A 144,179-nucleotide genomic window follows, 5' to 3' on the forward strand; every position below is an offset into this window, starting at 1 on the left:
ATATAGTGAGTTCGGTAAAATACAGGGGCCAGCTATTATAAGCACAGAGGTGCTTGAAGCAATAGCAGCCAGGTGAAGCAATATCGTAGCGAAATAATAAAGTTGTAGTATATTGTAGTATATAGCATACATGTACGTGACTGTATACCCATTATCATTTTAATATTCTAAAGTGTTTAGTGAACAATGCTTTCTTTTATTGATTGATTCTTGTGATTATCTGCATCGAAAATAGTTTGTGCATACTCACTGGAGAAGAGAAAGAGGAAAGAGAGTTAGGAAATGGGCTGCCATAAACCAACATGTTCACAACAGATAAATGTATTTGCCAGCGTTACATCGTATAGCTGGCAAATGTTGTTTATACGGCAATAAGTGGTGAACACTAATTGTTCTCCGGCATGCGTGACGGAATTATTCAATTCCGTTGCTTCGAAGGTGTTTCATTTGAATATGAAAGAGGGGATGCGAGATAAGGGTGTGGTGTTGTAGGGGAAGTCATTCTAGCTTTCCAAGGACCGCACACTAGCACGTTTTTTAATATGGAGTTCTTTTTATAGAGTGAATTAAAAAATGATAATTGGTGGGAGACGTTGTTACATCAAAGTTTAAGTTGCGGTGGCCACAGGGTTTTTTCAGAGTTTAGTGCTGATTCAGTTTTATCTCTGTTTTTTTAAACCCGGGCACAACTAGGGTTAGGGCATAACAGTTTATTTAGTTATGACTTCACACGATTAATGTTAAGAGGTATAAAAACATTATATATGTATGATTCTTAGACAGAATTTGTTAGAAGTTGTTTTCATACTTTGAAAAATGAAAGTGTTGATAATTTATGTGAAATAAATGCCGTATCTACGTGCTCGGCAAGCTATATATATATCCCAAAATAGTGTATATTTTGTTATTTTGTCAGAGTGACATCTGGGTGTGATGGTTGCTATGGGTGATATTATGTGGTAAACGATGTTAGGATGAACCTAGCAAATATTTTTGACTCTAGATGTATTTATGTTTTCATGGTAGTGACAGAGATAGAGAGAGAAAGATGAGAGGGTCAATATAATTGTTATGGGTCAACATAATAATTATTACAGATCTGTGACAAGTGACTCTTACCTCGTTGACCCAACGCTGCACCTATGATCGGAGGGATCATTCGATCGGAAAAGTCCTCTGCCTTTTCAACAAATGCTTCTCTTATTGCTTCCAAATCGTTCACCACCACTATGTCCATTACAGGCCCGATCCGAAGCCGAAATATGCCGCCAATCTCATCGGTCCATTTCGCAAAAAGATCCCGCATGTCATTTTTGAAAGCGAACAGGTTCCCCCAAAACGGGAGTCCCGGTGGGAATGGTAGGAGTTGATTAGAAATAGGCCGTGGAGTACTCTTCTTAAATGATCCATGGGAAACAAGTAGACGAACGAGGAGGAATATTGTCACAAAGATGATGTATTCTCGACAGCAAATCTCATGAAATCCAAGGAATTCTGCCATATCTCCTATCATTTTTCCTCTGTTATTATCCTCAAGATATTGTAAGCCAGCAGGCACGTACCTGATACAGAAGTACAACAAACTGACCGCGACAATTTGTAGGTCCTGTACGGCGCATCATAATAGGCATTGTGTTATGGGACTGCTTTCGTAAGCTCCTTTTAGACTAGACACATTCTGGAAAAAGAGGCCTATATAAATTTTAAGAAGCATTTTGGGGTAAAAGTTGGGAACTGGACTATTTCACACAATTCATATATGCTGAATCTGATAAGATCGGTTCCCAAGCTAATTTCTCATGTTTTGACCACCTAATTTGCATAAACAAAATGGCTGCCAAATTGACAATTCAGAATATTATTTCGACAATGTTCTTTAATCATATTCGCTTTCACAGACATGAATACTGCAAAATCCTGCATACGCACGTGTACCTTTCGGGAAAACTTGTTATTTTTGTTTGCGGCTAATTAATTATGCAAATTTATGCATATTTTGGATCATTATGCTATAATTTGATAATTTCAGCTCAAATGTTTATATTTTTGGTACAAATAGCATTTAAATCATTATAAATAATTGTACGGCCCTTAGAATATGACATCACAGTGAATAATAATGTATTTTATTGTTTTTGAATTTCTTATGTATTTCTTTGTATTTTGTACCTTTTGTTTTGTACATGTTTTGTTATGGGATCTGTCAAATTATTGATTATCAATGGCAGAAAATAATAATCTTCAATGATTTAATTATGTAATCACTTTTTTAATTTTTTTTTTCGCATATATCCATGGGCATAAACAGATGCACCCACTCCCACACCCACATCTGCATACAAAGGTAAACTCCTGCACGGAGGGCTTTCCCATTTAAAAGCACACTGGTGGAGATCCAACGAATTTCATGAACCTATCTGTATTCAAGCGAATGTCACTATTAATTGCTAAAATTTTTATTATAAAATGGTATCTTGAATTATGATATCAATCAATTTATTCATATTCACAATTTTAGATGATGAATTATTAAATTTGAATCATAATAGTACTGTAATTCTCAACTCCTAATAGTCAATCAGTTGCATTTAATATCCTTTGGAGTAGTTATGTTCCTGACCAACAGAATCTGATCACTCATACATGTATATATATTTAGTGTTTTTCTTCAGCAAAATGAAGTGAAAACAGTCTGCTGAAAATGAGATGTCCTGTGTTTCTCTCCATTACGCTTGTCAAATTGTCCCAATTTTGAAAAAAAAAATCAGAACTGAACCCACATATAATTCATCTAATTTTTTTATTTTGCCTACCAATTAGACCGTTTTCCGTGTTTTAAAAGCCAGACTGTGATGTTCTAAAGTTCCACAACGAATAAGTCACTGGATATCATTTTAATAACAATTTTTTTTATCATTGGACTTCATTAACGGATTACATGTGTATCTCCATAATATATTTTTTCCAATGCAGTACTGCACCTAACCTATCTAGGATTGCCGCTTCTTCTAACTTAGAGGCATCCAGCTTCCCCCAGCTTGATATACACCTTTACCTTCGGCGGCGGGTGTTGAATGATCAATGTCAGTTATCATCGATTTGGTGTTCCATTGGATGGCTTGATTGATAGGGCAGCATCATATTATAAAAGTCATCTCTAATTGTTGAAATCAAACAAATTTAGTACAAGTATTCTGCGGAGGCAGTTCGTATCGAAGTCATCGTGTCTGTGTTCATGAGATATGTCCGATTCTCATGTCACAAATCCATAAACAAAACCTAAATTTTTGTCTTGAGAGAGAATCTGCTGTCTAACCAGTTGTTGTTCCAGGTGTTAAAATGCTCGAAGTGCACCTTTTCAATACCACAGTGAATTGCCTAATGTCTTCTATGCCGTTTATCGAACTTCTAATATTCACACATCTTCATATCTTCATAAGATAGACTATTTCAAATTTATAACGAAGATATATTTCAGAGGATGGTGGGTTCCTGGCATGTTTGGCGTTCCTGCAGGTGATTATTAATCCACTTCTTTTGATCGGTATTAAACCCAACAGCATCCAATAGCTTACCCAGCTCTGATAGGCTGCATGCGAGTCTGAGATATCACCATCAAAGTCTAGGTCGAGAATTTCTTCGATTGTAGAGCCAGGATTTCTCTTTCTATGAGGAAAGCAGTTGCCTAAGTTATGTTTGACTTGTTAACCGGTTTTGATACCTGAACATGTCATTCTTCTTGGGAGACTGACAGTCTGTTTTGGAATTGATGATTGATGAAACCTTGTTTTCCCCATGTTTTTACCATGGAGTTAATCTATGTTTAGCCGCATGTTTTTTTATCATTTCCTCTTCTGTATTCAGTATCGTTCGTCAAAGAATCTTCCTAGGCAAGGACTGGATAGAAGCTGTGGTTTTCAGTTATCACTTTGATGGTTGACTTGGGGAAAATGTATCGTTGCCAAACAAATAAATAAATAAATCAGTAATGACCAAAAAAATTAGTAAGCGATCCAGTAATACAGACCCTTTGCATTTATTACAAATTGTTCTTTGGTTAACTGCCATGGTTGCAGTTCTGATGGAGCTGAATCAAAGATATAATTTTGCTACAAGGATGTACTGCTACTTATATCCGATTGATAACTTGCACTGCGTAAATCATACGTTAAATTGATTATTAGATCTGTTATAAAAAACTAAATAACTTAAATTTCAAGAAATTTACGTTCAGCATGATTACAGGTTTTCCAACTTCTAACCCTTCTTTTCTTACGGGTTCATTGAATTTGGTAATTGATTATAGGATCAGCATCAATGTTTTCATATTGGGCATGTCTAATATACCTTGCAAGTATATTACTTTCTATATACAGGTGTGGGTGTGTGAGCATGTGTGTGTATTTGTTCCTGAGTACAATTAATATTTGTGGCAAAGAAGTTTATCAAATGATTCTATCATTGAAGCTTAAAATTTGTCTGCCATTGATATTATTTTTTAAAGATCTCATATCAAACATATACAAAGCAAATGGCAGAAAATACAAGAACACAAAAGAAATATCAAAGAACAATAAAATACATATAAAATTGACCGAGTATTATATATTTAAGGGCCAAACAACTATCACAATGATACAAATGCTATTTGTACCCAAAATAATAAACATTTTAAGTGTAATTATCAAATTATAGCATAATATTGCAAAATATGCATAAATTTGCATAAATAATTAGCTGGAAACAGAAATAACAAATTTTCCCGAATGGTACATGTTCAGTATGCAGGATTTTGCAGTATCCATATCGGTGAAAGCGATTCTTATAAAAGAATAGTGTAGAAATAAGATGATAAATTATCAATTTGGCAGCCATTTTTTTAATGCAAATTAGGTGGTCAAAACATGAAAAATTGGCTTGGGAACCGGTCTTATCAGATTCAGCACATTCAAATTAGGTGAAATAGACCGGTTCCCAACTTTTACCCCAAAATGCTCCTTGAACTCAAGTTCTCCCCATATTGGTCTTGTCTATTTGACATGTTTGAAACGAATGGAAGACTTATGGGGTGTTGCAAGAAAGTTACGTTGCAATTGATTGCTAATCGACTGCAACTTTGCAGCCGATTCCGATCGACTGCAACTAGCAATCAATCGCCAATTTGCGTTGCAAGAAAAAGGCTTGCGATTGAACGCAAGTTGCAGCTGATTTGCAGACGATTTGCAGCTGTAAACAGGGTCTGCAGCACAAGACTAGCCGAAAAAGCAAAATAATGGCTTGCAACAATCCTGGATCTGGAAGAGAGTAAGTAGAAAATATTCATTTTTCAGACAATTCTTTCTCCATTATGTATGTTTTCAGAGAATTTATATATTTTAGACCTATGCCAGGGAAAAATTTATTTTGCAAAAAGTGAAAATGTATCTTTATCGCCGGTCGAAATTTCACCTTCAACATTTTTTCTACCGCACAGTTTTAATCCCAGTCCCACATATGACTTTTTGTGTCGGTAATGCACGGTTGTATCAACAACACGGCAGGTCACTGCCGGTGCAGTGCTGTTAAAAATCACCCTGAAGCAAGTAAATGTGTAGGCTCTAATTATGTATGAAGCATCGAAAATGACCTTTAAAGATTATTTTTGTTCCTATTTGAAATGATTTTTTAAGTAAATAGAAATTAAAGACTTCCAGTACTAGTACTTTACTAGGACCTACCTTCTTTTTTTTTTTCCACAAGAAAAAAAATCCTCTCCAGCTCCATTCAATTTATCTCTCTTTTTTAAGAGTCTGTCTAACGTTAACCTCCCTTTTTATGACTTTCCTTGGCCTGGCCTGGGATAAAGTGAAAATTTTGCTGTTTCGACTTTTGTCTTTAGAGGATTAAAAAAAAATATATTATTAGGGCCTATTATTATTTTATTATTAGGGGGCCTATTATTATTATTATTATTTTTTTTTTTTTTTTTTTTGGGGGGGGGGGGGTTTCCAGACTCCACATATCTCGCCAGACAAGAAAAAAAAACAAAGGTATAGGGGGTCTACATGTATTGGGCTACTTTTCAGAATCTATTGGCCACATTCTTGGGGAAGTTTTAACATTGAATAGGGAGTTTTCCGCCCAGGGCTCTTTTAAAAATTTCTTACGGGCAGATTGCTCAAGAGGACAGTCTATTTGTGTCGTTGATTTGTAATGATGTGCCGTATGAGTCACATTTTTAATATCCATCACATATAAATATAAAAAGATATACATTTACATGATGTAGGCCCAAATACATTTATTTTTTAGATTCAATATGTACATCTACTATGCCGGGAGGGGAGGTACTTAGATTTGGTTTGAACAAAGGTGTGCGGCTGAAGGTTCGAAACCCGTACCCATATTTACAGGCCATTTTGGCTAAAAAGGTACCCATTATTAAGGATTCATTACAGGGGCGGATCCAGGATTTCCAAAGGGGGGGGGGGGGCACATTTTCGCCTGGAAAACTTGACAAGCAAAAAAAAAATGTTTAAGGACATTATCTAGAAATTGGGCCATGTTTAGGGATTTTCCAGCATAAAACCATACCTCATGTTTAGGGATTTCTTCCAAAATGGCGACCCATTCCTGCGGCATATCCCCATATGCCTTATTTTGTGAGTACCCCCCCCCCGGCTACTATGTAGCTGACTCTTAACTTGATTTTTATGCAAGCACATGAGGTGCTATATAGATGACAGATTTTGTTTCACTTTAAATTGTTTAATGGATGATTTGAATGCTTTTCCATGTGCTTTCAGTTAAAGGGTGTCTCATATGGTGCATCATTATTAATATTGAATGCATAATCATGATTTTTTTTACATCCTTCCCATCAAGCACAATACTCGGGGGGGGGGGGTGCATATGGTCCCCCTTGACATTTTTCAGAATAAATCTGCCACTCAACATTTTATTACCGCACCGCTGACTGACGTTTTACTTTCAAGTCTCATGCAACTTTTGAGACCATATTTGCAATTCCCAGGTACAGGGTCAGGAAATTGTGCAACATTGTGTTTGTTTAAGTAAATGTCAGACAAAAACATGATTACATGTAAAAAGTCAATATTCATAATTGGGTAATTTTTATTGACAATAGTAATTTAATGTCACTGATGAACTTTGTCTTGAAATTAACAATTAACAAAAATACATTTAAGAAGTTAAGAAAAAAAAAAAAAGAAAAAAAACATGAAAGGAATTTATTTTGATACCAGATTTTTTAAAGTAAAGTTGTTAGGAATGCTCTAGAAAGGAATATGTACACCAAAATTAATACTTCTATTACGAGCTTTTTTTTAGTAAATTAAAGCAAAAGGTATGATATCATACATTTTTTAATTGCGCCACCCATGGCTGAGGAACCATAGTGCCCCTCCCCAGGCCAGAAGTGACTTTAATCAAAACACCCTTGGACTACTATAATGATTAACACACTGGCAACTGAGCTTAACTTGTATATTAATTTCATGAACATGTTTTATCTCTTTGCTTTTTGCTTTTAATTGCTTACTACAGTTATGACAAAGAAGTCTGGAACCTCAGAACCACCATAACTGTGTCTGCTACAATGTGTGTTCTTGCAACCAGCTGATTGATTCATTTTATCAACTCTTGAATGGTAGGTTACATGTAAACTGTATTATTATTAATAATTCACCATGATGCGGATGGGGGTGAAATCTGTACACATTGACCCAAGGATAATGCAAAATGAAAAAGGCTAACACAAATCTCTATCTTGACTGGACTTCTCAGCAATGAAGACATCCCATTGATGGGGGGGGGGGGGGGGAGAGGGGAGGGGGTGGTTGTGCTCATCCAAGGTGTACTGTATGAAAGTGTGTATTTTGCTTTCATTGATTTAATTTATTGCATATTTTAATTTCCATGATTCTTTTATTGGGGAAAAACAATAAGTTCACACTTTTTTAGATTACATCATGGCAAATTGCCAATTACTATGGTCTCAGGAGTAAGCCAATATCCCTCTATCATATCATCATTTGGGTGCAAACAACGCCCTTACCAGCAGACATAGGGGCATTTCTGCACCGATGGGTGCACAAAAATGGTTTGCTAAGGGCGATCTTGCACTGAAAGGACAAAATTTGAACTAACCCAAGCTATGTATAGTTATGGGCTTGCATTATTTCCCATATTATTTTTTTTATGAACAGGTTGATTATCAGAACTGAATTCAGAGCTGCTCCTGTCTGTAGTAACATCATTATAAGAGTGGACTACAGAATGAGGGCGTTGCTTGTTTAAAAACTTCACTCCATGGAGCTCTCCAAATTCATCGCAAATTAGACTGCTTCTGGAAACCAGATTTGTTCCTTCAAGCAGAGATGGTTGTGGCTTTCCTGACTGGACTTCTATGGATTCTTCATGCCAACCTTAAGAACTGTGGTCTTCTGCATGATACACATCAATTTAAAACAAGACATTCTGTGGTGAAACACTTGATGCAGATGAAATGAAATTTTATTACTGAATCTCAGAAGTGATTCCTTGGGAGCAAGAAATAATGAAAAATAAAAATGAAAGGTCCATCAATAATGAATGTCTTGAGCAGTGTTCTTTTTTGTGCACAGATCAATGGATCTTTTCAAGTCCAAGCAGGGATGTAGTCAATGCTGACCTCGAGGCAACATTTTGCTGGCCTTGGTCCGAGTCACTGTACAGAATCTATGGGAAGTTCTCTCAAGCTGCCTCATGACTCGGAAGAATCAGCCTCGACCTCATCCCTGTATGCAAGTGTGATATATATCTACGATGCAATCTCATGATTAAAGAGAGAGAAACAAGAGAGCTTCAGATTTTGAAGTGTAGCAATCTCCTGAAATGTATGTTTTATTTGAAAAACTTAATTGGGCATGTTATTCATTATGATATGTATGAATGAAAGCATTTAAGCAATTTAGTGCTCTTGCAAAACATATTCTGAGTTGTATTTACTGCAAACGCTCAGAAATATTGATTAGCATTTGCCAGTGCATGAAGTGTTTTAATAAAGAGTGGCTTTTGTGCCTATGGAGAGTTATTATTTCTTCAACATTTCTTCATACAAATTATTTCAGAAATCACAATTTGAATATTCCATGACCTCTGATAACAAGAGCAGAATATTTTTGGTGATTGACACACTTTAAAATGATATTAGGAGAGAATGTACTGAAATTGTGTGAAAATAATGGCATAATTGCTGAAGAGGCCTATAAAGATTGAAAATAACATTATTTCAAGTTTTTCTTGAAAAAAACCCATGGATAATTGAAAATGGCATAATTTACACAAGTTTTCAAAACAAAATACAAAAAAAAAATTTTTGCAGAATTTTTAGTACACAAGCCTATGGACAATCAATTGAACGTAAATCGAACGCAAATTTTGCGCATCCTCCAAAATCTTACATAAGTTACGTTCGATTTGCAATCAATTGCAAAGCTTGCGCTTGATCTACGTTCAATTGATCAAACGCAACTTCTTCTTGCAACAGGATTGAACGTAACTTGCGTTCAATTGCAGATTTGCGTTTAATCGGAGGACTTACGCTCAATTTTGGGAGTTGCGTTCGATTTGCGTTCAATCGCAAGTTTCTTGCAACACCCCATTACTCTTTTATACTCTGCAATATACTCCAAACTATGTTTTGAAAGGTTATTCATTATCATAATGTGGGCTGTAACGTAGTCGTTTTAATCAACGACAGTGAAGGCCGTTGCTTCTCTAGCTGGCCTTCTATTTCTGTTTGAATGCACTGTCATCATGAATTAAAATTCTGTTGACAATTCCATATCACGTTTGCACCTTGGTGTTGGGCATGATAGGCTACAAGACGCAAGCTACATCAGTCACGAAGGTCCGTACGAACAATGCGTTTCGAATCTCTGTTCGTATGAATTCTGGAGTTCGTAGACATTCGTACGATTTGGATATACCATGAAGGGTCAACAGCAGTGGCGTAACAGGCGGGGGGGGGGGGCAGGGGGGCAAGCTGCCCCCCCTGGCGGAGCTCACCGGGAAAAAAAAACGGGAAAAAAAAAAAAAAAAGGGGGAAAGAAAGGGAAAGGGAAAGGAAAGAAAAAAGGGGAAAGGGGAAAGGAAAAGGGAAAAGAAAACTAAGAAAAACGTAAAAAAGGGAAAACGGAAAGATAATGGGAAAAGGAAGGAAAAAAGAAAAAGTGAGAAAGAACAATTCGCCCCGATATATAAATACATCAGCATGATTAGTAAGACAGGGAAATAAATTAAAGATGACAAAAAGGCAAACAAAAGCGGGAAATAAAGGCAGAATGGAATTAGTCAAAATCTAAATTGGAAAATAAAGAATAGGGACAAGATAACGTACTCTACCGGGCTGCCGAGGATTGATATAACAAGCGGGAAGAAAAATGGATGGTATATAGCATAATGTCGTATGAAAGTCTATCATAAACTTGCTAAATCTCCAAAGGCTCTGTCCAAGAGTCAAGACCCCGTGCAGTGGGGGCTCTTCATCTGTAACCTTTAATGGGTTCTATAACGGGCCCCTATATGGACCCTTCCTGCATTTAGCTTTACGTTGAAGCACTGGCGTACCGGGGGGTGGTTCCACAGCCAAGGGGAAATAAAAGAAAATAAAGGAGGCAGCGAAATGAGATGAATGAAAAAAAATATATGTCATGATATTTGCTATAATGATGTAAAAATCTATCACATAATTAGAATTTCATTTTAACAGGCCATTTTTTTTCTGGCTCACTTCGCTCGCTGGCGACTTTTTACAAATTTTCCCACATTTGCTATGGTGTGCCCCTCACAATATTTGGATGATTACGATACACAACTGCATTGAATTTATGTGTTGTGTTAAAGCTATATAAATATACACGCAATTTGATTAAAATAAGTGGCCATCTGTAAGGATTAAAATGGCTTTGATATCAAGAGGTTCCGGGGCTCTGCCCTGGACCCCACCCATAAAGCACTGTTATATGGATGAGTTTGGACCATGGCCCCCAAAAGTTCTACAACCAAACAAAAAAAAATGAGGAAAGAAAGGAAAGTGTATTATATTTTTCTGAATATCACGTTAAAATCTATCTTCATGTTAGATTCTCATGAAAAGGTGATTTTTTTATCTCGCTCGCTTCGCTCGCTCGGAACCTATATTAAGCTACTTCTTGCCAGAAGCGCCATACTCGGCCCCCTCGAGCATATAGAGCTTCGCCCTGATGCTCACAATCATAACAAAAATCCTGTTCACCGTGGCGTACAAAAAAGAGAGAAAAAAGGAAAGAGAGGAGGGTGAAATATGATATCATCTTTTTAACATTATGTCAAAATCTATCACAAAATTTGATTTTTGCAATAAAAATGTCTAAAATTTTTGCTCGCTCGCTTCGCTCGCTCGCTTATATATATTTGCCCGATACGCCATATCGCCCCCTCAAAATGTTTGCCTTATGACGCCATTGACTGTTCCATGATATGACCGGGAAATTTTTGGCTCTTGGCCCCCCCCCCCCCCTGGCCACCGACCCCTGTTACGTCGCTGGTCAACAGTGACTACAATCGAAACCATCAGAACGACGTCGCCTTTGGCACTGTGAGAGCGTTACATATAAAGTGCAGAACTGAAAGATACCGCAAGAGCCCACTCCCATTTGATAAGATTATTGAAAAAGATATAAGAAAGATCAAATCATGTAAACACTTTTTCCGGGGCCATGATCGATGTAATCAAGATGAGACCGTCATATTTATTTTATTAAGATTAATTTCATGCAAAATTTATAACCTGTGTAAATATTTTGACCTGTAATCTGTTTGGTATAAAACGATGGAACCGGACAGGTATTCGATTCAAAGTATTGATTGACTCTGTAAATTACTTTGCATTTTAGTTGGCAAAGCAAAATTCTCGTACTCGTATTTCACCTCATTTACTTTATCTCTTTTTTTATGTATGTATTTGTTTGCTACATTATCATTTTTTTGAATTTGAATAAAGTCATGATTAAACAAACATATAACATATTAAACCATCTCGGCAGACAAGCCAATCCACAATATTCTAATGGTTTAATCGGCTCTTACACTGTGAAAAATATTGGGGCAGTATTCTACCCAATGCGGAAAGCACATTGTCCAGGGGCCGTTTCATAAAGCTGTTCGTAATTTAAGAGCGACTTTAAGAACGACTGGTGATCCTTTCTTACACGCTAAAGCATTGCCAATGTAAATACTATTAACCACTAGAAAGGATCACCAGTCGTTCTTGAAGTCGCTCTTAACTTATGAACAGCTTTATGAAACACCCACCAGTAAGGTTAAAAAATGAATATAGCAATTACTTTAGAATGGGCATCACATTGGGTAAACAAAAAATGCCCAAAAGAAATGCCAAATGTAATTGGACACATAATTACCCTCATGGAGCACTGTTACCCAATATTTTTAGAGTGTATCCAAGGACCCTTTCTCACCAAAGGAGATGTCTTTACGTCGTCTCAGATACTATGGAGTCACGGAGATGTCTTCAGCGTAAAAGTTTATTCGGTCTAACCAAAGAAACATCTTTGAGATATCTCTAGACAAGATGACAAGCATTTTGCCCGACAGTCGGGGGATACGTCGCTGCAAAGCCTCAAAGTAGTCCAGTGGCGTACCGTGGGTCACGGCATTGGGGGGGGGGGCACCAACAAAAAATTTGAGTCACTTAATGAGCACGCGAAGCGCGCTTAGTTGCCAGGTATACTGACCTATAAGTAATAGTGACATTTTAAGGACAGTGCCATTAAAGCGGATATGTATCTCACTCATCATATAATGCGAGCGCGAAGGGCGAGCTGAAATTTTTTGATATTCAGAACTAAAAAGGGACATTATAAGCAAATTTTTGTAATCATGATACATACCTGTCTTGCTAAACAAACAGTATATACATGTCTCACCATAATCATCTAATGCGAGTGCCAAGCTTGCGTATGCTGATTTTGTTAGAATTACATCTAAACACATGAGGCACTTTTTGTAGTCGTTGTAATCATGATTATCATACGCATCTCACTAATCAAATATTGCGAGCGCGAGCTGAAAATTTAGGAAATTCAGACCTTAAGATAAGCATTCTAAGATTTGTTTGTTGGAATTCACGAAGACCATACATATATCACTAACCAAATGATGCGAGCGCGAAGCGCGAGCTGAAATTTTTGTATATTTGACCCTGAACAGGGCTATTTTAAGGGCTATTTTTTTAAGGAATCCATTAAGAGTACACATATCTCACCATAGTCATCTAATGCGAGTGCCAAGTGCATGCTGATGTTACTAGAATTACATCTAAACACATGAAGCACTTTTTGTAGTCATTTTAATCATGATTATTATACGCATCTCACTAATCAAATATTGCGAGCGCGAAGCGCGAGTTGGAAATTTACTTAATTCAGAACTGAAGAGGGGAATTCTAAGGCTTGTTTGTAGGAATTCACGAAGACCATGCGTATTTCGCTAACCAAATGATGCGAGCGCGAAGCGCAAGCTGAAAATGTTTGATTTTCAGATCAAAAAAGTTACATTGTAAGGACTGATTTTAGGAATTCATGAAGAGCAGACATATCTCAGCTATCCAGTAATGCGATCGTAAGCACGGACAGGAAGTGTTTTATATTAAGCCCTTAAAATGGGGCAACCACTTTAAGTAGTCATGAAAAAGAAGCATATGTAACTACATAAAACAATAATAATTCGAAGTGCGAGGAAATATATTTGGTGTATATTGACTTGAAAACGGGAGGTTTTAGTACAACGGGATTATATATCTCGTTAAACAGACGATGCGAGCGCCAGAAACAATGAAGAAATAGGCCCTGAGCAAATTATGTTTCATAAAGTTATGAATTTTTAACATAATCATAATATAACATTATAATGAACAATAATTTCTTATTTCCCACTACGTTTCTTTCCCTTTCTCCCTCTTTTTCTCCTTTTCCCCGTTTTTTTTTTTTTTTTTTTTTTTTTTTTTTGCCAGCCGATTGGGGGGGCACGTGCCCCCCCATGCCCCCCGTAGTTACGCCACTGAAGTAGTCGCTCCTATGTCTCGGAAATATTTTTAAGGCAGCTAAAAAAAACTCTCAGAGACATCGCAGCGATAACTTTTAGGGTTTGCAGCAACGTCCTCGTGAGTTTGGAGCTAAGCACTTGACACCTTGTCTGGAGACCGCATATGTCTCCTTGGTTGAACCGAAGAAACGTTTATATTGGGGACGAATCCGCAACTGTAGTCTCTGAGACGTCGCATTTGGTGAGAGGGGGCCTCAAAGCAGGTCTCCTCATCAGTGTTTCTGGTCTCCTGCAAGGTCTCCCCGATGTCTCGGAGAGGTGTCTGAGACTTTGCAGACATCGCGGAGGAGTCGCGTGGCAGTCGGGTTAGCAGTCTACTTGACGTCTCTGCAACCGGAAGGGGATGCCTCGGATACGTCGAAGGACATCGCGATGACTAAAAAAGGTCTCCCAACAGAAACAAAAAGAGAGCATGTTCGAATTTCTCATGAGATTATAAATTTTAGGAGATGTTTTTGAGAGTTCTTTGCAACTAGTCAACTCTTGAGTCGCAAACTAGTCGCGAAGTAGTTGCAAGCCCCGTGACATACCCCCTTCAGCAGGTCTTATATATTCTAATCATACATTATTATTTTCATTCCTTTCCTTTATCCACCGCCATAGTGTTATGTTGTATGCCGCCCACTTGCGGCCTATGTTTTATAGGCATGTTATTATTGTTCATTCGGGTCGAGTATTCGCCCCTTCCGGCCGGCAGCTTGCGTTGCGTGAGTATGTTGAATAAATGCTTAAACATTATTCCATTGTGACTGGTTGTCCATCTTTGTAGTAGTCTCATAGTAATGGCGTGGTGGCAGCTACGGAATTTCGTACTCACCATTGATTTCTTTTGCGATGGACTTTATGCGTTTTCTTGCAGCCAGTCGGTCGACAAATCCGTTGTCGTGATAGGTGGTTTAAACCGTTTATGTTTGCTCGCACTGCCGTAGTCCCACTTATAGCCCATATCGATGGCTTTTCCCTGTCCCTTTCCGAGGCGGAGGTCACAACCTCGTCTCCAGCAGGCCCAAGATAAAGGGCGTTTTAATCAACAGTTACATTTTGATCATTCTTATATTGATGGTACTTATTATAATCAAGAGTTAGAGTCAATTCAAATCAATGGAAATGAGAGAAATGAATATGTGACCGAGAGTAATTTGAGTGTCAGTCTTGATGATAATGATTGTGATGATGATTTTGATGATGGTAGTTTAATGGGGGCTCCATACCAACCTCATCCCCTGAAGATAAGGGTAATGCATGCTACCATATCTAGTCATGTCAGTTCAAGTAGACCTAGAGCTTGCAGCCCTGATAAATCTGATATGGAGTTTGAGTCAATTCAAATCAATGGAAATGAGATGAATGGATATGTGACCGAGAGTGATTCAAGTATCGGTTACAATGATGATGATCTGTATGATGATTTTGATGATAATCCAATCGGGGATCCACACCAACCTCATCCCCAGACAATAAGGGCAATGCACACTACCATAACTAGCCATGTTAGTTCACACAGATCTTCTAGTAGTGCAATTACTTTTGGCTCTAGTAAACCTGATTGTAAATGTGATGATAGAATTAGCCATAGGTGTTGCCCTTTATGCCTTGCAGCTAGTCGTTCTGATTTCCAACATCATATTAGCGATTGTCCGTTTCTGCCGGAACATGAACAAAGAATGATTGCATGCGCTCGCCGGGCAATGTCGATACGCTATTGTCCAGACCAATCACGTAGCTCGAGTACTTATGATAGTCTTGATCATGATCTCATGTATTCTGAGTTTGACACTGACAGTGACTTATCGGATGATGACATTGTTGAAGATTGTTACGATCTTGGTAGTGCTTTAGGTTCAAGTCCAAACTTGACTGCTAGGGTTTCTTTGGAACCCCTGCTTGGTACTTTTGGTTGCTTCGAGGACCTACATGAGTTAGGCAGGTCACCACATATTCAGGGAGAAGATTTCTGCAGTGATGCGAGTGGCTCATCAGAGTTAGATGATGTTCACAACAGGGTTTGCGATCTTCCGCCACAGTCTCCAGTGGCCAGATTCTCTGAGTTGCCTAGTAAGGCTACGTCTCCACACGTTGATGTTTTCCATGGCTCAAAGTGTGTCCGAGTATACCTGGTTAGCGGTTCCTCAGTGAATCTAATCTGTTCCTCACTTGTTAGAAATCTTGGAGGTCTTATACTAGACACATCTTGTTCTGTTACACAAAAACCGTCCTTTCCTGGTAATATTGTTGGGACCACATCTCTCACTTTTACGAGAGAAGACCAGGTCTTTCTCTTTGAAGGCTTTGTTGTAGACTCCTCAGATGTAACAATACACGCTGGCATTCCGTTCATTGCACGTCATGATATCACTATCCGTCCTGCAAGACACTGTATCGTACTCGGTGATGGACCCTCGTATACCTATGGTCCCGAGCGTACCGCACGCGCAGACAGTAAAAACTGTGTTCCACTCGTCTCCGCTAAGTTAGACAGATCGCCTCCGGTACCGCTCAGCGTCCGCGCAAATGTCTCACCTTGCTCGTTTGACAGTGTAAGATCTGCACCAACTCAATCACCTGGCGCAGACAGCTTGTCCGTGGACCAGCCCACCCGACATCTTGACCCTGATGCTGCATGTCAGCATAGGCAGATTGAACTGGCTTCAACTCCTAGCCAACAAGTATCCAGCATCACTCTTATCGACGTCAAGGTTGATTGCCCTAGGCCTGTTCATCTTGCTAACAAGCAATCTTCAGAAAGTCGCCAGCTAACCCCAGACACGTCAACTTATCAGCTTGCTGACAACTCGCTTGGACTCAACTGCAATAGCAGTGCCACTCCTCTCCTGCACAGTAGACCCTCCTCTCTTCCCTATTCCATCCCGGTTGAGGACCCTCCTGGTCGTCCTCCAGATTCTGTCAGTAGAGCGCTGTCCTGCCCTCTTCACCTATCTGATCCACCTGACGGTCAACCTTTCTCGGATAGGCCTTGTAGTCGACATCTTCCCAAACAGCTTTCCCACTTCTCAGTTTGACAGAGGAGAGAATAACAACGATGATGATGAGGCCACTGTGTACTCCCTCATTGGTGGTTCCACTGATGTCCCTCGTGCAACAAAGGTCATAGATCCTCCTGGCCCCCTGCCAGGTGCTCCCGATAGACATGATGTATTTGACGTTGTCTCCCCAAGCGATGCATCTCGTTACCCCTCTGATGTCACTTCCCGTGATCATCCTCTATGGGCCTTCGCGTCTCCAATCTCACACAGAGCACCTAGTGCAGAGCTTCGTCCCGTCCACTTCACATGTTTATTCGTAGGGCTCCATTCTGGCCGCCCACCGGACATTAACTCTATGCCCCTGAGCTTATGAGTCCCACCTACAGCCTTGGCCCTGAGTGCTTTCCTCCACAACATTGAAAATGTGAACTTTCTATATAGAGACTGAATTTTTGGCTTAACATCTTTATTGCAGACTATAGACACCAGATGGACATTTATTGCATTACTTTTCTTTTTTCTGCCTTTTGTGAGTTTAATGTTTTATATGTATTCTGTATTTGTGTCCATTTGTGTCATTAAAGTTTGTTTATTTCTGTCTTTAAAGATTGTTCATGATGTGCGTAAAAGAATTTTGTACTTTTGCCATTTACTTTGATGCTTTTCCTTCTTGTTCGCGCTTTTATTTAGTGCTGGACTGGTGTGCGCTGTGTGTGGGTGAATTTGATGAATGAGGTGATTGTGTTCCTACATTTGTATTCTTTATTGGAAAGCCAAGAGTGAGATATTAAGAATAATTTATATTATTTTTGTATGTCTTTTAGTTTGTTTGCATCTGTGTTTGTGGAACATCATTTGTTTTAGATGATTGCATGTACAGTCCTACATGCTGCAGGTAGCTTTATTGTTTATGTATTTCAGTTGTTTCACTCTTAGCGAGATGAGAGGGTACCCAATGTACTTTAAGTTATATGTTTATGTTATTTATATGAACAGTTTTATTGTGTCTAATTATGTTCATGATAAGTAATGCTTTATATTACTGGGTGTGTTGGTTTCCCCTTTATTTGTCACACCCTCCTCATACTTTTTTTTTGCTTATATGTGCACTTATAGTTAACGTTATATAATGAATGTGCGAACAGTTGTTTATCCTTTGTAGTGTATATTATAAACACTATTGAATAGTGGGAGGTGGAATAGTGATAAGAAGTTGCTATTTTGACAGTTAAGAAAGGAGATGAATGTTATAAAAGGCGCTGATTTTGTTTGGATTCATGATTTTGCTATTGTATATGACAACATATATGCATGAAATTTCTTTATTTCGTTATATTGTTGGATATATATATTTTAAGCCAAACTTAGAACCAGTTATTTTGTTGGGGTACATACATTGAGTGTATTATATTAGGTTATACCAGTTACTTGATTATTTCCCTTTTACTGATATAAGTGTATGTTTGTTAATTCCCTTCATATATTACTAGTTGAAGTATCAGTTATGCATGTCAACTGCCTTGCACCGATTTCTAATCAGCTACATTTAATATGTGTGGAATATTTGTGAATTTGTTGAATGTGGCCCATTATGCGTGGATCGGTTGGTGTTTGCTGATTTTATTACACTACTTTATGAACGTGTTTTGGGATCATATTGGATTTTAGGTTATATGCTGTACATTGGTAGGGTTGTTGATTGCATAGCTTTTTATAATTTTTTTTTAAAACTTTATCATGCAGTGTATCCATGTGGCACTTGTATATGCATTTACATGTATACCCTTACCATTTTAGGTTTATTTGCGAAATTGTCTTTGGTCATCAAACCAACAAATGGGGCAGGTTGAGAGTGTTATATGGATGTTTCGTTAAGATGTTTTGAGTTAGGATTATGTAGCTACTTTTTCTATTTCATTACAGGAAGCATAGTGTATAAAGTTGTATCGTTTAATGTATCAGTTTATGGGCAGAAATCATTACCATTTGATTGGTTAACATGATATTCAAATCTATCAATATGTTTTGGGTTTATTGCTGCACTTACCCATGTAAACTTTGGATAGGATTAAAGTATCAGGAATAGTTAATTGTTGACTTTAATTTACCAAGTCAATTTACCTTACTATGATTGAAGGTCTGATGCGATAAGTTGGACTATGGTATTTAGCAAGTTTGATCTGTTTTACACTCCCGACATGTATGTCTTTTAAGTTAGTTTGTTTGTTGCTTATAGATTTCTTTTATTGTGAAAAAAAGAAAGAAGAAAAGTGGTTGCGCCATAGTGTTATGTTGTATGCCGCCCACTTGCGGCCTATGTTTTATAGGCATGTTATTATTGTTCATTCGGGTCGAGTATTCGCCCCTTCCGGCCGGCAGCTTGCGTTGCGTGAGTATGTTGAATAAATGCTTAAACATTATTCCATTGTGACTGGTTGTCCATCTTTGTAGTAGTCTCATAGTAATGGCGCACCACATTTTAATTTTTCGGGAGATACCACGTATCATTATGCTATTTTGGTCATATACCCCTCCCTCGAGTATTCCATCACCCCCGTCCTCTGTCTTAGTGGATTTATCTTTCTTTCTCCACTCTCCACTATTTTCCAGTCTATTTTCTCTTCTGTCAACTCCACTCTCTTCCGCCCCGATTCTTATTCTCTTTATATCATTTGATTTTATCCCATGCACTGTTGAAAGAGTATGTGAACATTGACTTGAATGTATTACTTCTTAGTAAATGTATTTTCTTGATACATTTTTTTACCACTTCGTCATAATGTTTTTCAGCAGTACAATTGAGGTCAATGTACAGCGTATATACAGTTACAAAGCAGACAAGCCATTCTCAAATACTGTTTTTGAAGCTCCACATTTCTTATTGAGAATCTGTAATGCTCCACTATCCATTACGCAAATCAGCAAAGTATTGCGGAGGGGGTCCAGATGCCCCTAGTGCGGGTCGAGGGGGCAGAGCCCCGAGAAGTTTTGGAATATGAGGCCTTTTCAATTGCCCAGAGGGGCTCTAATTAATATCAACAGAAGAAATACAAATGCCAACAAACTACACAATATTTATCAAAAGAAAAAGTGACTTTTTCACAACATACCAGTGATACCACTAGTGCAGACTGTTCTGCACTAGATCTATTGGCTGAAGCAAGTGGCGTAAACAAAATTGAGGGGGCTATATATGGCAGTTGAAGCAAAAATTATGAACTTTTCAATACAAAAATCTATATTTTGACATAATATTAAGAAAATAATACAATATTCCACTCTTCCCCATTCCTTGTCTTTCCTTTTCTCCCTTTTTTTCTTGGCCGTGAAACACTTGGGGGCCCCCACTCCCCACCCCCATCTGTACGCCAGTGGCTGAAGTTACATTCCCCGATTTTGCAAGGGCTGAAAAATCTGTCCCTCTCTCTCTCTACAACTCACGTGCAGTATCATTCATTCAGTTCGTGTTAAGCAAGACTGCATGCAGGCAATCACGGCAGGCAATACACTTGAGCATATTTAACTTTTACAACTTCGGATTTGAATCGGCTTCGGAAACAAAGTTTCTGCTTGTTATGTCCCAAACTCATAATATTTTATTATCAGGATGTTCTTGGAATATCATATTATTTGATATTTAACTATTAACCAAAACGTATACTCTGGAAATGCAAAATTACTCGCCGTAGAAAAAGAAATCCTACAAACGGGGCTTTCAAATCACTTGTGTGGCATATGAACTTTGTACAGCATAGAACAAAAAAAGGAGAACGCCATCGATCTTCCATATAATAGGGGTTATCGAGTGCTAAATTTGACAAAATTTGAGGAAATCAATGAGCAATTAAGTGTCAAGTAAAGAGTTTTTGTTTTTTCTTTGTACTAAAATGATCACCAAATCCTCATTTCCAGGTTACTGGTACATGTAGATACATTTTTCTCCCCAATTTTTCCTTATTTCTACTTTTTTTTTTATACAGGCTCCCAAGCGCCACTCCGCAAGGCTCGGTGCGCCACAAGTGGCGCGCGCGCCACCATTTGAGAATCCCTGGCATAGACTAATCAAGAAACAAAATTTATTCTGCACATAAAACTCATTTTCAATCTGTAAAAAAATATTTAATATTGACAAATTTTAATGCTGAAAAGTTGTCTGAATTCTACATGTAGCTAATAAAATGCAAAATTTATAATATTTCACCTCAAATCCCGACCCAATTTAAGGTACTTATTCTACCAAATTCGAAAATTCCTTAATAATCTAAATTTTATGTGAGTCACACTTAACAAAAGGCTTTGCATACAATTATCATGATTAAGAAACGTACGGATCAGTGATTTAGTAAAGGTTCCGATTATTATTCGCATTACTTTCCATAACATCCAGCGTCTGAATATGAGTATAAAGAAACTCGTATCATTACGACATGGGTATCGATTTGTGTTCATGGTTGGGGAAGAGGGGTGACTGACATAAATATTGTTCTCTGTGACGGATTTTTCTCATTTAGTTTGAAAGGGGAGGGGGGGGGGGAGGGTCAGTGGCATTACGTGTCTAACATTTTTAGGGGGCCAGACATGGCATAAAAAGGTAAAATGCATAATTTCGAAAATGCTGCAAGCGAGCGAACAAAAGAATCGACCATTTCAATATAAAATATAATTTCGTGATAGATTTTGACATGATATTTTGAAGTATAAATCTCATTTCACCCCTTTTCCTTTCCTCTCTTTCTTTTCTCTTTTCTTGGTCGTAAACTTTCTTGGGGTTCCATGGCCGCCGAAGCGCCAAACCCCACGACTGTATGCCAGTGGGTAGGGGTAGTTCTTATAAAAGTCTTCATAAAGGAGCAGCTGCCCCATAAGTTACGCAATAGAAAATGCATAAATTTCATTTTATTAATTGTCTGTGATGACTTGTTTTTATTCAATTTTCTTTTCTGGTGTGAAATGACTTGTACATGATATACGGTAATGAAGGTACAAAACCATTTTCAATTTTCTGACGCTGTAGCCTACACACGAAAAGAATGACCGCGGATGTTCGCAAGTAGAAGACACCCATTTTCATGTTTCGACCAGCTGTCATATTTGGGTCCCACTTTGACTTTTACATTTAATTGATTTCTTTTTACCATACAGTATGTAGGAAAGCTGCTCGCATATGACGTCACAATTCCAATATTTAAGATTCTAATAACTTGTTTATTCTTTGGTGGATTTTCCTCTAACCTTCGCCAATATTTTTGATATTTTTTCTGGTATTTTTACCATAAAAATTTTCAGGGTGACCTTCCCTTTTAAGGGCTGCAAGTACCCGTACTGCCATTATACGTGAGTGACCCCCCTAGACAAAAACAAGAACATCTTTTCAATTTATTAAAAGATATTCAAATCTAGAAACACATCGTCAAAACATCATGGAGTGATGAACAAACAGACAAGCAGTATGCTAGGTAAATTATGATATAGAATAAACTTCTTTGTAGAATATCACATTTACAGTTCTCCTTATAAACCAGCAAACGTGTTTAATATTCTATAATTTGTCAATTTTTATACAGAGTTTTCTAAGACTTATTGATTTTTCTTCTCTTTCATCTTATTTATTTAATTATCTTAACACAATGTTGTTCAATAGTATGATCAATGTGTAAAAGAGCTGCTGAACAGAGCTGCAGACGATTGACAATAATTTCACATCGTATATAGCAATGTCAGATTGGATACAATAGACACTTAAGACAGATAGGCCCGTATTCTGAAGTCGGTTTTAACTCAGTTTTAAAGTTGTGGTTTAAGTATGGATAGCCAATTGTTACATAAATCACAAACAGTATCATATTTCAGCTCATGTGGCTCTCAAATCATTCATAATTGTCTAGGAAGTATAAAACGATGATTGTCTTCACCATGGATGAATCAGGAAAGAGCACAGTAAACATAAGAAACATACAACTTAATAAAAATTTTGACACTTTTGGCTTCCCATAATTTTAGCACAGAGTTAGACTATGGTCTAAGTTAAACCTGACTTCAGAATACGGGCCATAGAATTAAATTAATAGATCAAATTAAAGCATTCATCTCAATTTCCTTAAACAATCATTCAACAAACTTTATGTCTCTTAAGACTTAAGCAATTGAGTCTATCCATGAGTTTAGACATGTTAAATTAAGGAAACAGTAATTTTCCTCGGCCATAATGAACTTGGTCGGGAGCTGTCGGGAAACGGAATACGACTGGTGGTGACCAGTGATATGTTGGGTCTACTTCAGCAGCCCTTATACCCTGCCCAAAATTAGTAATATCACAATAGATCAAAACAACTATAGCATATGCCTACATGATTAATCGGATTAATCGCGGAGTCGACAGATGCTAAATTGAATGATTGTCTAACCTTCGCTTCGGAGCTTATTATCGTCGATGGGTCTTTGTTTTCCGTATCCCAAACGATTAAACAGGGCCGTAGCCAGAGGGGGGGGGGGGGGGGGGGTCCCTGGGTTCCGCGGAACCCCGCCACTTGCCAATGGCAAAAAAAAGAAAAGAAAAGGGATTTTAAAAAAGTTAATGAGGGGTGAAGGTAGACAAAAGAATAAATAGTATATCCCGTTTTCTAGTCAATATAAACAGATTATTATGCTCACGATTCAAATTTTGTAGCTTTGTTTCAGCGAGATACGCGATTACGCATCTTGTTTATGATAACAAAAAGTGCAGAATATAGAAAAAAATGTTCAGTTTGCGCTACGCGCTCGCATCAATTGATAAGAGAGATATATATCCCATTCCTAAACTTAACAATCTTTGAAATATCCACTTTTCATGTCAGTAGGCCACTAGGCCTATATGTATATATCAAATATTTTTAATGCTTTGCATTCGCATTATTGTTTAGTTAGATACTCATCCTTTTCATGATTACAAAAATGAGTTTAGACATGTTAGAATGTCAAGTTGCTAGGGCTAAATCCTCACCGGAAGCGGGGAGGGGGGGGGGGGTTACACTTGCCCCCTCAAAATTCCCCGTTTTCAAAATGGAAAATACCCTTCTTTTAGAAGGAAATATGCCTTTTTTTCAAAATGGATTACTCTATTTTTAAGTAAAACATTAAAAAATATAGGTTAGAAAATCATATTATGTTTGGCTTGCGCTTTTTCGCGCTCGCATCAATTATAATGTACAAGAATGGTTAGACTGTCCAGTTTTCAGGTTGGAAAATCCAAAATTTTTGGTTCACGTTTCGCGCTCGCATCAATTGTTGTTTAGTAAGAATTCATTCTGTTCCTGGTTACAAAAAAAAAACACATAAAATGTCAAGTTTTCAGGTTGAAACATTACAACTTTTTGGCTCGCCTTTCGCGCTCGCAGCCATTATTGTTTAGAAAATGTACTCATTTTGTTCCTGGTTACAAAACATGCTTATATAGAATGTCCAGTTTTCAAGTTGGAATATCACAGATTCTAAGCTTGCGCTTCGCGCTCACATTATTCGATTGGTGAGATATGTTATTATTATTATTATCATTTGTTTGGCGTCACCTGTGCCTGGAAGGCGAAAAGCGAACTGATTCACTATGACCCGCAGGTCTCTCCTCCCTGTATGTATATGTATCCTATGCATGAGTCATTAAATGCAGTCCTTAACAGGTTACATTTCTGGTCAATATATAAACAAATTACAGCTCGCGCTTCGCGCTCCCGTTAATTCTATGCACATCCCTTTCACGATTACAAAAACTACTCCGAATGTTTAAGTTCATGTCTTGTTACATGAAATGTCTAATATTTTGAGCTCGCAATTCGCACTTGCAGCATCTCGCAAGGATGGCCTATTAACAGAAATTAGCGCCATAATGACCAAATGCGAGTTTTACAACTTCAGATTTGAATAAAATCATTATGTGATTATTTTTAAGGTATGTTAAGAGCACTGGCAGATCGATCCAGGGGGGGGGGGCACATCTGGCTCGTGCCCCGCCCCCTCCCCCTTTGAGAGCCACAATATATATATTTATTGTAAATGTGCCGTTTTTACACGAGTGTGCCCCCTTTTGAAAGTCACAGCATATATTTTTTCAATAGTAATATGTCTTTCATACACAAGTGAAGACTTTTTTTTTGCGTTTCAAATTTTCTTCGGGAAAATGTGCCCCCCTTTTTAAGGATATAAATTTTCAATTTGCGTTTAATATGTGCAAATGTAACTGAATTTTAAAGGTTAGTTTAATTTGGAAATCATTCAAAAATTATTGTCTTCTAACAATAATCGCATTGTTCCTAACGATTTCATGAATCAGAAGGGAACTAATTTCTTTATTAATCTTAGTGCGAACTGGTAGGCCTAGTATTGAAATAATGTATTTAAGAAAATATTTGTTTTGCAGCAGGAAATATGCAGGGTAGGCCTAAATACAATCTCATTTTTTTAATTATCTGGTATTGAAAGTGTAGAATTAGATATTTTTACGCCAATTTTATAATTCATTATATTCATAGACCAATTGTAGGCCCTATGATCAATATCATGTTGATCACGTTTTTAATGAATCATTGTTTTCTGACAAGCTATTATCAAGAACGTCTTATGAAGAAAATTAAAAATCAGAAATATTACTCCATTTTCTTTCTCAATTTTGTAAAGACCTATCTAGTTTTTTTTTTTTTTTTTTTTTATCTAAGTCAAGGAAGGAGAAATGCATGTCCTGCGCTACCAGCCCGCCTGTAGCTCCAGGCATTATACGATTACGGTACATATTTTCATTTCACATTACTGCAAGTAAACAAAAAAGGAAAATTCTAATAGATTTATCGATTCAAAAGACATCATTTACCACTTTTTTCCTTATTTTAGTCAATTCGCTAAGCGGAGAGAGATTTCTAAGGGAATCTTTAGCATATTTCATTATCTCCTTATATGGATTTGTCAATGACAAACTCTTTCGTTTATATAGTTTTTGGTAATCTATGCATGCTTATTGCCTTACCTCAAACTTGTCATAATTTATTTATTTATTTATTCATTTGTAGTTTTATTTATACAGGGTGGCATTGACAGTTTCTAAACTGCTTTCCACAACGGCCATAAACTTTTTCAATATCTTCCCAAACAGTGAAAAAAAATAATGAAATACATCAGGCAAAATATATTTGGGTAGCAATCAGACGCAAAGTGTATACATCGGATCCATGATTCCCTAATCCTGTATTATTTTTTTTTCACTGTAAAAATATTGGGTAAGATTTTTACCAACACGAGGGTAATTCCGGGGGGGGGGGGGGGGCCACTTCCATTGACGAGTGGATACCATGCGCAAACATGGGGTCTCGAAAAGCACCCTAAACACGTATTTTCTATATTCTGACAATGCACCCCTTAACAAGTATTGGCGTGTGAAACCCTACCCTTAACAAGTATTATAAACAAAAACGATACTCTTGGCAATAATTCCCTGAATTGAACCCCTAAACAACTAATTGTTATGTCACGGACGTTGGTTGTCGGTTTTACCTTTACCTACATTTATTTGGGTTTAGTAGAACGGCCCACCTCGCGCAAATCGTACTCTAAACACGTAGTGTTGACTGTTGGGGCAAAAAGTACATCCTTTATAAAACATTTTAGTCTTAATTTTTTATACCCTCGCAAATCTGACCCTAAACACGTAGCTTTCCTAGCGAAATAGATACCCTTTTTTCATTATATTATTGTTTTTGACACCCTTATTACGTTACGTACGTAACGTGCCCTATCTTGAAAAAGACATCCTTTTTACGTGTTTTTTGGTCGCGCATGGTATCCACTCGTCAATGTAAGTGGCCCCCCCAAGGGGTAATTACGTGTTCAACCAATCGGGGCAGTATTTCACCCAATGCGGGAAGCATATTGTCCACTAAGGTTAATAAGCAGAAACTACTTTAGCATTGGCAAAATTGTCATCACACTAGATAAACAAAAATGGCCCCCAAAATGCCCAATGTTGGTTGGACACATAATTACCGTCATGGAGCTCTTTTACCCAATATTTTTAGAGTGAATTTTGTTTTTATCAACCATAGTTCTTTTCCCTTGCTGGATAAATCACAGAGAGGGGCATGATGATGAAATTAAAATTTACCTAAGTAAGAGGTCCTCTATATCGCAAGGAAAAATAACCCGATGCTACATACGAATTCATTTTATTTTATTAACCAAATAAAACAAATATACAACATTCGAATAATGTACACTATGGATATGCCTGGTGGATTTATGATTGCTTATTCCATTAAAAATATAAAACGGATCGACATCTAATAGAATTCTGGCAATTCTCTTGTAGTGCTAAAGAACAGATAATGTTAGAAACGACAAGGCTTCAGTCTAGACAAGAAGTCTCTAATGACGGTTATTTCTTGAATTCGATGCGAAATGTTCCAAATAGAATGTGCTGTAAAGCCCGTTGACAATAGGTAATCGTGGGTAGAGAAGTTGGTGTGTTAAAATAATTGGGCAGACGGTAAGAAAGTTTTTTTTTTTGCGCGCATCTGAATGTAACGATCAATCATGTGCTATGGAGATCCTTTTTGTGCACTGAATTCACCCCCAAACATATATTTTTGTTCATTCTAGTGATATAACGAATTCTTTGTCCATGATGTATTTTGTGAAACTTATATTAAATGCCCTCCTGTCAAAAGGACATCTGATCTATGCATGGATAGTCTCGATAAAAGTGAGTGTTAGCAAAATATATACAGACGTATTTCATGTTTTGGAAAGGTGTACACGAATGACATTACACATAATAATCGCATTGCTGCAAATGCTCACAACTTTTTTGTGATTTTTATTCCCATTCTTTTTCATTATTTCATTTCATTTCATTTCATTTCATTTCGTTTATTTCCATTTTCAACAAATACAGTTTGTTTTGTACATTTTGACATAAATAAATAACAAAACATATTTCAAGTATCCCTGTACAAAAATTATTTTGAAGATTATTACATATCAGGTTGGAAATAGAGGAGGCTGCTAAAAAGCGGAGCTTGTAGAGTGCAGCCTCCAAATAAATATTCTTGTATAGTTGCATAGCATATAAAAATCAAAATAACAACTTGAGCATGAACCAGTTAAATTAAAAGGAAATAGGAGAAATTAAGATAGAAAAGGAAATAAGAAAAAGAGAGATTAAAGGTCTCCAGAATCCAGCCCCAGCACTCACAGACGGACCTCGCTGATCAACAGGAAAACGTGTTTCTTTATCGTGTTTTTTTTTCACACAAGCTAAATTGATCCAAAGCTTTCATTCTCCTTTAAATGTTTTTCGGGTGAGAAGTATTTTAAAATACGTATGCTTTGAATTGATAGCCGATTAAACTTTTTTACAATACTGTTGAAGAGTGTCGTTTTTTATTTGTTCCATGTAATAACCTCGGTTGATGAATTATGAGTATACATCAAACAGCACAGGGCCGTCATGGTACCGGCATGGCACCTTTCTCCCTCTCTTCATTTTTCTTTCCCCATCCCGTTTTATTTTCCTGTTCCCTTCCATTTTCATTCTCTCGTTCCTGTAATTGCAGAGGGGGTAGGGAACAAGGACCCCTCATCCTTCAAATCGACGCCTATCGAAGGCAAGGTCCTTCCGCGCCGGACTTACCCTTTTTCTTCTTCTTTTTAACTTCTGAATTAACCCCCCCCCCCCGATTCCTTCTCTTCCTATTTCCTTCCCCTTTTCCTTGATGAGTTAATAATATAACATTTTGAAATTATATAAATCACAAGAATATCCCCGGTGCAATCTTAAACTGGCCGTTAAATTTCGATTGCCTTTTTAGAAACACCCTGTATACTGAATTAATGAATTAAGGGTCGGTGATCTAAAAGATGATAATGAATTTAAAAAAAAAAGAGGTTCTACAGTATTTTGGACCAAATGACCTCCAATATTATTCTTCGACACGTCTCCTTCCATTTGCATATTGATTAGTGTCATTAATTCCGTCAATTATCATTCCGATGTCCTATTACTGTTCATCCGCCTTTCGAAGTCTTTTTGTGCTGTGAAGATTTGCAGATATAAATCAGGATTGGCAAACTGATGGCAGCCAGAAGAATCCCTAAGATGCGGAAAGTAACCCGGTATGAACCGAACACATCGTAAAGATAACCTGAGAGAATAGATGAAACAGCAACAGTGAATGATTAGTGACATACATGTATTTGATTAAAAGAAGAAAACAAATGGAGGCGTCTAAAGCAAGTATAAAGCTTCGGTAATGTGAATTACACTCGAGTTTTTTCTATCATTAAATATTATATATAATATTTAATGATAGAAAAAACTCGATACATGTATATAAAAAAAACCTATAGTCGTCATTGAATGTGTTTTTCAGACGTTAGAACATTGGCATTTCAACATTTTGGTAGACAAGTAAACAGCAAAACGTATTTTTATACCTTAGTCTGCTTCAAAAAATTGTCAGTCATTCAAGTTGCATTTTATGGACAGCAAGAGTACAAAGAAAAGGGGGTAAATTTAGAAGTGATATATAACCTAAGGTAAACAAAAACACAATGTTTTTTGTACGATCGCAATATAACAGGACAAAAAAATGGTAAAATTGATATTCGGAGAGCAAGAGACAAGAAGCACAGTTTCTCAAGCGGGCACTGGGGTTATTGTTACCCTTTATAGGAGGAAAAAAAATGTCACATCTCTTTCAGAATATCGAAATATCATTTGAATATTTTCTACTTCATTGGAATAATTGGGGAGGGGGGCTGGGAGGAAACGAAACCCTGGATAATTTGCATTTGATGGTGCACGATCCCGGCGCTCTTGGATGGTTTTGGACTCGCCGTCTTTTTCATCACGAATATAATCGACGATATATTCATCATGGCCGTACGAAAAAAAAAATCTCGAAAGCGAGAGAGTGAAGTGACCAAAATTGTCATGGGGCGCTTTTGCATCTCCAATGCCTCAGTTAAATTTTAGTCCGATTAGGTTTACGACGTACTTGCGATGTTGTTTTTGGCCAGTTTGGCCTGGTTGCCGGCCAGATTGCCGTGATCGTACGATGGCTCTAAGGTAGCATGGGGGAGGGAGGCTGTTCGGACAAAGATAACTGGGAGCAAACATTTTCTTATGTCTCCACAGATCTTTCTAATCGCCCACCCATCCTTGACAAACATCACTAAGTATCGTCCGCTGTCCGGTTGTGAATCGACCGGTGTCCCTAGCATTGAAGGTCCTTGAGAGCAGACCTCGGCCGATTATCGACCGATGTCTAATAGCTCTATGGTCTATCCGGTCCGGGCAGTGGTCCCTAACTGATCGATGTCCGACTGGTATGTATCGATGCATGATCGATGTATAGCCAATGTGATTGACATCGGTCGGTAATTTAGAGGTGGATCGGGGGCAGTTCATAAACTAAGTCATTTCACAATTACATTTTCAGCGCGTTTGTACACTACACAGCACAACACAACACATCAAAGTAGACGCCGAGAGGGAAAGGAGACAGGTCCAAGATGATACCAAGAAGAGGCCAGCCAAGGACAATGGCAGGGGCAAGACGAAGAAGGTTGCACTAGTTTTACCACTAGGACCTCCCTCAGAAAGAAACGTGGGCAGCGAGAAGTGCAGCGAGCCGGAGCCGAGCATCGCCCAGGCACCGTATGACTTCTGTAGGTTACTCTACCAATACAATTCATCGTCCGGCCATCGCACAAGCACCGTAGGATTCACCGGGAATAAGTTTCTTGTCGATTTCCGACTGTTAAATCCCTGCCTCCTACCCCCAAAATTGTTCGTTTGCATATAGAGTCGGACGCTGTTGATCATCGGCAAGTGTATGGACGGCATCAACACTGCAGTTCCAGATCCCAAGTCTACATGATATGAATATTCATGACTTGCGTCTCCGGAATAAGAGTAAACATGCGCGTGGACTTTATCTTTACAACATTAATTGTAGCCGTTAGCGTTCACGTTGTCACGAATGAATCGGCACCCTCAAATTACCGGTATCCTTACATAGGCCTTAGGCTGAGATCATCTATATCTAGATCAAATTCTTAAACACTTATCAAATTGCCATTAATGACAAAACAAAATTCTAGGCTAGGCTAGCGTATTAACTTTATCTCAAATCTGAACCTGTGTAATGCCTAATGCCGACTAATACCATAGTTAACTTAGAACTGGTTACTTACTGGTTACTTCTGGTTACGTTCACTTATGTTAGACCAATGAGCTTGGTAGCCTTGGTTTAATAGGTATAGTACGTATATAGAACTAGTCCTAGATCTAATAGATTTTAGATCTAGTCTAGTCTTTGAATCTTGATAGACTCTGATCTACCATGTATGAGCATGGAACATATTCTAATGTCAGACACAAATTAACGTCAGTGAACATGCACGTTAACTGTTTATGTAAACGCTCTGCATACTATCGCAACCGCAGAGTAAACTTTCTTGACTAACACAATTCCCCGTGCTTTGATTACGGCAATTCTATATACGGACTAGACCTCCCGGGGGGGGGGGGGGGGGTACTCGACCAGAAAAAGTAGTAGGTATGTGCCGCGGGCGAGACAAAAAACGGGGGCCTTGGAGCGGGTTTATTGTAAAAAGGAGGGTCCTCGGAACGGGCTCCGGAACTACAAATGTTTGTGAAAACGGGGGTCCTTGGAACGGGTCGCCTGCGTGGAGGCCTACATCCCAATGGAACGGGCATACGTGCATGCGACTAGCACGGCCGCCGGGTGCGCTAGCGCAGAGGCGATTGTCGGACAGCGCTCTGCGGCCGCTTTTCACCAAAATTGCGGCTCATCGTAGCAGATTAATGCGACCGGAACGGCGTAACGGAAAATATGCGAAGCTTTGGAGCGGATATCTTTCTTTTTTTTTCTCGATAAGAAGAAATGGCTATGCTTTGGAGCGGCTTTCTTTGTTCTTTTTCTCATTAAGACAAAAATGCTATGCCTTGGAACGGAAATTTGAGTGTGAAAATTGGGGTTCCCTCCGCGGCACATACCCACTATGCATTATATACTGAGTGCCCCCCCCCCCCGGGCTAGACCTATTTAACCAAGGCTACCAAGCTCATTGTAAAGATACTTTATTAAAGCCCACGCGCATGCATACTCTTATTCCGAAGACGCAAGTCATGATATCACGTAGACTTCATGGGTTAATATGCACGCCAGTCGCTAGTACATAGACATAATAATTACGATCATGGCGATCTATGAGACTAATGCAGGATTCGTAGGGGCATTTTATCACGTTCGGCGCACACTGCCCAATCTGTTCCGATCCGATCTAAAGAATAGGAATAACATTGATATGGACAAACCAACTTGTAAAATCTTAACAATCGAAGTCCAAAAAATTCGCGAGTGGCACATGCTCATGCACAGAATACTTATGCTGCTCTGCTTTTGACTTCATTTACCGAATCCGGCAAAAAGGGAACAAATTGACAAATATGCCGGAGAGGAATTGATAATGAAGGCCAATAATGATGCGGATGCTATCAAATACTTAAATGCCAGAATTTGAGATGACGCGAGAGGAAACCTGTACAAGATTGCTATGACAAACATAGTTACGTCCAGTTATGCCACTGATAGAACCCATCATCACCAAGAAAGTAAAATCAGATGGAGCCAATCTGCAAGGATCTTCAAACAACAACCGAAGCGTATGCGAACTGAGAATCGTCAAACCTTGGGTGTCAATGGGCAGCTGGCGCCATTATTCTGGGGATCGTGCACATTAAAGTGAGTTTAAATGGATGTAGGTGGGTATAATTATCTTCCCTGTCAACCTGTGCATTTGCCCATTTATATGCTAATTTTTATGAATTAGCAATAATTGAGACTATATTGGGACCTACTTCTAGCATTATCATGCCATATCCAATGTTATACCCACCTGTAATTAGTCCTGAAATAAGATATGATGTTCCACTCACGAGGAGAGAGGAAGCAATAGCCTTTGGGAAGTTTTCTTTTTCCACATTCACAGAGATAGCTCCGTATAACGTCGAGGATGCGCTGTAAAAACCGAATCCGGCAAAAAGGGAACAAATTGACAAATATGTCGGAGAGGAATCGATAGGGTAGGCCAATATTGACGTGGATGCTATCAAATAGTTTAATGCCAAAAGTTGAGGTGACGCGAGAGGAAACCTGTACAAGATTGCTATGACAAACAAACGTCCAGTTATGCCACCGATAGAACCCATCATCACCAAGAAAACGGCTTCATCGTTCGATAATTCTTCGGATATTCCATAAGAGAATAGAAATACTACCCAACCGCAGTAGGAAATATCAAACAAGGCCTGACATGGAAGCAATATAAAAGTAAAAACACGTTCAGCTTTAACGAAATCGACAGTATCATGAAGAGTTTTACGGACCACATTGACATTTGAATGTTGAAGATTTCGACTCTCCTCGTTTTCCGTGTGAAGATCTGACTTTGAGTCCATGAGTCCTAAGGCGGATTCCTTTTTACCCGAAAATTTGCAGCACTTCACAACATCACATGTTTGAAGTGGTTCAAGTTCACGCTCTACATGATCTGTTTGTTTAGAATCATTACTTTCAATTCGATCTTTCTGACATCGGGGTGGACGCATTGTCGCTCCAATTGGAACACAATGAAAAATCATGGCACTCAGAAATAAAAGACTCCCTCTCAGTCCATAGGCATCCAGGCATAAAACAGTTAGGTATGGCAACAAGAAACTCCCAAGCTGACTTCCCAACTGCGTTATTGTCGTAGCCATTCCGTAATGTTCTCTGAAGTGTTGATGGAGTGTTTCACATGATAATTGCCTCAGTGGAGAAGCGAAAAGCCCTACAAAAGAAAAAAATACAAAAAACTTTGATTCATTATCTGTTTGATACGAAAGTTTTAGTTTTTAAATTGCCATCGATTCGTCGAACTGGCGAGAAAATTTATTTCGCCAGGCAGGTCAAAAAAACACAAAGTTGTATGTCAACATGGTGATATACGTTATCTCGCCAAGTCGACATACAAAAAAGTTTCTTAACATGGCGAGACTTAAAAAAAAATCATATATGTATTTTCATCGGGTATGTTTCGTAAAAATGTCAAGAATATATATTTTTTCATACCGAAATTACGGCCATGTTAAATGATTCAGAACAACACGCGCAGCAGCAGACGATACGTGTAAATGGGACAATGTAAAATCCTGTGTAGTGATTGGTGCAAATAGCATCATGTGATCAAAAACATTCTATAATATTGCTTGACACCAGACCTCGAAATATTTTCTGTTATGCGAATAGATATGGGCGATAGATATGGGCGATTCCACAGTCATCGCATAACACTCTTACTTGTCTTTTCTAATACTTGGTGCTGTCAGTTTTACAGGGGCGAGTCTTTCTGTCAAGTTTATAATGTCAATTTATCTTGACAAGTGGGGGCTTTAAAACAATACATACAGAATGGTTGTAGGCTGTATATTATTCACTCCATGACGTCCCCAAAATCGGTCAGTCGCATTACACAAAAAAGACATGGAAAACCGTGACTTATTAATTTGTAATAGTTCTTTCAAATAAAAATAAAAACTGTTACCAACTTCAATACCTGCAAAAAATTACTTACATAATTATGAAAGTCACGAATAAGACATTTGACTTTGGAAAGCGAGTTCGAGTTTCTCCTGTGGATGGAAAAACTCCGGTCAGTCGCACTACACTTTGTCCGGCACCAAAACATGTTTTTTAAACTTTCCTGCAACTTATCGTTTGAAAATTTTCTTTTGATATTATGTAAAATGATTACCTTATCCAAGTGAAAATTTTAGAAAATAAACAATAGTTAAATTGAAAACATATATGTAGTCCCATGTACATAATTTTTTTGTATGGTTAGGATTCTCCTATAAGGAGATGCCCAAGAAAAAAAAAATTGAGGCTAGTTATGATCCCCCTTTTTAAATGAATTTCCATTCGAGTTTTGATTAAAAAAAATTGATACAAATTTGTAATAGAGCTAATTTTAATTTTTTGAAAATGTCCGCTTTTGCTTTGAGTCGCCCATATGATCTGCGTGGTGGGTGGGGGAGGGGGGCTGCTCGCTTCTCTCCACCCTTCCCCCAATGAATCTGCCAATGGACTAGCATGGCCCTGGGAAGCGAAGATTTGTATGGGGGTACTGCTTATGTTATACAGCATAGACATCATCCTCCTGGATGGTTGGTATGCTAAAAAGTAGAATTTTATTTATTTATTTACTTGTTCGTTCATTCATTCATTACTTGTCATTTTTTTTTCAAAACCTGCACCCACTAGCATACCTACGGGGGGGGGGCAGGGGGGGCGAGCCACAACCCATACAAAATACATATCCCTGCCCCCCCCTGACGAGCTTGAAAGACCTTTTATGCCCCCCCCCCCCTGACGAGCTTGAAGACCTTTATTGCCCCCCCCCCTGACGAGCTTGAAGACCTTTCCTTTTTTTTTTTTTTTTTTTTTTTTTTTTTTTTGCTTGTCAATTTTTTCTCTGGTACAATAACCTTTATTTTTGATTGAAGACCTTTTTTTTTATTTTTTTTTTATTTATTTATTTATTTTTTTGCTTGTCAAATTTTTTGGCGGCCGATTTTGCCCCCCCTGTGCAAAATCCTAGGTACGCCACTGCCTGCACCCCTCTTTGAAAATCGCTCCCAGTGCCCTGATAGGTTAATATGCACGCCAGTCGCTAGTACAGAGACATAATAATTACGATCATGGCGTTCTATGAGACTAATGCAGGATTCGTAGGGGCATCTATTAAGCTCGGCGCACACTACCCATTCTGTTTCGATCCGATCTAAAGAATAGTAATAACATTGATATGGACAAAACCAACCTGTAAAATCTTAACGATAGAAGTTCTAAAAAGTGGTATGAATACTAAATCGAAATCCAAAATCTATTTCAAGCCCCTTGAAAGAAAAATAAAAAGCAAATTCAGTTTCAAATCTTAATGACAACCCCTTCGACTGTGGCTTGAAGCCGAATAGGACTTTACTCGGACCACAAGGCTTGCAGTAAAGTAAAATTTTGATTTAAGCATTATGCTTAACTTCAAATGAAACAATTGTTTTTTTTTTTTTTTTGGGGGGGGGGCAACTTTCATACGTAATAAAAAATGCGATATTTTTAAACGAATCACGTCGTACTTAAAGTCGGGTCATGTAATGTGCAAATGTGCGGCGGACTTTAGGCAGGAGGTCACTTGAAACCGAGGAAATGCACACATATATTCTATTACCTGTAAAGAAGAATGAACAACCAAGAAAAGTGGCTCCTCGGCTGAATGTACCGGCCAAAAGCGAGATTGTAGCAAGGAGGCCACCGATCATCGAGACAAGGCGACAACCAAACCTTTGGGCCAGAAAATGGCTGATTGGACCTATGAAAGGATACAAGACATGATGAGCAGCTAACGAAACAGCTGATCTTACCATTTAACTTGTTTAAATGACAAATCCCCCCAATCTATATATATATATATTTGAATGAAAGAGAAAAATCCAACAAGCATAACATTGCAAATTTCATCAAAATTGGATGTAAAATAAGAAAGATATGACATTTTAATGAAAATATTTATATATGCACAATTTAGTCACATGGAAATGAGAGAATCGATGACGTCCTTCAGTCACTATTTCTATTGGTTTTTTTTTAGTATTTGAATTACACAATTAGATTTTTTAAAACAAATTTGACAATAAGGACCAATTTGACTGAACCATAGAATGTTAAACAATGGTAATTCCACATGTTCAGGGAGAAATCAAACTTTGTTTTACAGGACAATGAGGAGAAAAATCGAATATTTCATATAATAAAATAGTGAGTGATGTCATCAGTTCGCTCATTTGCATACTGACCTGCATGTGCATATAACTATTTTGTGAAATTAAGTGATTTAGATTTAGATTTAGATTTATTTATTTATTTCCGTTCAAACAAAAGATATAATCCAAGTAAAGTGTAAATACATGTTCAAAATAATACATACTCAAAATAATACATACAGTTCTATAACATTTCATAACAAATATTGAGAATAAAAATATCTGAACTTGCCAAGAAAAGCAGAGCTTGTAAATAAGGCAAGTCCCTAAACATAGTTCCAATACTAATTAACATAACCTATATACAAGAGACGAGTGGAAAACAAAATTAAAATACATAATCTACAAAATACCAAAATAGAGCGTATAAGCGACAAAAAAAAGTGGAAAGTAATTTGAATAATTGGAGTGATAACGATAATGATGATAACATTTTTAATAGAAATTATAGGAGTGGAAAAGGGAGGCAAAGGAAAGAGAGGGGAAAAAAGGGTGGTGCAAATAAAACTGAAAATAAAAAGAGGAACATGACAGGTGCACAGGTCACAGGACACTGTAGTGACATAATTTAGAATATATATTAGACAAATTTGTTGATAATTAAATGATAGTTGTAAATAAGTTTAGTTACAGTTATATATTAGCTTGACTTGTTGGTGTGGAGTATTGACAAATTAGCATCTTTTTAAGTTTGCGCTTGAAAATATTAATGCTTGGTGATTCTTTAAAGTCATTGGGCAGTGAATTCCAATACACTGGTCCAAAAAAGACGAAAGAGTTTTTTGCTAAAAGAGTACGGGTTGGGGGTAGATGATAACAATTACGTTGTCTCGTTGGGTAATCATGTATGGAGGAGTTTTTACAAAACATATTTGAAAAAATTGTGGGGAGATCATTTTTATTTAGTTTATACATAAATTGGGCGAGTTGGAAAAGATATAAATCATTCACTTTAAGAATATTATTTTGGAAAAAAAAAGTGAAACTTAAAAATGTCATAACTTATTTTACTGCCGATTTTGATGGAATTTTCAGTGTTATGCTCGTTGGATTTTTCTATTTTTATCAAACCAACTTTTCGTTGGGGTAGACTTTACCTTTAATAACGCTACTCATAAGCCTGATTGAGAAATATTGATTAACCAGATACTGTTTCTTTCACTATTCTCTCCCAATATATTATTTGATTCTATTCTTATAGGGGATCTATGTTAAAAAATAGATTCGGAGCTATTCTATATTCAAATCAATTCCAGAATAAAAAAAGAAGCGGTGATATCCTACATATTTTGTATAGATTCCACTTTTTTACTGCAAAGTAACATACTATTTTTTTGCCCTTGACAGATGAAAAGGTGAACATGGTGAATTAATCTTTAATGGCATCCTTTGAAAATAAAGTAGTTATTCCTGTAGCGATTGGATGAACTATTGCCCCAAAGTGATCTTGAGTCTCTAGGCGCACCGGGCAGGCACGATGACTGAGTGGTAGAGCACCCGCCAGATGAACGGGACTCATTGGTTCGATTGACGGCTGAGTCGTACTTAAAAAGGGAATTTCTGCCTGCTAGCTTGTCAGGTGCTCGTCGTGCAAGAATGGAGAAGGGTAATAAAAACATGATATGTTATGGAGGGCCCACTGGAATAACAATATCAGCTGAAATGGCTACCTTTGGGGAAAAGAATTCAGAAAGAGAGAAATGAAAAAGATAAATTATTTTTCCCGAAGGCTTACTGAGGGGAAAATAGTTTTCACTATTGCCCGAATAAACGAGCCATTAATCGATTTTAAGTTATTGTGAGTCAAAGCAGCAGTTGCTTTGCTCAAGTTATACCAATCTGTACTCTGCCAGAATTATCTATAAATTATTTTTATTTAAAAAATGATTTAAAAAGAAATTCTGAAGCATACATGCAAGATGATATATGACCGTTTCCAAAGTGACGAAGATGAAGGCGGTTGAATATTCCATGTCCAGTTGGATGACCAGACTTGGAACAAGAACGGACAGTGATTTGACCAGTCCAGGATGCAAGAAATGGACCATAAACTTTGCTACAACGATGATGTATCGCCATCTATCAAGATTCGGCGTCGAAGGCTTCATAGCTGACAACCACAGATGTATTGACAATACGTTTTCACAGACTAGACCCCGAGGAGTAGACCCGGCTGCTGACTAAGCTTTGCGGGAAAAGATGGTCTAGTAAAAACAGCAAAATAAAAGAACAAATTGAAAACACTTATATATATATTTTTTCTTTTTATGACAATTATTTGGTCTTTTGAATCGTTCAAAGTCCATCCACTTTCGCACAGTAGGGTCTGTAGATAGCGGGGCTAAGGCAGGTTGGTGATATCCAAGCCCACATAGGGCAAGGACGTATCATAATATTGTATGCGCTATTATACAAGATCTGCCTTATCACTATTTGTTGTTTTCAATACGCCAAGTATAGGGTCAACGTGTCACTGGAAAGCCATGACCTGTAACATGCTCATTATTTGTTTTTGTTGTAGCGGCTTTACAAACAAATTACACCGTGATGAATTGCTAGTAAATTTCATGACCTGTATACAGGGGCGGATCCAGGATTTTCCATAATGGGGGGGGGGGGGCAAATTTTTCGGAGGAAAAGCAAAAAAAAAAGGTTTTCAACCACAAATTAAGGATATTTCGTACCCAAAAAAAATTGACAAGCAAAAAAAAAAAAGTTCTTCAATTTCAAAAGAGGGGGCACACCTCTGCTTTTTATGCCCCCCCCCCCCTGGATCCTCCATTACCAATATACCAGGATAATTCCCGGGCGATCATATGTAAAAATAAGATGATGTTCACTATGACAACGGCCTTGCCTATTTTGTAAACATTTTATCATGAGATCTATTAACTGTTCATGATTTCGAGTGTCTTGAAGAAGATTCAAAAGTTAACGTGCATATCTATCATGAGGCTTAGGGAATCATATCCATCAACAGAACAATCATTTTGTATAAGACATAATTTTGAGATTCAACTTATTTTAGTTAAATTTTGAAAAATCAAATACATTTACATTAAATGGTCGATCACGCGTCGCCGTCTTGTATATCGCGTGATTAAAAACAAAAATTGACACATCATGAATCCCAAATTTAAGGGAAAATATGTCATGAACACAATATGGCCTGAAAAAGTAAGTTCTCATAAATAATTTGATACCATATTTATGTGGTATGTGATAACGCTTGCATGACGAGGAGGTATTCTTTGCAATGATATAAATTTAAATTTGCGCCAAATTAAGGCATGACTGCAATAATGAATCCAGATGTCAATGATGTCATAATCCTACAAGTTAAATTCTATTTCAAAACACATTTTTTTAGTAATTTACATTGTAATTGTTTTACAAACACATTTTAGTATCAATTTCACAAGTTAATTTCATTGAAATGGATAAACAAATATGTTTACTAACTTATGAAGGATTTTGACATTGGCATCTGGATTCATTAATTGCAGTCATGCCTTCCTTTGGCGCAAGTCAAAATTTACATCACTGTAAAGAATATCTATTGATTATCCAAGCACGAAGACATACGGTACTACATAAATATGGAATCAAATTATTAGGAAGACGATGCTCTTTCGAACCATATATAATGATTATTGATTGTGTTCATGGCATATATTTTTCTTTTAATCTGGGATTCGTGAGGTGTCAAGTTTTTTACGCACATGGTACACACACAGAAAATTTTACACAAGTTGTGTTAAATTTTACACAACTGTGATGTACGTATAGAACTCCACAACAATTGTGTGAAATTTTACCTAACCCCTATTTTGTAAAATATACAAAACTATTATGTAAGAATTTACATTTCTGCAAAGTAAATTTTTTACATAATTGCTGTGTAATTTTTTCATTTTGTAAAAAATACACATCTGCGATGTACGTATAGAACTCCACAACAATTGTGTAAAGTTTTACCTAACCCCTATTTTGTAAAATATACCAAACTATTATGTAAGAATTAGATTTCAGCTAGGTAAAAATTTTACATACTTGCTGACTAATTTTTTTTAATGCATCATTTTGTTGTAATTTTTCTTCAGTATTCTGTACCCTTTACTCTGTTATTGTGTTCACCCAATAGGTTCTCCATGTACTAGCAGAGTAAAGGGTACAGAATACAGAAGTAAAATTTACACCAAAATGATTCATTAAAAAAAATACACAGCAGTTATGTAAAGTTTTTACCTTGCTGAAATGTAAATTCTTAAATAATAGTTTGGTATATTTTACAAAATAAAACAATTATACAGAAAATCATGTAAAAAAAGAACATATATTGTAATATTATAATGACACAGACAAGAACACATCGATCATTATATACATGTAACAACTTTTTTTATATTTATATGTTTATTTAGAAACAAAATTACATGAATTATTTATACAAATAATTATAAGGGATTAGAAAAAATAACTATTAATTACAATATTTACAAATAATTAGGATGATTCTATAAAAACAACAACAAGGAATATAAAATGGTGGAAAAAATTATATATGTACTTTAAGTCATGTTTTGAAAAACTAGTAGGCCTCCCATGTAAATTGCTGAAAGATGCGGTTGCAATATTTTGAGTAGGAAAAAAAAAGAAAAAAAATTAAGAGAAAAGAAGAAAAAGAGGAAGAAAAAGAAAGGGTGAAGGGTAGATAATTGTAAAAATAGCGTTTTTAATCATGTATAAGCCATTTTACCCTGATTTTACCCCTGTTGTTCAATTTTCAAAAAATATTATGATGTCACCCCCCCCCCCTGGAAAGTTCGCCCCTCCTACCAAAACACCCTGGCGCCTCCCCTGGCTATATGGCATGTTATTGCTTCTACATCCGAACTATTGGAAAAATGCAGGCACCCTACACTTTGGAATTCTCTTTTTGGTGACAAGCTAATGAGTCAAGTATAAAACACCTATTGAAAATATCAGGTCATTTAATTATTAACGATAATTAGGGCAAACAAACAATCATTATAGATGATGGAAATGAGAGAAGTGTTTTGAAATATACACAGAATAATTATATCACATACAGGTGCATTTCTACTCTAGTTTACATACAATTTAACTGCCTTAATAAGTTCACCACCCAGATCAGGCCTTAACCAACTGGGGGGGGGGGGTGGGGGTCTATTTGATGACCCCCTCCCCCTCAACGATTCACACAATATCTCCATAATGCATAGTGGTCTTGGCACAAGCTTTCATGAATTTTTTTTAAACAAGTATCGCACAACTTTCAACAGTGTCAACACCAAATTTATCGTGACTGCACATACAGATTTAAGGCCACGATCCTTTGAAAACTTTTCATCAAGTCAAAAAATGACTAAAAAACATGATTTTGGGTACAAATTCAATGCAATATTTCTATGTTTCAATAAATCAATATAAAAATTCACTTTTAAAATTCAAATGGCTGAAATGACTTAATTTTAGCATAATCATACTTCAATTCAATTATGCTTGCAGAGATCACTGCGCATTGTGGAGTAATCACGTGAATCGTTGAGGGAGGGGGCCAAATTGACCCGCCCCCATTGGAATAGGGTTAAACAGTCTACAAGTTGACATTTACTAAGTCAGGTTTGAACAGTCTACAGTTTGACATTTACTTTGTCAATTAAAAAACAAAAGCAGTTTAAAAAAATTTTGACATCACTCAACATAGGAACTTCTTTAGAGCAAAAGTTCATTGGAAGAAATTGTATTTATTCGAATATACTTGAACATTTTGATATAAATTGTTCTACAAAATAATATTTTGAACAGATCCCCGGTGGTTTGGTTTGGTTTTGGTTGCTTTTTTACCTCCCAACTATAATTGTATGTGTGTTAACTCATTTCTATTTGTTGTTTGTTTTGTTATTTTTATGTTGTTTTAACTTACATGCCTGACTGCATTTTATATCAACAATGTTTACAAGATATTGATTTATCGAGGATCAATGAATTGTTGTCTCCAATTGATGGTAGTGATTCTTTTAATGGCCCCAATCAAAATTATTATTTGCCAAATGAATTCAACACATGTCTAAAAGATTGTGAGTCTTTTATTAATTTCAAAAATAGATTTTCATGTTTGCATATAAATAGCAGAAGTTTAAAGAAAAACATTGATGGTTTAACATCGTTTTTAAATTGCATTGATTTAGACTTTTGTGCTATTGGTATCACCGAAACTTGGCTTAAACAAAATGATTCTGATTATAAAATTGACGGTTATTCATTTATAGGTCTTTCCCGCACAGGACGTAGAGGGGGTGGTGTGGGAGCTTTTATTCGAAATGATTTTAACTTTGTACATAGAAATGAATATAATATTTTTTCTGAATCTATTGAATGTATTTGTATAGAAATAAAGTCTTGCCCAAAAAATATTTTATTCAATGTTATTTATAGACCTCCAAATTCATCATTTCCTAATTTCATCGAATCCTTGAATATTCTTTTAGGAAATGTAAATAGTGAAAATAAATTATTATATTTTATTGGAGATTTTAATCTTAATTTGTATAATGCCGATTCTTGCTCAAATGTTAGTGATTTTTTGGATGCTTTTATGACTAAGTCTGTTTATCCCACTATTCATTATCCAACCAGAGTTACGGATCAATCTGTAACGTTGATTGATAATATCTTCACTAATGATTTAAATGATGTGTCATGTGGAATTTTCCTTGTTGATGTTAGCGACCATTTCCCCATATTTTGTATACACTCAAAGGTTATTATACCTAATAAAAAAATCAAATTAACTAAACGTGTCGTTAATGATCATAATATTCTTGATTTCACAAATAAATTGGAGAATGTCGTCTGGCACACAGTTGATGAGGATCCAAATACTAGTTATAATAATTTTTTGCATCAATTTATGCAAGTCTATAATGAATGTTTTCCAAAGGTCGAAATGAAAAACAAATCTAGGAAAGATAAGCCATGGTTTAATCTAGACTTGCGCAAAATGTGTCATAAAAAGTTTCTATTATATAAAAAATATATTAGAAATCCAACGGAGTATAGAGAACGAACGTATAAATCATTCCGTAATAAAGTTAATAGTGAAATAAAACGTGTTAAAAGGGAGTATTTTGAAAATCAATTTTTTGAAGTAAAGGCGAATTTAAAAAGAACTTGGAAAATTATTAACAAAGCTCTGGGTAATAAAAGAAAAGTAAACATTATTGAAAATATCAATGTTCATGATGAAATTATTACTGACGATTTCATAAAAGCACAAACATTTAATAAATATTTTATTGAGATTGGCTCCTCATTAACTAATAATATACAGTGCAATACCTCTGGCAATAATTTTACACAGTACTTAAAACGAAATATTCATACTGCATTTTTTAATCCCATCACCCCCGGTGAAATAATAAAAATCACTTCTAGCTTTGATAATCAGTCTAGTGCAGGTTTTGATGAAATAAATATTTCAATTGTTAAAAAAGTTATACATATCATCTGCTATCCTCTGTGCAATATATTTAACTCTGTTTTATCTATTGGTGTTTTTCCGGATCAATTAAAGATTGGCAAAGTTGTTCCGGTTTTTAAAAATGGATCTCCGGCTAATGTTTCAAACTATAGACCTATATCTGTGTTACCTGTTTTCTCAAAAATGCTTGAAAAATGTATATACAATCGCCTCTTATATTTTCTGGATAAATATGACATTATTGTTAAATCCCAGTATGGATTCCGTCCCGGGCACTCCACATCCTCTGCATTAGCTGATTTAGTTTGTAAAGTCTCAACTGCTTTTAATTATAAAGAAATATTATTTGGATTATTTTTGGATTTGAGTAAGGCTTTTGACACTTTAGATCATAATATTCTTTTATATAAGTTACAAAATTATGGTATTCGTGGTGTCCTCTTAGATTTATTTGAAAGTTATTTATTTAATCGTAAACAATATGTTTTTATTAATAATTTTAAATCCGAATTAGATACAGTAGGATGCGGAGTGCCTCAGGGGTCCATCCTGGGACCTTTATTATTTCTTATTTATATAAATGATGTATGCAATATTTCTGAGAATTTACATTTTATCTTGTATGCTGATGATACAAGTGTTTTTATGTCTGACACAAATATTAATAGTTTAATGGTTAACTTCAATAATGAGTTGTGCAAACTATCTCAGTGGCTTGTTGTAAATAGATTGATTTTAAATGTAAATAAAACTCAATGTATGATATTCACCAATAAGAAAATTAATTTCAATAACATTATTATTGAAATGAATGGTACTAAAATAAATGTTGCTACGTCTATCAATTTTCTTGGGGTGATTGTGAATATAAACTGTTATGGCATGAGCACATCAATCAAGTTTGTAACAAAGTTTCAAAATGCATTGGCGTACTTTATAGGTTAAAGCATTTCCCACGTAAAATTTTATTGATGATTTACAATGCTATAATTTCACCTCATTTAAACTATTGCAATATTGTATGGGCCAATTCTAGAAATTATTCAATGATGAGATTATTCTTATTACAAAAGAAAGCCATAAGAATAGTTTTTCATGCCAATTATCTTGCCCATTCTAAACCAATTTTCAAAGAATTGAAGTTATTGAATATTTTTGATATGAATGATTTTAATATTGCAGTTTTCATGTTTTTAGTTTTTAATAAAATTATACCATCTAGTCTTTCAACATTTTTCAAATTGAATTCTGATTTTTACTTGTATAATATGCGAAAGCCTTTAGATTTTCACTTGCCATTTGAGAGAACCAATATTGGTATCAATTCTATATTCTTTAAGGGTCCTAAAATTTGGAATGCATTACCTGATGACATTAAATTAAGTGTATCACTCAATTCTTTCAAACGATTATTAAAAAAAAAAAATTACTTATAAAATTATCAGGCTTTGTTTGTTCAAGTATCGTGTAGGGTTTGTCTTGGAATATTAATAATTTGTATTTTTATTTATCATCGTTATTTTCTAGTTATTATGTTAAAATGTCCATTTTAAAATGTTTGTGCCTACATTTTGGTGGCAGCACTGTATAAGACTTGGTTCTTCTAAGCTGTCTCCACATTCTTATATTGATATTTTGTTTATTACTATGTATATTTATGTGTTTTTATGAATGAAATAAATTGAAATTGAAATTGAAAAAAACAACTTAACAAAATATAAAATTACTTATAATTAAGACCATACTTCATACAACTAAAAACTTTCTGACTTAACCCTAAAAAGACTAGGTTATTTTGGGCCCTGTGAAAACTTTTTTTTGGGGGGGGCATCAAGTGCCACCCCTCCCCATGCGCATTGTGGAGTTATCACGCAGATTGTTGAGGGAGGGGGGCCAAATTGACCCCCGCTGCCCCCAAAGGAAAAGGGTTAAACAGTCTACAAGTTGACATTTACTAAGTCAGGTTTGAACAGTCTACAGTTTGACATTTACTTTGTCAATTAAAAAACAAAAGCAGTTGAAGAAAACAACTTAACAAAATATAATTATTAAGACCTTACTTCATACAACAAACAACTTTCTGACTTAACCCTAAAAAGACTACGTTATTTTTTTGGGGGGGCATCAAGTGCCCCCCCCCCCCCCCCGAGATCTCGGCCCAGGATCACTGTGAAACTTTGCAGGTGCGTAAAGCATTGCGTACACTACAAAACAGTGTCATCACTACTGAAGTTGAAGCGAAACAAAGTATAGTTATTGAATGCGGGCTGCAAACTGGCTTCAGATATCAGATAACGAGTCGACTAAACAGCCTACAGTTTGACATTCACTTTGTCAATTAACCGCCCCCCCCTCCAAAAAAAAAGAGAAAGTTTAACAAAACATTTATCAACACAGGAACTTCTCTTAAGCAAAAGTATCTGGAAAGGCAATAAACTTGCTAGCTCACATGAGGACAGTTAGATGTTGGTATTCATTATTGACTCATAGGCTGTCTCGAAGATTCTGAACTCCCTGATCGCACTGCATTTTACAGCTCCTTTCATCTCATAAATGTATGTTTGTAGGAACTCCCACGCACCACAACACTGAGGCTGGTATTCTAGATCCAGGACATACACTGCTTTATAGCATGTATCTACGGCTTTCATTAAGCTACTTTGTTCCAATGCCCGCCTTTCCACAATGATGAAAATTTGCACTGGTTTAAGGAGAGACCCAATGACTAGTATGAACGGTTGAGGTCGACTTTCAGGTACAATATCTTCCAGGAACTTGTCTAGTGCAAGGTTTTCCTGAACAGAAGAATGAGAGAAAAAGAGAAAAATATTCATGCAAAAGAGGTTCAGAACTGGATTGGCAGGAAATATAATTTTGATAGATAATTCAAGCCAGGATTACCTTAAGTACAGATCTTCAAATGAAAAAAAATAAAAATCTGAATCAAAATTCATGGAACACACCGTTGACCAAGAGTTACTGACCCTGACCATTGGCTGGTCACATGACATGAGGTGGCTATTTTCCCGAAACAAAACATGTTCAAGTTCAAGCATATTTTATCCATTCTTGATCAGGAACTTGCACTACACGTAGTCCTCTTCGCTGAAAGAAATGACATTTGCTCGATGTGAAGAATGAACTATGTCGATTTATAAATTTATTATTCATGTCTAGAACAAATCAGGAAGTTGGGACTTTTTTTATTGAACACAAGCCATTTTTATGGGTTCGTGATTCATGTTCCTGATTCTGTCTAAGTTTGGGGGGGAGGGGGAAAGCTGCACACTGTCTAAGTGTTTTTACCGGGTAATTGCACATAAAGAAATGTTCAATTTACGAGAATCACAAAATCAATTCTTGTGAGAGTGGTTATGAGAATCAAAATTTATTTTCATGGAATTTGCATTAAACAGTGTGGGTAACCAGATCAGAATCATACATACAATACAAATGTCTCTCGCAAAATTAGAGATTTCTCCTAAGCTGCAACAGAATTGAGCCTCTGTTGTATCTAGAATCTCCACTATAAGATACACACTTTATAACATGCTAACTAACAGGACCAAACAGCATTACAATTTAAAAAAAAGCAAGCTGACCCAACTTACATTTTGGACATCTATGAATCCTAGTTGTGCTTCCCGGGTTGAATATCTGCCCCCTTTCCCCTTTCTTCTACCTGGAAATAGTACTGGTAACAAGCCAAAGGCTAGATTGTTCTTTTGCTCTGAATATAAAGAAATAAAAAAAACAGTAACAAAATCGTTAAAAAACATCTCATTAATTGTTAACATATCAAAAAATCAGTCTCTTTCCCCAGATTTATTTCAAAGACACTTCTATTTAACCCTATTCTAACTGGGCATTTTCAGTGCTTGAGATTACTGGGGGGGGGGGGTGTCAATTTGACACTCCCCCCCCCCTTAAGACCTTAAGCAAAAAATCTGGTTTCATCACACTCACCCTTTCTTACTCATTTTTACAGCATTAGCGTGAAGAGTTCAGAGACTTATTCTTATTTGTTACAGACATTTTAAAAAAGAAATGATCAAGAAGTGAAGAAAAATAAACAAAGTTTGAAAATGAATAACTGTTGATATGTTTCATCATTTTGTCTTCATCATAAAAAAGTTTAATTTTGAAAATGAAAGATGCGTGAGAGTGAACCCCTTGAAATTTTGTAACACTTTTTTCAGAACAATGGTGTTCAGTGATGCATGAGCATGACGAGCTAAGAGTGCTATCATAAGAAAGGTAATGAGTTGATCTATCTGTTGATATAAACCCCACTATTGCCACAGTTATATTTTTGAAATTATTATTGATCAAAGTTGGGTTTGCTTTTTTCGATACACCCTGTAAGGTAAGTTTTTGTTTATCCACTGAAGTAATTTGACTAAGGTGCACATGGCCAGTAACATAAGAAAGGATCTTTTTAAAGTACATCAAATAGTGTATTTCATCTGTTTTGCCAGGTTGAGGCTTTCAACATGTCCAATCCATGACAATGGTGCGACGATAAACAGATTTGTTTGCCAGCATCATGCCGGTTTTATGGAGCAGATACCAGATGCCTAAATTAGGACTGTGAAAAAAAAAATTATTGCATGTTCTTTCTTATAACATGAAAAACTTTATTATAATGTAAAAGAATGCAATTACCTGTATTTAGTTCATCTACCTCAAGGTCGTCTTCTCCTGCAAGTAAGTCCTTCAAAGCATATGGTGCAATCCTTGGGCACCACTCAATTAGTTTGGTTGCAGTCTTACTCCAATTTTGATATAACCTGCTGCTGGCCACATTTTGAAGTAGGCCTACTTCAAAATCTTGTTCAATCTGTACAAAGGATAGAAATATTTGGATTGCTTAAAACTTAAAATATGGTTGTAAATGTATACATGAAAATGTCTATTAGCAACATAATTTTCGTTACATGGTGCACACACACGGTTGGTCATCAACGCGACGCAACGACCGAACACGACAGAACACTACACTGATCTGTGGCTAAAGTCATTAAATTTTAAGTCACCACATTCACGTACATGCATATAATTTACCTCTACAAGAGCTATAACTAGCATCAATCATTTGTTCATGAAATAAAAAAGAAGTTTCTATTCTTACCTTCAAATTTGTCCACATAATCCCCAAGCCCCCATCCTCGCAGCACCGTTTCGACGTACGCCATGTTGCCAGAGTACGGTATTTTGTACTTCAAAATTAAGAACTTCTGAATTTTACACTGCGCGCACGTGTCAATAAAACAAAACACAATTATGTAGAAAAACTAAATACACAATCGCCGTGTATTTCGCATATCAATAAAACAAAACACGATATGTAAAAAATCTAAGTTCACAATCGCCGTGTATTTCGCTCATCAATAAAACAAAACACCATTGTGTAAAAAAAAATAATAAATCACAATCGCCATTTCGCATAACACGGATGTGGAAAAACTTTTCCCAATCATCATGTATTTTGGACTCCATTACTATGTAATATTTACCCAAACGAGGTTAAATACCCTTTTTACAATTCACATATGTATTTTAAATGCTTACAAACTGGCAAAGTAGACATTTTTTACCAGATCTTACATAGACTGTGTATAATTTATTCTTACATGCTATTTTTTTACTTAACATTGGCAATATTTCTGTGAGTGTATATACTGTAGATGGCGGTCCGGCAATTCGAACGTAGTTTCGTTTGGAATGGGGGGGGGGGCAAAACCAAAAGAGTGCACTTATATGTCAAAGTGGGCATTCTGGTTCAAACGGATGCTTTCACCATGAGATTATCATACGTGAAGTAGTTGTGTGTTTGTAGTAAATAATTTTACCAAAGCCTTTTTGAAGTGATTTCTGATTGATAAGATATATTTAGGCTTTATTTCCTCCGCGAAACCGCGTAGCGAGCGAGTTTGGAAAAAATTTAAATCTGAAGGTGTAAAACTCATTTTTGGTCAATTATGGCGCTAATTACTGTTAAAAGGGCATCCTTGCGAGAGTTGCAAACGCGAGCCCAAACTCTTGTTATAAGACATGAAAATTAAACATTCTGAGCAGTTTTTGTAACCATCGATGTGTATCTAGACAAAGAATGAACTCGAGCGCGAAGCTCGAGCTGAAATTTTGAATATACAGATTAGAAAAGATACCTGTTAATTACTGCATTTAGTGACTCATAAATAGGATGCATGATATAATGCGAGCGCGAAGCGCGAGCTGAAAATTCTAACCTGAAAACCAGACCTTCTAAGTTTTTTTTGTAACCATGAACAGGATAAGTACCTTACTAAACAATATTTGATGCGAGCGAGAAGTGCGAGCCCAACATTTTGAAAAAAAAGTATTTTTCGTTTTGAAAAAAAATTGTATTTTTCCCCTTTATACGGGGATTTTTTCCCGCCACCCCTATAACAGACAGTCACTCATCCGCAAGAATCCTTGCGGCGAACCGACACTCCATGAGTCCATGGTCATGGCGTTGTGAAATGAGCCTTGTCCAAAATGTCCTTTACTATGGAAAGAACGACATCTTTTCAGTAACAAAATACAATTGTCACAAATAAATTGTTTTGCTGTTATTTTATTTTTATTTTCAGTAATAAACGCTTAATTTTTTTTAACCCTCCTGCTGTACAATGTAAACTTCTCGCTATATCCCTTTTCCATATAATTTACATCACATTCAATAAAGTCATGTTCATTATATTTTAAGAATCCTTGCGGCGAACCGACACTCCTGACTCAGTCCGTACTAGCAGAGAGAAGCTCTGGATGAGACGACTTCGCACCACCCAACCTCATGGCCTGAACATCCAAGAGGGGAACGACTGATTATTCTTTCCTATCCACTTTCAATTTATATATACATATCATTTTTCCCCTCAGCTCTTTTAAATAGTTACATTATAGTTTCTTCCTCTACTTTCCTCCCATATCTCATACAAGCTCAGCTCCAATTTTTCCTTCCTTATTCAGGCGATATAATAATTATTATATATATATATTTTTTTTTCTCCACTCACCTCTCTTAGATTTACCACTTTTGCTTTTTTACATGTATACTATGGTTTCTTCATAATACACCCCCTCTCTTCTATATTTGCTTTTACCTTTTTAGGCAATTTGCTTCCTCTTTTTCACATATACAGGTTTTTTTTTTCCTATTGTATAGTCCTATGTTTTTTTCCCGTCACACCTAGCGGATTACAATATCAGTTACACCATATGTGTATTTATTTGAAACAGAGGGTTGTGGGTTCGAATCCCAGCCATGGCGTAATTTCCTTCGGCAAGAAATGTATCCACATTGTGCTGCACTCAACCCAGGTGAGGTGAATGGGTACCTGGCAGGAATTTATTCCTTGAAATGCGTGTGCGCTGTAATCTTAGTAATTACGGCTGCCAAGCTACAGCTGGGGTAATAATATCCAAGTCCTTTGGAAGCGCATAGAGACATTATTCATAATCGTGATATGCGCTATACAAGAACTGTTTATTATTATTATTTATATTTTTTCATATACATTTCTTTTTTGGATATATTAATATACATATCACTTATAGATACATATTTACACTTACCTTCTTCTCTTAGTTTGTTTAATGCTTTATCATATATACTTATATGTCTTTTGCACATTATCAGTTGTTCCCCATTCTTTTCCTTTTTCCCCCACTCTTATGCAACAGTTTATTATGCCTTTCTTTGTAACCTGTTTGACCCACCTCTCACTAATTCTCTGGTTATTCATCCCTCTATCACTGTTTTGTTCCAGATCCTGTTTGATGTTGCCTGCCTCATTGTCTTAATCCCTCTTGGCCTTACTTACACTAACTTCCCTTTGTGTCTGCCTACTCCTTTTCTTTCATCCCCTTCACTAACCTGATTGGTCTTCTCTACTCACTAATGCCCCTTTTGTCTCCTTGTTTCTAGTGTTGCTGTAGCTTGTCTGTGGTCTATATTATGGTTGTTCCACTTTATATGTTTGTCATTTTGCCTCCGACGAAGATTCTGCTAGGATCGAAAGCTTAGGCCCCTTTTTGACTTTCTAATTTACTCCATTGGCTCTCTTTTATTAGATAAGCAGTTTTCAGCAGCTTCTTTTTGCCATTTCATTATATTTTCGTACTTTTGCACTTTGGCCGCACAAGGTCTCTGGTTAAGTTCAATTTGAATGGGTGATTTGTAACTGGTACATACATATAAAATAATTATATATAATAATAATATTCATCATCATCTCTCGTAATGAATTTTCTCTAACATGCCTGAGATTATAATCTTAAACACATATTGCGTAATTTTAATAAACACTTTGTTTGTTTTCCGAATGTGAATTAACATAATTATGATGGTGATAAGATATTTTTTTTTAAAACTGTTTACATGGTTTATATGTAATTGCTACTCAGATAACTTCCACATTCAAATGTTTATTGTTAATTGCGGAAATACAAAACCATTTTTGTTTTATACTGAGGATACCATTACATCCTATTTTTTAAATCCCTATTGATGTTATTGTTTTGTTTTGTGTGTGTGCCTTTTCATACAGTGAAAGAATACCAGCATTTTTATTCCATTTCATATTGATATTTGCTTTGAAATTCTATATACAAAGATATAATAAAAAACTTTCAATGTGGTAGAAAGATTAATACGTTCCCAAGCCTGCACTATTTGTGCGTGTGTGTGTAAAAAGAAGGTATTTTCGTTTATCAATAGACCAATTCGGGTTGGAGCCTGTTTTTATAGTAATTTCTTACTAGGGGCTTCATGTATACCCATTACCCATAACCCATTACAAAATTAACATATATTCAAATTACACAAAATCAACCAACGAAAATAAAGAGAATGGAAAAGCCAACTGAAAGTGGAAAAGTCTAATTCATAAAAATAACCAATAAGAGATAGAGGATGGAGATGAATAAGATGTTGGGATGATTACATAATAGGAATGTTGAACAAAAGAATCAGATGTGGGAATGTAATGAATGAACACATCTGAATAGGAAAGGAATGACAGGAGAAGCAGGTTGAAAGTCAAATGTAAATGGATGACAACAAAAGCATGAAGAATGTAAACAAAGCTGAACTAAATACCAAAGCTTGAACTGTAAATAACTATTAAAGGAAACCAAATGTCAAAATAACAGTCCTACATTCATACATCAGATTTCTAAGTTCGATTTTATTTCAAACAGAGAATATGATACAAAATCATTTCATACAATATTTAATATCTTTCCCCCATGCCTAAATCATTTTTAAATCCCCTTTAAATCCAGCCATCAAGCAAAACGGCGCTTGGCATGTATGAATAAATGAAGAACCGAAATTTATTTTCGGAATGATTCACCGAAATTATCTTCTACCACAAACACATGCACGTATACAATAATTGCATTTAGAAATCAAAAGCAAAGAAATAATTATTATGAGAATAATTAAAGTAAGTTTTCTGTGTCAGTATTTCAGTTAATCCTTAAATCACTTTTCTTGTGATTTAATCATCACCAAATACTCTCCCATGACCATCATACATACATACACACACATACATACATAACAGGTACTTATATAGCGCTTTACCAAAAATATGATCAAAGCGCTTTACAATAACTAAATAGTAATGATAATAATGAAATTACATTAAACAGCACTTAAAAATGTATCTACGGGGACTGGTGTCTGATCTTAATACCTGTTCACCCGCACTTTAAGGAATGATGATGATGATCATCATCATCATCTCCATCATGGCCTTCATTTTCACCATTATCACCATAATCCTCATTCTTATCATCTCCATCTTCATCATTATAAAATTATGAACAAAATAACATTTCCATTCTGCTTTATAAATGTATTTATTAATTTAATGAGTTTTATTCTGGGGTTGTCATTTTTTTCAAGCAATCTGCTTATAATGACAATCCTTCTCCTGCAAACTGTAAATGTTATAATTCTTTTTTTGTTGTTGGTAGTAGATCTTTAGAATGACTTTTTTATATTTAGTTTTGTTTTTATGTATGATTCATACCAAAATCAATTACCGATATATTATGTTTGGTACGTAATGGAAATTGTATTATAAACGAATGTTATGAATGCAGAAGAAAACAATAAATAAAATCAAATACAAAGCAAAAGAAAAAAAACCCTGTCTAAGTCGACTAATATAACACAACATAATTATTTTACACTGTTTGATACACCAAGCGCCTCGAATACTCTACAAAGTGTTTTGTGACATAACGTCATATTACATGTTCATAACTGTTCCTTTTTCACACGTAATAATTCCATCAACAAACTTATGGACTGGTAATATCATTTTGTAGTCACAGATAAGCAAGGTCATTGACCTCCATTTCCTCGGCTCTTTAGTACGCTCATCCTATATACCAAATAGTCAGGTAATAACATCTGATACAAATCTAGATATAATCATGACATTCAATTAGACTTTATACTAGATTTTCCTTTTAAAATATGGCTAAAACACCTGCGTAATAATATGATCAATTCTGTTTGATTCTGGTACTTATGCCATGTATACCTTGTTTTGCGTTGCAAACCTTTTCACATTTTAAACATTTTGTTGTTGTTGAAAATTTACATAACGAGTTAATTGATAACGTTGGAAACAAAAAGGGGGGTTAGTGTGTGTGTTGGGGTGTGCATTGTGAGACAAAGAAAGAGAGAGAGAAAGAAAGAATTTTAGAAAGAAATACAGAAAGAAAAAAAAAGGGGGAAAGAAAGAAAAGAAAAGAAAAGAAAGAAAGGAAGGAAGAAAGGAAGAAAAAATAAAGAAAGAAAGAATAAAGAAAGAAATAGGCGACAAAGTTAGAAAGTAAAATTTTTACAATCTTTTCTCAGCTCTAATGCGGAAATCAGGCGGTATCAATGCAATTCCAGGTATTGGTTCAGTATTTGTCGGTGAATCCTCAGACAAGTAAAAGTTGAATCTTTGAAGGAGACACGTGAAAGCCAGGAAGAGTTCCATCTTTGCCAATATCTCTCCCAAGCACGAACGACTCCCTATGAAGATTAAAGTAATATATCAATTGGTATATCATCAAAGTGATTGGAATTGGCTGTTGAAAAGGATTTTGATAATAACAAATAATAATTAACATTATTTGTATACTGCATATCATAAAACATGTCTCTAAGCGCTAAGAAAAAAATAGAAAGAGAGAAGGAATTTCAGCAAAATGACCCTGAAATTTACTGCAATTACCAGGGTTACAGGTAAATGTGCAGATGAGGATTACTGTGTATGCAAATTGCGCAAAAGTATGAAATTATAAAATCATTATGTTGTAAAACCTAACAAATAAATTCAAAGGTAAAAAGAAATATCAAACCAACATGACGCTGAAAATTTCATCAAATCTGTTGGTAAAGATTTCACAAAAATAGTTTCATCTTCCCTGTCGGTTTCCAATATGAACCCGATGACGTCACTCGTTATTTTTTTCTTTTGTATTCATTTTCTCTTTAACATAATACAAACACATGAGAGAGTTTCTGGTTAAAACTATGGACAAAGGTGCCCCTAATTATTACTCTTCACCGCGAGTAGCCCTCGGGAGAATAGTACTATGTAATGTTCCTTCGATGTGAATAGTTTCACCGAGATCCCCGTGTGCGTCATTGTAATTTGAATACAATTTGGGAAATGTCGTCTAAAAAGTGACGTCATTTTCGAAATAGTATAACATAAAGTGTCAATCATGCCAACATTCTGAAATAATTGAAATTACCTTTAAATACGAGAAGCTATTTCAACCAATCACAGAAGGATAAATATTTGATCCCAAATATAAAGTGAAATAAAGCTTTATTTCTTCCGGAAATAGTAAAATTTCAATTGTTGTTGCATATACAACTTTTTGTGAAACAAGGTGAATTTCAAAAAATGTAGTAACTCTCTTATTTTTCATTAAATTTTGATGAAATTGTCAGGCCCAAATTCACAAAGGTGGTTTTTAAAACCATCGGTTGAACCCATGGTTTATGCAGATTTCCTGTATAAATTACGCTTATTTACCGTGTATATTAAAAAAATGTCCAATGCTGATGCGCGCTTTTGTCACAGTGACACCTGTTGCCGTGGTTATCCACGCTATTCTATTCATGAGTCTACCGTTTTCAATTAATGAGCCCACTCTTCAAACAGTGAACTCATGAATAAAATAGCGTACTTAACCATGGCAACAGACGCCTCGCGAAACTTTTAAGCCTAAATTCGCGATGCGGGGTACGCGGTTCCGAAGTTACACAACATTTCGTAAGTGTATGCCAGACCTAAAAATTGCTCAAAACGTGATTTCATGGTATACAAATCCAATGCAATTCTGCATTTAGCCAAAATTCTTAAAGGTCAAGTCCACTCCAGGAAAAATATTGATTTGAATAAAAAGAGAAAAATCAAACTAGCAAATGCTGAAAATTTCATCAAAATCGGAAGTAAAATAAGAAAGTTATGACATTTTAAAGTTTTGCTTATTTTCACAAAACTGTGATAATCACAACTCAAATGAGATAGTCGATGATGTCCCTCATTCACTATTTTTTTTTTATTGTTTGAATTATACAATATTTCATTTTTATAGATTTGACAATAAGGACCAACTTGACTGAATCATAATATGATTATTATAGTATTATTATTATTATATTATACAGTGCCTATCAAAATAAAAAGTTTACACTTTGAAAAAGCACTGGGAATTAACAAAATATACAACATGTGGGTAATTTTTTCACATATAATCTTGGGTTTGGGTCTTATCTATCCAATGAAAGTAAAAGTTTTGACAGAATGTTACACTTGAGTGAGCACTGTCCATTTTTGTAAAGCTCGCAGAAATCTGTTTGCGCAGAAACGCTCGTTTTCACGCTGTGTCAAGGGGAAAGGGCGAAATCAAACTTATCCTGCGAAACATTTCTCATACATTTCCCTTGCACTTTAAGTCAATTGAAATAAAACGGATACATTCAAGCATTTTGTAACAGTTTTGCCACCCAAATTGAAATTTCAACACTTAGTCAGCACAACCTTTACCCCATTTTGTGCCAGCTAGATCTGAGGACATAACTGAATCTGAACAAAAGTTTATATCAGACATCTCCAGCATTTTTCACTAAGTTTTTATCATTTAAAGTGGTTTAACATTTCAATTTTCATTTGATACTTGTTTCTCCACACTTTTTCCAAGCTTGACAAATCAAGCCTAAGTCATTTCATGTAAATCACAGCTCAGTGTAAAGCAAATATCGTCACGATGGCCTCGGTGTTTGGGGGAGTGGGGTGGGGCGCAATGCACTCTTCGAAGTGTTTTGGGCAAGGAAACTAAGTTAAAAAAGGTGAAAGCAGTGGCGTAACTACGGGGGGGGGGGCATGGGGGGCACGTGCCCCCCCAATCAGCTGGCAAAAAAAAAAAAAAAAAAAAAAAAGGGGAGAAAAGGGAGAAAAAGAGGGAGAAGAAAGAAACGTAGTGGGAAAGAAGAATTTCTTGTTCATTATAATGTTATATTATATTATATGTTGTGTTATATTACATAAGAATTTTTTTTTTCATAACTTTATGAAACATAATGTGCTCAGGGCCTATTTGTTCATTATTCCTGGTACTAGCATTGTCTGTTTAACGATATATACATGTACAATCATGTTGTACCAAAACGTCCTGTTTTCAAGTCAATATGCACCAAATATATATCATCGCACTTCGAGTTATTATTGTTTTATGTAGTGACATATGCTTCTTTTCATGACTACTTAAAGTGATAGCCCCATTTTAAGGTCTGTATATAAAAAAAATCCTTGTTCGTGTTCGTGCTTACGTTCGAATTAGTGGATTGATGAGATTTGTCTGCTCCTCATGAATTCCTGAAATCGGTCCTTAAAATGTCTCTTTTTCTAATGTAAATATCAAAAATATTCAGCTCGCGCTTCGCGCTCGCATCATTTGTTTAGTGAAATACGTATGGTAATAGTAGATTCCTACAAACAAGCCTTAGAATGCCCCTCTTCAGATCTGAATTTCCTATATCTTCAGCTCGCACTTTGCGCTACTGAGATGCGTATGATAATCATGATTACTATGACTACAAAAAGCTCTTCATGTGTTTGAATGTGATTCTAACAAAATCAGCAATCGCTTGGCACTCGCATTGGATGACTATGGTGATATATGTATACTCTTAATGGATTAAAAAAAAGAAATAGTCCTTAAAATGTCCCTGTTTGGGGTCAATATATACAAAATTTTCAGCTCGCGCTTCGCGCTCGCATCATTTTGTACGTGAAGTACGTATGGTCTTCGTAAATTCCTACAAACAAGCCTTAGAATGCTTCTCTTCAGGTCTGAATTTCCTAAATTTTTAGCTCGCGCTTCGCTCTCGCAATATTTGATTAGTGAGATGCGTATTTTAATCATGATTACAATGACTACAAAAGGTGTTTCATGTTTTCTAACAAAATCAGCAAGCGCTTGGCACTCAAATTAGATGAGTATGGTGAGATATGTATTCTCTTATTTGATTTCTAAAAAATAGTCCTTAAACTGTTTCTGTTTGGGGTCAATAAATATAAAAATTTCAGCTCGCACTTCGCGCTCGCATTGTTTGTTTAGCGAGACAGATACGTATTTTTTTTTTTTTTAATAGCTTATTTTGACCATTTTAAGGTATGAATTTCAAAAATGTTCAGCTCGCGCTTCGCGCTCGCATCATTTGATCAGTGAGATACATTACATATCCGTTTAATGGCACAGTCCTTAAAATGTCTCTATATAAGGTCAATAGGCCCATACCTGGTAATTGAGCGCGATTTGCGCGCTCACTGAGCGACTCAAAATGTTTGCTGGTGCCCCCCCATGCCGTGACCCACGGTACGCCACTGGGTGAAAGATATCTTCAAATCAATTTGACTAGCTAAACTCCACGTGTTCTTCATGATTAAGGTCTACTTTTATTCACATAACTATTTGAAAGTTCTGCGCAAATCATTTTTCATTAACTGTTCAAAAGTAAGCGATGCTCACTCAAGCGGAAATATTTTTCGACAGTTATATCGTCATTTGCTTAAATGTATCTGTACCAATGTTAAAATGTGGAAAAATCTTCAGGATATTACAAATGTATGATTTTACAGGATTTTTTCTAAGTGTAAACTTTTTTTTGATACGCACTGTAGTATTAAACAATGCTCATTCCACATGTTCAAGGAGGAATTAATCGTTGTTTCACCTGACAATGAGGAGAAAAAATGAATATTTCATATTTCATGTAATAAAATACAAAAAAAGTGAGTGGATGACGTCATCAGTCTCCTCATTTGCCTACCCACCAGGGTGTGCAATATAACTGTGTTGTGAAATTAAGCAAAACTTAAAAATGTCATAACTTTCTTATTTTACATCCGATTTTGATGAAATTGTCAGTGTTATGCTTGTTGGATTTTTCCCTTTTTATTCAAATCAGCTTTTTGTTAGGGTGGACTTGTCCTTTAAATGCATCTTTATTTTTACTTTTATTGATTAAAAACAATTGATTTCATGTTATATAGGACTGAAATAGTGTCGCTGACAATTTTCATTGAAAAAAACAAAGAAATACATAGGAAATTTACGAAACAACGAACCAGTGGCGTAACTAAGGGGAGGGGGAGGGCACTTGCCCATCCCCATCGGCTGCCCCCCCCCCCCAACATAAAAAAAGAAACGGGGGGGGGGGGAGGAGAAAAAGAGAGAGAAAGGAGAAAGGGAGGAAAAAGAGGGAGAAAGGAAGAGATACGGAGTGGGAAATACGAAATTATTGTGCAATATAATATGATATAATATTATATTACATAAATATTTTTTTCATAACTTTATGAAATATAATTTGCTTAGGGCCGATGTGTTCATCGTTAGTTCCTGGTGCTCGCATGACATGTGCTTCTGTTTCACGACTACTTATAGTGATTGCCCCCTTTTAAGGTATAAATATAAAAAAATTCCAGTCCGTGCTTATATTCGCATTAGTGGATTGGTGAGATATGTCTGCTCTTCATGAATTCCTAAAATCAGTCCTTAAAATGCTCCCTTTTCTGATCTGAATATCAAATATTTTCAGCTCGCGCTTCGCGCACGCATCATTTGGTTAGTATTATACGTATGGTCTTCGTGAATTCCTACAAACAAATCCTTAAAATGCCCTTCGGATCTGAATTTCCTGAATTTTAAGCTCGCGCTTCGCGCTCGCAATAGTTGATTAGTGAAATGCGTATTACAATAACAAAAAAAACTGCTTCATATGCTTAGATATAAATCTAACAAATCAGTTAGCGCTTGGCACTCGCACACGTATACTATTAATGGATTTCTAAAAAAAATTGTCCTTAAAATGTTCATGTTTGGGGGTAAATATAAACAAGAATTTCAGCTCGCGCTTTGCGCTCGCATTGTTTGTTTAGCGAGACAGGTACGCATCATGACTAGAAATATTTGCTTATTATGTCCCTGCTTAAGTATGAATATCAAAATTTTCACCTCGCGCTTAGCGCTCGCATTATTTGATCAGTAAGATATATATCTGTTTAATGGCACACTTAAAAACGTCTCTATATAGGTCAGTATACCTGGCAATTAAGCGCGCTTCACACGCCCACTCTAATATAAGTGACTCAACATTTTTGCTGGTGCCCCCCCCCCCCCCATGAAATGACCCACGGCACGCCACTGCAATGGACAATACATACAAAAGAAAAGTAAAGAATCGTAAAAAGAGCGTCTAGACCAAATTTAGCAGTTTGGAGCAATATTCAAGGTTTTACAGCCAAATTATCATTGTATGCATTAATTAGCATGATTAATTAATCTAAAATAAGTTTGATTGATTTTGGAACAATTGAATAGGTGCCTATCAAATGAGGGACATTACGCCAAGAGGGACGCGCGCGCCAATTTTCGGCGAGATCGCTACCAAGATCATCGATAGGGGAGGGGGAGCAGCTCCTATACCTTGCCTGGGCTGTAACAGATCATGAACATATATCCCTTACTTAAAATATGTTGGTGTTTGACTAGTTGAGAACCTTTCACGTGACAAATCATAATTTCACCAGAAAAATGAAATTCATCGGAGATCAAAATAGTTCGTTACGTCAGAGTAGAATATATATTTTTTTTATTAAATCCGACTGAAAACCGCGCAATCATTCGGGCAGAGCGCACGACGGGCTGCCTCCGAGCTCCACCGGCAAGTCTGGTGATGCGACGGCGCAGACGCTTTATCTGGGTCCGCTAAGCGCAGCAAGTGAAGCCCCCCCCCCCCCCACTTTTTTCTAAAACCGTGTACAAAGACGTAAAAATAATCATATTTTGCATGCTCAGCCCCCCCCCCCCCCACTGTTGGCTCAGTCCCCCCCCCCTCCCTTTGAAAACCGTTTCGCGGCCCCTGCTTAAGCTGAATATCATAAACTTTCCGATAATTAGAATATCAATGTGAAATCGCGTCTTGCTTGTTTACAATGATTCTGCATGCTGAAAATGGCCGTCATTCGATCATCGAAAGATTCAGGCTGCTTAATTATAGCGGTAAGTGAAATTATTAGACGAGCTCACAGCCGCGCCGCGCAATACCAAACCACCTCGAGTAATGCTTGGGAGCCGGCTGGGTAGCAGCCACGCGCAGTCTATTCTGGAACCAGCTAGCGTATAGGCGATAAGCCATTTTTGCATAAATTAGAGCTAAGCTGATCTAGATTTTGTCCAGTTCATGGAGATGGGTCAATTAGGACAACATTACCAATATTTTTTTCGTTCAAACTTTAATATGGAAGGGATATGAAACAAAATATATCGGGTGTTTCTTTCGAAAGTATAGAGGAAGTATTCCTCGGTTGGTCCGGCAACCTCGGATAAAATATTTCCTCTATACTTTTTCAAACCCGGTATGACGACGGATTACCGACCACCACCACCAACACCACCACGGCTTGTCACTTAAAATCATGCGATATACTTCTAATTGATGTACTACCATGGGCTTACTAAGAACCTACCTGTACCAAATGGAATGAATGCATCCGGTTTGATAATGCTCTTCCCGTCTTCACTCAGAAATCGTGAAGGATTGAACTTGTCAGGCTGGTCCCAATACTCTGTACTGTGCATGAGCTCCCATATATTCACGAGGACCGCTAAAATTTTGAAGGCAACAGAAGATGACAAAAAAAAAAACATTGCAATATAAGAATGAGCTTACAAACTAAAGTTGTTACATTAATCTAATTCCCTTTGATATGTTGAAGCCATTTTTGATGCCTGTATATGTAAGTGATATGCTTAACTGACTTCTGTTTTGCAGATTGCTTACCAAACGACACCTGCCTGCATGCAGAATTGCAGTCAATCCTCAAAGGGGTATTATGTTATACTGATTGCATTTGCTACCACCGGTCTGTTAATACATATGTGTTTTACAGGAAAGGTATTGATTGTGCAAAAAGGATGTTACTCGACTGGAAATGCATGGCGGCAAACGACTTTGAGACACAAGCCACGTGGGATCCTAGTCGGAGTAAAATTGTTATGCATGAATGGATTATAATCCAAAGATATTTATCATATCACAACCCAGACGTAGGCTGTTTTGGACGGAGGAAGGGTCGGAGGGAGCTCAGAGGAAAGGTCGGAGTAGTGCCTTTCTGGACAGAGTTACGCCTACCTTTCTCCGAACAAATCCTTGTTCGGAGAAATGTAGGTGTCCAGACGGGCACTACTCCGACCTTTCCTCTGAGCTCCCTCCGACCCTTCTTCCGACCAAACTCCGTCCTACTGGATCCAGGAGTATCGTGGTCGGAGGAAGGCCTGAGTGACTTTAATTATTTTATTAAGGAAATAACGCAGAGGGAGACTCTGATCCGCCATCATGGGAGTCAGCGCATCCAGAGGATTATATGGGGATGGGGGCATCTATTGTTGCGACCTTCCAAACACAAAGGACAATCCTCTTTTCCGACGCCCTGCCCCCCCCCCCCCCGGTCGACTACTGACCTGTTCCTTTAGGAATGGAATATCCTTTGACCACAGTATCCCTACTGGTGAATCTAGGAAACCCAAGGGGTGCTACTGGTCGAAATCTCTGGATTTCCAAGATAGTTGCCATGGTCAGTGGCATTGCCTCCCTGTCTGCCATCGATGGTGAGCGATGATCGCCAATAATGCTATCAATTTCAGCTTGCACCTGGAAGATCGTTGGGAGAGTGCATCACAAAATATGATCAGACGTCGTAAAGTATATCAGGCCCTGTGAAGTCAAATGTAATTCTTCATCACTGTATCCAAAATGGGTTGTCAAAATATGAAACTGTTTGTATGCAAAGTATTCCCCTACAATTATAATCGATTGCCTATTACATCCACCAATAACTTTTGACGTGTAGTCGCTCTTAGACAAATATCGATTCATAACAGTGATAACAAAAATTGTTTTGAAAACAAAATCAAGACTGTAGACACAGGTCCAGTCAGTTACCACCTCCTGCCATTGTATTCCGTGAGCGGTTTGCATGGTTTGGATGATTTTAATTTGAACGCAAAGAAGAGAAATATGTTTACAAAATTACTAACGCAAATGATTAAGAAAATTGTTGCTTATTGACATGAAAATTGAATGAATGGCAAACTCGCAAATTTTGAGAATATCATTAATTTCATTTAGAATTCTGCATTCGAAGTCGTCTTCATATATCTGACTGAAAAAAAATGCTACAACGTATCCGGACAATTGGTTACGGAAAATATCTAGGCCTACCCCTGATAACAACCTTCGTGCTATATCTGTCCGCTATAAGGCTACGTACCCCATGATAATAGCCACCTTTCGCAATCCTCACGGAAGCTAATATTACGGTCCCCTAACACAAAAGTTAACGCTTAATCATACACTTGATTTTTAAGATTGATTGTACATGATAGTCAATAGAATCAAACGTAGAAAACTGCTCTACAATCAATGCTAAGCTTTGTGTTACAGGGGGGTTACAGGCCCTACAGATCTGCTTTTCGTGTGCAAAATTCTTTCCCGCGACACCCGCACTATACATGCATGTACATTACGACTGATGGCTGGAGATATTCGAAATGCAGGACCTACAATAGATTATGACATGGATAAGAAAGTGGTTTTTCAAACAAATCCGAGTACATATTGAGTGCGGAAAAAGTTACTGAATTAAGGCTTAGATATAGATCATTACAGTCCATCGAATCGATATTGCATTTAATGCGGATTATTGGTGGATCTCTGGCAATTGATTCCATGGGTCAAATCACCTCTCCAGCCGAAACCATTTCGCATGCGTTAATGATGTACACAGCATGTATAAGTCTGAACACGTACCAGCCGAATTTGCGGGTTTTTTCTTTTGTTTATTCCTACACAAGCGATATGCCCCTAGCACACAATGTAATGGGCATTATGTTTTACTTTCCCCAGAAATGGGGATTAGATTCGAATTCCCGGGGGGACCACTTCCATTGATGAGTGGATACCAGGCACGACCATGCGGTTTCGAAAACCACCATAAACAAGGGAAGCAAGGCTTTTCCAGATTATGAAAATGCATTTCTTAACAAGTATTTAGCTTGTGAAACCCTACAAGTATTGAAAACATATCCTCCTTTTCAGTATTTTAAACATCGTTTTTGACACCCTTATGACGTTACATAGGCCTATACGTAATGTCTTTACCCACTCTTTCCCTTTTTACGCGTGGTCACGCCTGGTATCCACTCTTCAATGGAAGTGGGCCCCCCGGGCGGCCTCTCGAGCTCTGGGAGGAACCAAATGTGGCTTTGGAATGTCGTCCTAAATCGGATATATCGCTGTTACCATAGTAGCAACCAGAATTTTGCACACGAAACGCAGATTGAATGTTTCCGTTCCAGATGCGAAACGAAAAAAAATCTCATGTCACACAATTTGCATTGCAGGACAGAGTTTTACGACCATGACGACGGGCCCAAAAATCTCTTCCAAAATCAACTACCGTCGCAAATAAGCGTTCGCCTTCTCCAACGAAAGGTCGGGAGTAACATGCGGGACACCCTCTCTCACCCAATGGATGGCAACACCCAGTGGCGTACCGTGGGTCACGGCATTGGGGGGGGGGGGCACCAGCCAAATTGTTGAGTCACTTAGTGGGCGCGCGAAGCGCGCTCAATTGCCAGTTATGCTGATTGAGACATTTTAAGGACTGTGCCATTAAACGGATATGTATCTCACTGATCAAATAATGCGAGCGCGGAGCGCGAGCTGAAAAGATTTTGATATTCAGGCCTAAAAAGGGACTTTATAAGCAATTTTTTTAATCATGATACATACCTGTCGCACTAAACAAACAATGCGTATATAGGCCTATTGACCCCAAACAGGGTTATTTTAAGGACTATTTTTTTTTGGAATTCATAATCTCACCATAGTGCTGATTTTGTTAGAATTAAAACGAAACACATGAAGCACATTTTGAAGTCATTGTAATCATGAACATGGCAACCCCAATGATGATTTACCCCCAGCAATCTTCAGTCATAGTCAAGAATGAATAGGACGATTAAGGGCCATTAGTTTCCGCACCTTCTTCATGGTATCAGGGTGCGATGCCATCAAGAGAATAGCCCACATCAACGTCGTACTCGTGGTCCCTGTCCCTGCCGCAAACAGATCAAAGATGCCACGCCACACCCTCGTCTCATCAAATACGATGTCATCTCTGCGTTTTTTCTGCTCTCGAATCTCCAAGACGTAGAGGTCAATGATGTCTCTGATGTGTTGATCATCGAGGCTGTTCTCGTGTTCCCGGACCATGCGCGTTACCAGAGATTTCAGCCGGAAGACCAGTTGTCGGAACTCAGAGTACAAAGGCGTGTGCAGGAGAAACGGGAAAAGTTGTCCCAAGGAGAAAAATGTGATGGATGACAGTGCACTGTGCATTCTTCCAATCAATTCCTTGAATTCTGGATCATTTAAATCAAACCTTCAAGGACCAGAAAGTATATAGAACAATCATTGCAATAAGACTATTAGTGAATGACTGGAAATTAATCTTTGACAGTTCGGTAATGCCTACCTGACATTCATAAAAAAAAGATTAGCAATATTGTATTCTTGTGAGAAAAATGTTAAATTTTACTTGTTTTCAACCAACACAGATGAACTTTCATGATAATATTGTATCTTGACCATTTGCAAAATAGAAACATCGCGATTAAGAATTAAAAGTTTATTGTTTTTATTTCATTTCTATATCTACTTTTCAACATACAAATGAAAAATGCAAAAATACAAATCAATTATAAACATCTGACTATTTTGCCGACTTCTAAATTTATGTTAAATTTGAGAATAAAGTACGGCGGACGGACGCCACTTGCACCGGCAATGGGATCCCTGATATTTCGCAATCACCTCTCTTCATGCAGTGGAGGCGAGGCGAGGCAAGGGGGGGGGGGGGGGGGGTGCTCAAAATTTTCGCAATAGAAGAAGCTGGTAGAGTAAATGGCAATTAGTCTGTGAAAGATCATAATTGTTATGATTAATCTAAAAGTATTCTATACTCGGTATTTTGAAAGATTCATGCATCGATCTCGTGAGTACCTCGGCGACAATTCGTGTACACTTACCTCTGTCCGAAGGTTATGCCGCAGATGATGCTGGATACGGAGTGGGTGATAAGTCCTTTTGGGTTAAAACTGGTTTCTTGGTTATTCTCGATGACCTCACAAAGTATGTTCGCCTCTTCGATGATCCGTTGTTCCATGCTGTACTTCCCAACGCCGAACGTCCTCATAGCACCAAGGCCAAAGCGACGACGAGCCTTCCATACAGGGCCATTGTCGAAAGCAAAACTACCTGAAAAAAAATGAATGGCTAAACTTAATACTGAGTTGAAACGAGTGTTGATTTACGCTCTCTGAATTGTGATGGTAAAAGACATTAAATCCATTATGAACCTTGGCGTACTGTGCAAAACGGTCCGAATTGAGTTCTTGTTTGGTCCCATTCCTGTTATGCCAAATATTGCGATAATAATGAAAAAAAGTGTATGTTTATTCCTTGATTCATTTATTCGGTTGTTTATTCATAATGTACATATTTATTTATTTATTTATTTATGCAATAATTTATTTCTTTATTTATTTCATATATTCAAAAATAGTAGCTCAATCAGCAAAGCACGTATTGGTTCCATTTTGGGCCCTTTTTTTTGGGGGGGGGGGCACCAGCAAAAATGTTGAGTCACTTCGTGAGCGCGCGAAGCGCGCTCAGTTGCCAGGTATACTGACCTAATAGAGACATTTTAAAGACAATGCCATTAAACGGATATGTACCTCACTAATCAAATAATGCGAGCGCGAAGGGCGGGCTGAAAATGTTGATATTCACACTTAAAAAGGGACATTATAATCAAAATTTCGTAATCATGATACGTAACTGTCTCGCTAAACAATGCGAGCGCGAAGTGCGAGCTGAAATTTTGGTATATGTATTGACCCCAAGCAAGGAGATTTTAAGGACTATATTTTAGGAATCCATTAAGAGTATACATATCTAACCATAGTCATCTAATGCGAGTGCCAAGCGCTTGCTGATTTTGTTAGAATTACATCTAAACACATAAAGCACTTGTAGTCATTGTAATCATGCATATCATACGCATCTCACTAATCAAACATTGCGAGCGCGAAGCGCGAGCTGAAAATTTAGATAATTCAGACCTGAAGAGGGGCATTTTAAGGCTTGTTTGTAGGAATTCACGAAGACCATACGTATTTCACTAATCAAGTGATGCGAGCGCGAAGCGCGAGCTGAAAATTTTTGATATTTACATCAGAAAAAGGGACATTTCAAGGACTGATCCGTATTCATGGAGAGCAGACATTTCTCACCAATCCACTAATGCGAACGTAATTACGGACAGGAAATGTTTTATATTAAGACCTTAACATGGGGCAATCACTTTAAGTAGTCATGAAAAAGAAGCATATGTCACTACATAAAACAATAATAACTCGAAGTGCGAGGAAATATATTTGGTGTATATTGACTTGAAAACGGGAGGTGTTAGTACAACAGGATTATATATTCCATTAAACAGACAATGAAAGCACCAAGAACAGTGAAGACCCTAGAAAATTATGTTTCATAAAGTTATGATAAAAATGTTTATTATGTAATGTAACATAACATAATTATAATGTAAAATTATAATGAATAAGAAGTTCTTCTTTCCCACTTCGTTTCTCTTCCTTTCTCCCTCTTTTTCTCCTTTTCCCCGTTTTCTTTTTGGCCAGCCGATTGGGGGGGGGGGGGGGCACGTGCGCCCCACCGTAGTTACGCCACTGCCTATCTACACAGAGAGAAAATTAAAGCTATATATATATATATTCAATACATGAACCTGCATGCAAAATGTTACAAAGTTATTGAGTATGAATTTAGGTAGTGTCACTTTAACATTATACCTACACAATGGAACATGTTTTAATGGATGATCTGCTGTGATAACTCCTATAAAATAGGTTTACCATTGAGAAACCTATATTAATCTGAAAGTTTAACTCTTGATAATTCTTGATAATTTGCTACAACCTAATTACCCGCAGAACCAAGAGCGTATTTGAGCAGAGGGGGCATATGTCGGTCTGAAAAGGCATCGGACTGGTTCACGAAGGTCTCTTTAACCGCATCGATGTCGTTCATCACCATGATCGTCTGGGGTCCTACACGAATTGAGAAAATGTTGCCGTACTTGTCCATCAGTCCTCGGAAGACATGGCGAAAGTCACCACGGAGCATAAGAAGATGTCCGATCAGTGGGAGACCCGGAGGCGAAGGGGGCAGAGGAAGCGCCGACTTTCTTCTTGCTTTGGATCCCACCACCAGCCATTTTACAAGAAGGAAGGCAGCGACGAACACCAGCCCATCTCTCAATCTGTTAGTTTGGAATATACCCATATCCATATTCCGTCTCCACGTATATTGACTTTGTTAGTAAAATCAATATCCCGAAAATATTAAGCAGCTCTCAGTCCGCTGTAATAGGCCTCTATTTCTGACTACTGGTCAAACAATGCGCAGTGATCAAACCTTTCTTTGAATTTGTTTGCACAACTTTGAAAGGTGTATCCACTCAAAGAATCGACTCAAGGACAATCAAATCACCTTTCAGATCCGACTCTATTACTATGCTTGCAACCATGTTACACATTCTTACAGTACACAGACACAGGTCCCTTTCCCCCAACGAGAGTCTATACTCAATCTTCTCTTGATTTCAAAAGCTCAGGTTAATGGAGATATCTCCAGCGTTAAACTACGACCTTGCACGTCCGATTATTCTGTTACAAACGAAAATAAAAAAGTATCTTTGAAGTTTCAAAACACATGAGTGGTGTATTTGATTTATTGCAGCACGAAATGAAATGGTGGATGCTCCCGTGGATTCTGAACAAAAGAGTTTATTGTCATGCAACATCATGCGGTTGGCTTACGAGACCTAGATGTTACTACGCTGTGTAGGCCCACACCATTACGTGTGAAGGTATGGTGAAAAAATCTTGGGTGAAATATTTTTTTTTAATGCGAATGCAGCTATGCATGTCATCAGATATACCTGAAACACGTCGCCTTGTTATGCTGACATCTGAACTAGTACGTTCAAAGTCCACCTGGGCTCCCATCTCATAAATAATTGTTATAATAACAAAATATACACAATTTCTGAGGTAAGCTCACTATCAGCCAGTCAATCTGGAGTATTTCAGTAGCTTAAAACTGTTATTGCAGATTCAGGTTTGATGAAACGGGCACCTGATAACTCTCTTTTCAATATGACATTGAATTGATTTGGTAGCGAGTTCCATTTTTTCTGAAAAGGTTGGGCCCTCAACTCGGCTCATCCAAATGCAAAAATGCGAATGCATGTATGCTGATATATTGTAAATATGTTGTTAGATTTTTTTAATGTTTTTACGCTGTCATTACCATGTTTATATTGATTTCACTCATCTGCGATTCTTGGAATATTTGCCCAAACTCTTGGAATATTTCTGATATTCCAATCTGAGCCATCCAATATAATAAAATACTTGATTAGTTATAATATTATGTGCGACGGAGATAACAGCGGATCTGGTTAAACATCATACAAAAAAAATGTAATTTGTAATTTTAAATGATAATCATTCATGTTTATCTCATTACTTTCTAAGTTAGTCAGTCTACATAATCTCTATGGAAGGGGTCAGAGGCCCTAAAATGCATGATTCTCAACTGAGGAGTGGATCGGTGGGAGGAGGGGGGGGGGGGGGGGGCTAAAGGTATGGGCAGTTTTGGGCACACCCCTTACATTATGAAACAAAAGGCGTACCCCGTAAATTGCTTCATTTGGGACTGACGATCTTTTTTTTTTGGGGGGGGGAGCTTGTCAAGTTTGTTTTCTGGAGAGAAAATTCCTTTCTTTGGGAGGGCTAACCTGCGTAAATAAAACTGAAATGAATGAATAAATGAATAAATAAGTGATAACCATTTTTGGGGTGTTTTTGATAGTCTAAATTTTCGGAGGAACACACCCCTTGCACCCCCCCCCCCATGTGCCGTCAGTGACATTCACATGTACTTTGTGCAAATGATTGTGTTGCCTTCTTAAAAATAGAACACCGAAACAATTGGAAATGTAAATATTTATTCATCATTTCTGTCTAGGCCTTTTGGAATCATGTAACTAAATATCGTGATTGTCTTGCAAATTGTCATGGACTCTATACCCTTCAATATATCGCTTGAAGTTATTCAAACGAAAAAAAGTCAATTTAACAGTGCATGCTTATTTAAATGAAACAAAATCCCAAAGAGGGTGTATCAATATTATTTAGAAGGGTGAAATGAGAGAAGTGCGATTTAAAACAAGTCTCATCAAAATCGGGTATAAATAAGAGTTGTGGAAATTTAAGAGGCATTACAACACTTTTTATAGGGATCCACAAATTGGCAAAAAGCTTCCAAAATCGCTGATTTTGGGGAAAATGTCAATTTGTTTTGTACACAAATTTTCAGATTTCCCCTTTACCTTACATAGCCCTATTTCTGCTTGTCTCTTTCCTGAACCTAACATACAAGTTAATTATATCTTCATATCATTATGTTTTGCTTGGGAGGCAAGATGCGGAATGAAACATTTTGGGGAAAATCTGAAAATTTGTGTACAAATCCAATTGAGAGTTGTCCACTACAATCAGCTAATTTGAAGGACCTTTTATAGAAATTGATGATAAGGATGCATCTCACTATTAAAAATACGAGCGTGCAGTGCGAGCTGCAAAGTTTTTGAAAATCAGACCTGAACGCGACATTTTGGATACTTTTTTAATCATATAATAATTAATAGGACGTTCCTCACTAATCCCTGATGATGATTACAAAAAATATGCTTACAATGTAACATTTTTAAAGTGATTGGTCAACATTGGTTTGACTTTTAAAAAAATGTTACAAAAATGAAGCCCAGAAAAAATTGCGTTCGAAAATAATTATTTAGTGCTTCAAAAATTGAAATATAAAGTGACCGAAAACACCATCTTAATTTCATTCCATACGCTTATGTGTACTATTTAGGCGTCTATAAGACGCCTTTTTACAAAATCGGGGTTTGCCTTGTAGTTTTATCTTTTCATTCTCAATAATGGTTGTTTTCAGGGTTTATTAGTTCTAATACATGCACTTGTACACATGTTTTATCTTGGTTTAAGAATTTTTTTAATCGGCTGCTCACAAAGTTAAACAATACCTTTAAGCTTGAATATCCTTTTTCAGCACGGGCTCGCGTTTTTATTAGTGAGATAATATCCTTTTCGTAAAATACTTCAAACAGCTCTTATAATGCCCCTATTTCGTGTTAGTATATCAATAATTTCGTCTCAAATCAATTTTTAATTTAGAAACACATTCTCGTTGCGATAAGTACGATCTTCTTCACGAATTGCCCTAAACAGTCCTAATAATGTACCCTATCCATGCCAGTAGGTCCTGTATCAAAACCATCTGATCACGCTTTATAATTATGAATGCAAAAAGCAAATGCTTTAAAAAAGTTTCAGGTCTTAATACCAACAATTTTTAGATCGCGCTCCGTACTCTCAGTACTCTTCATGAGTAGCCTATCCTCTTTATAATAATATCTATATGTCAAACGGTGCTTTAAGCACTCCCTTATATAATTTATCAACAATTTTGTATACCATATGTCAGGGGCGTCGATCCATTTTTCAGATTGGGGGGCAAAATCATGAATCAACATTCCAAAGGCACTCGAACAAACTAACTCTTAATTCACACACATATCATTCAAACATATATATATATATATATGTTTGAATGATATGTGTGAATGATATACACTACTCAAAAAAAGTTAAGGACCACTTTTTAAAACGTACATAAAGATTTTATACAAGGTGTTTTATTTCTGGAAATACCTCAGTACAACTGTCCTAAATGTCCTTAAACACGCTGTAATCAATTTCACGCATGGGTGGTTTCAGTTGTTGCACAATGTCTCTCGCATCACTGCACATCCTGAAAAGTGGGCCCCGAGGGGTATCAGCTACCGACATGAAGTGGTAAAAACGAATGTCTGAGTGTCTTTCAGGCAGTTCAGTAACGAGTGTGACCACCTCCTGCAGCAATAACGGCTTCACAGCGCTGTCTCATGGAGCTGATGAGGCGATTGATGTCTCTGACGTCCAGTGCATCCCATGCAGCCTCCAGAGCCACACCCAGCTGCTGCAGTCCAAGTGGATGGGCTTCGAGCTGCTCGAGACTCCTCCCCATCATGTCCCAGACGTGCTCTATCGGGTTTAAGTCCGGGGACCTCGCTGGCCACTCCATACGCTCAATCCCCTGGCCCTCAAGGAACTCGGTCACCACCCTAGCTCGGTGGGCACGGGCATTGTCATCCATGAAAATGATGTTTTGTCCCACATTTTCTGCAAATGGCACCACTATAGGTTCAAGGACCTCATCCCTGTACCTCACTCCTGTCATTGCTCCCCCTGGGACCACGTAGAGACGAGTACGGTTGGCGTAGGTTATGCCTCCCCACACCATGACGCTGCCTCCCCCATAACGGTCATGTTCTGCAATACAGGGGTCTGCAAATCTCTCTCCTGGTCGCCTCCAGACTCTCGAACGTCCATCATTGTGGTCAAGGGAAAATCTGCTCTCATCTGTGAACAGAACTCTACGCCATTGCTGTCTGGTCCATCTGACATGCTCCCGGGCCCAGTTGAGACGAATTCTTCTGTGAGCAGGGGTGAGTGGGACACACTGAGCTGGCCGTCTGGCATGCATATTGGCTCTGTGAAGTCGGTTACGGATTGTTTGAGTGGAAACAATCACTCCAGTTGCTGCAGCGAAGTCATTGTTGAGGCGGCGTGCATTGTGAAAGCGGTTGCGGAGGCTGAGATTCGTCAAGTAGCGATCATCTCTAGGGGTTGTCGAAACTGGTCGGCCACTGCGGGGTCTCTCGGAGTATAGCCCTGTCTCTCGGTGTCTTTGATTTGCTCTGCTAATGACACTGTGTGACACGCCCATCATTCTGGCTACTCTTCGCTGACTGAGGCCAGCTTCCAGCATCCCTAGGGCTCTGGCTACATCTGTTTCACTTAGGTGGTGTCTTGGCATTGCTGTTGTAGGCAAGTTGTTGATTGTACAGACTAAAGACGGAAAATGCTTTGGAAGACACTTGTCTTATGGCCCACTGCAATGATGCCAGAGACATCATGAAAGAACTGCATGTGTGAAATTGATGTCATTGTGTTTGATGGCATTCTGGACAGCTGTACCTTGGCATTGCTATTGTCAGCAAGTTGTTGATTGTAGAGACTAAAGACAGAAAATGCTTTGGAAGCCACTTTTGTACGGGCACATTGCAATGATGCAAGAGACATGAAAGAACTGCATGTGTGAAATTGATTTCATTGTGTTTGATGGCATCCTGGACAGCTGTATCTTGGCATTGCTGTTGTCAGCAATTTGTTGATTGTAGAGACTAAAGACAGAAAATGCATTTGAATCCACATTTGTACCACTTCACAATGGGCCCACTTTTCAGGATATGCAATAATGCGAGAGACATCATGCAACAACTGAAACCACCCATGTGTGAAATTGTTACAGGGTGTTTGAGGAGATTCAAGACAGCCATATTCGGGTATTTCTAGAAATAATGTACAACACCCGGTTTGAAAATTGTATACACACATTAAAAAGTGGTCCTTTACTTTTTTTGAGTAGCAGCAACTTCGCTGCAGCAACTGGAGTGATTGTTTCCACTCAAACAATCCGTAACCGACTTCACAGAGCCAATATGCATGCCAGACGGCCAGCTCAGTGTGTCCCACTCACCCCTGCTCACAGAAGAATTCGTCTCAACTGGGCCCGGAAGCATGTCAGATGGACCAGACAGCAATGGCGTAGAGTTCTGTTCACAGATGAGAGCAGATTTTCCCTTGACCACAATGATGGACGTTCGAGAGTCTGGAGGCGACCAGGAGAGAGATTTGCAGACCCCTGTATTGCAGAACATGACCGTTATGGGGGAGGCAGCGTCATGGTGTGGGGAGGCATCACCTACGCCAACCGTACTCGTCTCTACGTGGTCCCAGGGGGAGCAATGACAGGAGTGAGGTACAGGGATGAGGTCCTTGAACCTATAGTGGTGCCATTTGCAGAAAATGTGGGACAAAACATCATTTTCATGGATGACAATGCCCGTGCCCACCGAGCTAGGGTGGTGACCGAGTTCCTTGAGGGCCAGGGGATTGAGCGTATGGAGTGGCCAGCGAGGTCCCCGGACTTAAACCCGATAGAGCACGTCTGGGACATGATGGGGAGGAGTCTCGAGCAGCTCGAAGCCCATCCACTTGGACTGCAGCAGCTGGGTGTGGCTCTGGAGGCTGCATGGGATGCACTGGACGTCAGAGACATCAATCGCCTCATCAGCTCCATGAGACAGCGCTGTGAAGCCGTTATTGCTGCAGGAGGTGGTCACACTCGTTACTGAACTGCCTGAAAGACACTCAGACATTCGTTTTTACCACTTCATGTCGGTAGCTGATACCCCTCGGGGCCCACTTTTCAGGATGTGCAGTGATGCGAGAGACATTGTGCAACAACTGAAACCACCCATGCGTGAAATTGATTACAGCGTGTTTAAGGACATTTAGGACAGTTGTACTGAGGTATTTCCAGAAATAAAACACCTTGTATAAAATCTTTATGTACGTTTTAAAAAGTGGTCCTTAACTTTTTTTGAGTAGTGTATATATATATATATATTATGATGTGATGACAAGTTTACTTGTACCAAACGCTCCTGAGTTGTGAGTATGAAACAATGAGAAGAGGTCAACTCAAAAGATGACGCAAGACACTAAGAAGCCAAGAATGGTGTCCCAGCGTCATCACGCTAAAAGTATCCAAACCTGAAAAAAAAAAGATATTCGAACTTAAAAATGTAACATTGTAAGCATATTTTTGTTATCATCATCAGGGATTAGTGAGGAACGTCCCCTATAATTATTTTATGATTAAAAAAGTATCCAAAATGTCCTGCGTCATTAAGCTAAGAATGGTGTCCTGCGTCATCTTTTGAGTTGACCTCATCTCACTATACATATATATATAATATTGAACATTTCGAGCAATGTTTGTGATTCTGAACAAGATGCGTAAATAACTAAATAATTACTGCTAGCGCGAAGCGCGAGCGGGAAAAATGAGATTTAGACCTAAAAGTGGACACTTATTAATGTTGTATTATCTTGTATTATTTTGTACTTCTTGCTTTGAACAAAGTGTTGGCGAATGCCAGTGACGTTCCAATAAATTCAATTCAATTCATGTTTTGTAAATCATGAAAAGGATGGGTAATTGGGTATTTTCCTACATTAATAATGAGAGCACGAAAGAGGATAATTCAAGGGCGTTTTAAAGAAAGAACAAGCTGTGGATCTCAATAAACATTTTAGATTTAGACCTAGAATCTGGGCATTCTAAATACAATTCTTTTATTATGAAAATTATAATGCGAGCGCTAAGCGCGATCTGAAAAAAGTGGTATTCCGATCTGAAGAAGGGTCAATTCATATTTCAAGCACTGTGTAGGTAAATTGTAAAGTGGTTACGGTTAGCATTTAATAAACGGTGAGAGCGCAAAGCGCGAGCTGATTTTTTTAATTATTATATTTTAGGATCGGGACATTTTAAGGACATTTTGTCATAATATGAAAAATAATGACTAACTTCCTATTCCTCTTCCTAAACTCGAAATGAACTCGTCGATATTCCATTCTAAAAAAGGGACAATGTAACCATTAGGACTTCATGGATATGTTATTATCTTATTTATATATGTAATAGGCCTGGTGATAACGTGAAAACTGGACACTTTAAGCCCTTTTTAAATTATGAATAGGATGCATTGGCACATATATTTTGTTAACAATGCGAGCAAAAATCGCAAACCGAAATTTATGATGAAACTGTCATGAAATGGGGAATTTTAAGTATAAAAAAAAATCAACTTATAGAGGTTTACATTATTACTCACCTGGATCCACCTATGAAAAAAGCGTTTGCCATTTTCTTGTTATTCATTTGCCAAAAAAAAAATGCCTGTATATTGAAATTCCAGCGTAAATGTACTTTAACAAAAGTTCAAATGAAGGATGGAATCATTTCCCGCGCGGAGCGTGCGGAGAATTCATAATTTTGTATGGTACCACAGATGTAAAATACAAATTTTATACTGTATTTGGTTAATTTGCCAATTTCTGTGTAACTTTGGTTTAATTTTTTTACACTTACAGAATTATTGAGGGCAAAACGCTATGCTTGCCCCAAAAATTTTTGTTGGTGGGGCGATCGCCCCCTCCCCCCCCCAGGATCGACGCCTCTGCTGTATGTTATACCAACTTTCGAATTTGTTCCGAGCTGTCGCCAGGTCAAACGAGGTTGTATAGTTTGATTGTCTGTTCACGAGAATTTAAAATTTACCCCTTTATCATTCTGATCAGCTCTTCCTCAGCCGGGAAGCCTGTGTTGGCCTTGGAATCATCTCATACAGTTTCCCACAGCCGGGTGCAACACGAGACCCACCCCTGCCAGACACGGCTGCAGTCCTTGAGGGGCCTCATACAAGACGTGCCTGTCACTGCCCTCAACGTAGATTGCCCCCACCTCACTCCCTTTCCCGGCAACTGAGGACAACCATGCCAAGCTTCGGTAATACCTCCTTGATCATTACAAGAGTAGTACGTTCGACACTTGCGAACACCAACCACTGCCCCTGATGGATGGCCCTCCCCTTAAACTGATGGTGGACCCCGATGCAGAACCTATCGCACATCACACCCCCGTGCCTGTACCACTCCACTGGCGGGATGCAGTCAAGGCTGGGTTGGATCACGATGTTCAGCTGGGTGTGCTTGAACCTGTACCTGTTGGTGAGCCTGTCACTTGGTGCCATAGGATTGTTGTGTGTGCCAAGAAGAATGGCAAACCGAGAAGGGCTGTCGACTTCCAAGCCCTCAGTGATCATGCCACCCGCGAGACACACCACATTTAATCCCCTTTTCTCCAGGCGAGGTCAGTTCCACACGGCAAGAAGAAGACTGTCTGTGATGCTTGGAATGGCTACCACAGTGTACCCAGCTGCCAAAAAGGTCGCCATCTCACACCGTTCATCACACCCTGGGGTAGATACCGCTACAAAACCGCGCCTCAGGGATACATCGCTGCTGGTGAGGGCTACACCAGGCGATAAGAAGAGATTGTATCAGCCATCCCATGCAAGACAAAGTGTGTTGATGACGCCTTACTCTGGGCTGACACATCAGCTGACAGCTTCTTTCAAGCAGTTGAGTGGCTAGACATCTGTGGTAGGAAAGGGATCATCCTCAACCCTACCAAATTCACACTTGGCGCAGATGTTGTTGAATTCGCAGGCTTCGAAATCACTACTGACAGTGTCCGGTCATGCCAGAAATGCCTGCAGGTGATCCTTGATTTCCCAGCACCGTCCAATATCACTGAGGTGCGGTCATGGTTTAGGCTTGTCAACCAAGTATCGTATGCCTTCAGCATGACAGAGAAGATGTTACCATTTCGTCAGCTCCTGAAGCCCAGTACGCCATTCGTCTAAACTACTGCCCTCCAGCGTGCCTTTGAAGATTCCAAGGCTGTCATTGCCGGCGAGATCGAAGATGGCGTGAGGATATTTGACCCCAGCAAGCAGACCTGCCTGGCAACGGACTGGTCTAAGGATGACATTGGCTTTTGGCTTCTGCAGAAACACTGAACCTGCGATGGCACTATCCCCTTCTGCTGTGTCACAGGTTGGAAAGTAACACTTGTAGGGAATCGGTTTACTCATGCTGCTGAATCCCGCTACGCCCCAGTGGAAGGCAAGGCACTAGCAGTAGCGGACGCCCTTGACAAGGCACGATACTTCGTCTTGGGATGCGAGGATCTCATCATTGGCGTTGTCCACAAGCCACTACTCAAGACTTTTGGCGATAGGGCCTTGGCGGGGATCCCTAATCCCCGCTTGCGGAATCTAAAGGAGAAGACACTACGGTACAAGTGCAGAATGTTCCATGTCCCTGGCGTCCGTCACCGAGCTACAGATTGCCTCTCTCGCCACCCTACACGCAAGGCAGAGAGATTGCACCTCCCAGATGACGTAGCTATGGTTGGTGTCATGCCGCTATCGTTCCTGAACTCACCGACGCTAATGGGGGGGGGGGGGCTTCAGATCTTGGAGCCTTACACGGATTCTGTTGAAGTCTGCACACTATCCTCTGCCATGTTTGCCCTGGACTCTATTCACCTCAAATCGGTTACATGGGATAGAGTAAGTTCTGCAACAGCGAGTGATGACAACATGCAGACCCTCCTCGAACTCATCGAATCTGGCTTGCCTGCACACCGCCATGCATTTCCCCACCCACTGCGTGAATACTTTCAGTTTCGCGATGGACTTTCTTCGGTTGATGGGGTTATCCTCTTCAATGATTGTGTACCCATTCCTCCTTCCCTCCGGGATGAAGTCTTGACCCACCTGCACGCTACTCACCAAAGGGTTACCTCGATAACTCCTCGTGCTGAAGCTTCTGTCTTCTGGCCTGGCATTACCCCGCGATCAGAGCCTTACGTGCAGGATGCACTCAGTGTAACCGGATAGCCCCATCCAATCCCAGTGCATGCACCGCCGGCCCCCTGATCTCACCGGCCTTCCCTTTTCAGTGTATCTGTGCAGACTATTTTCATTACAGAGGATGCAACTATCTGGTCATAGTGGACAGGTACTCGAACTGGCCAATCGTCTAATGGTCTGCACAGGGGGCGAATGGACTCGTCACATGTCTCCGTCGTGTCTTCACCACTTTCGGCATTCCCAACGAGCTGGCTTCTGATGGTGGCCCTGAGTTCACAGCAGTAGCTTCGCGTCGTTTCCTTGTGGATTGGGGCATCCATCATCGTCTTGCCTCTGTTGCATTTCCCCACATCAACTGTCGAGCTGAGGTTGCTTTGAAGACCATCAAGCGCCTCATGAGCAACACGGGCACTGCTACTGGCTCCCTGGATACGGATCACTTTCAACAAGCAATACTTCAGTATCGCAACACCCCGGACAGAGACACGAAACTCTCCCCAGCCATGTGTGTCTTTGGCCACCCGATCCAGGACTTTATCTTCCCTGGCAAATACAAACCACACAACACCTGATGCGAGACCCTACAGGCAAGGGAGAAGACCCTTCGCAACCATCACATGAAGGGAGCATAACGATGGAAGGAGCACACCTATAAACGGCTTCTTCCCCTTGTTGTTGGCAATCACGTCCGTGTTCAGAACCAAACAGGGCCGCATCCTCTGAAATGGGACAAGACCGGCGTGGTGATTGAAGTATGGCAGCATGACCAATATTTAGTCCGTGTTGATGGTACCGGCCAGATCACACTAAGGAATCGCAAGTTTCTATGGCACTACACTCCGGTACATCGGCCCTTGCCGCCAAGGACGGTGGAGGACAGTGGCGGACCGTGACCCGGAGAAGACAATGATTGGAGGGGCACTGTATTGTTTGTGAACGATCCTGACACTGGCTGATGTGTCTGGCGGACTACCATCACCATCCCCGTGTCCGGGTTCACCCACTCCGTTTCCTCGGCAGCAACATGAGCCCATCATAGAAGCCTGCCCAACACCGGTGACGGATCAACCTGATGGCTCCCGTCAACCGCACCCTGTTGATGTCTTGTCATCCCCGGCCGGCCGTGCTGCCCTAACTGCAGTTCCTCGTGAATCTTCCCCTGTGGTGGCTGCTCGACCGCCTCCTCCTACTCAATCACCTGAGGATGACGTCATTGCTCCTGCTGCCACCCCTGCTCCTTCGCCCAGGCGGTCTCTCCGTCGGGCCAGCCTAGACCTGCGTGGCACTCAGATTACGAGATGTCTCTCTAACGTGCTATTACATTTTTTTTTGTGTTCTTGGAGTTTCTGTTTTACGCGTTTTTGTTCCTGCTGGTATTCATGTTCGCTGTTATTTGGACATTACATTTTGTTTTTCTCCTACTTTCTGGAGTTACCGTAACTGCTTGGAGGAGCCTTTGAAATAGACATTGCTTTTTGGACAGGAATTTCAGACAGGAATTTCATCTTTGCCACTGACTCGTTTTTAATCACTTCACGTCGTGCCAAAGGCATGGGGGATAGAGGATTCTAAAACCTACTTCTACTGTTCTGCTCTTTCCACAGCTGTGAACATTACTGATTCGGCATCTACTGAATAAAGACAAACGATACAGAGACCTATTTCTCACCCCCAAGCAGCTTTACAGTGTAAGAGGTCTCTCCTGAAGATGGGGAGAAAAGCCACAAGGAAACTCGCAGGCCTGGAAACTCGGCTATATCAACTGATAAGATCCACATCATAGATCCACATAATGGACATTAGAAGTCCTATAATCGCTACACCAACTTTCGTCACTGGCAGTGTCCTGGCATGAAGTGTACAACCGCTAATTCGCCATTTTCTCTCACATGCATAGCAGAGTGAAACTATAGGCGCCGCTTTTCCGACGGCGACGGCGGTGGCGTCAACACCAAATCTTAACCGAAGTTTTTGAAATCAGAGCATAACTTAGAAAGTATATGGACCTATTATAGTTCATGAAACTTGGCCATAAGTTTGATCAAGTCTTGTCCGAGTTTCAGGTCACATGACCAAGGTCAAGGTCATTTAGGGTCAATGAACTTAGACCATGTTGGGGGAATCAACATCAAAATCTTAACCTAACTTAAAAAAATATATGGACCTAGTTCATGAAACTTGGACATAGGATTAATCAAGTTTACGGAACATCCTGCTTGAGTTTTCAAGTCACATTACCAAGGTCAAAGGTCATTTGGGGTCAATGAACTGTGGCCAAATTGGGGGTATATGTTGAATTACCATCATAACTTTAAAAGTTTATGGATCTGATTTATGAAACTTGGACATAAGAGTCATCAAGTACGACTAAACATCCTGTGCGAGTTTCAGGTCATATGATCAAGGTCAAATGTCATTTAAGGTAAATGAACTTTGGCTATGTTGGGGGCATTTGTTAAATTACCATCATATCTCTGTAAGTGTATTGGTCTAGTTCATAAAACATGGACATAAGAGTAATCAAGTATCACTGAATATCCTGTGCGAATTTCAGGTCACATGGCCAAGGTAAAAAGTCAATGAAATTTGGCCATGGGGGGGGGGGGGCTTCTGTTGAATTACTATAACTTTGAAAGTTTATGGATCTGTTTCATGAAACTTAAACATAAGAGTCATCAAGTATCTTTCAATATCCCGTCCGAGTTTCAGATCACATGACCAAGGTCAAAGGTCATTACAGGTCAATGGACTTTTGCCATGTGGGGGGGGGGGGGGTATTTGTTGAATTACTATCATATCTCTGTAAGTGTATTGGTATAGTTCATAAAACATGGACATAAGATAAGCGTAACCAAGTATCACTGAACATTTTGTGCGAGTTTCAGGTCACGTGACCAAGGTCAAAGGACTTTGGCCATGTTGGGGGTATTTGTTGAATTACCATAACTCTGTATGTTGGTCTAGTTCATAAAGATTGGACATAAGAGTCATCAAGTATCACTGAACATCTCATGCGAGTTTTAGATTACATGACCAAAGTCAAATGTCATTAAAGGTCATTGAACTTCGGCAATTTTAGAGGTAATTATTAGATTGCTGTCATAACTTTCAAAGTTTATAGATATAGTGTATAACATGTGGATATAGGGGTTATCAAGTATCACTGACAAGTTTTAGGTCACATGATCAAGGTCAAATGTCAATGAACGTAGTATTGTATCATTATATGAATGGTGTTTTTTGTGAATAATTATATTATAGTAGTTTCGAAGGTCAGCACTGCTGCTATATTGAATCGCATGATGCAGGTGAGACTGCCAGAGGCGTTCCACTTGTTCTTAAATTCCTCTATCTCTCTTTCCTCTCCTCTCTTGGAATTGTCTGCCACCTCCTTTTTATCTCTATTCCATTTTTCTTTTAAATCTTATTATTCACCCCCGTGGTCTTGCTACTCCCCTCCTCTTAATTCTCTCTCTTTCCCCCCGATTCTCCCCTCACTTCCTATTTCCTTTTTTGTCTCATCTGCATAGCAGAGTGAGACTATAGGCGGCGGTATCAACACTAAATCTTAACCAAAGGTTAAGTTTTTGAAATGACAGCATAACTTAGAAAGTTTATGGACCTAGTTCATGAAACCTGGATATAAAGTTAAGCAAGTATTACCTAACATCTTGTCCAAGTTTGAGGTCACATGACTAAGGTCAAAGGTCATTTGGGGTCAATTAACTTAGACCATGAATTTTAAATGTTGTAAAAATTGGTAATCCCTATACCCATTGAGACTTAAAATTGGCTGCATTGGTGATGTCATAGCGACGTAAGGCTTTTACTTTTACTTCAAAGTAATCATTGACAACATGCTCACTTGGTAATATTTAGATTAGTGCCCCAGGGGAATAGGGTACTTAGGAGAAAACTACCATTTCCTGATTATAATTAAATGCCTTATGTGAAAGTTGTCCCTACCACTTATCATAATTTACTCACCCAGTTTCCTACGTCCAATTTACAGTCTCAGGGAACTCAAAACAACCATAACTTTCTTAATTGCTTGTCTGATTTCTTTCAAACTTTCGCCATTTTGTTTACCTCAATCCTTCGACAATATTTTTCATCATTTTGTTCTGCCATTTTACAATAAACTGTTGTCAGTGTGAACTTCCCTTTTAAGTGTGCAGGATCATATAGTACCGATATTTTTGTTTCCCTTATTTAAATGTCATTCTACTTCAGTTTACACTGCAAGAATATAAATGTTTTCTCAATGATGCCATATAATCATGATATTCTGCATAATATTCACCAAACAAAAATAAAGGTCAAGGGTAAACAGGAAATTGTGTACTGGATAAAGAATCATCTTTATCATTCAGAGTCTCTTGTGTAAAATATCATTATCAATTTGCTCAATACATGTGCACTGATAACATTACCAAATGGTTCCATAGTACAAACTTTACATGCGTAAACATTACAGAAGATTAATATAAAGTCAAAGTTAGCTATAGTGATTTATCACAGGATAGACAAAATATTTACTTTATAGGACATAATCATCATAAAGCTGTATATATCCTAATATTTATATGAAAAATTACTCCAAGCAAAAAAGGATGGCATTTCAAAATCATCTATGTGTACCCTTTTTTATTCCTCAATCACAAGAATCACATAATCATAATCAAATGATTCATTGTTACATGTTTCGCCAAGGTCATTGAAATCCTGTAATTCAACTTGGTCAGTAAATTTCCCCAAACCACCAATATAAACAATTTGTTCATTGTTTTCTCCCTTTTTTATACATGATAATGAAAAATCTACATTAGCAAATTTTAAAACCTGACTCATGTAATAGGGAATCTTCTAAGAGCTCAATTTGGCTCTTCATAAGCAAGTACATCTATAAGGTGACTTTATTTAGGCAGATATTTGGACCCCCCCCCTTACCTACTCAACATATAGTTTCAGTTTGATCTGTTAACACCAGCATTTTCTCAGTGTGAAAAGATGTACTCATTACTTCATCCACCTCATTCTTGCTTTCAAATTACTCCCTATACTGCAATAAACAATTAAATACACAAATTTCTAAGCACCTAGATACATATTCAAATGAACTATTTTACACCTAAGTATAAAAGTAGAATAATGTCATTAAAATCAGGTAATAATTCATATATATTCAACACAGCTAAATGTAATTTTTACTATTGATGAAAACAAAATTGGGGATATTTTTAGACCTGTCAAAGGCATTTCATACCATTGACCATGATATCCTTCTCAAGAAACTTGAACATTATGGAATTTGTGGTGTAGCATTGAAAATGCTACCACTAAATGAACTTGTGTCATTCAATTGTGCATTGTTCATGTTCGAACTACAATCAATGCCTCAAGAATGTACCTTAAAAAATGATTTCTTCAGAATTCAAAAATATGTGATTATAATACACGTCAAATGGATCTTATTCGTCAGCCATTTGCGAGAACAAGTCACTCTGACCTCCTTTCATATATCCTGCAGTAAAGAGAGGAACAGTTTTCCTGTTGATATATAAAAAAAAAACTCTTTTCATGTTCAAAAGATTATCCAAAACTTGCTTTCTTGACAGATTATGATTATTTTCCTTCAAAATGTATTTTCAGTTGATGTATTTGCATTTAAGTTGATGACCTACTCATTTATGTTTAGAATGTGCATGTGTGGTGGATGTGGTTGTGCGGGTGTGTATATATGTGTGTTTATAATTATAGCTTTCCATTCTAGTTTGGCATCTTAACCTTAATATATAATTTTTTCTCTCTTTTTGTATTTTGTAGATTAGTATATCCTATATTATGTTAATGTTAACAATCATAAGTATTCCAGGGCCCTACTCACAAGCTTTGCTTTATAAGGGGTCCTAAAACCAATTCGTCTATGCTATAATCTAATTGATGTGTGTTTATGTACTCAGTTGTGTTGCATGTATATCTATTTTGATTATGATGTGATGTTTTTGGTTTTTAATAAATAAACCTGAACGTGAACTTATCTATTTCATGCAAAATTAGAAAGATTTGAAGGAAATGGAAAAGGAGGTGAGAACAAACAAAAGGAGATGGCATGGGGAAGCTCAAGATCAAAGAGTGATGTGATAAAGTTAGATAGAAAGAGTAGGAATGGTAGATTAAAAAAAGACTGAGGAGAAAATAAATAAAACAATGATTAAAGGAGAATGACACTCTTGGAGCAAGTTAGCTTTTGTGAAAGCAGAAAAGTCATATAATAAGATCAACAAAAGTTTGAGTAAAATAGGACTAGCAATAGAAGAGTTATGAGCATTTGAATGTCGAGATCACTAATGCTATGGAGATCCTCCCATTGGCAATGCGACCAAGATCTTTGATGTCACAGATGAACAACTCTCCCCTTTTGGACACTGAAAATATACCCCAAAACATCTCTTTTTGCTCATTCTAATCATATGACAAACGATTCATCAATTATATAATGTTGTGAAACCTCTGTACTTGTCCTCTCATAAAGAGAACACCTCACCTTGTGATAGACTCTATAAAAGTGAGAATATAAGTGAAATAAGTACTAAAGTAATGAGGGAGTTGTACGTGTGTGACATCACAGATCTTGGTCGCATTGCCAATGAGAGGAACTACATGGCATTAGTGATCTCAATATTCAAATGCTCATAACTTTCTTATTATTCATTCAATCTTCCTCAAACTTTCAACAATATGTTTCGTTGATTTTTCCCTTTGATATGGATTCAGTTGGTTTCAAGGGTTTCATTCTCCTTTAATTGGGTACCGTACACAATCTTTTATCAAAGTAGAATGCTTTAAACTTCAAATGAATGGTCTGAAGTGCAAAGGACTCTTCTTACCTCGGAGACCCCCCTCAACGATTTGCACAATATTTCCCCCCCGCGCGAATTTTTTGCACCACGCCACTCGCTGACTTTTTACTTTCAAGTCATGCGCAACTTTTGAGACCAATTTTGCATCACCCGGGTACGTGGTTCCAAAATTACGCAACATTATGTAAGTGCATATCAGACCAAAAATTGCAAAAAAAACGTGATTTTGTGTACAAAGTAGATGCAAATTGTGTTTTCAACCAAAAATCGTAAATGTATGATTATTTTAGTTTTGCTGGTCTAAATGTATTTATTTTATGCTTTTTATAATCTCGGAAGAGTCCCCAAAAAATTTCATTGAAAAACGATGAAAAACAAAAGGTAAAAAAACACGAAAATACGTAAGAAATTGCAAAAAACAATATAATACATAAGAAAATTATTTGATATCGCAATTTTATTCATGTAAACTTGCTAAGAACACCACAAAGAGTTTCTATACCAAAAAATAAAAAATTTGGAGCTTTATTTAGGGAGTTAGAGGAAAAAGTATGATTTTGCATACTAATTACGCATAAATTAACATAATCAATTAAAGCAATTCGCATTAAAAAATTTCTACACAATTTCGTAGAATATGTCCCAGACAAGCCGCGTACCAATTCTCAGCGTGATCGACGGCCGAGATCTAAAAGGGGGGCCTGGGAGGCCCCCCCCCCCCCCACCATGTGAACTCCCAAAATACCCCGGCCTAGATAGGGTTAAGGTCATCGAATTTTTGCCATTTTAGAGGTAATTATTAGATTGCTGTCATAACTTTCAAAGTTTACATAGTGTATAAAATGTGGATAGAGGGGTAATCAAGTATCACTGACAAGTTTTAGGTCACATGATCAAGGTCAAATGTCAATGAACGTAGTATTGTATCATTATATGAATGGTGTTTTTTGTGAATAATTATTTGATAGTAGTTTTCAAAGTCAGCACTGCTGCTATATTGAATCGCGTGATGCAGGTGAGACTGCCAGAGGCGCTCCTCTTGTTTCATAAACAATGATAAACACAACATATATCCATAATATAAATCATAGTCCTCATGCTCTGACTGCATATAAGATTGTTTTATGTAAAATAATATACATTGATTTACAGTGCATCCCAGAAAAAATAGAACAGATTCATATATTGATAATTCATAACTTCTTCACACTAATTCATGAAGCTTACAGAAAATCTAGTATTTTTCTTTGATTTAATAATCATGACTAACAGTATACATGTACATGCACGACTTTTACGCATTTATAGTCAGTTAAACAATTTGGAGAAATTACAGCACATAATCTTTTAGCCGGCAACACTGGGATCAAATTTCTGGAAGTGAATTATTGACCATTTAAAATGAGACCTCAATCAGAAAGGCTTGGAACAATAAACTTCTGTTTCTTTAAAGAATTGCTTGCATTTTCATAATCTTATTTGTTTTAAATGGATGCCTTCTGTTGTAACAAATGCCACTGAAAAAATGGAAAATCGTCAACAAATGGATTGGCGAGTGAAAATCCAAATTGTTACTGTTTGTTGTGGCAGGCAGTCCTGCAATGATGGGTTAATTTGGGGTAATTTTTGATAATGAAACAGAATTTGATATTTTTTCTGAAATATGCTCTTCTCTTAGTAATTCAATTACTGCCTGTCAAATGGCTTTGATACCCTTTTTACATATTGCTTATAATGCATGAAGAATGCATTACAGAGTCATACCAAAAGGAAAGGTTTCTAATCTTATTTATTTATAAAAATTCTGATCATGAAATTAATGTCAAAAACATCAATATATCTTGTTCCATTTTATTCTAGGAACCATTTATGTAGTATGATATCTAACACACTTTAGGACCCTACATTATACATATAATGATTGGCTAATGATAGAGATGGTGTAGGAGATCAGGGCCCAAAGTAGGGAACATTCAAAATACACAATGATCTTGTTTAAAAACTGGTAAAAAAGAGCTGCCAATAACTAGAAATTTGACATTATTTGAAATCTCATTCAGACTGGACATTTTATACCTTTATAAAACTATGGTGCCACCTTTGGCAACAGAAAGATGGTGCCGTGGTTTGTCCATTAAATGCTTCATATTGATACACCTGTACTTTACATTATATCTTACACATTCTTTTCAGAGCAAAATATCATGCATACACAATCATCCTGCTCACCGATATGTCGGGCAAGACCAAATTCAGAGTAAATTACTGGTGCATTTTGCTCTCTTTCAGGAATATTTAATCTACCCTGTTTACATGGGCCAATATTGCAGTGTTAAACCCAGTGCACACAATGCAATGCGATTGCACCAAGATCTGATTGGAACAAGTTGATTATATCGCAGGCCAGCACACACATTACAGCAGCTATGCAACGCGCATCTCCATGGCGCTTTGTTCCTGCTTTGATGTAGAGCCAATTCGATGCTTGTTTTTTGTTTTTTACCATCCGAGTTGAAATTTTATCCCAACTTTCCAGGGTTACAACTTGCCCATTACAGATTTCTAGACTTAAACGTCCAATAAAATTTGAAATTTTAACTCTAAACTTGACCAATCATCGTAGTTCAACTTCAGCTCCAAAGTCACACCAAATAAGACATCATTTCCCAATTTGCTATGACGAGGCGCATGGAGATCCAGCACAAAAACCTACATGTAACAACGCGACCTGGTCAGACTTGGCACGGCCAGGCCAGAAGAAAGACCACGATGTCGGCCGATGATATGTCTATGCGTTTATTAGTGGTGCAGAATATTGCTCATATCATCATTATCTGGGAGAAATCTGCTTGACTGAAATCACCAGGAAGATTCTACATGTCAAATGTCTAAGATATGGTCTGCGATTTTTCTGCAACAATTCGGCATGAATAAACAGGGTACCGGTTACTTGCATCAATTAGCAAAAATATCTCAATAAAATTAAGTGATTATGATTCCTTTAAAACATGCTGAAAGTAACTCTTTACAAACTTTCACATGGAGCAGCTGCAAAAAAATTTCACAGACGCATAGTTAAGTTATTCTAAAGTTACCAACGTAACTAAACATGGCTATATTCAATATACCTTTGAATTAGTACATAATATCCTTATCATAAATGTTGGATATCCATAATTTCCGTCAAATAAAAAATGGTTCTCAGATTCAAAGAACGGTTTCTGCTTCAACAGACAGGTAATGATAGTCACCTTCAAGTGCATTGATCCAAGGGAAATAGTCTCTTTTCATATTTACTTTTCATTTCTATTGCTTCTGCCCAGATAATGCCTCAAGGGTACGGTGACCTGAACAGGAAGCGTAAACCCTTGAAGAGGAGGTACACGATTCCGATTCCTATGACTATCTGCTCCCGTTTCTCCTGCCGTCTCCCCGCCTCCTCAAGCGCAGAGACCCTGCTTGATAGCAGGTAGATCTTCTTTTGGAGCCGATCCCAGTCACCACCTGGAGTTGCCTCCACCAGGGCTGTGCTGTCAGCTGGGAGGACTGACAAATTGGCATCTGTTGATTGCCTGCAAAGAGGAACAAAATATTAAAGTAATGTTATGCATATTTGTTGTGATAAGAAATGAGTAAGTTGTCAATCAACTACCTTCTTGCCAACTGATTTATGAAAGACAAATTATTCCCCTAGTTTTTGCATCAAGCATGATGCAGTCATGATAAAATCATGAAATTTGATAAATAAAGAAATGGGCATCACTTGTCAATATACCATGCTCTTTTTTACATGTATTTGTGTACCTGAGAGGGTGTTTAATTATAAGTTACACATGACGTTACCCCATAATGAAGACCCAATATCAAGCTAAGTGAGATGCTCTACCATTTCCCTTTTTAGTGTGAGTGAATTTGCTCTAACCTAATTAAATAGTTGATAAATAATAGGCTTGCATTAAGATGCTTGTTAATAAAAAGTGTTTTGATCTACAGAAAAGGGTTTCAATGTAAGCTTATCAGAATCATAATGATTGGGAATTTGGTTTAGTATCCACAAACTCCACAAACATGTTTCAGTAATGTGTTATGTCTTGCCTAACTTAACACCGCCAGCTTTATGAAACACCAACCATGAATATTTGTACGCCCAAGAACTATGAATGACCTAAAATGTCACAAAGCCTTTCAGAAGTAGAGAATGATTTTTAAAAAATACCTATAACTTCAATTTAAAAGCCAAACACTACAAACATCTTTTTTTTTTTTTTACTGTATCACTATTATTTCATACTTAAGGACGTTCCACAGTTATGTTTGTGCGCATTATGATCTGCGCATAGTTTACACTCTGCGCGCTGACGTCACAATGGATGAACAGGTGATTAATTAGCTGCCGGTATGAGCTGATTTTTCTCATCTTCTGCACTTTAACTGCAGATCCGATGCGTTATTTCATGAAGCTAAAAAATGGAATTATTCCATGGACCATTAAAAAAAATATTCTCTACAATTTCAAAATACTTTACTCTGCAGTGCTGCCAAGAATCACGAATATTACCCCGAGTTTGAATAAATGGTAGAGTGGTTTTGATTTTTTTTTCACATAGATACTAAGCATTCGGCGCATTTTTGGTGTTTTAAAAAGCACATTTGCTCTAATAAAATGCTGATAGTTTAAAAACAAGCACATGAACCCCTATTTTTTAATGTTTGTACCTCTTAGGTATACCTTCCTCTACAACTCTGCAAAGTTTGGTGAAAATGACATGGATTTTGAATAAAGTGCAGCATTTATTGTACGTTTGTAGTTTGTTACTGAAATTTTACATTTTTTAGATTGGGATTTTGTTATCTTTTACGCCATTTTTAAGAACTGACAGTGCTGTTAAACTAAAGATTGCAAACAAATAGCACTCTTAATAGATTCTCCATTCTAACGATACAATTATTAACTCTCTTGCGAAATTTGATGCTTTTTTCATGTATTTTGACCGAGTAATAGAGGTTTAACCTCATTGTAGTAATCTTGGGCGGTCTAAAAATGCCAAATTCTTTTGAATGCTCAATTCTTAAAGGAGAATGAAACCCTTGAAACTAGCTGAATCCATATCAAAGAGAAAAATCAAAGAAACATATTGTTGAAAGTTTGAGGAAGATTGAATGAATAATAAGAAAGTTATGAGCATTTGAATATTGAGATCACTAGTGCCATGTAGATCCTCCCATCGGCAATGCGACCAAGATCTGTGATATCACACACGTACAACTCCCTCATTACTTTAGTACTTATTTCACTTATATTCTCACTTTTATAGAGTCTATCACAAGGTTAGGTGTTTTCTTTATGAGATGACAAGTACAGAGGTTTCACAACATTATATAATTGATGAATCGTTTGTCATATGATTAGAATGAGCAAAAAGAGATGTTTTGGGGTATATTTTCAGTGTCCGAATGGGAGAGTTGTACGTGTGTGACATCACAGATCTTGGTCGCATTGCCAATGGGAGGATCTCCATAGCATTAGTGATCTCGACATTCAAATGCTCATAACTCTTTTATTGCTAGTCCTATTTTACTCAAAGTTTTGTTGATCTTATTCTTTGATTTTTCTGCTTTCACAAAAGCTAACTTGCTCCAAGAGTTTCATTCTCCTTTAAGAACATCAATTTGGGTGAACTTTGAAGCTCTATAGCAAAAAATCAAGCACATGGACCTATGTTTATTTTTGCATATTTCGAATACTAAGGTTCTAAAGTATCTATGTGCAAAGTTTGGTGAAAATGACATGGATTTCACTTTAACTGTGGAACGTCCTTAAACTGTGTGTTGATGATATCTGAAAGGTAAATTTCTGATTGGTCTGAACCTGCTTTGTCTACTTTCCACATGGTCTCATCCAAGTTTGTCTACAATCAATACATTTAACCCATCGGCCATTTTTTTTCTCATTTCCTGTTAGTCTATACAAGTAGGCCTACCTATTTTGTCTTATACAGGGTTCCCAGCTTTTCAAGAAAACAAAATTCCCTGATTTTCCCCTGATGAAGTTTAAAAATTCTAATTTGTTGTAGTGAATTACATGTATTACATGTAAAACAATAGTGTAAAACTAATTGGTACCACCATAACCAGTCATTCAATGGATGTTGTTTTGATATGCAAAAAAATATAACAGAGTCACACCGACTACCGTGCTCTCCATATTTGGGCTGATCAAATTCCCTGATACTTCCCTCATTTGAGGCATTTTCCCTGATTTTAGGTGTTTTTTATCGAATTCCCTGATTTTTCCCTGACTTGAAAAAAGTAAAACAATTTTCCCTGATGGGCTGGGAACCCTTTATATCTGTTAGGTCTAATGCCACTTAACATGTTTAGATGAAACAAATATTCTTTTAACAAAGTTGAAATATTGAGTAGACAACAGGGCAATTAGACTAAGACAATGTGGGCATTAGACAATATGGGCATTAGAAAAATGAGAATGAGACTAAGTGAGTATAAGAGTATGAGTGTAGTGTACTACACCAAATAGCATTACATCAAATTGATGGTTTCAGCCAATATGATATCAGACTATCTGAGAAGTGGACCAACTGCTTATCAACCAAGTGAAAATAACCAGGGATCTATTAGAGATGGACACTCATCAAATAGTGAATGAATTCACTAACATGTGACCGTCATTGTGCTCTTAATAACATTTTCTTCATATTTTTCTACTTTCATCCTACTGCGTTCCGTCAATTAGGCCATGAGTTGGACAAACTATCTGCGTAGAAGATGATAAATCACTGAAATCCTGGAAAATCTATGTGCAGTTCTGGTTTACCTTTAGCAATCTTAGTTCCATGTGTTTTATTTGGGAAAATGTGTGCATATTTTAATATAGAGGCAATATTGTGATAGTCTATTATTCATAATCCCATTTTCACAATTTCCTCCTATTATTCCAGAGATACATGGCTCATATCGTGTAGAGAGCGTTTATCTATTTTAAGAGATAAACGCTCTCTACACAATATTATAATGTTATTGAGGTCATTATCATTATGTGCATGCAGAAGTGTGCCAATCAAATAATAACATATTTTATGTCATAAAATCAGCTACTTCTTAATTTTGCTGCTTCAAATCTAAAGCATGTTGATTGAAAAGCATTTTCTAACACAGGGCATGAACCAACAAAACCAAAACCAGGAAAGCTGTTCCTTTGTAAATAATCAGATACGCCTTGTAGTTGCTATGGTGAAAACACCCGTGTTATCAATAAGATGCACATAATCACTAGGCGACGGATCTCGTTCGATCAAAGAAATGATAGCGTTGAATCTTTTATAGGTCCATGACATAACCACATGAACTTTTTACCTGACTGCTTGAGCTGCTGTCTTCTTTTTCATTGCTGACTTATCTCCTACGGTGGGAAAGGAAATTTCATCCAGCGTCAGAGTTCGTGGTGGAGTTGTCAAACCAACATTATTGCCTAAAAGAAAGGAAAGATTCAAGGAATATATTTCTAAAAAGTATTTTGGTAAAAAAAAGTTACATGCACTATTATTAAAGGTCCCCCCCCAAAAAGAAAAAATATATATATATATTTGCTGATGACAGTGCAAGCACATAAACATAAATGTTTGATTTGAATCAGAAAAAAAGATAGTGATACTAATCATGAATTTGGCTGAAAACATTGTGACTAGTTAGTACAATTGAGGCTAGAAGTTTACATACATGTACTTCCAGGAAATTAAAAGAAAAGTTGACACTTGCCAAACATCATAAAATTTACTGTATCTTAAAAATATTTGTGCTATCATGATGAATTTGATATCAAACAAATGAGTATAGATCATGCCCCTTCATCACATTGCTTTGTCATTAGGAGCTGGAAATATTTAGGTGTAATCCCCCCCCCCCCATCTTCATATTTTAGACAAATTAAAAAAATAAAATAAAAAAAACATTTCATATTTATGCTAGCTAATTCTCAACGCAAACATTTTAGACTACACTTTTTTCATTCAGTGGTGACAGATCATGATAGAAAATGTAATATAAATCATAGTTTTCACATTTATATATATTTCTATGAAACGATGTTTGAAAATATAATAACAATAGAATACATTTGGCACGAATATTACTTTTTTTTTCTTCAAAGAAAATTCCCCCTGAAATATACTTTAATCCCAACGGCATCCCAATCATGTGAAAGAGCTTAATATGCTCTTTCATTTGATACCAAATTTGTCATGGTAGTACTTATATTTCTGAAGATATAGTAAATTTTACGATGTTTGGCAAGTGAACAAATTTCACTGAATTGCATGGGCGTATGTAAAATTTTGGCCTCAACTGTATCATGTAATCATGTCAAAATTTACACAATGCATATTTGATATTATTCAAAAGATCACTTGATTCTCTTTAAAATGATACCATGCTTGTTATGATCATGCCATCAAGAAAAGAGCAGGATTCAGTTGAGGCCAAAATTTTACATACGCCCATGAGATGGAAAAAAGTGCTTTGTACAAATTCATTATGAAAATACTGAACATGATTACAGAGACAAACAGTGATACATTATATACAAGTACATTGATATCTGCAAAATGTCAAATAATGTTTTTTCTCTTTAAGAGTGGAAGAGTCCCCATGATTATTTTTTATTTGAAATTTAAAATTTTGTTTGCCTAATATCCTGGTACCAAATGAAGGCTATTTTTGGAATTATTTGTTCTTCATAAAGCTTGCCTGCAATGAACATTTGGTTCTCTAGAAAAATATTAGGTATGCTAAGGTAGAAATGCCTTACTCCCAAATATGAAACAAACTAAAGCAATGATTCCACTTTGGCGAGTTATTATCGTGAGTTATAGCAAGTTGCCAAAATGAGGCACTCACGATAACTCGCATAAAGCTCACCATGAAACTCGGGATAACTCGCGACAACTCGGCATGGCTCGGCGGAACTCGTTCAAGCTCGGGACAACTATCCTTGAAGTTGTGAGCAGTTTCAAAATTTTTGAACATGTTAAAAAATTTTGCTTACTCGCTGTAACTCGTGCTGAACTCACCTTAACTCGTTATATACTCCCAATAACTCATAAGAAGCTCGAGATAAACTCATAATAACTCGCAATAACTCGCCACATCTGAGTACACGCGAGTGCGTTCCGAGTTTTCAAGAGCGAGATACGAGCATTGCGATCGTTTTACGAGTCAAGTGGAGGTGCCCACGAGATTAGCGCGACCTTAGATCGAGCACCCCGAGTTACAGCGAGTTTCATATGAGTTTATTCCGAGTGCGTTGCAAGGGCTCATTGACATGCCAGCTGAATGATAAATATCCAGGGATCTATATTTCCCCACATATAAACTCCTCAAAAAAAAGTTTGGAAATCTGAGTTTGGCCATTAATTTCTACCAACTCCCAATTTTACACAATGCATATTTTACATCATTCAAAAGATCATTCAATTCTCTTTACAATGATACCATGCTTGTTATGATCATGCCATCAAGAAAAGAGCATGATTCAAAAGTGTTGGATGAAGTCTGAATTGAAAAGCTGCAAAACGAGCAAAAAACGTTTGGAAATCTAATTTGGCCATTAATTTCTCCCAAGTCCAAATTTACACAATGCATATTTGATATTATTCAAAAGATCATTTGATTGTCTTTAAAATGATACCATGCTTGTTATGATCATGCCATCAAGAAAAGAGCAGGATTCAAAAGTGTTGGATGAGGTCTAAATTGAAAAGCTGCAAAACGAGCAGAAATAGTCATGAAGGGTCAATACAGAACATGATTCTTGTGTCTGTGTCAATACTGTAGAGATGAAAATCCATTCAAATCAAGCCCCTGCTTCTTCATTTTTTAATGTTTTGTTGTGGGTTATGTAGTGATGGTTTGCTTGTGTATTATGTGTTTGCTTGTGCAGAGGTGTGTTTGATTCCATGTTAATGTTGATGTTAAGGTACATGAAAATAATTAAAAGAAACCACTGAAAAACTCACTCATCACCACGGAAAAAAAGAGCAATGACTTTCAATATTGTGTCATTTTGCAACTTTTGAATTTTGACCTTGCCCCACATTTCAAGACACTGCACCTCCATGTGAACCATAATCATATAAAGTATCATTTTAAAGAGAATTAAATGATCTATTCATTGCTATTAATTACACATTGATATTTACTAAAACCGAGGAGGGATTATCGATCAAAGTCAAAAGAAACCGCTGAGAAACTCACTCATCACCATGGAAAAAAGAACAGTGACTTTCAATATCGTGTCATTTTGCAACTTTTGAATTTTGACCTTGCCCCACATTTCAAGGCACTGCACCTCCATGTGAAACATGATCATATCATGTAAAGTATCATTTTAAAGATAATTAAATTATCTATTTATTGCTATTAATTACACATTGATATTTACTAAAACCAAGGAGGGATTATCAATCAAAGTCAGATTTCCAAACTTTTTTTGAGGAGTTTATTTTACAGTGAGAGCACATTTTAACTGACCCACGCATGTACACGTACTTTTAAAAAGGCTATATTGTCACTGCATTATTACAACTACCAACAAATAAGGAGATAAATATGCCTCGACCCAAGAGATCCAACAGCTGTGGCCATTCAGGAAGGGAAATACCGAAAGAAGATGTCATTCAAACAAGGGTAGAAGTAGAAGAAGTGCAGGAAGAGACAATTGAAACGGAAGAGGTCAATGACGAGCAGAGCCAGGTAAAAGAACAAGACACCAAACTAGACCAGGTCCAAGTGGAGCGCCTCTGGTAGTCTCACCTACATCACACGATTCAATATAGCAGCAGTGCTGACTTTGAAAACTACTATAAAATAATTATTCACAAATACACCATTCATATAATGATACAATACTATGTTAACTTCATTGACAATAAATGACATTTGACCTTGATCATGTGACCTAAGACTTTTCAGTGATACTTGATTACCCCTATATCCACATTTTATAAACTGTATCTAAACTTTGAAAGTTATGATGGTAATCCAACAAATACCCCCAACATGGCAAAAAATCATTGACCTTAACTGACCTTTGACCTTGGTCATGTGACCTAAAACTCGCACAGGATGTTCAGTAATACTTGATTACTCTTATATCCAAGTTTCATGAATCAGATCTATAAACTGTCAAAGTTATGATGGTAATTCAACAGATCCCCCCAACATCACCAAAGTTCATTTACCTTTGACCTTGGACATGTGACCTGAAATTCGTACAGGATGTTCAGTGATACTTGATTACTCTTATGTTTAAGTTTCATGAATCAGATTCATAAACATTCAAAGTTATAATGGTAATTTAACAAATACCCCCAATTGGCCAAAGTCCATTGACCCTAAATGACCTTTGACCTTAGTCATGTGATTTGAAACTCAAGCAGGATGTTTAGTAATACTTTAATTACCTTATGTCCAAGTTTCATGAACTAGGTCCATATATTTTCTAAGTTGATGACATTTCAAAAACTTAACCTTAGGTTAAGATTTTGATGTTGATTCCCCCAACATGGTCTAAGTTCATTGACCCTATGACCTCTGACCTTGGTCTTGTGACCTGAAACTCAGGCAGGATGTTCAGTAATACTTGATTAACCTTATGGTCAAGTTTCATGAACTAGGTCCATATACTTTCTAAGTTATGATGTCATTTCAAAAACTTAACCTTCGGTTAAGATTTGGTGTTGATGCCGCCGCCGCCGGCATCCATCTTTGAGTGCCAAAATGTGCATTTCCAGCCCCTTGGTCGTATGAAACTCTTATCACTCATAACAAAATCTTGATACTCGTTTCATAGCTCGAATAAAGGTCACTGCAACTTATACTAAGCTCTATCTGACTCGTTTCGCGCTCGGTTCACTCGTACAGCGAGCGTAGTGAACTCGATGTTGAGTCTTTTGTCACTCAAGCAAATTCCAGAAAAAAATGTAAATTTCACGCGAGTTAGAGCTCGCGCAGCTCGCGTATGACTCGCAACTCCAACTCCAACTCGCCAAAGTGGAAACGTTGCTTAAGGGTTGTTACTACTATCAATCATTTCACGTTAACAATAACAGCAAGAAAAGTGAACAATTTTTCTGATTTACCTGGTTGGAAAGGAGTCATTTCATCTAAATCAAGAGTACGAGGTGCTTGCCTTGCTCCAACATGCTGATCAGATCCTAAAGGAGAAAACAATAAGGCATTACTGTAGCACAAACTGAAAGTAGCATGTACATGTATCTTCTCTCAACTACTATAAAGAATAAAAAGCATAGTACAGGTAAGTTAAAAACTTCAGTAAGCATCAAATGCAGTTGTCTTTCATGAAAATGTTACCTCACAGTGTATTAACTCTTTGTTCAACTAGAGTGCAATACAGCCGACTGCAAATTTCAACTCAAGCCTCATTTCATTCACAATATACACAAAATATACTGTACAGACACACTCAATAGTGATGCTTCACATTGTACAGGCTACACACAAAGCTTTTCTTATATGTAACAATAAACCAATCAAAAGATATTGTGATTTGAATTAGCGCAATCCATATGAAACCTCCAGGTCGCACCCCAAAAATACATGTGGAATAGGAGGGATTACATGTATGTCTGTGGTAGGCTAAGAGTTAGGAATCAATAGTGTCATCATCGTAAAAAAAATATTTTGTGGAATCATTTACACCACTTACAGCTGCTTGTGGTTACACTAAGGCAAGGACTAAAGCTACATTAATTAACCTTGGTGAATTCAAGGTAATCTTATCATGGAGCAATGAATTAAAGGCTTGTCCAAGGTTTACTGACCCGCAATGAGGATTCTTTCTGGTACATTCATGGCATGTGCTGGACTCCCTTCAAAGCTCTCTGTATTCAAACCAAAGTTTTGTGTTGGTGACGGTGGATCTGCCATAAATGGCTCCTCTGGTTCCATGCTAAGCCTTGATGGTATCTAAGACAAGAAGGATTAGTTATTATTATCTTATTTGGCATCTTCATAAAGAATGTAAAGTCATTATTCTAACTTATTTTTCTTCAATTTTCAATTACATTCCTTTTATGAATATTCATGTGATTTTTTAATACATGATTAATTAGTTCGTGCTCATGTGATTAAAACATATCCTGGGGCCAAACTGCGCATTGCATAATGACATTTTGAGCAAACAAAGTTGTCCCTAAAAATGTAATTATATATATTCAGAGTTCTTGCCGAGTCTCAGGCACATCGAACGGTGAGTTGTTTCTACCGGGTAACCATCACGAAGCAGACACTGAAAAATTTCCAGTGAGTGCAGTGGCTGACAAAATTTGGTCAAGAATTGGGGGTTGCAGACCAACTCGGGTATGATTACCCCAATTTATTATACAGACCTTAATAAAGAAGAGAACAAATATGTCAGGCATTTCTTTTGAAAGCATCATAGCCTTGTAAGGGAATAATTATTTTTTGAATTTTTTGGAAATGTGAATATTTTTTTTACTCGTTTTGTTGTTGCATCATATTATCCTTTCTATGTTTGTATATTTTTTAAGGATGTCAAATAAAAAAATTGAATTAAATTATTCACCCTCATTTGAACTGACAATATTACTATTCTTCTTGTTGATTGCCCTAATACAACCCCTAACAAGAGTGTCGCTATTAGGCGAGAACATAATACGCCCGCCTGTAACGTGGAATATTGAGTTATTTGTCAAGCAAGAAAAGTTGAAGGAAGTGACTTCACCTTTGACCTTCTGACCTCAAAATCAATAGAATTGCTGGGATCAACGCTAGTATCATACACACCAAATTATATGAGCCTAGGTTAAGTTGAACTGAAGTTATCGCATTTACAAGGACTGCAGAAGGGTAAGATGAAAATATATCAGTGTGATCTTAACCTTTGTCCTTTTGACCAAAAAATCAATAGGCTTCCTGGGATCCATGCTAGTATCATACACACCAAATTATATGAGCCTAAGTTAAGTTGAACTGAAGTTTTCGCGTTTACAAGGACTGGAGAAGGGTAAGATGAAAATATGTCACTGTGACCTTGACCTTTGTCCTTTTGACCTCAAAATCTATAGGCTTCCTGGGATCCATGCTAGTATCATACACACCAAATTATATGAGCCTAAGTTAAGTTAAACTGAAGTTATCGCGTTTACAAGGAATGCAGAAGGGTAAAATGAAAACATGTCACTCTGGCCTTGACCTTTTGACCTCTGGGATCCATGCTTTATCATACATACCAAATTATATGAGCCTAGGTTAAGTTAAACTGAAGTTATCGCGTTTACAAGGACTGCAGAAGGGTAAGATGAAAACGTGTCACTGTGACCTTGACCTTTGACATTTTGACCTCAAAATAAAAAGGCTTCCTGGGATCAAGGCAAGTATCATACACACCAAATTATTTGAGCCTAGACAAAGTTAAACTAAATTTATCGCATTTACAAGGACTTCAGAAGGGCAAGATAAAAACATGTCAGTGTGACCTTGACCTGGCTTCCTGGGATCCATGCTAGTATCATACGCACCAAATTATATGAGCCTAGGTTATAGAATTAAACTGACCTTTGGACCTCATAATCAATAGGCTTCCTGGGATTCATGCTAGTATCATACACACCAAATTCTATGAAGTTATTGCGTTTACAAGGAAAAGTTAACGGATGGACGGACAGAAGGACGGACACTGAGCGTGATACCATAAAACGTCCCATCTAGACGGGCGTATAAAAAACAAAATTAACAGTTTTCCAGTCCAACCTTGTACAAATAATTCCCTATCATACTTTCTCAAAGCTTGGTACATTTTTATGATACAGTCTAATGCCTGGAGTTGGATTCAAAGCTATGTGCCTCTGACTTAAAGACAGGAATGAAACCTTGTGTTTCACATCAACACACAGTGATGCCTTTCACAAATATGGTAAAATTGTAAAAGACTGTTTTAATTACCTGCATTTTCCTGTTGACATCAGTGCTGAAGTCTGTGCTGTACTGTATGTGATGAAGCTCATCCATCTCCCCTTGAAGTTGGTTCACGATTGATGGTTTATCTGTGGATCCCATTGGGGTCAAAGGTCAGAATCTGTTAGAATCAATAAAGGTGAACAAACCATGCAGACACAGATGAAACACCATGCTGTTAAATGAATATGATTTTGGTTTTTAATTTATGAAAGAGAAAGATACAAGTTTGTACACTGTGCATGTGAATTCGCTTTGCAGAAATCAAATGCACATTTTCATCTGTGGCTAGCAACCCAAAATCAACAATAAGCATAAGCTGCTAGAGAAGTTTCCTTTAAAGTATAAATAGTGAAAATAGAAATTTGGTCTACAAAGAGCAACAAGTGGAGCGCCTCTGGCAGTCTCACCTGCATCGCGCGATTCAATAAAGCAGCAGTGCTGACTTTGAAAACTACAGTACTATAAAACAATTATTCACAAAAAACACCATTCATATACTACGTTCAATGACATTTGACCTTGATCATGCGACCTAAGACTTGTCAGTTATACTTGATTACCTCTATATCCACATTTTATAAACTATAAACTTTGAAAGTTATGACAGCAATCTAATAATTACCTCCAAAATGGCCAAAGTTCAATGACCTTAAATGACCTTTCACTTAGGTCATGTGACCTGAAACACGCATGAGATGTTTAGTTATACTTGATTATACTTATACTTGATGTCCAAGTTTTATGAAATAGATCCATACACTTACAGAGTTATGATGGTATGTCCAAGTTTCATGAATCAGATCCATAAACTTTCAAAGTAATGATGGTAATTCAACAAACACCCCCATTATGGCCAAAGTTCATTAACCTTTGACCTTGGGCATGTGACGTGAAACTCAAGCAGGATGTTCTGTAATACATGATTAACCTTAAATGTCTAAGTTTCATGAACTAGGTCCATATATTTTCTAAGTTATGATGACATTTCAAAAACTTAACGTTAGGTTAAGATTTTGATGTTGATTCTCCCAACATGATCTATAAAGTTCATTGACCCTAAATGACCTTTGACCTTGGTCATGTGACCTGAAACTCAGCAGGATGTTCAGTAATACCTATGGCCAAGTTTCATGAACTAGGTCCATAGACTTTCCAAGTTATGCTGTCATTTAAAAAACTTAACCTTTGGTTAAGATTTGGTGTTGACGCTGCCGCCGTCGTCGGAAAAGCGGCGCCTATGGTCTCACTCCGCTTTGCAGGTGAGACAAAAATTATCTCTGGGCGATTCCACACTAGATCTTCAAAAATATCATAAATTTCAACATGCTTTCAAGAAGTCATAAGTAGTGTAATATTTTACAATTATACCTAAATCTTATGAAAATTATGAGTTTTAACCAAAAGTGAAGTCAGATATAGTTTTTCTTGGGGGGAACAATGGAATTTTAAATTTTCAATAATTTTGCTAATTAAATAGTCAAGTACAAAGACTGCCTGAAACAATTATTGGCAAAGCACGAGAAGATTGAAAATATTGCAGGTCAATGGAATAATGTATCATTGATGGTTCCAAATAATATCTACAACATTTTCATGATCCGTAATAGGGGCAGCCCTGATTTTTCTGAACCTATTTTTGGCAATGTCCCGTACGACACATGAAAAGGCAAAAGTTTTTCATACAAATTTATTTTTGATGATGCAATTTCACAATATCAGTTTCTCTTTCTGTGACCCATGGGTGATCGATTTATCCCATAAGGATCTAATCACTGCCCTTCATTTTTCAATAATTGTCCTATTAAAAGTTGTTTCGTACGACACAGTGTGTGTCGTACGGGACATGTCCCGTATGACACACAATATGAAATGCATTTAATTGCAGGATTTGGATTCAGAAACTATAAATAGTATGCCTATTTAAATTCAAGTAATTGATTTGACATAAAGTTAACTGAAAAAATACTTTTTTATTTCCATAGAACATGAAATAGGTGATTCTAACTATTTTAATTGATTTCATGTAGGTGTATTCTTTTGTGAATCCCTTCAGCTAAACTGGTGATTTTCACTGGTCAGAGCAGGTTAATTTCATTGTCACTGAGCATGAAAAGAAAACCTTTATAATCGATTCACCCTAGCCTGGAAGATGACTTCCTCTTGCATGCTAATGTGGAATTATTATAAGATGTAAAAAAAAAAATACATATCAATCAACTATTTGGACTTCCCTTGATGATCACTAATTTTTTTTTGTATTGAAACTCCTTACTTTTTTCAAGTTGTAAAAAAAATCTGGAAAATAAGACAAACCATGTTGTTCAAAAAAATTCTGGAGAATAAGACAAACCATATGGTTTCATGAAATGCAGAAAGGTTTGAAAACGTAGAACCGCACTTCTTTAGAAAAAAAAAATGGAATTACACATGAGAGTTGTGACATATATCATGTATACATATAGATACATTTTATATGAAAAATTATAACATTTTAGCCCCATAATTTACACAAACAGTTTCATTCATTCATTGTTTAAATAGTGTATTGGAAATCATCAGTTAATTAACTAAAATATAGCTTCACACAAAACCTCAAGTTTTTCAGCTCATAAAAATGCTGTGAACCCTTGCACATTTCCCATCATGAAAGAAAATGATAACATATTGCTCCCGATTGTTTATATTGAGGTTACTTAATTATATTGTCCTGAATGACTACTTATTAAAAGACTTTTCATTAAAAGGGAAGAATTTAGGGGCAATGCTCCCCTTCTGATTGATAAAAAGTTCATTGTTTTATTCAGACTGCCCAGTACAACACGCAAGTGCCTGTACACATACAAGTGTCCCGTACGACACACAAGTGTCCCGTACGACACTGTACACAGAAGTGTCCTGTACGACACACAAGTGTCCCGTACGACACATTATTTTGTTTATGATATATTGACAGAAACATTCAGCTAATAGCGGTTTCTAAAATAATGAATGTCTTTAGTTTGATAGGATTATCATTATCATCAGCCAAATAAAGTGATTGAAGAAGTCAAAGAGACATAAAGTAAGAAAGTTTGGCTTCAATTTAGAGATGTCCCGTACGAAACATTTTGAGTGTCCCGTACGCCACAATGTTCGCGAAAATTGTAATTTGCTTTATTTATTCATGAATGTTTATTTGCTTTCTTTTATAGACGTGTTTGTTCTTGGGTAATTGAATATCAATTTGAGTTCAGTTTCTATGAAAATTATCTGTCCAACTCACAGACTTTAGAGTACAAACTTGAGGTTTCGAAAAAAGCCACTTTTTCTGCGTCCGTACGACACATTACTATTTTAAATCTGTATTATACAGGATGTGAATTCAAGTCATGTTAAGTCTTGGTTTTTCTAACACTCTGGTAGTACTTGATGATCACCTTTAGTTACTGGAATATTTTTAGTTTTTCTTGTCAAAAAACTGTCAAATGTTCTCTAAATGTCCCGTACGACACGTATGGAATCACCCCTCTTGATTTAAGGTGACGAGGTAAACTATCACTTTCTCGGCAAGCTGGATGTACTCACTATCTTCCTCAGCTCCACTTCGGAAAGATAGCTACATCCAGCTTGCCTCGTGATAGTTTGCCCATCACCTTCACCAATGGAGATTATTTGCTTAAAGTACCCCTTCCGGTATCAGCACTTTCTCACTAGCATTGCAGGAAGAGGTCTTGACTGCAGATAAAACAAGTTGAGTTTGAGTCCCAAATAAGGTAAGCAACAGTAAAAAAAAAATGATCTGAAGCGAACGAACCGGAAGTCTCAACAATCTTTTCTTATTTTTGGTGGGGGGGGGGGGGTGCATATGGAACTCTTTCCCCATTGCTTTATTCAAGTTTGGATTAACGACTAACGTTAGATCTCACTCATTGTATGAGTGAGATCTTTATCATGCCGCCGCGCACAAAAAAATGAAGCCCTAGAAGTCGTGTGTTGTGGACGCCAGAAGTGGCGTCGCAGCACGCAAGACCCACTAGTTAGAAATCCACAGTCAAACGCGGTTCTTTGTGCGAGGTTAGTAAAAGTATACTCGCACTAGTGTGAGTGGTTGGATGTAGATCTAACGTTAAAACTTAGAATCTCTAACATACACTGTAAGTTGAAAGTAAAAATATGAATTCAGTACCTCAAGAGGTGTTCATGTACGCTCCACTCCACTTCACTACCGCTACACTATGCTATACCTACCCGAACAAAAAATCAGACAGTTTAATGAAGTGGTTGATGAGATAGACAAATCTTGCGGTCTATTGCATTTATTGGTGTCTATATTTTATCAAAAAATCATGGAAATTGCAAAATACCGACGAGCTGAAATAAGGTTGTGAATTGTATAAGCGCCACCAACAACCTTCCTTTTATTTCCATGGAAGAGGCATGGGAAGCCACTTTCCAAGCCGAGGTCACTCTAGGGTTCATTACCATCCTGCCTGTGGGGAATATACACGTAGGAGTATGGTATGCCAATGCTGGACACAGCACACAATTTATAAAATCATTAAAATATCACTTTTGTGACCAGAAATACTAATTTCCATACAGTTGCAATTCATTTTTCATCAGATTCTAGTAACTTGGGAGTAATTTTTGTATTCACCAGAGCGCTCGAAAACTAGAATTTTTGGCATATTTTTGTGAACGCCCTATATTGGTGGAAAGTAATATGGCAAGACAATTGTCATTTTTCTATCTCTATTTTTAATTAAGAAAAAATAATTTAAAGAATCAAATTTACTTAAGAGTAGGCCCGTTTTGAAAGTCCATTTTTGATGCACGTGTACACGGCGTGTTTTTCGGTCGTGTACACGTGTACACGTTGTAAACACTCTGAGAGCGAGTTGTTTTCATGTCGACACGGACCTGCATCAACATGTCATTAAAAAGGGGGTCTATATAGCCTAAGTCACGGTTTTAAAGCTTACCAGAGAAGTTTGAAGTATCAATCCACAAAAATTGGTGCAAATTAAAAGTTTACTCAGCTTAGCAGCGCATTAAATTAATAAAGAATGCAAAAGAAAATCAGTGCAGGGCCCTGCTAGCGCCGACGCTCGTTGGATGCGCATTTTGTATACTGTACCGTACGTGCATGCACAGATCGCTGCAGAATTAAGTGTAACTGAAGTTATCGATTGATTTTCATTATTTTGTTGCCAATTTGAGGAGCGTTTGTTTGTAGGCTTGTAGCACATGTGTACGAGCGTATAACACGTAAGTTGTAGCAATGATCGCTGTTGCAATTGGTGATTCTCAAATTGGCTATGAGTGTGATTGAGCAACACTTTCGAGACCGGAGGCGGAGCAGACCCATTTCGTGGTACAAAAACTTGAGTCTCCAGAATGTATGTGGATTAAATCAGCGATTTTGGAAGTGAACTCACTCTAGATTAATTGAAATATATTGACATATTAGTAATTAGAATATGTGCAGTGTCTGAGAACTATGATTTAATGTGAGGCTGTGAGCTTGTTCACTGATTTTGTAGTCCCATGCAAGCTTTATGCAGATGCTACCGTGTACACGGTGATGGAATTTAGTACACGTGCACTGACTTGACCGTGCGTGTACACGTGTACCCGAAACGGGCCTACTTAAGAGCCAAGTTATATAATGAATAGCTGTAATGGAAACTGACAGTGTCAAAAAATCAAGCATTTATCCCAAGAAAAAGAGAAAATAAGCCAAACATTGCCAACCTTATTCCACCAGACAGGGAGTAGTAACATAGAACAACATTATATCATAACCTTGTTCATAGAATGAGTGGGCGGAGGTAAGCAATTTTGCTCTTTATGATTACGTGCTTTTAAAAAAAAATAACATAAAAAAAAATTATACCCATTATGAAGCGAAGTTAACCGACAACTCAAAATCCACTGCGTAAACACGTTCATACCTGTATGTAGTGCGAGGTTTTATTCGACATTCTTAAAGAGAGGTTTATAATATAGCATGCTAACCTCGCAATACATGTACACGCGTGTGAGTGATGTCTGTGGTAGGATGGGGGGTCGGTTACTGCGGCAGCCCGAACACGTACTAAAGACGTGTCGAGGTCCCCGGGGCAAGGGGGTCGGGTGTCTGGACATTTTATATTTTTGAAGCCTTCTTTTTTGTTTTTGCCTTTGGATTACACTAAAAATACGAAATCAATAGTTGTAATCATCTTCTAATTTGTTCTCTATAATATTTCCTGACATTTTGTACTAAAAATTTATAAAACTTCCCTTGTAAATTTTTCCAAATCAATGACTTTCTAAAATTGATCGTCCGGACACACAACAACTGGGTATAACACTAACAGAACTAAGTGGTAGTGGGAATACACATCACATGAATATGAATAGTGTAGCCCCACACCACGGTTTTGATGTACAGTTAGTGTAATAAGTTAGTGGAAAGAAGAGTTACCTTCCTTTCGAGCTTTCTGAGGCAATTTCAGTTCTAAAATCCAATCATACAGATATTTCTCTTCCTATTACATCTCAGAACATGAATTCCAAGGAGTTGGCTAATACCTGAGACTCTGAGTCTGAGACTGAGTGCTTCTTCGTAAAAATTGGTTTCGGAATCAGCTCAGCTCAGCGGACTGCTGGCATGCACTGCTCAGAAAATCCGGTACCGGTAAATATATAGGTCAAAGGTCGTCCCCCCGGGCCCCCCTTTTTTTTATCTCCGGCTCCCCGGCTTCTAATCGGCAATATACATATGAGCCCGAGCAGAGGGGGGGGAGGAAGAGAAGAAAAAAGAGGGGGAGAGGGGAAAGGAAGAGAAGAAAAAAGAGGGGGAGAGGGGGAAAGGAAGAGAAGAAAAAAGAGAGAGGAAGGGGGAGGAAAAGAAAAAAAAAGAGACAGGAAAAGGGGAAAGTAAAAGAAGAAAACGAAAGGAAAAGGGGAAAAGAAAAAGGAAAGAAGAGAGAGGAAAAGGGGGAAACGAAAAGAAAAAAGAGAGGAGAGGGGAAAGGAAGAGAAAGAAAGAGGGAAAAGGGAAAAGAAAGAAGAAAAGATAAAAACAGAGAGAGGAAGGGGGAAAGGAAGAGAAGAAAAAAAAGGGGGAGAGGGGGAAAGGAAGAGAAGAAAAAAAAAGAGAGGAAGGGGGAGGAAAAAAAGGGACAGGAAAGGGGGAAAGTAAAAGAAGTAAAAGAGAGGAAAAGGGGAAAAGAAAAAAAAGAAATAAGAGAGAGGAAAAGGGGAAACGAAAAGAAGAAAGAGAGAGGAGAGGGGAAGGAAGAGAAGAAAAAAGAGGGAGGAAAAGGGGGAAAGAAGGGAAGAACAAAAAAGAGAGAGGGAGGGAGAGGGGGAAGAAAGAGACGAAAAAGTAGGGAAGGGGAGAAAGGAAGGGAAAAAGAACTGGAAAGAGAAAAAAGGAAATTAAGAAAAAAGGGGGACAGGATATATGAGAAAAGAGTAAGGAGGGGAAAAGAGAGGGAGAGGGAAAGCGCCAATTTCATGTTGACCGGAACGTCGATTTGAAGTTCGACAAAGGGGCGCCGAATCGATCTTCAACCTAGGGGGGCGCCGAATTCAGATGTTCTACCTATAGGGGCGCCAGATGATCTTCAACCTTGGGGGCGCCGAATTGATGTTCTACCTAGGGGCGCCGAATTGAATTTTGACACAAGGGGCGCCGAATTAATGTTCGAACGGGGGGGGGGGGGGCGAATTGATGTTTAAACTACTTGGGGGAGGGCAAATTGGTGTTCGAACTAGGGGCGCAAAATCGATGTCAGAACGGGGGGGGGGGCAAATTAAGATTAGAACTAAGGAGGAGGGAGCGCCAAATCGATGTTTGAACTAGGTGGCGCAAAATTGTTTTCGAACGGAGGGGGGGGGGGGGCGCCGAATTGATGTTCGAACTAGGGGGGCCAATTGATGTTCAAACTAGGGGCGCAAAATTGATGTTTGAACTAGGAGGGGCCAAAATAATGTGCGAAATAGGGGTAAAGGCGCAAAGTTGATGTTCAAACTAGGGGTGCCAAATTAATGTTTGAATTAGGGGGCGCAAAATTGATATTTGAACTGGGGGGCGCCGAACTGACGTTCGAACTAGAGGGGGTGCCAAAGCAATGTTTGAACTAGGGGCTGTGGCGTAGTTACGGGTGGCCTGGGGGGCACATGCCCCCCCCTGAGATTTGGTGTGCCCCCCCCCCCTGAAAAAATTGGCGGAGCAAAAAAAAAAGAGAAAGAAGAAAAGAAAATTGATGTTTGATGTTCATTCTCTTTGCGGACGACTCTAACTTATTTTTTCCACATAAAAATCCTCTTCACCTTGCTAATATAATCAACTCTGAACTAGAAAATTTCACCCAATGGATAAGAGCAAATAAATTGTCACTTAATCTTCAAAAAACTAAATATATGTTGTTTAGCAACTCTATAAATACACTTCCTGTTGATATCATTTTGGATGGAACTCCCTTGGAAAATGTATCCCATATTAAGTTTTTTTGAATAACAGTCGATAATAAGCTCTCATGGAAATTCCACATAGATAACATATGTAAAACTATTTCACGCAACATTGGTATAATTAACAAGCTTAAATTTTGTTTACCATTATCGTCCCTGCTTACATTATATTCATCCCTTATATTGCCTTATTTAAATTACGGAATTTTAGCGTGGGGGTAATACACAACAAACACTCTTAGACAAATTACTCCTATTACAAAAGAAGTCTCTTCGTATCATATGTCACACAGCATATTTGTCTCATACTGACCCATTATTTTTTAACATAAAATATTGAAAATTAAAGACTTATATTTGTTTAACCTCGGTCAGTTTTTGTATAACTATAACAACAACCTCCCAAATGTATTTAATTCAATGTTTCCAAAAAATCAATCCATTCATAACTATCCAACAAGGCGATTGGGTGAATTCCATTTACCACTTTTAAGAACTTTGCGGGCACAGAACACATTTATATATGATGGACCGAAGTTATGGAACTCACTTCATAATGATATAACAAATGCAAAATCTTTGAACTCTTTTAAGACTAAATTCAAATTATCTCTATTAAAATCTTATAATATTTAATATAATTAAGTCTAAATCATCATCTCTGGCAAGTCATCATTATTACTAGAAAGACTATAATTAAAACATAAAATAATCATTATCCTTTTTTTATTGAAAAAAAAATCTGACACAAGTCCTTCTCAGATGTGCTCGCTATTGAACCTCATACATTATTGTGTCTATCCTCTCCTCTATTTTCTCTTTCTTTCCTGTCCGCTTATCCGCCTTCCTACCGGTAATTTTTTTTACGGCATCAATCACATTTTTCGTGCATTATATTCTTTCCAGGTTATTTTATATATTTTTCTCCTTTTATACACATCATTGAATCCAGTTTGCTGGAGTCCACGATGGCATGTGTTCTACCTACGTCCAGCAGCACCCATCTATTTTCTCAGGGCATTCTCCCCTTTTTTTCTTCTCTTTTTCTGGGGGGGGGGTGGGGTAGGGAAGGGCGGATATAATTATTTTAGGACGGGTTGTTTTGTCCTATATCTAACTATATTTTTTGATAACTTCGTTTTTATTTTGTGAGTATTATTTCTCTCTCATTATTTTTTTTCTCATTTGATTACATATATCTGTATTTGTACTTTGCTATTTTGTTATTTGTTGTGTTATCTATTTTTTGAGGGGCCCACATTGTACAAGCATTGCTTTTTAGTGGGTCCCTCCATTTCCATCTTAATTTAATTTCTATTGAAAAATAGTATACATATTTAAAACCTACAGTGTGTTGCCCAAATTGTCTAAGTGTTTCTTTTACAACATATGTATTATTAATTTTTCTTTTGCAACGGATACAAATATTTATGTTTATATATGGTAGACAATTTGTTTCTGTTTGATGGAAGTGAAGTAAATAAATTCGAATTTGAATTTGAATTTGAAAGAAAAGAAAAAAAGAAAAAGAAGGGGAAATACAGAAGGAAAAAAGGAATTAGAGGAAAATAAGAGGAGGAAGACGAGTGAATAAAATAATGTTGTGGGAAGACTTGCAAAACAAAAAATCTTTCATGTTACTAAATAAAATTTTCGCTCGCGCTTCGAGCTCGAATTTCCTGTTCGATGAGATTCATATCTTGCTCAAAAGGCTGATATGGACTTAAAATATCAATTTTTGAAGTCAATATACAAAACATATTTCATCTCGGACATCGAGCTGTCATTATTTTTTCCATTTACAAATTTAATGCACTCTGTAACAATAAATGTCCGTTAATATGGTCTACATAACGTTTTAAGCTCACGCTCCGTGGTCGCATTATTTGATTTGCCAAGTTCCTATTGCCTTCGTGTATTCCATAAAGTTATCAAAATATCCATTTTCAGACAGATGTGACTGTCAAAACGTAGGCCGATAAGTTAGCGCTGCGCGCTCGCATTTGATTGGTGAGTACTCTCTCAATTCTATATTAAAGGAGAAATATATTGAAAATCGTAAAAATGGAGAATCATATATCAAATCAAAGGAGAAAATAAGGAGAACACGATGGTGTACATCATTTATCATGGAGACCGATGGAACTCAGTTAATTGATAATTTAAAGTTCTCTCTCTGAATGCTACAAACACGCAGAATTACGTCCGCGAAATTGGGGATTTTTTATGACGTCACTTTCTGTACGAGAGGCGTGATTGGCTCTCCCACGTGAAGCTCCACTTGCATGCAAAACCTGTTGCGAGGGTACGTTTTCTCCACATTGTCACTGAATACATCGATCACGAAATGAAAGAAAACCCAGAATTTTATCTAGATTTGGATTTTCAAATTGATGATTTTGAAGATGAAGAGAATGATGATGAAGTGAATTACAACAAAGTGACGTAGTTGGGGGTAAATTGGGGGAATCGATGATGAGGAGTCGGACAATTCAACTTGCAACACGATCACATGCCGATTCGCTACCAACTCATGCAGCTGCTAAGTTCTAGCTACACCGCGCGTGCCAAATTGAATTCAAGAAAATGACTTACCACACTGTCCAGACAGAGTCTCTTACTTCTGTGACTATGAAGAAGGAAAATAATGATAAAACTGTACTTACAAATAAGTGAATGTAATCCGAACCTGAAGGCAAATCAACTCGACGAATAGCAGCAGACGATATGCACCGCGCCGATGATAAACTTCATGTGGCTGGGATAGATTGTCACTCGTTCTGTTAGATGTAATTTTTATCTCATTAATTTGACAAAATTACGAAACTCGGGGAATTATTTATCTATATAAAAATATAGTAACATCTCGTATAATTTTTAAATTACGATAAAACGTTTTTTGAAGGAAAACGTTGAGGTAAATTAAAATTAGATGTAAAAGATCCCCAACATGCGTAGCTTGATTGAGAGCTGTGCAACACGTGCATAGATCTACTCTCTCAGCCAAGGCGAGCAAGCAATATACGGCATGTTTGTGATTTTGATTACGATCACATACACGAGCTTTTAAAGGGATGGTCCGGGCTGAAAATATTTATATCTTAATACATAAAGTAGAATTCACTGAGCAAAATGCCAAAAATTTCATCAAAATCGGATATCAAATAATAAAGTTATTGAAGTTTAAAGTTTAGCAATATTTTGTGAAAACAGTCATCATGAATATTCATTAGGTGGGCTGATGATGTCACATCTCCACTTTCCGTTTTCTTATGTTATTACATAAAATCATAATTTTTTCATTATTCCATACTTGTGTAAATAATATGTCTCCCTTATAATGAAATATTAAGTTGCAGCAATAAATATCTAATTCACTAAATCAGTTGTCAATCCAATTTTTCTAGTTCTTGGAGGAAAAAATTTGAATAAACCTAATTTCATATAATAAAATACAAAAGAACAAGTGGGGATGTGACATTATCAGCCCACGTAATGAATATTCATGACGACTGTTTTCACAAAATATTGCTAAACTTTAAATTCAATAACTTTGTTATTTGTTATCCGATTTTGATGAAATTTTCAGCATTTTGCTCAGTGAATTCTACTCTATTTATTAAGCTATAAATACTTTCAGCCCGGACCATCCCTTTAAAAGGTTTTATCGTAATTTAAAAAATTATACGAGATGTTACTATATTTTTATATAGATAAATAATTCCCCGAGTTTCGTAATTTTGTCAAATTAATGAGATAAAAATTACATCTAACAGAACGAGTGACAATCTATCCCAGCCACATGAAGTTTATCGTCGGTGCATATCGTCTGCTGCTATTCGTTGAGTTGCCTTCAGGTTCGGATTACATTCACTTGTTTGTAAGTACAGTTTTAATCATTATTTTCCTTCTTCATAGTCACAGAGGTAAGATACTCTGTCTGGACAGTGTGGTAATTCATTTTCATGAATTCAATTTGGCCCGCGCGGTGTAGCTAGCACTTAGCAGCTGCATGAGTTAGGTAGCGAATCGGCATGTGATCGTGTTGCAAGTTGAATTGTCCGACTCATCATCATCGGCGTAATTCCCCCAATTTACCTCCAACTACGTCACTTTGTTGTTCATTTCATCATCATTCTCTTCATCTTCAAAATCATCAATTTGAAAATCCAAATCTAGATAAAATTCTGGGTTTTCTTTCATTTCGTGATCGAAGTATTCAGTGACAGTGTGGAGAAAACGTACCCTCGCAACAGGTTTTGCATGCAAGTGGAGCTTCACGTGGGAGAGCCAATCACGCATCTCGTACAGAAAGTGACGTCATCAAATTCAAGTCAATTCAGAGACCGATGCGAGGCATATTTCGGAGAGGCATTTTGAGCGTTTTTTAATCGGCGATTTTCACCTTATGTATTATTTTCGTTATTTTTGAATGACCCACCGATAATCCCCACATCATTACCTTTCCATTGACATATAATAAGACCACATTCATAATCAATATAGTTCTCCTTTAAGCAAACAAAACCCCAAGCCTTTTCATTACACTAATTATTTAAAAATATTTAGCTCGTATTGCGCTCGCATTAATTGTTAAAAATGTATTAACCACTGTAATGCGTATTCATAATCACAAAATATTTAAAATTTCTAGTTTTCAAGCCTTAAAAAACCAATAAATTCCACGCTGTCATTACGCATATTAGATTAACAAATAGGAAAATAACATTTTCATGAATTCCTGATAACTAAATTGGGTCTTTACAGAATGGAATATTGACAAGCTTAAGAATAGTAAGAAGATAGTCACCATTTTTATATGATGACAAAATGTCCTTAGAATGTCCAGGTCCTTTGTTACAATAATAACAAAAAATATCAGATCGCGCTTCGCACTCGCATCATTCATTAAGTGTGATCCACATCCACTTCAAAGTTTTCCTACACAGTACTTGGCCCTTTTCAGATCGTAATATTAAATGTTTCAGCTCGCGCTTGCATTATTGATCTTCATGATTATAAAAATGAATTCAGAATGCCAAGATTTTAGGTCTAAATCTAAAACATGCGCACACATGAGATAGCCTGCAATCCTGCATGTTCTTTATTTGAAATATACTTATCCAGTTTTAGATCAGAATATCAATAATTACAATGTATCTGCTCGCGCTTCACACTCGTATTATCAATGATACCCAATCATATTTATCATTCACAAAATAGTGTCCCGCTTTTATAGGTCTAAAATCTCAAGTTTCTTCCGCTCGCGCTTCGCGCTCGCATCAATTGTTACATACCTATCCCATTTACATGTATGATTACAAATAGTACTTAGAATGTCCATTGTTTTAGGTCGAAATGTCAAAAGTTTTAGCTCGCGCTTCGCGCTCCCATTATTGAAATATGTACCGTATTCGTGGGTAGCTGTAAACAGTCGTTAACAGCTCTGTTTCCGATCATGCTAGAACATTTATTAAAAATATCTGCTCGCGCTTCGCGTTTTGCAGTAATTATCTAGTTACATACGCATCTTGTTCAGGATCACAAACAGTGCCCAGAATGTTCAATTTTCAGGACAAAATAAATGGAAGATAAAAAAAAAATCGCTCGCGCTTCGCGCTTTATATAAGGCTTATGAGATTATTTCATATTTATGTTGTTTTATAAGAATAAAGCTAAGAAGTGACTGATCGGGGGAAATATACATGTTGGCGAAGATAATTTCGGGCTCCACCTCCAGTCGGATCTGCCCTTGTGACATAGTATATATACACACACACACAGAAAAAAAATGTTTCCCCCCTGAAAAATCAAGGACCCCCCAGTGCCCCCCCCCCCCCAGGAAAAAAAATCCTAGCTTCGCCACTGACTAAGGGCGCCAAATGTTTGAACGGGGGGAGGCGAATTTATCTTCAACGTAGGGGGCACCGAATCGCTGTTCTACCAAGGGGCGCCGAATTGGAGTTTGATATAGGGGGCGCCGAATTGATGTTCGAACTATGGGGCGCCGATGTTCGAACTAGGGGCGCCAAATTGAAGTTCGACATAGGGGCACCGAATTGATCTTCAACCGAGGGGAGGGGGGGGGGGGCGCCGCCGAAGTGATTGTTCTACCTAGGGGCACCGAGTTGAACTTAAACCTAGGGGGTGCCGAATCGATGTTCTACCTAGGGGCGCCGAAGTGAAGTTCGACATGGGGGGGGGGGGGGAAGGGCGCCAAAGTGAAATTCGACATAGGGGTGCCGAATCGATGTTCTACCTAGGGGCGCCGAAGTGAAGTTCGACATGGGGGGGGGGGCGCCGAAGTGAAATTCGACATAGGGGTTCCGAATTTATGTTCTACCGAGGGGCACCGAAACATTGATTGCATCTATTTGGATTAGAGCAAGGCTTTTGACGGTGTCCCACATGCCAGACTGCTGAAGAAAGTAGAGGCCCTGGCATAAAAGGAAATCTGCTTAAATGGATCAAGTCTTTCTTGAGTGGAAGAACACAGCGGGTTTTGTTAAATGGTACCCCATCAAGTACTTCGGAAGTCACCAGTAGCTTAGTAAATTACAGCTTGTGCCTCGCACTTTCATTAATATTTATAATAAGATACATATCCTACTAATGATGTCAAAAGGTGCTTAAAATATCCCGGTTTCAATTTAAAATATAATCCTGAACGCGTGCTACGCACTCGCTGAATTTATTTCGTCCTCATGAAATAACAATTCTTGTTTGTGGAAAAGAATTCTTTTTATAAGTGCTTAAACTTCAGTTATTATGACTTATCCCTCACTAACGAATTTCATATTAGCTCTTCCAGCAGACGGCAAGGAAAAATGTAAACAATTCTATGTAATTTTTCTCGCCCAGCCCCCCTCCCTTCCCGCCAACTCTAGATTTTGCTGGATCTGCCCCTGTACTTATATGTGTGTGCGCGCGTATGGCAAGCCGTTTTTAAGTTTATTCACATTTTCTGATATCAAGAATTAGATTTCTTGATATCTAGAATTCTTTTCTTAATTTCAAGTATTAATTTCTGGATATCAAGAATTCATTTCTTGATATCAAGAATTCATTTTTTTATATCAAGAATTCATTTCTTGATATTAAGAATTCATTTCTGATTTCGAACGGAAATGTATTGCAAGAAATCGTTCTGAGTTTCGAACGCAAATGTATTGAACGAATTCACTCTCTGGCACTGTTCGTTAATGTATTGCAAGAATTCATTGTAATTTTGAGCGCAAATGTATTGCAAGAAATCATTCTGATTTCAAACGCAATTGTATTGCACGAATTCCCTCTCTGGCACCGAGCGTTAATGTAATGCAAGAATTCATTGTGGTTTCGAACGCAAATGAATTGCACGAATCCCCTCTCTGGTACCGAGCGTCAATGTATTGCCAGAATTCAATTTGATTTCGAACGCAAATGTATTGCACGAATTCCCTCTCTGGCACCGAGCGTTAATATATTGCAAGAAATCATTGTAATTTCGAACGCAAGAAAAAAATCCATAAAACGGCCATCAAGTATCAGAAAAATGGGTAAATGAATTTAAGTTCTCCATTTGAAGGTAAGTGGTCAATTAGGGGTCAAAATAAAAAAAGAGAAAAAGAGATAAGTTTAGATTATAACTTTAAAAAAAAAAATAGAATTATCAATCATTATTAACCCCCCCTCAACGATTACCGCAATATTTTCGCCGTGCGAAATTTTTTGACCACGCCGCTCGCTAACTTTTTTCAAGTCTTGCGCAACCTTTGAGACCAGTTTTGCGTCACCCGGGTACATGGTTCCGAAATTACGCAACATTATGTAAGTGCATGTCAGACCAAAAATTGCTCAAAAACGTGATTTCGTGTACAAAGTCAATGCAAATTGTGTTTTCAACCAAATATCATAAATGTAGCATTATTTTTAGTTTTGCTGGTCTAAATGTATTTATTTTATGCTGTTTATGATCTCAAAAGAGTCCCAAACATATTTCATTGAAAGAATAGTGAAAAACAAAAGGTCAAAAATAAAGAAATACATAAGAAATCGCCAAAACAATATAATACATAAGAAACTGATCTGATCGCAATTCGTTATGTATACTTGCTAAGAACACCACAAAGAGTTTGTATACCAAAAATTAGAACATTTGGAGCATTACTTAGGGAGATAGAGGGAAAAGTATGATTTCGCATACTTATTACGAATAAATTAGCATAATCACTTAATAGCAATTTGCATGAAATAAATTACTCTACATTTTTGTAGATTATGTCCCAGACAACATGTGTGCCGATTTTCGGCGCGATCGAAATATCAAAGGGTGGGGGGGGGGGGCTGGGAGCCCCCCCCCCCCCCCCCCCCGGCCATATGAACTCCCAAAATACCCCGGCCTAGATACGGTTAAGTTTAACATGGATTTAATGATTTACAGGTATCAGGAATTAGATTACTTAGATTTAAGGTTACTGGTCCAAGGTCAAAGGTCATTTCAGATCTATTAATTTGTATAAGAATGTATATTTTGCTCATAATCTTGAAATACTTGCAGTAAATATTGCAGTCAATAAAACTTGTATAAGAGGGTTTTTGGATATCACAAATGATATGAAATGAAAATAAAGTTTTTAGGTCAAGGTAAAAGGTCATTTGAGGTCAATGAACTTTGGATTTAAGATGAATACCATTTTTCTCTTTTTGAAAAATCATTCATCTTACATAAAAGGTATTTATTTTTGAAGTCATCACTGCTGCTATATTGAATTATTTAGTGCCGATGATGCTGCCTGAGGCATTCCACTTTGTTTCAGTTGAAAACAATTGACCCCCAAACAACCTTTGAGTTCCGAGTGACCTGAAATTTCATTCATCAATTTACTTGATAACTTTTTATTTCATGAAATATGTCCGTCCACTTTCACAGTTTCGATGACACTTTAAATCCTCACCTTATTAAGATTTTAATGTTGATACCACGAACATGGTCGAAGTTCATTGATACTAAATGATCTTTGGCCTTGATCATGTGACAGTCTGAAACTCATGAATGATGAACAGTGATACTTCGTTACCCATATCATGTTGTGCTATCAACATTTCAGTCTTAACCAAGGATTATATTTTGAAATGTCATCACGACTGTGAAAATATGAGGACATAATTATTTGATTAATATTACATATAATACAATGTAGTTCTCGCGTATCATCAAATCAAATGGAATTTCAGGTCATTAGGGCACTTAGAGAAGATCAATGGTCATTTGGGGTCAGTAAACTGTTGTCAAATTATACTTAGTTGAATTCTGACAGATCGCCTGCAGTACACAAGCCAGTATATACATGGAGCAGCAGTACTGACTTTGAAAGCTACCATACATGATATAACACAAATACTTTTTTTATTTTACGAAAAGAGAACCCCCCCCCATTAATCTGAAAATAAAGTTTATTGACTTCAAATTACCTTTGACCTTGACTTAAAAAGATGCCTTTTCAATATATATTATTTGTGATATCCAATACCGATCTCATACAATTAAGTATTTCTGCAGTTAATAAAAAATATATAAATTCTTATCCAAGTCAATTGATCTGAAATGAACTTTGACCTTGTACCACTAACCTGAAACTATACTCATCTAATTTCCGATATCTTTAAATGTTATAGGCCTATGCAATTTTGTCGACTTAAACTATCAAAAATATGTCTAAATATAAAATCCTAAACTTTTTAAAAATATTTTAATTGAGTTGCCCAACGACTGATCAAAGTTCATCGACCCTATTGACCTATGACCTAATCATGTGACCTGAATTACTCAATAAATGATTGGTAAAAGCGTGTATTACACACTGGATTAACAGTTCCCGTACTGAAAGGCATGTTCAGATCACTTAATTTGCCACACTTCATTTGGCCTTTAATGTGAGTTCGGGTCTGGAAATACGTAGATAAAGACAAAAAATATTATAAACAATAATGTATTTTTCTTGAATAAAGTTGATTATTTATATACCAATGGATTCCTTGACCTAAGAAATTGTGGTTTCGGTGCCAATATCATGATTTTATGTTACTTAGCGGAAGCCGCGATTTTGTCAAAAACAACGTTTTTGGCGGCCATTTTGTAAAAATCCAAGATGGCGGCCATATAGGTATCGGTGCAAATGGAAACATTTTTATTCTGAATCCTTATACAAAAACCTTTCAAAAAAAATGTATAATTTTTGATTTCTCAAAAAAAAAAATCCGGCGAAATTACATAGTGAAACTGACTAATATCAGAAAATGTGAATAAATGTTAAACGGCTTGCCATACGCGCGCGCAATTGATTGACCGTGTATTTTGGGAAGGATCATAAATAAAACGTGATTAAAAAGTTCCCTCATTAGTGAAACCTTCACATTGTCACACCAAAATGTTGTCTCCTTGTGATTTTTGTCGACGCGTTAAATTTTAGTAAATATTTTTAACATTTTTACAAGTCAATCCATGTTTTCATCAATTCAATCGAGTTTCAGATTTTAACATTTTTGAAATGTCAAAAATTTCGATTTTTACCCTGAACTTTTACACTAACTTGTTACTATTTTTAAAAATCTACTAGAAGCATCCTACTTGTGGGAAATGCAATTTACGGGATCCATATTGAACGCCATCTTGGAATGGGGGAGGGGGGGGGGGTCATATTCCAATTTTTGTAAGGGGTACACACAAAACTGTTCTAAGTCAAAAATCGTTAACTTGTCCACCAAATCGAAAATGTGCCGTACAGTACGATCAGGCGCGGATCCAGGATTTCGTATTTCGATTTCGATTTTGGCGCCCCTGTGTACTTTTCGGGAAAATGGCGGCTCCTCCCCCTCCCTCCCCCAGGCAATCATAAGTGCCTTAAATGCATGTTAAATTATCTTATTTCATAGGCACATGAAGAAGAGGCAATTGAATAATGGTTTCATAATGATGTGTTCATGAATAAATGTAATATCACTTTAAAAAAGAATCAATGCGAGCGCGAAGCGCGAGCGATTTCTATTTTAACCATTTGATGCTTTCAATCTTGTTTAACTTCTCATCAGAGTAGGCCCTGCTAGAATTATGTGAGTGGGAGCCAGGCGCGGATCCAGGATTTCTTAGGGGGCCTTCATTTCAAGTCAAGTAATAATCGTGCCAAAATATTGACTCCCATTGCCGAATGGGTCATGTCTAGTTACTTCACACAGAAACCTCTCTTGCATTGTATAGGCATACTACGTTCTTCTGGGTACTTCCATTTTTTTCTTTTCTACTTTTTTGTTTCAGGGCTTGAAAAATCTTACGGGGATGACGCCCCTGTATCGCCGGGTACGAACACTGGTTGTGCAATAACTTAATTGCATATTCTGCATGAGAGAAAATTAATGTTTTATTTTGGGTAATATATTCTTGAAAAGATATACATGCTTTTTATTATAGAGTTGAGGTAGACTCAGTAGTCAGCACTCAGCATTTACTAATTGGGAGTGCACTGCCTACTTAGATCTGTAAGTGTTTGGATATATTATATAATCTTTTCTTATTCGCTTGAAATCCATTCAAAACAGTGAGTTGTATTGTCAATCCTATTCAACAAACATTGGATCTTCCGCGCTTGCAACAATCATATCAAGTATCAAAAGGTTATTTATGAAATGTATCTTATAATCTTGCTCATATTCTATATACTCCAAATAGATTTTCAAAAGAAACATAATGGGTGTAAACGGTGTAAATAAAACAAATATAAGATACTAAAGATAAATATGCTGTAAAAATATACTTTATTGGCAATGTCTATATAAATATGAAAACAATGCTCTTAAGTTCGCATCATTTTGGACGATAAGTTCTTATATCTCTCTTTCATACAATACAAGAAAAACATGAATTCCAAGGTCCCATGTATCTTGTATACATCAACTATTTCAAGATGTAACAATAAAAGTAAATGATACCAATGCAGTTTAGGCCTGAGTAAATCCACGTAATAGTTTCAGTGGAATTTGTTTTTAAAAATTACAACGTGATTTCCCACTGCAGGTTGGAAACGAAAAGGTGTCGTATCATCAACTGCATCTAGCTGTCTTTTACGCATTACTATATACTTGAAACAAAAATATAGGAACGATATAAACCATAGACTTATTTCAGTTATTTGAGTATTTGACGATTCGTCAACAAATAAAAAACGCATCCGAAACTTTCACCATTACAATGAAAGTTTCATTTATTCCTTTACATTTTGCAAGTAAACTTCAACATTTCTGTAAATAATATATATTAATATATCCATATACAATTAAGTTCACATGGTGGTATGCTGCACATCCTATTTCAGAATATGATATGCGTTGTGGTATGAATGTCTACCCACCTAGAACATGCAAAACGTTTACTAGTAACTAGTGACTATACTACTAGACCGATTTTTACTCAAACGGCTTTCCAATAGAGAAATAACAAGAGAACATTCACCTAAGAATATAAATCCTCATTTGTTCTGATAAATATCAAGAGTATCAATACAAAATGTAAACAGTGTCAGTATAAAATGTAATTTGAAATTAACAGAAATGTCAAAGAAAATAGGTTATTCAATCTGCTGAGATCAAAGAATAATACTCTCACTACTGCTAAAGTTATATAATTGTTGGCCGTGTACTCCATTCACCGTCCAATTGAAACATAGGACCTATATATAATATTATATTCCACTTGTTAACATTATATTTTCCAATCCGTTTGGGATTAGTGGCTTAAGTGTTGCAAGCAATATAAAAACAACAGTTAAAATCAGACGCTTCTCATACATTTGTCAAAGTGCAGAGTGCTTCCCTTTATGCAAAAAGAATTCACAACTCTTATTCATATTTTGTTTCTTAGCCTTTAATAAACAAGAGCGATTTTTTGTTAGGAATAGAGTTATGGAGTGCTCAGCTCGTGAAGCTCACGAATTACTCATTAAAATATTGACGAATTGCCTACGTGCCCCCTACTAAAACATGTTACAAAAGTCGCTAGGACAGAACATAATTTTTGTCTCGCCTACATAGCAGAGCGAGACAATAATTGGCGCATCTTTTTGACGATGGGGACGGCGTCAACACTGAAATCTTAACCAAAGTAAAGTTTTTGAAATGTCATACTTCATGAAACTTGGAAACAAGGGTAATAAAGTATAACGGAATATCCTGACTACGTTTGTTTAAGGTAACATGACCAAGGTCAAAGGTAATTTAGGGTCATTGCAGGCCTGGCCGCCTGGGTCAATGAACTTAGAAAACGTTGGGAGAATCAACATCGAAATCTTACCAAAATTAAAAACTAGAATAAGATATTCCAAAGCGTGTGTAAGATTAAAGCTAATCTCCCACATTAGATGTATTCAATTTAAAAAATACAATATAAAAAATGTACGTCGTATTATATAAACTAGCAGATACACCCGTGTATGTGACACGTTCGATGGTATAAGTAACATTGAGATGTTTTCTATCATGTAGTGTATATAATTATAAAGTGTTATGAATAGGAAACATGCGCTAAATGTAAATATTTATTTTTATATCAATACCTTATATGAATTGAGTAATTTGAATTTATTTGGCGTTATTGTGTTAATGTAAATCATTAACCATAATCTTGAAATACAATGGATCTTTAGCTTGTATGTAGATTCTAGTTCAATGTTTCTCGCTCCAACTTATAATCAGGAGATAATGAATATTGTTTCTGATTTTAGTTCTAAAAAAAGTACAGGACATGATGACATCAATAATTTTCTTCTTAAGGGGGTAATATCGTCCATTGCGGATCCCCTAACTCATATATTCAATCTGTCACTTCTTAACGGCATTGTCCCCGAGAGCATGAAAATGGCAAAAGTCATTCCTTTGTTTAAAAAGGATGATAAATTAGATGTTAATAATTACCGCCCAATTTCTTTGTTATCTACTTTGTCGAAAATACTTGAAAAGATTATTTATAAAAGAACTGTAATTTTTTTCAAATCAAATAATATTTTTTCAAATTCGCAATTTGGATTTAGGGAAAAGCATAGCACCACACATGCATTATTGAGTTTCATTGAAAAAGCGGCACATTCAATCGATAAATCTTCTCATTTAATTGGTTTGTTCCTGGACTTCACCAAGGCCTTCGACACCATTAATCATGATATTTTACTTAACAAATTACATCATTATGGAGTGCGTGGGAAGGCCTTGGAGTGGTTCAGGAGCTACCTCATGAATAGGAAGCAATATGTCTTTTTAAACGGTTGCAATTCTCAAATGAAAAAAAATAATTGTGGAGTTTCCCAGGGTAGTATTTTAGGCCCGATTTTGTTTATAATTTATATTAATGATTTTTGTAGATCATCAGATGTTCTTTCTTTCATTCTCTTTGCGGACGACTCCAACTTATTTTTTTCACATAAAAATCCTCTTCACCTTGCTAATATAATCAACTCTGAACTAGAAAATGTCACCGAATGGATAAGAGCAAATAAATTGTCACTAAATCTTCAAAAAACAAAATATATGTTGTTTAGCAACTCTATAAATACACTTCCTATTGATATTATATTTGATGGAACTCCCTTGGAAAATGTATCCCATATTAAGTTTCTTGGAATAATAGTCGATAATAAGCTCTCATGGAAATTTCACATAGATAACATATGTAAAACTATTTCACGCAACATTGGTATAATTAACAAGCTTAATTTTTTTTTACCATTATCGTCTCTGCTGACATTATATTTATCCCTTATATTGCCTTATTTAAATTATGGAATTTTAGCGTGGAGTAATACACAACAAACACTCTTAGACAAATTACTCCTATAACAAAAGAAATCTCTACGTATTATATGTCACACGGCATATTTGTCTCATACTGACCCATTATTTTTTGAAAATAAAATATTGAAAATTAAAGACTTATATTTGTTTAATCTTATGGATTTATGTATAACTATAACAACAACAACCTCCCAAATGTATTTAATTCAATTTTTCCAAAAAAATCAATCCATTCACAACTATCCAACAAGGCGATTGGGTGAATTTCATTTACCACTTTTAAGAACTTTGCGGGCTCAGAACACATTTATATATGATGGACCGAAGTTATGGAACTCACTTCATAATGATATAACAAATGCAACATCTTTGAACTCTTTTAAGACTAAATTCAAATTATCTCTATTAAAACCTTATAATATACTCCCAAATTAAGTTTAATTCATCATCTCTGTCAAGTCATCATTATTACTTTAAAGACTACAATTAAAACATAAAATAATTATTATCCTTTTTTTTATTAAAAAAAAATCTGACACAAGTCCTTCTCCGATGTGCTCATTATTGAACCTCATACATTATTGTGTCTATCCTCTCCTGTCCGCTTATCCGCCTTCCTACCGGTTATTTGTTAACGGCATCAATCACATTTTTCGTGCATTATATTCTTTCCAGGTTATTTTATATACTTTTTCTCCTTTTATACACATCATTGAATCCAGTTTGCTTGAGTCCACGACGGCATGTGTTCTATCTACATACCACAACACCCATCCATCTTCTCAGGGCATTCTCCCCTTTTTTTTTTTTTTTTTTTTTTTTCCTTCTCTTTTTCTGGGGGGGGGGGGGTGGGGTGGGGAAGGGTGGATATTTTTAGGACGGGTTGTTTTGTCCTTTATCTAACTGTATATTTTTGATAACTTTGTATTTATTTTGTGAGTATTTCCCTCTCAGTTATTTATTTGTTTCTCATTTGATTATCTGTATTTATACTTTGCTATTTTGTTATTTTGTTATTTGTTGTGTTATCTATTTTTTTGAGGGGCCCACATTGTACAAGCATTGCTTTTTAGTGGGTCCCTCCATTTCCATCTTAATTTAATTTCTATTGAAAAATAGTATACTTATTTAAAACCTACAATGTGTTGCCCAAATTGTCTAAGTGTTTTTTTTTTTTTTTTTTTTTTTCACAACATATGTATCATTATTTTCTTTTTTTGCAACGTATACAAATATTTATGTTTATATATGGTATACAATTCATGTATGTACAATTGATGGAAGTGAAATGAATAAATACAAAAAAAAAAAAAAAAAAAAAAATTAGTTGTATGTGAAATAATATGTAGAGTTTATAGAGTTTTGAAACTTTTGGAAACCTACTTGAAGTAGATGTAATTTAGTTGATTTGGGATTGTGGGGGCCTAACTTAAAAATAACATTACCTGCCATTGATACGGCGTGCTAAGCATTTTTCTTTAGTGTTTTAGATCTACTTGACGCCCCTCCCCCCGTATGGATAGTAATTTTTAGTTTGCTTGTGAAAGAAATATGCACCAGTCGGTGACTGGTCGTTTTCTTTGGGGACTTCTCATTTTACAGTATTTTACCTAGACCAGTTGAGAGTTCCCTCATTAACTGGTTCACATGCAAAGTACAAAATAAATGAAGTTAACTTTCTGCCGGTTCATCAGTTTCTACAGGGGCCGCGGAATGGTTTTCAAAGTGGAGGAAGGGGGCTGCTGACCATGCAAAAAATCACATTCATAAAATTTTGGTAATTTTTACGTTTTTGCAAACGGTTTTGACAAAAGTGGGGAGGGTCTGAAGCCCCCAAACCAACGCTTCCCCTGCCCCTGTTGTATCCATGGAATTACCCGACTAGCTGACTGCAAACTGATGATTTTTTTTTTCACTTTTTTCCCCTTCCACAGGGCTCTTTATTTTCAAAAAAGCATAATTACATTGTATAAACATTTACAATTTTTCCGACAAACATTAAATAAACATGGTATATACATAATTCATAATACATAGACATGTAGTAGTGATGATTTGCAGTGTACAAATAAAACGTCGAATCCAATATCGTTTGGAAGATGACCCCAAAAGCCGTTATAGAAATAGATTACTTGAATCTGTGAAATCATTAAGTCCAAAATGTTTTTATGCATGTTTTTATTATGTATGTAATGGTAATGGTAATTATACATCAATATAAATGTTTTGACCTTGTGGGCAAATAACGGCTCTTTTTTTTTGGGGGGGGGGTGATATTCGGTCGAATTGAACTTTGATTGAATAGATAGCAGTAAAAGACAGAAAAATCGTAAAATTGCACGTGCAAACAAAAATTTGTTAACACCATTTCCATTGTTCTAACTCAGTCATGCATGTTTTATGACCATTGATATGGTCATTAAATGACAGAAAGAAATCATATATTTCGATTTATACATCACATTAAGAAAAATTATGTTTATGGCAGCAAAAACTTTCACCGAATTACGGTTTCGTTTTTTCTGGGGATTCACTATATTCTAACTTCTCAATGAGACATCAAATTATCAATCGATGCAGTGGCGTACCGTGGGTCACGGCATTGGGGGGACCAGCAAAAATTTTGAGTCACTTAGTAAGCGCGCGAAGTGCGCCCAGTTGCCAGGTATACTGACCTAATAGAGACATTTTAAAGACAGTGCCATTAAACGGATATGTCTCTCACTGGTCAAATAATGCGAGCGCGAAGCGCGAGCTTAAATTTTTTGATATTCAGACCTAAAAGGGGACATTATAATCAATCTTTTGCAATTATGATGTGTACCTGTCTCGCTAAATAATGCGAGTGCGACGCTCGAGCTGAAATTTTTGTAAATATTGACCCCCAAACAGGAAGATTTTAAGGACTATATTTTAGGAATTCATTAAGAGTATACACATCTCACCATAGTCATCTAATGCGAGTGCCAATAATCGCTTGCTGATTTTGTTAGAATTACATCTAAACATGCACATAAAGCACTTGTAATAATGATTAACATATACCCATCTCACTAATCAAATCTTGCGAGCGCGAAGTGCGAGCTGAAAATTTAGGAAATTCAGACTTGAAGAGGGTTATTTTAAGGCTTGTTTGCAGGAATTCACGAAGACCATACGTAGTTCACTAACCAAATGATGCGAGCGCGAAGCGCGAGCTGAAAAATTTTGATACTCAGATTAGAAAAAGGGACATTTTAAGGACTGATTCTAGGAATTCATGGAGAGCAGACATATTTCACCAATCCGCTACTGCGAACGTAATCACGGACAGGAAATGTTATATATTAAGACCTTAAAATGGGGCAATCACTTTAAGTAGTCATGAAAAAGAAGCATACTATAGTACATAAAACAATAATAAATCGAAGTGCGAGGAAATATATTTGGCAGTTTGGTGTATATTGACTTGAAAACGGGAGGTTTTAGTATAACAGGATTATATATCTCGGTAAACAGACAATGCGAGCACCAGGAACAATGAAGACATAGGCCCTGAGCAAATTATGTTTCATAAAGTTATGAAAAAAATGTTTCTTATGTAATATAACAACATAATTATGATATAATATAACATTATGATGAGCAATAATGTCTTCTTTCCCACTACGTTTCTCTTCCTTTCTCCCTCTTTTTCTCCTTTTCCCCGTTTTTTTTTTTTTTTTTTTTTTTTTTTGGGGGGGGGGGGTCAGCCGATGGGGTAATGTAATGTGATCGAGGCGGTCTGAATATAAGGTTATTATCAATTTCCACTTTCCAAATAAGTATGGAGCGCAAGTTATCCCGACCTACAACTAGCTACACGGTGGGTCATTGCTTGCTTGTTATTGGTGTAACCTATGCAATTACAGGTATATGGCTTAAAAAGAATGCAACTTGTATAACTTATACTAGTTGCATTCTCTTTAAGCCATACCCATACACAATTCCAGCGCCCCCTAGTTCTCACATCAATTTTGCAACCCCTCGTTCGAATAGCAATTCGGCGCCCCCTAGTTCGAACATCAATTTGGCGCCCCTAGTTCGAACATTCAATCGGCGCCCCCCGATGTCGAACATGAATTTTGCGCCCCTACGTCGAACATCAATTCGGCGCAACCCCCCCCCCCCCCTACGTCGAACATCTATTTGGCCTCCCTAGGTCGAACATCAATTTGGCGCCCCCAGTTGGAACATCAAATTGGCGCCCCTAGTTCGAATATCAATTCGGCGCCCCCTAGTTCAAACATCAATGTGGTGCCCCTAGTTCGAACATCAATTCGGCGCCCCCCTAGTTCGAGTATCAATTCGGCGCCCCTACATGTAGGTCGATCATCAATTCGAACCCCACCCGTTCGAACAGCAATTCGGCCCCCAGTTCGAACATCATTTTGGCATCCCTTCGAACTCAATTTGCCTTCCCTAGTTCGAATATCATTTCCCCCCCCCCCTAGCTCGAGTATCAATTTGGCGGCCCCCTAGTCGAGCATCAATTCGGCGCCCCCCTAGTTTGAGTATCAATTTGGCGCCCCCCTAGCTCGAATATCGATTCGCCCCCCCCCCAGTTCGAGTATCAATTTGGCGCCCCCAGTTCGAACATCATTTTAACATCCCTTCGAACATCATTTCGGCGCCCTCCTAGTTCGAATATCAAATTTGGCGCCCCTACATGTAAGTCCAACATCAATTTGGCGCCCCTAGTTCGAATATCATTTCGCCCCCCCCCCTAGCTCGAGTATCAATTTGGCGCCCCCTAGTTCCAACATCAAATTGGCGCCCCTACGTCGAACATCAATTCGCCCCCCCCCCCCCGTTCGAACATCAATTCGGCCCCCAGTTCGAACATCATTTTGACATTCCTTCGAACATCATTTCGGCGCCCTTTTGGTTCGAACATCATTTTCTTTCCTCCTCTTCCTCTTTTTTTCTTCTCGTCCTTCCCCCTCTTCCTCTCCCCTTTTCTTCTTTTCTTTCCCCCCTTTCTCTCTCTTTTTTCTTCTCTTCTTTCTTCCCTCTTCCTCTCTCTCCTTTTCCTTTTCACCTCTTCCTCTCTCTTTCCCCTCTTCTTCTCCTTTTTTCTTCTTTTCACCTCTTCCTCTCTCTTTTCCCCCTCTTCCGCTTTTTTCTCCCCCCTCCCCCTCCCATTTATTCTCTTCCTTCCCCCTCTTCCTCTTTTTTCTCTTTCTTTCCCCTCTTCTTCTCCTTTTTTTTCTTCTTTTCTTTCCCCTCTTCTTTTTTCTTCTTTTCTTTCCCCTCTCTTTTTTTTCTCTTCTTCCTCCCTCTTCCTCTTTCTCATTTTTCTCCTTTTCTTCCCCCTCTCCCCCTCCTTTTTCTTCTCTTTCTTTCCCCTTTTCTTCTTTTCTTCCCCCTTCTCTGTCTTTTTTTCCTCTTCTTTCTTCCCTCTTCCTCTCTCTCCTTTTCCTTTTCCCCTCTGCCTCTCTCCCCCTCTTCTTTCCCCGCTTCCTCTTTTTTCTTCCCCCCTCCCCCTCCCTTTTTCTTCTCTTCCTTCTCCCTCTTCCTCCTTTTTCTCTTTCTTTCCCCTCTTCTCCTTTTTTTCTTCTTTTCTTTCTTCTCTTCTTTTTTCTTCTTTTCTTTCCCCTCTCCTTTTTCTTCTCGTCTTTCCTCCCTCTTCCTCTCTCTCCTTTTCTTTTCCCCTCTTCCTCTTTTTTCTCCTCTTTTTCCTTCCCCCTCTTCCTCTCTCTTTTCCCCTCTTCTTGTCCCCTTTCTCTCTTTTCTCTTCTTTCCTCCTTCTTCCTCTCTTTTTTTTTCCTTTTCCTTTCCCCCTTTCCCCTCTCCTCTTTTCTTTCCCCCCTTTTCCTCTCTCTTTTTTCTTCCCTTTTTCCTTTCTTCTTTTTCTTCTTTTCTTTCCCCTCTTCCCCTCTTTTCTCTCTTTCTTTCCCTCTTCTTTTTTTTTAGCCGAAGGGGGGGGGGGGGACCAAGGCCCCCTCGGCCCCTCATGGATCCGCGCCTGAGTACGATGACCTGTGCTGAACCATTTCTCAGAACCGTGCATGCAGCATGGCGGTCAAATGATTAAATAAATATTAAGAAAAAAAGGAAAATGGCTACACCTCCCTTCTCAAGACTTGAAAATATAGAGGATCAAAGATCATTACACCTCGCTCCTCGAGACGTCACTGAAAATAAAGAGGACCAAAGATCATTTACCCGAGGAATATCAAATGCGATCATAAATTGTTAAAGTAGTTTGTTTGTTTTTCTCTCGCTGTTTTATCAGTAATCAAATTCTTATTTACCCACTGTCGTATCATACGATAAGACAGTGACGGTAAACCCAAACTACTAGTCAATTTCAAGTATACAATTAGTAATTACCCCGAGTGTTCCGGTTGCTCAGATTTAATAAAAATAAACTTTGTATGGTTTCTAAACGAATTTTTGATGTTTTGAAGCCTGTTTACATTTACTGTCCTTCACTCCTCTGCCCTGCATGGTTCAAGTTTTATCTTTGTTTCGGGTCACAGTGACGTCATCTTGCGTTAAGTAACTACTGATTTGTTATACGTACCCGAGGGAAACAATCATCGTTGATTATTTTCCTGTTATGTGCGCATCATAAAACTTCTATCGCAGTTCAATATTGCAATTCCTTAAAGTTTGCCGTTCAAAGAACATCGCCAAGAAAGGTTGATTAGTGTTCGCGATCAGTGCTTGTATGGTTATATCTACAGAAAACACGTTGTTCTTTAAATAATCTTTAAAAGACACATTCAAGAAAAAATGGAGAAGAGAGCAACAAGATTTTGCCTTAATCACATATCTTTCACAGTACTACTTGGCGCAACAGTATTCGTCTACATTGGATCAATAGGACCTTATACGTCTGGAATACTCACCACAATGCAAAGGGAGTTTCAGCTTAAGAGTTCGGAAGTAAGTCTAGATTTGTGGTATTCTGGAAGTTGGACTGTATTTATGCTCTTTACTAACCTCTCTCAAATTTCGCGCCAAAGAGAGCTTCACAAGTGAGCGCATTATGGTGTATTTTATGTTGATCTAAAGGCATACCCAAAACCACTCAAGGTTTTGAATATTTTTGTCATGCTTTAAACTCAACGTATGTTCCTTACCGTATGGCCTGCCTATGAAAACAGATATGACGCTGTAAGGAGGCTGCGATAACCATACGATATCAAACAGTACTGCAATCTGTTGATTTTTTTATCGCAAAACATCCGTACGATTCCGTAAAGCATCTGCAAGGAAACATAACGATTTCGAGGAATTTATGTGACGAGGCTTAGGTGACTCAAATAGTAACTGTAAAATTGCTCTACAATCTGCGCAGAGCACATATCACCCTGGCTCCAGGGACGGATCCAGCTTTCGCCAATAAGGGGGGGGGGGGTGATATTTCCCCCATTCGGACTGACTAAAGCTGACTAAAGAAATAAATAAACCTTATTCTTAAAAACAAGGTAAGGTATCTCATGAAGCCTAAATCAATAATTCGAGCGGGAAGTGCGACCTGGAAATATTTATATACGGACCCGAAAGGGAAATTATCAGGGACTACTTACAGTGACTCACTAATTAAGAGGGTGCATGTCTCAACCACTCACTAATCGGAGCGCGAAATAAAAGTTTTTGATATCCCAATCAGAAAACTGGTAATTATACGCATTTTTATTGAAATCATGAACGGGATGGGTAGGGCAACAAAAAATATTTGATATTCTGACCTGAAAAACTGGACAGTTTAAGCACGTTTCAATAAAGAACAAGGTATATATCTTTAAAACAAAGAAAGGTTATTGCAAGCGCGAAGTGCAAGCTAATTATGTTTAGAATTAGATCTAAAAACGGGATATTCTTTGCCCCATTAAAATCATGAAAAAATATAGTTTTCTTATGATGCAAGCGCGAAGCGCCAGTCAGTATGTTATGTTTCGATCTGATAACTGGATATCTCAAGCACGTTTCTAAGATAGTATTTAGACTTGAATAATTTTATCCATTGCCCCTTTCTTGTTTTCCTTTTAGGTTGGAATCATTCTCAGTATAAACGACATAGTTGCACTCATCTTGGTCACTCCAACCGCTTATATCGGAACATCCCGTCATCGACCCAGGATTCTTGGTGTTTTAACGATTTTTTTCACCATCGGGTGTTTCATGTGCGCCCTTCCTCAGTTTGCTGGAAATAGGAACCGGACAATTGATCACACGTCATCATCCCCATTCAACGAAACAGCAAACGCTGTAGACTTCCCCTCGAACTCTAACGGTTCCATGCGTAAGTTATGTATGTCTACAAAGGATTGGTCAAAGAACCAATGCGTTGGTGTCCCACCGAAAAAAATACCAGAATCTGGAATCTTGATTGATATTGGCCATCTTTATCGGTCGGACTCCTTCGGATAAAATGGGCTAGTCCCTTTCTTTTAACCAGTAAAACCATTTGGTTGTTCTGTTCTTTGGAATCAAAGTGCAATGAACTTTTTAGAACTATTATGTGCCTAGATAACTTTGGTACAGACAAACTTGGCAAATACATGTTCTCTTGACAATGTTTGTTCAAAAAGTCGATTAAACTGTACGAGAAAGCCGATCCACGAATATCTTTAACAAGAATTTTAAAACCATTTTCTGTTTAATGGTTCATATCAACAGAAGAATAATATGAAATAGATGGATCTGAAAATAATTCATTTCTTTACAAGTAAATTTAGATAATCGAGAAAAATGCAAAATGTGTACTTGGCATCAGTAGGCCTACACGATGGCAATCATAACAGGCTGCTTGCTATCCCTCCTCGTAGCATCAGCAAAATATTGGTCAAATGAAAATAATTCACACAATAATAATGAGTATCTTTTTCAAATTCAAGCCATTCTTGGGCCATTCCTTAAGGAGTAGGGGTTATTTATTTAAACTAAAGCTGACACTAATCCAGGAGAAGCAGAAAGAACATCTTCCCATGTTATCATTAGTGCAATGAATTAATGGTGCCCCCTCATGGCCCCATAGGCGGATCCAGGGGAGGGCCGAGGGGCTACAAAGTGCTTGAAATATAGAGCTTAAAATGACCCTATTTCAGATCGGAATATCAAATATTTTAAGCTCGCGCTTCGTGGTCTCTTCATTGATTTTCATGATAAAAAAGGTATTTAGAGTGCCCAGATTCTAGATCGAAATCTGAAACACACGCGTGCATGTTTATTCAGATACGCTGCTTTTTCTCTATTTAAATCATTATCCAGTTTTAGATCACAATATCAACAATTTTCTGCTCGCGATTTGCGCTCGCATTATTAATTTAGGAAGATTTCCAATTACTCATCCTTTTTATGATTTACAAAACATGAATAGAGTGTCCCATTTTTAGGTGTAAATCTCGATTTTTCCGCTCGCGCTTCGCGCTCGCGCCAATTGTTTAGTTATATATTTATCCTTTTCACGATTACAAAAAAGTTCTTAGAATTTCCATTCTTCAGTTAGAAATGTGAAAAAAAATTCAGCTCGACCTTCGTGCTTGCATTGTTTGATTGGTAAAATATGTAACGTCTTCATGGCTAACTGCAAGCAGCCGTTAACAGATCTTTTTTTGATCCCATCAAAACGTACATTAAAAATTTCTGCCCGCGCTTCGCGCTCGCAGTAGTTGGATACACTTCTCGTTTAGGATCACAAACATTGCCCAAAATGTTTAAATTTTAGGACAAAATACATGAATAAGGATTATGAGATTATTATATATTTATTTTGATTTATAAGAATAAAGATTAGAAGTGACTACTGGGACTACCCCTTCAAAAAGAGCACAAAAAATCAACTTCGATCGGGGAAAATGTGGCTGGAAAAATTCCCGCCCCCCTCTATTGGCGAAGGCTCGATCCGCCCCTGTGGCCATGCCCCCTAGAAGTGAGGTTGGAAATTGAAATAGGTCCCATTTTGAAGTGAAGGCATTTTCAGCTTTTCATACTTGTTTGAAAGAAATGATTTCTTTTGCTTGTTTGTTTTTTCTTCATCAACGATTAGACTCTTCTTTCCAGTGAAAGTCTTTTTTTTATCTCTAGTCAAATACATGTTAGACATAGAAATAAGACCGATGTTTGATACCCCTTCCCACTGTGAAGCAGAACTAACATGAAACAAATTTCCAATGAAAGCATTATTTAATTCACATTGTTCATCTCTCGTCTTTCAATTTGAGGGACGTGTTTTCATTCAGCGAGAAATTTACCCACATTGTGCTACAAGTGAGGTAAATGGGTAATGGCAAGAATTAAGTGACTCCTCAACAGTGGCGTAGCTACGGGGGGGGGGGGCCTGGGGGGCACGTGCCCCCCCCCCCCTGAGATTTGGTGTGCCCCCCCAGGTGCCCCCCCTGAAAAAATTGGCAGAGCAAAAAAAAAGGGAGAAGAAGAAAGAAAAAAGGAAAATAAGAAAAGAAAAAAGGAAAAGAAGAAGAAAGACAGAAGAAAAAAAGAAGAGGAAAATAAGAGGAGGAATTAAGACGAGTGAATGAAATAATGTGAGGGGAAGACTTGCAATAAAAAAAATTATTTTCATGTTACTATATATAATTTTTGCTGGCGCTTAGCGCCAGAATTGCCTGTTCGATGGGATTCATATCTTGCTCAATAGGCTGATATGGAGCACGTTTTGAAGTCAATATGCAAAACATATTTTAGCTCGGACATCGAGCTTTCACTCTTTTTTTCATTTACAAATTTAAGTGCTCTGTAAACTGTCCGTTTTATGGTCTACATATCAGCATTTTAAGCTCTCGCTGCGTGGTCACATTGTTTGATTTGCCAAGTTCATATTGTCTACGTGTATTCCATAATGTTCCATTAAACAAATGTATTCAGAATGCCCAGATTCTAGGTCTAAATCTAAAACATGTGCGATAGCCTGCATGTTCTTTGTTTAAAATGTACTTAAATTATCCAGTTTCACATCAGAATATCAATAATTGTCTGCTCACGCTTCACGATCGCATTATTAATGATACCCAATTGACTATATCCTATTTATGACTTACAAAATATGAATAGAGTGTCTCGCTTTTAGGTCTAAAATCTCAATTTTCTTCCTCTCGCGCTTCGCGCTCGCATCAATTGTTTAGTTATATACCTATCACATTTATTAATACAAAAAGTGCTTAGAATGACCATTTTTTAGGTCGGAATGTCAAAAAATTTGCTCGCGCTTCGCGCTCGCATTATTGAAATATATACCATCTTCGTGGGTAACTGTAAGTATTCATTAACAGGTCCCTTTTCTATAATGCTAGAAAAGTTGATAAAAATTTCTGATCGCGCTTGGCGTTCGCAGTAACCATCTACATACGAATCTTGCTCAGGATCACACATAACATTGCCTAGAAAATTAAATTTTCAGGAAAAAATACATTAAAGTTAAAAAAAAATCGCTCGCGCTTCGCGCTCGCACTTTTTATAAGGCTTATGAGATTATTTCATGTTTATGTTGTTTTATAAGAATAAAACTAAGAAGTGACTGATATAGGTGAAGATAATTTCGGGGCTCGTCCCCTATTGGCGAAAGTCGGATCCGCCCTTGTGGACACATACACACTCACCGGAAAAATGGCCGGTGCCCCCCCCCCCTGAAAAAGCAAGGACCCCCCAGTGCCCCCCCGGGAAAAAAATCCTAGCTACGCCACTGCTCCTCAAAAAGCTTTGGGCACCGGAATAGGTAGACTAGCTCAGCAGGGGGAATATAGGAGCGCCTTGACCAAGGTGGATACGTGCGCTATATAAATCCTACCTTATTCATTATTATCTTCCAGAAAGTAAAGATATCTGCGAAATCGAACGTGATGGAGGGGGAGAGGAGAGCGAGTGCTCAAAGGAAGAACTCGATGCATCGGGGGCGCAGTATGGAAGAGCCTTATGGTTTCTCGTCGGTCAGGGATTCATTGGGGTAGGCTCTACTGGATACTGGACCCTTGGACTAACATACATGGACGACGGTTTGCCTTCCAAGACAGCCCCTTATATGTATTTTGGTACGTCAAAAACCCTGTCTTATGATTCTAAAATCCGATATCAATGTCAGCCCCCCCCCCCTCCTCGAACCATTTTTTTCATGGGTGGATAGATCATTTCGCAAACGAGTCTTTTTTTTTTCAACATAATGACATTCCTTTTATTATTATTTCTTTCATAAGCCCTCCATTGTGCAGGTGTGTGAAGATGCACACCTACAAAACATACTAAACAAAGAAACAAGACGTCTCGAAGAAGAAATCTGTGTATAAAAAACAAAGAAAATATATAAATAAACACACAAATAAATGAAATAAAATAAATAAATATTAAATGAATGAATAAATAAATAGAAGATTCGGAGCTCCTCTTCTTTGCATTATTTTATCCACAGCTACACTGTTTATGTTGGTCAGCGTGTCACCCCTAGCAGCTTTTGCACTCAGTGGATTCGCACTGTCCTTACACACCGATTTCTACAAAATTGACGTCCACGAACTGGGCTACGGAAGTAAAGACCCTCGATGGATAGGTGCCTGGTGGCTCGGGTATGTCATCTACGGGCTATTGATGGGCCTAATTGCAATACCATACTTCTTTTTCCCAAAGGTATGACTTCTAGAAGAAACTGGTTAGTCATTTTTTAAATATGGGCCTATATTACATCTGAACATTTGGGAATAATAATTTCCACTTCAGTGCCAATAGACCAATTATACATCTGGGAAGCATTTCGTGAATTGACTTGCCGGAGGTTTTTTTTCCGACAGTTACCATAGTAACAGTGCTTCTCAGTCAATAAAAATCCAGGAAAGTTGTCAGACCTGACAACTTGTCAGACAACAAATGTTACTTAAATGCTCCCCTGGCACGGTGCTAGCATCAAAATGGCAAACTGCGGGATGATTTTTGATATATTTGGAAATACGTAGTTCTAGTGCTGCAAAATTTTGCCAAGCTAACTTTCTACCATAGATTTGATCTACGCGATCACATTCACGCCAGATCAGAATATATGTGGCCTGGGTCCTGTTGCTTAAAAGTTGCTATCATGGCAAATTTGCCATCTAATGATAACTACCATGGTAACATGTCCCAACAGCCAATCAAAATTAAGGATTCCATGCTAGTTACCATCGGATGCAAAATAACCGCGATAGTAACTTCTATGCAACGGGCCCAGGTTGGTCTCGCCTGGCAAGGTTACCGTCGTCAGTCTACCGTGATCAACGTCACAATACCTCGATAGACATCGCTGTTCGCATATTTTGCACGACGATGTCCAAAATAGTCACATATGAAGATCAATCGCCCCGATCAAGAAGATTGACCATGATCAACCCTTCGATAAATTTTCTTAATCGAGCGTGATCGAATTGCGCAGTTTAGCAGTGGGTATATAGGGAAATTATCAAAGTATTACATACCTTGAATAAGGTCCACACTGCACAGATTGATTGTTACGTTTCTTATCCCCGAAAGATGTGGCCAGAAAAGGATGTTCCGATGGATGATATGAAAGAGAAAAACGTAATCGAAGAAGATGATGATCAGCCTACCGCAGCATTCTTGATAAAGAGCAACCTTCCTGACCCTGACTCAACGATCCTGGGAATGATCAAGGGTAATTATGTTGTTTTGTTTAATGGAGGGGGGGGGGGGCTTCAAACCTACGAAGTAATACAATGCATAAACGATATTGTGTCTCGCCCACTTATGAAAATAACCAGAAATATCGTGATTTGCGAGGGCACGCAACAGAATTGTATCGAAACTTCGTTGTGAAATGACTGGGATGGAATAACACATGTCATAAGAGTCTTTAACGTAAACTTTAACGTTGACCTCAAAATGAAGTTTGACCATACCATGTGACCTCCGAACACAATAACATGCAGGTCTCCTAAGTACACCTACAACCCAAGTTTGGTATAAAAGTGATTTACGGTTGCAGAGTTATGCGTCATATCACTAACCTCAAAATGACCTTTGACCTTACCATGTGACCTCTGATTGCGCCATGATGTGCAGGTCTCATCAACACATCTACAACCCAAGTTCGGGTGAAAAGTGGCTTGCGGTTGCAGAGTTAGGTGTCATAAAAGAGTTATGCATGTAAATTGTAACGTTGACCTGAAAATGACCTTTGACCATACAATGTGACCTCCGACTGCAACATAACATGCAGGTTCCCCAAGTACATCTACCATCTAAGTATGGTTGAAAAGTGATTTACGGTTGTGGAGTTAGGTGTCATAAGAGAGTCTTGCATGTAAACTTTAACGTTGACCTGAAAATTACCTTTGACCTTACCATGTGACCTCCGACTGCAGCATATCATGCAGGTCCCCCAAGTACATGTACCATCAAAGTTTGGCTGAAAAGTGCCCTACGGTTGCGGAGTTAGGCGTTCATAAGAGAGTATTGCTTGTAAACTTTAACGTTGGCCTGAAAATTACCTTTGACCATACCATGTGACCTCCGACTGCAGCATAACATGCAGGACCCCAAGTACATCTACCATCCAAGTTTGGTTGAAAAGTGACTTACGGTTGGGGAGTTAGGTGTCATCACAGAGTCTCGCATGTAAGCTTTAAAGTTGACATGAAAATGACCTTTGACCTTACTGCAGCATAACATGCAGGTCCCTCAAGCACATCTACCATCCAAGTTTGGTTGAAAAGTGACTTACGGTTGCGGAGTTATCTGTCATAACAATCCTCACGGACGCTAATATTAGGGTCCCCTTACACATAAGTTAACGCTTAATCATACACTTGATTTTTAAGATTGATTGTACATTATAGTCAATAGAATCAAACGTAGAAAACTGCTCTACAATCAATGCTAAGCTTTGTGTTACAGGGGGGTTACAGGCCCTACAGATCTGTTTTTCGTGTGCAAAATTCTTTCCCGCGACACCCGCACCATACATGCATGTACATTACGACTGATGGCTGGAGATATTCGAAATGCAGGACCTACAATAGATTATGACATGGATAAGAAAGTGGTTTTTCAAACAAATCGAGTACATATTGAGTGAGGAAAAAGTTACTGAATTACGGCTTAGATAAAGATCATTACAGTCCATCTAATCGATATTGCATTTAATGTGGATTATTGGTGGATCTCTGGCAATTGATTCCATGGGTCAAATCACCTCCCCAGCCGAAACCATTTCGCATGCGTTGATTATGTACACAGCATGTATACGTCTGAACACGTACCAGCCAAATTTGCGGGTTTTTTTCTTTTGTTTACTCCTACACAAACGATATGCCTCTAGCACACAATGTAATGGGCATTATGTTTTACTTTCCCCAGAAATGGGGATTAGATTCGAATTCCCGGGGGGACCACTTCCATTGATGAGTGGATACCAGGCACGACCATGCAGTTTCGAAAAGCACCCTAAACAAGGGAAGCAAGGCTTTTCCAGATTATGAAAATGCATCTCTTAACAAATATTTAGTTTGTGAAACCCTACAAGTATTGAAAACATATCCTCCTTTTCAGTATTTTAAACATCGTTTTTGACACCCTTATAACGTTACATAGGCCTATACGTAACGTACTTGCCCACTCTTTCCCTTTTTACGCGTGGTCGCGCCTGGTATCCACTCTTCAATGGAAGTGGGCCCCCCGGGCGGCCTTTCGAGCTCTGGGAGGAACCAAATGTGGCTTTGGAAAGTCGTCCTAAATCGGATATATCGCTGTTACCATAGTAGCTACCCGAATTTTGCACACGAAACGCAGATTGAATGTTTCCGTTCCAGATGTGAAACGAAAAAAAATCTCATGTCACACAATTTGCAAATTGACCATGACGACGGGCCCAAAAGTCTCTTCCAAAATCAACTACCGTCGCAAATAAGCGTTCGCGTTCTCCAACGAAAGGTCGGGAAGGTTTGTGACGGACGACGGACGGACGGGCGACATATGGATCCCTAAGTCTCGCCTTCACCTCTGGTGGGCGAGACAAAAATGACAGTCGGAGATTATGTAATGAAACAGGCGTGTTACTTTATCAGTGTAAGAATCATAATAATAATAATAATAATAGGCATTTATAAACTTCTGTTAGGTATGCTTTAAGCTCTCAGAAAGAGATATCATAAAAGTAGTTCTCAAAATGAATAAGTCTATTTCCCAAGTGAGTTAAATTAATGTTTTTTTAATTCTTGGAACATAATAACCTGTAACATGTTATAATGTAGCGGGGCAGCTTTGCAAGACGGCCGCTGGCCGCCCACCGTTTGCTGGACAGTCTGGACATTCCAAACACAGCCGGCCTGACCCAGAAAATCCGGCAACTAAATCTAACCATCATGGAATGTAAACAGTGCAAGAAGGCAAACAAACTTTTTATCAAAAACAACAAAATCTCTATTTTCCACCCCGCTATAATAGTAGGCCTGCATTGTGCTTGCTATGTTTGGCAAGCCTGTGGCAAGCTTCCGGGTTGTTAAAAAAAGGCTATGATATTTTGACGCTTAAAAAAGATCGAGGATGTTCTATGATCATATTCATGTGAATAAAGGTGATAAGTAAGATATGTATGTAGCATATTTTCTTTTCATGATTTTTTAAAATACAAAATGGTTCATTAATCTGTCTATCTTTCTACATACAGGCTACTTCTCCGCTGTTCGTCGCCTTGCTACCAACATGACGTACTCGACTGTAATTATGTCATCAGTTGCCGATTCCATTATGTTCAGTGGATTCTTTTCGTTTCTTGGGCGCTACCTGCAGACACAATATGACGTCACACCATCGATGACGTCAATTATACTTGGTGAGCTTAAAACTGAGACGAATTCGGCAAGGGACATGTCTGATTCGATATTAAATCCATGTCGTTATACATCGATTTCACTTATACGGCTGTGAGTTGATAACCTTTACGATTAAGCGTAAGATACGTGTAGACTAAATCTGTTATGTGGACAACTTAATGAATCATCCGAACTGTCAGTGGAATGTGAATTTCTGCAGTGGGAAATAGAGCAACGGGATCCATTTCCAGATTGTTTTAATCCAACTAACAGAACAAGTACGATTTCCTGGTTACACTTCGTAATTCTTCTTAAGGTTCGTTATTCGGAAGGTTGGTAATTCCGAAACACGTAAATTGCCCATATCTTGATGTTCGTTAATCCGAACATTTGTGGCGTTATTCCGAAGGTTCGTTAGTCCAAAAATGAAATAAGGTTCGTTGTTCCGAAGGTTTGATAATCCGAAAAATGAAATGCTTGGTGGCGAAGCCAGGAAAACCGGAAGGGTAAGCAAGGTGGAGGGGGCAAAGGAGAGAAAAAAAGAACAAAGCCTGTTGGAAGTGATTTCTGATATATATCTTAGGTTTTATTTTTCGCGAGAGAGTGTTACGAGCGATGGGTTTGGAAAATTTTTCAAAGCTGATGTTGTAAAAATCGTTTTTTGGGTCAATTACTGTTAAAATGCATCCTTGGGAGTAGTTGCGAGCGTGAATCGCAAGCTCAAACTCTTGGACTTTTAAAAAAGAAATGGAAATGAAACATTCTGAGCAGGTTTTGCAATCATTAAAAAGATGTGCATCTAACTGAAGAATTAACATGGGCGCGAAGTGTTAGCTGAAATATATTATATTGACAAGAAAAGGAACTTGTAAAGGACTGCGTTTAGTGACTCATGAATAAAATACATCGAATAATGCGAGTGCGAAGCGCGAGCTAAAAATATATTCCAGCCAGAAAACTGGCCTAACCCTTTTTATAACCAGAAACGGTGAGTACCTTACTAAACAATTTCTGATATCAATAACCAAAAAAAAAAGGGATTTTCTAATCTAAATTGTATACTTTAAAAGGGGTACTTTAAGAAAAACGGCACATTTCATTTTGGGAAAAAACAAGGGGAATTCCTATTTTGTAAAAAATAGTATTAATACAGGAATTTGTTTGGGGGTGCAAGTGCCCCCTGCCCCCCCCCCCCCGCTTTCACCTGTGGGAAGGGGCTGATCTATCGTTACCAGGGGCGTTTACGTACGCAGAATTCTCTCAAAGGGATGATCATAAACTTATAAGGCTAGTTCATGTTTTTCTCTCATTGCTATACCTGCAAATATTTATTCTATTATTCATATTATTTATCCGGTTTAATGTATTTTAAAGACGACTCGGCGATTTAAAATGATTTATAGGTCGGCGAACAAAGCCAGGTCATGAAGGTGTTTGTAATTTGGAATGGCGCGGTTGACGAGGTGATACGTCACAATGGTGCGCCAGACGGTATTGTTTATGCGCACAATGACAATAATTTATACTGGGCGCAAGGAGCGCTCATATTTTGGCGCGCGCGCCTAGGCGAAGGCGCGAAAAATCCTTCATTTTAGTCTTGGCTTTCAACGGAGATGAACGTCCAAAATATTCGCTTGTAATTTTTCTACAAAGTACAACGAGATCTACAAGAATTTTTGTTGAAACCATCATCGATCGGGAATCATCTTAATTTTGCTTAATGCAGCTGTAAATGCTGTCCGAATTACTTGAGGATTCTCTATTTCTTGCCTGGCCTAACGATTAACCGTCTGCTTTGAACCGAGTTTTATACGACGGTACCGTACGAGGAGCTACGCTACGTGTTGTCGCTATAACTTAAGTATAACACTAGCGCTTAGCAGTAGCACTAGCAGTAGCAGATCGGCTGGGTCCTAGAACTTTTTGGTTTCAGCAACGATGAGAAATTGACTCGAGATGGAATTCCGTTCAACGACGTACGGTCGACTGGGATTCATCATGATTATGAGTATTGAATGTTACGGTAGTCAGAGCCCGAGTCAGAGGTCCTACTACTACTAGCTCCCGAGACCGAGTATGATGCGAAGCCTGTGGCTGAGCCGAGGCAACGGTCTGGATTAGCAGACGGAAAGGGGTCGGTACCAGACAATTTACAAGTTCCAGTCTCTGCAAGACCTAGCCTATCCGGTGAGTACGGAAGCAGGAATAGATCTAGGCTAGACTCAGTTTCAGTCTGGATTAGTGTTAGTAAAAATAGTATACTAAACTAAAGTACTAGGCTAGTAGTAGTAGGCCTAGGCCTAACTTAATTAAGCCTATTGTTAATGTTAGTTAGGCTTGTTGAATGATCGAGGCCTGCTACAGAGTACAGTGCTAGTACAAGTAGTACTAGTAGTATCGGGGTGATTTGTAACTT

At 37.5% G+C, this 144,179-nt stretch overlaps 5 protein-coding genes and 1 long non-coding RNA gene across 10 annotated transcripts in view; 2 read left to right on the plus strand and 4 right to left on the minus strand.

The window, feature by feature from the left end:
• LOC129263291 (cytochrome P450 2U1-like) overlaps positions 1 to 9,895 on the minus strand; it is a 23,348-nt gene extending 13,453 nt beyond the window's left edge. The window contains exons 1-2 of the mRNA XM_064103493.1: positions 9,648 to 9,895; positions 1,120 to 1,692 (exon numbers count right to left, since the gene is read on the minus strand). Coding sequence (XP_063959563.1) covers positions 1,120 to 1,513 — 394 coding nt within the window. The 5' untranslated portion in view covers positions 1,514 to 1,692; positions 9,648 to 9,895. The remainder of the gene's footprint in view (positions 1 to 1,119; positions 1,693 to 9,647) is intronic.
• On the plus strand, positions 5,219 to 8,593 carry LOC135155046 (uncharacterized). Its single transcript, XR_010294386.1, has 3 exons — positions 5,219 to 5,304; positions 7,546 to 7,648; positions 8,208 to 8,593. It is a non-coding gene; the product is annotated as an uncharacterized LOC135155046 (long non-coding RNA).
• Positions 9,896 to 46,894: 36,999 nt separating the features above from the next.
• Positions 46,895 to 49,926, minus strand: LOC135155733 (uncharacterized). Its single transcript, XM_064105808.1, has 4 exons — positions 49,674 to 49,926; positions 49,208 to 49,382; positions 48,154 to 48,272; positions 46,895 to 47,337 (listed from the first exon to the last, which is right to left on the minus strand). The coding sequence occupies exons 1-4, from the start codon at positions 49,689 to 49,691 to the stop codon at positions 47,002 to 47,004; spliced, it is 648 nt and encodes a 215-aa protein (XP_063961878.1). The 5' UTR covers positions 49,692 to 49,926; the 3' UTR covers positions 46,895 to 47,001.
• A 3,811-nt stretch (positions 49,927 to 53,737) lies between these two features.
• LOC129253878 (cytochrome P450 2U1-like) lies at positions 53,738 to 70,551 on the minus strand. 2 transcript variants are annotated; one of them, XM_064103516.1, is made up of 6 exons: positions 70,246 to 70,551; positions 67,253 to 67,481; positions 66,207 to 66,606; positions 63,623 to 63,812; positions 62,629 to 62,766; positions 53,738 to 55,610 (listed from the first exon to the last, which is right to left on the minus strand). In XM_064103516.1, exons 1-6 carry the CDS (start codon positions 70,310 to 70,312, stop codon positions 55,432 to 55,434), a joined length of 1,203 nt encoding a protein of 400 aa, XP_063959586.1. In that variant the 5' UTR covers positions 70,313 to 70,551; the 3' UTR covers positions 53,738 to 55,431. The 2 variants fall into 2 exon arrangements, with proteins under 2 accessions (XP_063959586.1, XP_063959582.1); XM_064103512.1 differs by having other exon boundaries at positions 69,230 to 70,287.
• A 13,634-nt stretch (positions 70,552 to 84,185) lies between these two features.
• LOC129263302 (transport and Golgi organization protein 11-like) lies at positions 84,186 to 108,389 on the minus strand. Of its 4 annotated transcripts, none has more exons than XM_064103523.1 (6): positions 108,175 to 108,389; positions 101,712 to 101,844; positions 99,569 to 99,713; positions 98,867 to 98,941; positions 94,086 to 94,200; positions 84,186 to 90,283 (listed from the first exon to the last, which is right to left on the minus strand). In XM_064103523.1, the coding sequence occupies exons 2-6, from the start codon at positions 101,823 to 101,825 to the stop codon at positions 90,043 to 90,045; spliced, it is 690 nt and encodes a 229-aa protein (XP_063959593.1). In that variant the 5' UTR covers positions 101,826 to 101,844; positions 108,175 to 108,389; the 3' UTR covers positions 84,186 to 90,042. The 4 variants fall into 4 exon arrangements, with proteins under 4 accessions (XP_063959593.1, XP_063959599.1, XP_063959612.1 ...); XM_064103529.1 differs by having other exon boundaries at positions 87,621 to 90,283; positions 108,282 to 108,389; XM_064103542.1 differs by having other exon boundaries at positions 87,621 to 90,283; positions 101,712 to 101,812; positions 108,282 to 108,369.
• A 22,869-nt stretch (positions 108,390 to 131,258) lies between these two features.
• Positions 131,259 to 144,179, plus strand: part of LOC129263317 (solute carrier organic anion transporter family member 3A1-like) — a 12,982-nt gene continuing 61 nt past the window's right edge. Inside the window, exons 1-6 of the mRNA XM_064103552.1 lie at positions 131,259 to 131,897; positions 133,008 to 133,260; positions 136,784 to 137,002; positions 137,377 to 137,591; positions 138,465 to 138,606; positions 141,619 to 144,179. The exon at positions 141,619 to 144,179 is cut by the window's right edge and continues 61 nt beyond it. Of these exons, the coding sequence (XP_063959622.1) occupies positions 131,745 to 131,897; positions 133,008 to 133,260; positions 136,784 to 137,002; positions 137,377 to 137,591; positions 138,465 to 138,606; positions 141,619 to 141,878 (1,242 nt within the window). The 5' untranslated portion in view covers positions 131,259 to 131,744 and the 3' untranslated portion in view covers positions 141,879 to 144,179. The remainder of the gene's footprint in view (positions 131,898 to 133,007; positions 133,261 to 136,783; positions 137,003 to 137,376; positions 137,592 to 138,464; positions 138,607 to 141,618) is intronic.

Source organism: Lytechinus pictus, chromosome 1, assembly GCF_037042905.1.
Source record: "Lytechinus pictus isolate F3 Inbred chromosome 1, Lp3.0, whole genome shotgun sequence".
In the NCBI taxonomy this organism is placed as follows: domain Eukaryota; kingdom Metazoa; phylum Echinodermata; class Echinoidea; order Temnopleuroida; family Toxopneustidae; genus Lytechinus; species Lytechinus pictus.

Coding starts and splice junctions, on each gene's coding strand:
- LOC135155733 (XM_064105808.1), bottom strand. Junction 48,273..49,207: donor GGTAGATGAACTAAATACAG/GTAATTGCATTC, acceptor CTTTATATTCAG/AGCAAAAGAACAATCTAGCC. Junction 47,338..48,153: donor GATTCATAGATGTCCAAAAT/GTAAGTTGGGTC, acceptor TCTTCTGTTCAG/GAAAACCTTGCACTAGACAA.
- LOC129253878 (XM_064103512.1), bottom strand. CDS start 69,593: ATGGATATGGGTATATTCCAAACTAACAGATTGAGAGATGGGCTGGTG. Junction 62,767..63,622: donor TTCCATTCCTAAAGGAACAG/GTCAGTAGTCGA, acceptor TCAAAATTTTAG/CGGTCCTCGTGAATATATGG. Junction 55,611..62,628: donor ATTCATTCCATTTGGTACAG/GTAGGTTCTTAG, acceptor TAATCTTCATAG/GGAGTCGTTCGTGCTTGGGA.
- LOC129263302 (XM_064103523.1), bottom strand. CDS start 101,825: ATGGGATCCACAGATAAACCATCAATCGTGAACCAACTTCAAGGGGAG. Junction 99,714..101,711: donor ATGTCAACAGGAAAATGCAG/GTAATTAAAACA, acceptor TTCTTGTCTTAG/ATACCATCAAGGCTTAGCAT. Junction 94,201..98,866: donor AATGACTCCTTTCCAACCAG/GTAAATCAGAAA, acceptor CCTTTCTTTTAG/GCAATAATGTTGGTTTGACA.